The 144,179-nt window shown below is 41.0% G+C and overlaps 3 protein-coding genes and 1 long non-coding RNA gene across 10 annotated transcripts in view; 2 read left to right on the top strand and 2 right to left on the bottom strand.

The window, feature by feature from the left end:
• cdk19 (cyclin dependent kinase 19) overlaps positions 1-58,680 on the top strand; it is an 83,752-nt gene extending 25,072 nt beyond the window's left edge. The window contains exons 3-13 of the mRNA XM_085381516.1: positions 31,106-31,216; positions 31,535-31,675; positions 40,814-40,871; positions 43,181-43,312; positions 44,678-44,821; positions 44,908-44,977; positions 45,068-45,140; positions 45,555-45,652; positions 45,737-45,815; positions 48,931-49,173; positions 51,206-58,680. Of these exons, the coding sequence (XP_085237642.1) occupies positions 31,106-31,216; positions 31,535-31,675; positions 40,814-40,871; positions 43,181-43,312; positions 44,678-44,821; positions 44,908-44,977; positions 45,068-45,140; positions 45,555-45,652; positions 45,737-45,815; positions 48,931-49,173; positions 51,206-51,331 (1,275 nt within the window). The 3' untranslated portion in view covers positions 51,332-58,680. The remainder of the gene's footprint in view (positions 1-31,105; positions 31,217-31,534; positions 31,676-40,813; positions 40,872-43,180; positions 43,313-44,677; positions 44,822-44,907; positions 44,978-45,067; positions 45,141-45,554; positions 45,653-45,736; positions 45,816-48,930; positions 49,174-51,205) is intronic.
• On the bottom strand, positions 1,206-5,652 carry LOC146652955 (uncharacterized). Of its 2 annotated transcripts, none has more exons than XR_014907647.1 (5): positions 5,331-5,652; positions 4,567-4,632; positions 4,061-4,216; positions 3,521-3,613; positions 1,206-3,223 (listed from the first exon to the last, which is right to left on the bottom strand). It is a non-coding gene; the product is annotated as an uncharacterized LOC146652955 (long non-coding RNA). The 2 variants fall into 2 exon arrangements; XR_014907648.1 differs by lacking the exon at positions 5,331-5,652 and adding an exon at positions 5,175-5,317.
• Positions 58,681-74,144: 15,464 nt separating the features above from the next.
• tab2 (TGF-beta activated kinase 1 (MAP3K7) binding protein 2) lies at positions 74,145-118,348 on the top strand. 5 transcript variants are annotated; one of them, XM_085381271.1, is made up of 8 exons: positions 74,146-74,639; positions 103,040-103,120; positions 105,301-105,486; positions 107,147-108,773; positions 112,064-112,224; positions 113,319-113,412; positions 115,070-115,165; positions 116,240-118,348. In XM_085381271.1, the coding sequence occupies exons 3-8, from the start codon at positions 105,385-105,387 to the stop codon at positions 116,374-116,376; spliced, it is 2,217 nt and encodes a 738-aa protein (XP_085237397.1). In that variant the 5' UTR covers positions 74,146-74,639; positions 103,040-103,120; positions 105,301-105,384; the 3' UTR covers positions 116,377-118,348. The 5 variants fall into 5 exon arrangements, with proteins under 5 accessions (XP_085237399.1, XP_085237397.1, XP_085237396.1 ...); XM_085381273.1 differs by lacking the exon at positions 103,040-103,120 and having other exon boundaries at positions 74,145-74,639; positions 115,070-115,150; XM_085381270.1 differs by lacking the exon at positions 103,040-103,120 and having other exon boundaries at positions 105,304-105,486.
• A 970-nt stretch (positions 118,349-119,318) lies between these two features.
• LOC146652952 (putative ribonuclease ZC3H12D) lies at positions 119,319-129,886 on the bottom strand. 2 transcript variants are annotated; one of them, XM_085382756.1, is made up of 6 exons: positions 129,767-129,886; positions 128,214-128,617; positions 124,943-125,082; positions 122,765-122,999; positions 122,535-122,641; positions 119,319-120,718 (listed from the first exon to the last, which is right to left on the bottom strand). In XM_085382756.1, the coding sequence occupies exons 2-6, from the start codon at positions 128,594-128,596 to the stop codon at positions 119,781-119,783; spliced, it is 1,803 nt and encodes a 600-aa protein (XP_085238882.1). In that variant the 5' UTR covers positions 128,597-128,617; positions 129,767-129,886; the 3' UTR covers positions 119,319-119,780. The 2 variants fall into 2 exon arrangements, with proteins under 2 accessions (XP_085238882.1, XP_085238883.1); XM_085382757.1 differs by lacking the exon at positions 129,767-129,886 and adding an exon at positions 128,985-129,117.
• Positions 129,887-144,179: the final 14,293 nt, after the last annotated feature.

The following is a 144,179-nucleotide window of genomic DNA, read 5'->3' as shown; positions in this document are numbered from 1 at the left end:
TGAGCGCTCAACACAGACAGCATCGTCAGAAGGAAAGTTGATAAAATAAATTACAAATTTTGTATTGTTCGATACATATGCGTACCGAACCGAAAGCACTGTATCGAACGGTTCAATATCGATACGAATATCGTTGCATATATATATAGTTAATTAGTTAGTTATGGCTATGGATTGAAAACACCCCCCACACCCTACCCCACCCCTAACGGCTGCACCTCCCGAAGAATTTTGTCTGGGCTCTTATCTCCCTTTTTTATTTCAAACAATCAACAGAAAATTTCACAGACATAGTTTTATGTAAGGTTTTTAAGGCTGTGGTGTTAATTTTTAAGTAACATGAGCCCAGCCGCAGCAGCAATGCTAGGCTAACACTAACTAGCTAGCAAGATTATAAACCTGATGCTAAACTAAGAGAAGCCACAAAATCAGTTTGAATAAGAGTAAACATTTACTCACCAAGTCAGTGTATCAGCTAAAGATCCACAGCAATGACAACAATAATATCCTGAGCTGAGCTTTTCCAGGTTTGCTCAACATGTTCCATAACAAACGCTGGCACCATGAACATGCGGACTGATCCGCGAGGGAGGAGGACGGTAGTGACGTGGCATTTTCAAAACACATCTTTCATCCTTCCGCACTGAGAAGCAAAACTTCCATCATACTTAGTTTTTCTAAGTTAAGACAACTCAAATAAATTGAGTTTATCACCGTTTTTTGCATCAAAAGTACTGGTAACTTATTTAAATCGAGTTCTAATAACAAATTGATAAAAACTGAGTTCAGCCTATTTAATATTTTTAATTAAACACAATATTACATTTTACAGTGTACACTCAAAAAAATGAAACGTTGACTTTAATTAAAATTATTTTGTCAACAGGTTCCACGAAATTGAATTATGTTAGTTTAAAGCAAAAATCTTTAGTTCATCTAATTTAAAAAAACTACTTAAGATTAACAAGACATATTTAAGACTAACTAAATCAAGTTATGTTGTATGAACATAGATGATATATTTTCAGGTTAGATAGTTTAGATTAGTTACTTCAACACATTTCTTATTTGTGGCAGTAAAATGTTAAATTTAAGTTAGATTAATTCAAATATTATATTTTCAGCCACCTTGTGCTTTATTAATTAGTTTTACATAAATCTATTTTGTCAACAGGTTCCACACAAATGAATTAAGTACATCCAACTTATTTTTTTAAATTTATTTTATTGCCAACACATTCAGTGAGCATTTGTGTAAACCCAGTCCAAAATAAAACACAACAGCTCATTAGGGTTAGTAATTAACAGTATGTAGACAGATGCAACATCAAGACTTTAAATTAAATGTCTGTATCTACCAGAAATAGAAGAAAAAAAAACGCATTGAAGATCACATAACACATTGATAAGATGACACTTGAGTTATGCACATGTGATGCTAGTAAGGTCTGTGAGTGTTTTTTTCTTTTAGTGTCTAAAATGGATAGCAAAGTTGCTATTTGCAATGATTGCTTAGGGTCAGTCCAGTAACACAATGCCAATGAAGTGCTTTCCTTTAACAATGCAAAGTGAAGTGTCCACCTCAACAGCCACAATTTAAAAAAAAAAAAATGTAACAACAATAATAATAATAATAATAATAATAATAATAATAATAATAAATAGTCCACTGATATTAGCAATCAAAGAAAATTACGTCACCATCCCAAATAAAACTTTAACAAAACATGCCAACATTATGGTCTAACAATAAAACAGCTTGTCAGCGTTCAGTTTTTTTGCAACAGCACAGCAGTAACCATTTAACACTTGCCACTGTCAACATTTATTTTACCAGTGTTTGGGCAAAAAACTTCAGATGGAAACATTTTAACATGGAAACAATTGTTCGTCTTTAAAAGTCCACAAAATATACATTCATCCTGCATTCCCAACTTGGATGATCTGATATCCTCGTGTTGGTGTTGTTCCCAGACCATCATGAAAATGTTGTTCCAGGTTCAACATTGCAAGTGACCAATCACATTGTTGTGACGTTATTCTATTCCAAGCCATTCGTGCATTTATGAAATTCCAATGTTGCAAGGACAATATCAATTCTGCTTACTGTTTATTAAAGGGTTACGGTTAGGGTTAGGGTCAGTTGATCGGCGGACAGAGGCGGTTTCACGCAGCTTAAGTACAGTTTTTTGTTTTACGCCGGTTTTTCCCGAAGTCGCAAAAGTATGACGTCACAACATTCTGATTGGTCACTTGCAATGTTGATCCTGGAACAACATTTAGTATGATGATCTGGGAACAACACCAACACGAGGATATCAGATCAACCTCCTAACTTACCCTTAATTTTAGTATGTATTGCAATTACCTTTACAATGCACACAATGTAACACAAACTGAATATGAACATATTTCCACCTCATAACAATATGCCTTGAACGCTAATATACACACCACCCTTCAACATTTCTGGTGCAGTATCATCTCTCAATTAAATCCTTTAAATCTCAATACTTTTGATTGTCTCTTAGCTTTCAGTCTTGAGGTTAACTGAGATTCAGTGCATATATCCCACCCATTAAGAGTGCACATGCAGAGGCCAGGTCTTCCAGGTCATGCAGGACACACTAGATGGTTATACCCACTGTAGGGTAATTTCCAATAAACCAAGTTCAAAAAAGAAGAGTCTATGGCTGACGCGTGTTCCTGGTTTCCAAAAGAAATGCTTCCAGTTGCATTATGATTTGAAGACTGTTTATTTATTACAAACGGAAGATGTAACAATGAACTCCTTCCTAAAAAGCATGAAAGTTCCAAAAAATAGCAGTTATCCAGAACTAGCTGTGCACACGGTCAGAAAACCGTGAGACTCCTAACCTCTCTGTCCATGCTCCTCCCCTTCCCTCTCACACAGGGTTTCATGCTACTATTGCACTTACATAATTAAAGTGAGAGGTACCCCCTTTTAGGTTCCAATCCCAAAACAGTGACTTAAAATTACTTTATGTAAACACATATATTTTCACATTTATTAATCCTGAAAAGATGACTTATGTAATGAATCTATGAATTATAAAACAAACATGAACTCAATCGTAAATAAAAATATAAAGCAGACGTCTGGCGCTTACACCCACATCGGCTGGAGGAGTGCTGGCATCAGCTCTTTCGATGGTAAAGATAGCAAGGGTAATTTGTTCCAGCTCCCTCTGAACAGCTGTAGCTTAGACACAAAAACATAGAAAAATGGCATCCAGTTTTAAAAAAAGAAAGAAAAAGGGCCAAAGCTACCCTTTAATGACGTAAACACAATATTAGGAACATGCACCCCAGTGCGCCACTATTTTAGACTACAGATTCAACGATAAATATAAATAGTTTGGGTATACAAGAAGATTTCCCAAAACATTTAAACAGGTTCCATGCAAATTACAACAACAACAACATTACAACATGCAACAACATTAGTTATTCAAAATTTGGTTTAATACAGATAAAAAACTAAACTAAAATTACCAACCAATTATTCTTTGAAGAGGATGCTTGGGTCTTCATTCAGGTAAAAAGGTAGTGCCCTGAGGACACACTCCCTCCCCTTTTCAATGGTTTCCTTCTGTAGAGAGTGGCAGAGATACAGGAAAACAGATATACTTTAGGATGACAGAAACTCACGTTATACGCAAAATGAATGACATATCCACTGCACAGATAGACATGTACACAAGACCAACTAATCATCACATGGACATGAATAGTTAACCTGTTGGGCAGGGTTTCCACCACATTATATATGTCCATAATGGAGGTAAAGACAAACTAATACATCATCTTTTTTGCATTCAAAACATAACATAAAAACATTCACTTCTGGTTTAACCTAAATCAAGGGATCAGATTTTACATATGTTTAGGTAATTTAAATTTTCCAACGTTTTGAGTACCAAACTTTGTCTTGCTTAATATAAATGTAAGTGCACTGTGCAGCTACCATACACTAGCTGTTTAAATTTGAAAATGATCTTATTAGCCATAATATTTTGCTACCAACAGAATAACGCACCTGTGTGGCTGGGGCCAAAGTTTGTCTAATTTTCTTCCCTGCAACGCCTCCTTTTTTCTTGAAGACTTTTATGAGCTGGTCAGTGTATTGGTCAAGTTGTGTAAAAAGCCTTGGAACATGTGCAGCAGTAGTAATCCTCACATATTCTGCTTCCACCTGAAAATATGTCAACAAACACAACATACTGTACTGTAAATATACATACTATATGTACACATATACAAACTAAAACTAATGTAGTAAGACCTCATTAAAGCTATAATTTTAACACAAACATTTACACAAAATGCTAATGGAGCCATTACAGCTTTTATTGTTATTTATCAAGTTCCAAAAAATATTGATCACAGCTGATCTGAAAAGAATTTCATGCCTCAGGCCCTTGAACTGCAACCTTTACCATGGTTCAGATGTGGAGAAGAAATAACAGGGGCATGGGATGGGTCACAAAAGAAAACTTAACTTATAAAACAGTTTTGTTTTTAAAAGTATAACAGTTCACATACCACATACAAGCTCAGCAATACCACATACACCACATCAGTATAGGAGGGAGCAGGTAAAGGCAGGATCTGAGATTTATAAAGAAAAAAAAAAATTAATTCCTTAATTTCAAGAAGCAAATTATTGTTTGAATTACAACTAAATAAAATACTACTCAGAAGAAAAGCAAGAGATTGACACTGCCGTGTGCTAACTTTCTATAGAAGCAATTATCACCAGGTCTGTCGACCTCCATTGTCTGTCCACTCATATGTCTTGAATAATTTTATTAAAAAAATTAAGTGTGTACTTTCACAAACTGTAATTTATAACTACATTGATATGTATAACTCCGCTAGGAAACATGCTGTATTTACAGAACATTTTTACATAATACAGATTACTGATAGAGCAGAACAATGGTGTCACAGTGGCTTTCGCCCTTGACTTTTTGGATTTTAAATGTCACTTTATGCTATCCTTGCTATCCTATTCGATATTTCCGACTCTCGGATTACAGAAAAGGAATCCCAAGAAAGCAAATGGAAAAATAACCCCTTGAAAGAATAACCCCATGAACCCCTGTAGCTAATCCCTTAATAAAACAAAAAACAATAAAAATGTTTCTTACACAGTCCACAAAATAAGCATGTCCAGGACCCAGTAAAACTAATGTAAAACAAGCACACGCAAACGATATAACATGTCTTGTAAGACAAACGCAAAATATAACCATGCTGGACATATAGATACTACACAACATAGTCAAAGAAAAAAGTGGTCTTACCTCTCAAAGAAACAGCAGCTTGGCGCCAAAACAGCCTTTTTCAGTTAAATTTGAAGTCTTGCGCATGAGCAGGCACAAGCCGTGAAACCTTCTTGTTCTGCGCGGTTTCATTACAACTGTTTTTGCATTACTGCCACCTTGTGGATATACAAGGTATATCGATCCTAATTGACTTAACTTAAATGTTATGCGATCAAGTAACACATTAGTATTATGTACGTTGAATAATAGACACAATTACGTAGACTTGATTAGAAAAACATATGTTAACTTAACAAAAACATATATTTTAAGTAAAATGAAAATAAATAATTAATATACACTGAACAATCCACCTCATTCATTTTTTTGAGTGTAGGTACTCAAGTTTTTCACCTTAAAGGATCACATGTGAAGGCTATAGAATCATTAGCTCACGCTGGGCGCCGAACTAGCCTATTCTATTAACAATGGGTATTACAGGGCACTGGTTTAGCTCAGTGGGATGACCAGGTGACCATATGCCGCATTGGTTTATGGTCGGCTGGCCTGGGTTTGAATCGACTCGCGGCCTTTTGCTGCATGTCTTCCCCCTGGTTTCCTGTCAGTCTCTACTGTCCCTATCAAATAAAGCTGAAAAGGCCAAGTTAAAAAAACAAAAACAAAGGGTGTTAAATCTACTGGGTAAATGAAGTTCTGATTATGGTATGGTATGTCACCTCTCTGTGACATTACTAAGGGCTCTCTGTGGAAAGCCTTCTTGTCACAGGTGACAAAGAAAGCCAAAAACATGATAGATCTGGGCAGTGTGGTACAGCATCATTGGTTGGCCGAGTCTGTTGGCACTTTAAGTATGGTCAGGAAGCTGAGCGTAAACTTTAGGAACCCCCAAATGAATCCAGCACAGGATACACTTCTGATATTAAATTTTATTTGTTGAGTCAAATGTGTTATGTTTTCTCTTGTTGACAGATAATAGCATCTCAGCAAATAAGATGATTTGTGTTCACTTAGCCAGATTGTCTTTTAATTATAATCTGTTCTCATAGTCATTATCTTAGGAACTGGAGAAATGGGGAGGTGTAAACAGCTCTGACAGTCTTTTTATATTATGATGTTATGACTGAGTTTCTTTGTAGTCTATTACCAAATACTTACAAAGTAAGTAGCCAGTGAACAGTTGTTGGTGGATGAGCAAAACATAGCAAAAACTGAATAAGTAACGGCCAAGTATGGTTCTGTTAAAATATGAAATAATTTCTTTTTTTTGTTCCAATTTTTATCAAAGTGCGCCAAAATCTGTCATGGCTTATTTATTTTCACCCACCTGCTGTTTCACATCTGTTCCCTTCATTATGTTTGACCTTCATGAATTGAAACATTGTTCCTGGATTTTATTATTTCCATAAAACGAGCTGTTTCCCCTGTTGGGTCACAATGGCTTTTGTTTAGCTAAATGTCCTGCCCTCATAAACGTTCCCTTCTGGCATAGCAGCACTTGTGGGCACACAGACGCCAGATAATATAACTGAAGGATGTTATTTTGTTTTCGTTAGCCTTCCTTCATGTTTAGATAAGTGTGCAATCGTTCACGCAGTAATAATGATCTACTCCAAGAACATTCCACAGTAATAAAGTGGCTGAAGGGTAGAAATATAATATTATGGGCTTTTATAATCTCTGACTGCCTTATTGATGAGACGGGCTTGTGTGTTTTCTGGCCCACGTCGGCCAGTCCTGGCAATCGCTGTGCAAACAGGAACATACTTTAGTTGTATTTGTACAGGGTGTTGGTAGCTGATGGTTGCTAGGGGCAAAATGAGTGCTGGTGTCCTGCTGTCCTCGAAAGGGGTGGCTTTTCTTTCATGATTAAGATTCATCTAAAGAAATAAAACCTGGTAAAGCACAGAGCATACATGCACAGGGACAGCTGTTGTTGTGGTAAGGAAATATTCTTCTGATGTGATGCATCATTAGTTATAGGTGCAGCTGCATCCTACTCTCTAGTCAGTAGTATTTATACTGTAAGAACACCAAATGGCTGCTGCTCTGCTGCCGTCTGGCTCAGCCTGTAGCCGCCACTTTTGTTCTTTGTGGAGGGAGAAGGCCCGGCCCATCACCCCCCGTAGACAGAGTTGCAGTGTTTGTCTCTAACCAGTGGCAGGCACGAAGCAGCCTGAAGTGGATCTATTGCCTGCCAGCCACACAAGAAAAGTGGTTATTCAGTCCTCACAAGCAGCAAGATCCAGGGCACAACTGCTTTTCTTGTGGCCTTTTGTTGCTCGCCAAACCTTCTGTCAGTGTTATGCACTTTGAGACGCTAATGTGAAGTCTGAGATGTAGCCAAAACAGACCATCGAGGTCAGGTGAAATCTATCAGATTAATTCTAGTTTAGTCTTTCGAAAGAATGTGTCAGTCAGTATTAGTCATAATAATGTTTAGCAGTAGGAATTCAAACATTCCAGCTCCCTACCAAGTACAAATACCAGTCACCAGTCACCCGTAACAAGCACTTCTTGGTGCTGTGTAGCTGCACAGTACCAGTTCCACATTCAAACCAGAAACCTTCTTACTGTGAGGCAGCAGTACCACTCATGCCACCATCATGCAACCACATTTTTAGGTAAAATGTGAAACTAAAAGTTGATTTCTTGGAACAGAGCTATGAGTGGTTTACAGAAATGTGATCCCAGATACTGAATAACAGCTGCACTAGAAACAAAGCAATGGTTTCATTCTAACCCACTGCTGACAATGGTAGATGTCCTGTCTTAGACGTCAGATGCAGAATAGATGGAAATTCAAAATGTCATGTGATGCTCAATGACGTGCACCCAGTTGGTTCTCGGGTGAGCTTGTTCGAAGTGGACTAAATCTGGTTTAGCTTCACATATTTAGAAACCACTGAGTGGGTTTTGCTTTTTTTTCTTTGACCTATTTCACTTTGAAGGCCAAACAGTCAGATCTTTGGTTCTGTGTATTCTGTGTGGATAACACTGTACCTACCAGGACTGTACGGTGTTTCTCCAACAACAAACCTTGGATTACCCCAGAAATTAAAACCGTCCTCAAGCAGAAGAGGAGGGCCTTCAAATCCAGAGACAAAGAGGAGTTGAAAAGGGTGCAGAGAGAGCTGAGGGGACTGATAAGGAATGGGAAGGAGAGCTACAGGCAGAAGATGGAGAACCAGCTTCAACAAAACAACGTTGGTGAAGTCTGGAGAGGCCTCAGAACCATCTCGGGCCACAAACAGCAGAACTCTCTGCCTGGGAGGGATGTGAGATGGGCAAATGAACTGAATCATTTCTTCAACAGATTTGACTCAGCCATGAGGCAGTCTGCAACATCGGCTGCAGACTCACCCACCCCCACTGCTGCTGTTCCACCTCAGACACTTCACACCTCCTCTATTCACCCTGCTCACTCCCCCCCACCCCCAACAACAGCATCCAATACACACTCAACACAAGGCTCCAGCCTGTCTCTCTCAACCACCCAGGTTAGGAGGGAACTGAGGAGGATTAATGGCAAGAAGGCAGCGGGTCCAGATGGCATCAGCTCGAGGGTCGTCAGGTCCTGCGCGGACCAACTGTGTGGGGTGATGGAGCACCTCTTCAACCTGAGCCTGAGGTTGGGAAGAGTCCCACAGCTCTGGAAAACCTCCTGTGTTGTACCAGTGCCAAAGACTTCACGCTCCAAGGACCTCAACAGCTACAGGCCGGTGGCTCTGACATCCCACCTGATGAAGACCCTGGAGCGGTTGGTCCTGGCTCAGCTTCGGCGCCTAATAAGCTCATCACTGGACCCACTTCAGTTTGCCTACCAGCCTGGCATTGGAGCGGATGATGCCGTCATTCACCTCCTACATCGTTCCCTCGCTCACCTGGAGACCGCTGGAAGCACTGTGAGAATCATGTTCTTTGATTTCTCCAGTGCCTTCAACACCATTCTTCCCTCGGTTCTAAAGGACAAGCTGGTGAACTCTGGAGTGGACCATCACCTCACTACCTGGATCCTGGACTACCTCACCGACCGACCACAGTATGTGAGGACTCAGGGCTGTGTGTCGGACAGGGTCGTCTGCAGTACGGGGGCCCCACAGGGAACGGTTCTGGCTCCGTTCCTCTTCACCATCTACACTGCAGACTTCTCCCACAATTCCACCCAGTGCTTCCTGCAGAAGTTCTCTGATGACTCTGCAATAGTCGGCCTCATCACTGATGGGGACGACAAGGAGTACAGAGGTCTGACCCAAGACTTTGTGGACTGGTGCCAGCTGAACTACCTCCAGATCAACGCCAGTAAAACCAAGGAACTGGTGGTAGACTTCCGCAGGCACAAGCATTCTCCACTGCAACCACTGAACATCCAAGGTATGGACATTGAGGCTGTGGACAGCTACAGGTACCTTGGTGTTCATCTGAACAATAGACTGGACTGGACTCATAACTCAGACGCCCTCTACAGGAAAGGGCAGAGCAGGCTGTACCTGCTGCGGAGACTCAGGTCGTTTGGAGTGGAGGGCCCACTCCTGAAGAAATTCTATGACTCTGTTGTGGCTTCTGCTATCTTTTATGGCGTGGTCTGCTGGGGCGGCAGCATCTCTGCTGGGGACAGGAAGAGACTGAACAGGGTGATCCGAAGGGCCAGCTCTGTTCTAGGATGCCCTCTGGACCCAGTGGAGGTGGTGAGTGACAGGAGAACGGCGGCTAAGCTGTCATCCCTGATGGACAACATCTCCCACCCCATGCAGCAGACTGTGACAGCACTGAGCAGCTCCTTCAGTGGGAGACTGCGGCACCCACGGTGTGGGACGGAGAGATTTCGCAGGTCTTTCCTCCCCACTGCTGTCAGACTCCATAATAAAGACTTTAACTGATCAAGCACACACATCCATACATATGCAATAATACTAAGTGCAATAATCCTTTCTGTCATCGTTGTATTTTTACTCAGTTGTATATAGTATTTGTATTTGTATTCTATTTTTATCTTATTGTATATTTATTTTATTTTATTCTACTGTATATAGTATTTTATTTTATTCTATTCTGTACAGTTGTGTACTGTATTTATTCTTATTGTATTCTAATTTTTGCCTCATAACTTTTGCACTGTCCACTTCCTGCTGTGACAAAACAAATTTCCCACGTGTGGGACTAATAAAGGTTATCTTATCTTATCTTATCTTATCCCTCTTTTTCCCATTTACTTTACACATAATGATCAATTTATGTAGTGAAATGTGGGCAAAAGTTTGTAGTTCAGCTTTTATTCAGATACTCAGTGAGTTTAAAATCAGCAGGTTTTTGCAGCAGAAAGCTGTTCAATGTGGTGACGATTTAGGGCGAGCCCACCATCCCAGCACGTGTGGCCTAAATGGCCTGGTCACAAGATTTTCTGCAATTTAAAGTTTTTTTCCCAGAGGACCTCTGGATTTCTCCCAGGATTATAGACGTGCGTGATTGTGACCTGTGTTAGTGTTTTCCCAGGACTCTGTGTTATTTTGTCAGCAGGTTGCAAAGTGAAGCTCCCTGTGAAAAACTTTATTTACACGAGAGATAACCATATTTTGTACATACACCAGTGCATCTCGTGCTGTTTTGTTCCTGTCATGTGAAGCCAAGTAGAGAAATGGTTGTTACTTCATGTTGCCTTTGATAGTGGGTCAATGAAGGGTGGCCATGGTGTTTGGACTGGTAAATTTTACACCGTCAACCACTTCCTTTACTCAGATATTGGCAGTATATTCTTACCTACAGCAGATGAGCAGAACAATGTTTTGTGACCTGTGACACTCAAGAACCAGTTTCCCTTTGTGAATTGTGAAGTTAGACTACCAGGAGATTCAAACCAGGAACCTTCTTGAGGTGACAGTGTCAATCAACATGAATCCATAAATCTTCTTTTACCAACCAGGTTTATTGTGGGGCAAACATGTGACAAATTTTTTGTGTGTACATCCCTGGTTACTCACGAGAACATGTTTGTATCCCTGGGGCTTTACAAACACACTGGGGACATTTTCTTCCTTGCCAAACATTTATAAAAGTATAGCTTGTGCTGTTTGCTAATCTGCATTGTTTACATGTATGTTTACTTGCTAGCGGTGTTTTTCTGGTTCTTTGAGCACTCAAAACGCTTTAAATAACAAGTCTTATTCATACACACATTCACACAGACTTACACGATGAATGAATTGGGAGCAATCAGAGTTTAGCATCTTGGCCAAGGATGCATGGCCTGCAGATTTTAGCAGCCAGGGATTAATACAGCACACGTCCATTTGATGCTGTGTTTGTTTACAATGTGTCTAAAGTGTAAGCTAAGCCTGAACCTCACTTAAGTGCTGATATGTTGAATGTAAATAGGATAATGTGTATTTTGTGACTTATTTTAGCAAATGTGGCTTCTGTCATGTTTTTTTTTTTTCCTTTGTGGAGGAAACTTTTGGGGGGTATTTTTTGTGTTTGTACAACTTTTGCTAAATAATTGTTTAAATTAACTAGTTAACAAGTTACCATGAAGCCATTGCTTCATGCTCCAACCTCTCCACGTCTGGGCTGGAGTCTGTCCCAGCTGTCAGTTAACATATCAAAATCATCAGGAGTTAACCTATGGGAGTGGGTTATTAAATAATACAGGGGTTAGCCCATAGTCTCTAATCTGTGTCAGCTATGGACTTTGTGTTTAACCGTGGTCTCGCATAGAGTCAGTGATCACAAAGTCGTACTGGGTCTGCCTCGTTCAGCACGCGGCCTAAGTGGTGGTTTAAAGTGGTGCTGTAGTGCATGGGGGGATTCAAGCCCTAAGCCCAAGCTTACTATCACAATGCCCCATTATAGCATGTGGATTAAGGCTGTTATTAAACACAAACCTCATTTCCCCATATGAGGCAAAACCAAATAGCCTGGATACAATTCCAGTATTGTACCCCTCTCTGCCGTTTTCTGAGATAGAGCTATTCTTGCCTACCTTGAGGGTATAGTGAGAAATATTCTAATTGATCTGATGTGTATTTACTGGGTAGAATCTTATTATCCATTTTCGATCATGTGAATACTTCTGTGGTTGATTTAGGTAGTTAGCTGTGTGTGCTGTAATCCATGATTTGCTTCATGGCATACATAAATCGAAACCTTACTTATTTCAGTTTGTTGAGTTAAAGAAGACACTTGAAGCCGTCAATTTGGATAAAATAATTTTTTTTTTAGCTTATATAGACCAGAAAATAAATTCATTAACAAAAAGGAACCCCCCAAAAATCCGTTGGGCTCTATATGACTTCTCTCACTTTGTGTGTGTGTATTAATATCTTTGTGGGTACCAGAAATTGGAAGTTTACTATACTAGACCAACAGCCCTTATGGGGACCAAAATCCCAGTTCCCAGTTTGAAGGCATTTTTGATACTCAAAATGCGGTTTTAGTTACAGTTAGGGTTATAATTAGGTTAGGGATAGGCAGTGTTGGGACTAACGCGTTATTAAGTAACGCGTTACAGTAACTACGTTATTATTGTGGTAACGAGCACGGTAACTAGTTATTATGCCAAAATCAGGAACGCGTTAGTCGTTACTGGGATTTAGATAGGGTCGTTACTCGTTACTTCGTGTGGTGGCTATCGCGGAGCTTCCACAGATTCAGTAACATTAGCAAGTGGTGGAGGCCAGCAGGTGGATGAAGGAAAAGGGACGCAGAAGGAAAAGAGACCCGAGGCGGCCACCGGTCCAAGTGTGAACTGAACTTCAGGTAAGAAGTTATGACCTGCAGTCTCTCTGGGTCAGATATGAACCAGGTTTAGGTGCAGTTTATTTTCGTTATTCTGACTTTTTCCGTACTGCGTGCTAGCTAGCATGACGGAGTTTCTATACAGCTGGGTGGGTGCTATGAAGTTAATGATGTTGCACTTTATTTTGTTCATAAGTTATTAGAGTTGCCAACCGTCCCGTCTGGTATTCAGAGAAAATATTACGCGTTTCGTATTGAGGTGAAAAGGAACAGTTTGTCCCGTAATTCAGCTACAATGAAAAAGGCACAAAGCTGGAGTTATTCTGTGTCTTTGCTGCACAGCTGCCTCTTCTTCTTTCATTCTCCCACCTCCCTCTCCCGTTTCTACTTCAATCATGAAAACTGATCAATGATCAGCTGATCGGCTCTCTTGTTTGTTTATCGCCCACTTTGCGCCAGAAAGAGGAAACCAGCGGATGTCGCGCTAAACAACAGCAGCACGTTTAAGCTTGATCAGCTATTGTTAGAATTTATTTAATATTAAATTCTAGTATCAGCTGATGTTTGCTGGAGCCACAGCTGTAAAAAAGCTGCTGGTCAGGATGTCGGTTTGGATATGTGGTGAGAGGGAAACATGAAGATGAAACCAGGAGATGTCCTTACTGGATCATCAGAGCTGAACAGGTGATGGAGAAACAGGTTTACCTTTTAGGTGACATGAATGAGTTGAAGGGAAGTTATGAACTGTTTCTGAGAGACAAATAACCCCAGGATCCTTTTTTAGGTAGCTGACAGCTGGTAACTGTGCAGGGGCGGATCTAGCAAAGTGTTGCCAGGGGGGCATGTAGGGCATTAACAGGGAAAAGGGGGCACAAAGAAATATTTTTCTTTCTTATTCTCATTTAAAATGTCTAGCTTTTAAAAAATAATTATCTGAATCTTACAACAAACGATTGATAGATTGATGCATATATACCATCAAGACAGTGAACATCACTGTCACAACAGTGTTTATTTTCATTCAAAGGCTTTATGATTTTTCCTATGATGGTGGGCCAGTCTCTAGTCAAAATGTCCGGGCCAATTTTCTGTCCCAGTCCAGCTCTGTATGCAGCTCATCTGCAGTCTGGTGTTACCTACATCTTCCTATTCAGAAGGCAGAATTTCCAAGTTCTGAGTACAATCGAAAGCACCACGACTGCAGTTTTTGTGTTGGATGTAAAAGGCGCACATGACTCTGTGACGTAGGCTAGAATCATGGCAGCAGTCAATGACGGTCCAGGCGTGGGATTTCTCTCGTGGAAATATGCACATTATCTTTTCCTTTCTATTGGTAGGTGGCACAGTGCACTTGTGGCAAGTAAGCAAGCTAGAAGACTGGCAAAGTTATGGAAGAAACACATTAACAAGAGAATTCTGAGTAAAACCAAAGTTACTTTCCCTAGTAACTAGTTACTTTGAAAGTAACGAGTAACTTGAAGTAACTGAGTTACTTTTGAGAGAAGTAACTAGTAATGTAACTAAGTTACTATTTTAAAGTAACTTACCCAACACTGGGGATAGGTTTAGGCAAGGCAAGGAAAGTTTATTTATATAGCACAATTCAACAACAAGGTGATTCAAAGTGCTTCACAGAGACATTAAAAACAAAAACAAATAAAAAGCATGATTTAAAATTGAATAAAAAAAACAGTAGATAAAATCAGAACAGTAGATAAAATCAGTAGTTAAAATGTAAGTTTTGAAATTTAAGCTTAAAAGTGTGGATTTGGTGTTTTATTCAAATGCAGCTGAGAACAGGTGAGTCTTTAACCTGGATTTAAATAAACTGAGTGTTTCAGGTGATCTGAGGCTTTCTGGGAGTTTGTTCCAGATATATGGAGCATAAAAGCTGAATGCAGCTTCTCCGTGTCTGGTTCTGACTCAGGGAACTGATAAAAGACCGGATCCAGATGACCTGAGGGATCTGGAAGGTTCATACTGGGTCAGGAGGTCACTGATGTATTTTGGTCCTAAACCATTCAGAGCTTTATGGACCAGCATCAGAACTTTAAAGTCTATCCTCTGACGGACAGGCAGCCAGTGTAAAGCCCTCAGAGCTGGACTGATGTGGTCCACTTTTTTGGTCTTAGTGAGGACTCGAGCAGCAGAGTTCTGAATGAGCTGCAGCTGTCTGACTGATTTTTTTAGGTAGACCTGTAAAGATGCTGTTACAGTAGTCAAGCCTGCTAAAGATGAATTCATAGACTAGTTTTTCCAGGTCCTGTTGAGACATCAGATCTTTTATCCGTGATATATTCTTGAGGTGATAGTAAGCCGATTTTGTTATTGTCTTAATGTGTTTTTCTACGTTTAGGTCTGCATCCATCACTACACCCAAATTTCTCGCCTGGTTTGTGGTTTTTAGGTGTATAGATTGAAGTGCTCTGGTGACCTGTAATTGTTTTTCTTTGGCACCAAAGACTATTACTTCAGTTTTGTTTTTGTTTAGCTGGAGAAAACTGTGGCACAACCAGTCATTAATTTCCTCAATGCATTTATCAAGAGCCTGTACAGGGCCTCGGTCTCCTGGTGACATTGTGATATATATTTGTGTGTCATCTGCATAGTTATGCTATGATAGTTTGTTTTGTTGTTCTTTATAATCTGTGCCAGTGGGAGCATGTAAATGTTAAACAGAAGGGGTCCCAAGATGGAACCTTGGGGAACTCCTCATGCGATACTTGTCTGCTCAGATGTGAAGTTACCTATTGATACAAAGTATTTCCTGTTTTCTAAGTATGTTTTGAACCAGTTTAGTACAGTTCCTGAAAGACCTGCCCAGTTCTCCAGTCGAGTAATATGTTGTGGTCAACTGTATCAAATTCTGCACTGAGATCCAGTAAAACTAAGACTTGCAAAGAAAAGCGTCTGGACTTCTTTAAGTTACTTGAAGACGTTTCACCTCTCATCTGAGAAGCTTCTTCAGTTCTAAGGTCAAATGGTGGAGAGTCCCAGATATAAACCTAGTGGGAGTTTCCCCCCACAGAGGGTCAAAAGGACCCCCTGATGATCCTCTAATCGCCTGAGCCAAGGTGTGAAACTGGGTGTGGGTCCTAATCAGACAGAGTTTCAGGTGAGTTCATTGTGAAACCTGGCCCCACCTTATCATGCGAATTCCTGAGATCAGATGGCCCAGGATGTGAGTGGGCTTTAAGGCGTCTGGGAAGGGATCTCAAAACTGGATTATAGATGGCAGAGAGTTGGTGTCGTAAACCACCGCCTTGTTCAAAGATGGTCGCTCACAGTGGACATAGATGGCTTCTTTCACTCCTCTTTCAAACCATCTGTCCTCTCTGTCCAAAATGTGAACATTGGCATCCTCGAAAGAGTGTCCTTTATCCTTAAGATGCAGATGAACTGCTGAGTCTTGTCCTGTGGAGGTGGCTCTTCTGTGTTGTGCACGTTTTGATAGCCGCACTTAAAACATGCGGCTATCCTAAATGGGCGTTCTTAAAGTCTGCATCTTAAGGATAAAGGACACTCTTTCGAGGATGCCAATGTTCACATTTTGGACAGAGAGGACAGATGGTTTGAAAGAGGAGTGAAAGAAGCCATCTATGTCCACTGTGAGCGACCATCTTTGAACAGAGGCGGTGGTTTACGACACCAACTCTCTGCCATCTATAATCCAGTTTTGAGATCCCTCCCCAGACGCCTTAACGTCCACTCACATCCTGGGCCATCTGATCTCAGGAATTCGCATGATAAGGTGGGACCAGATTTCACAATGAACTCACCCGAAACTCTGGCTGATTGGGACCCACACCCAGTTTCACACCTTGGCTCAGGCGATTGGAGGATCATCAGGGGGTCCTTTTGTCCCTCTGTGGGGGGATACTCCCACTAGGTTTATATCTGGGACTCTCCACCATTTGACCTTAGAACTGAAGAAGCTTCTCGGATGAGAGGTGAAACGTCTTCAAGTAACTTAAAGAAGTCCAGACGCTTTTCTTTGCAAGCTCCTTTGACTACGATGACCTGGATGACTGAGAACCTTCACAGACATAAAACTAAGACTGTCATTTTTCCACTGTCTGTATTCAGACATATCTCATTAAACACTTTGGTCAGAGCGGTTTCAGTGCTGTGGTTCTGTCTAAAACCTGCAGTTATTCTGTTTTAAGAAGTAATTGAGCTGTTGAGAAACTGCTTTTTCAATGATCTTACTTAAAAATGGGAGATTTGAGATCGGCCTGTAGTTGTTCATTTGCGTCTTGTCAAGATTGTCCTTTTTCAGTATAGGTTTAATTACAGCAGTTTTTAGTGGTTCTGGAAACACACCTGACATTAAAGAAAGGTTGACGATCAGTAACAGGTCTGACTCCAAAGTCTTTGAGACCTTTTTGAAAAAACTTGTTGGCAGGACATCTAAACAGCAAGAGGAGGAGTTCAGTTGACCTAAGATGTCCTCCAGGGCCCTGTGCTTCGTATGTCGCTTACTACATCCAAGATCAAATGAAACATCCAAGACCAAACCATCGCGCTAACCGTGAGCGCGCTAATCCGGTTCCCCGAACACACCTGCTGTTGACGATTAGTACAGCTGGACGCAGTAATGTGACATCACTGGGTGTCGTAAAAGGGGCTACGCATCGATAGTAGAAACATTGATCGGCAACCCTCTGATTGGTCGGCGAAAATGTCGACGGAGCGCGCTCGGCTCGGTATTTTTCGGCAGCAGAGCAAGAACTCTTGAGTGAGGGATTTCAGGAGTTTCAGAGTTTAATCAGAACGCAAGGGAACACTGCAAAGGCTGCAAAAGCAAGGAGCGAGGGCTGGCAGGAAGTTGCTGACAAATTAAACTCATAAGTAATTTAATAATAACAATAATAATGGAGTGGATTGATATAGCGCTTTTCAAGGCACCCAAAGCGCTTTACAATGCCACTATTCAGTCACTCTCACATTCACACACTGGCGGAGGCAGCTACAGTTGTAGCCACAGCTGCCCTGGGGCAGACTGACAGAAGCCAGGCTGCCATATCGCGCCATCGGCCCCTCTGGCCAACACCAGTAGGCGGTAGGGTAGATTTATTATATTACACTATATTATCCAATATTATATTACATTATATTATAATATGTTATATTTTATCCTCTTTCACATTAGAGCCACGACAGGACCCACTAGAACATGGGAACAGGTAAAAGTGAAATATAAGAATATTCTACAGAATGGTAATATTTATCACTTATATTGCTTTTAGTCTCTTGGAAAGAGACCCTGGAATAATCTGTTTGTTTATAACAGCAACCAAGAAAAGGGCAGAGCAACAAAAGACAGGTGGTGGTCCTGCACCCCCTCGTCAACAAGTTGGTTAAGTAAATAATACCCTCACGGGAAAATCGATATCTCTCTATGAGCACACTGTCGCGCTGAGCTAAAGGATCCTGTCTGTCCCGCAATATACGCTGAATTCTGAGGACTCTCCTTATCAATCTTGCACCTTCCGCAATGGGTGGCTCGCGTATACGGACAGGACATGGCTGCGACAGACTTCCCAAATCCACCTTCGCTTTTATAGCCGTGGTCTCTCATCTTGATTACACGAAGTAATTTACAATTGCTACTCTGAAATATGAATTAAATCTGTAATAATCACATACATGTAATAGAATGTTAATAGTACATTTCCCTTTTTTAGGAAATGACCTGTGTGAAATCAATAAATGGATCAGGTGCTGCATTGTCTTTAGTTACATTGATGTTATTTATTTATGGTGAAACAGTGGTGGAATATCGCTGTTGCTTTCGTATGAATGACGCGGGCATACCTGCGTGGCCGCGATCTAATCCTGTTTACATAAAGTAAACCTGCTCCCCAGCAGGTTTACGCTTACGGCTCTGTTGCTATGACAGCAAGTCCCGGATGGGCTTCGGGGAACCGAACGATCCAGGATCACGCGAAATCGTCAACAATCTCATCCAGCTAACTCACTTAGCGCGGTACGAAGAACAGGCCCCTGGTCTTTGCTGTTAATAGGGTGAAACTGTTTGATGGTGTTTAAACAGTTTTTCGGTGTCAACTGTAGAAAATAAGACCTGAGCATTATGACTGTTTTTGGTGATGATGTCAGAGAAATAGGACCTCCTTGCACTCCTCAGTTGTAAATTATAGTTGTGAAGTTTCTCTTTATAGATGTCATAATGAACCTGGAGATTTGTTTTTCTCCATCTGCGCTCGGCTTTCCTACACACTCCTTTTTCATTTTTCACCAGTGTGGAGTTTCTCCATGGAGACTTTTTCCTTCCAGAGATAACCTTCACTTTAATGGGAGCAATTGTGTCCATAACATTTAACATTTTAGCATTGAAGCTATTGACGAGCTCATTGACTGAACCTCTGGACAGGTTAGGTGTTAATGGGTTTAGGTATGGAATGATGTGGAAATGTTTAAGGTTAGGCATTCATTTTTGATGGTTAGGGTAATCAGCTAGGGAAAGCATGATGTAAATGAGATGTCCCCACAAGGATATAAATACATGTGAAGTGATGTGAAGACGTCCAGTACAAACTAGAGACGAATGAAAGATTAGTTTTGTATCTTTTTACATTCGAGAAATCTGTATCAAGTGTGTCTGTGTGTGTGTGTGTGTGAGTGAGTGGAACTTGTTAAAATGTTTGTAATTCTCTGAAACAGAAAATGGGACAAACTGTGACTGCAAGTGTCAAAACAAACATTTTTGAAATTCTACAAGCTGTAGGTGCAGATATGTGAAAAGGACTTGTTAAACACCACCGTGCAGTCTGCAGTGAACTAAAGGAATGTTTTAAAGAAGAGTGGGGTTAAATTCGTCCATGTTGTAAAGGATGGTTCTGCTGTTCAATCATGTGCAAGAAGTCCTGTGACAACATTCTTTTTCACATAACCATATAAATATTAATATATATATTTATTAGGGGTGCAACGATACACAAAATTCACGGTTCGGTTCGGTTCGATACTTTGGTGTCACGGTTCGATATTTTTTCGATACAAAAAAATGTTCATGCATTTTTAATTTGTCATTTATTAAAATTATAAATATATATTTTAACTCAAAAGTACAGTTTTTAAATTTAACCCTCACCCTTGTGCGTGTTTTTTATTTTGACAGCGAATGCGCACCTGCGGACCACTTATGTGCAGCCCTGGTTATTTAGCTCATCATATTGCAGCCACAGAAATTCTTTTGTCCATGAAACCATAAAGCTGCACTTTCTTTTTGCCTTATAGTCTGATTTGTCATAACTTCTCCGTTTTGTGGTAAGCTTTTCTTTGGCTGTCACTTCTTCACCCTGACCTGTCTTATTTGGCTCAGCAGAACTGAAATGCTTTTACACACGCACTCACATAAGCTCAGCGATTCTCTGCGCGATCAACCTCTCACATGTTTAAGCTGCGGGAGATTTCACTTGTCATGTTTGCATAGTAAGCTAACAATTAATAAGACGATGTCAGAGGAATTGGTGCACAAATTATCATCACTCACAGATCAGTGCTGTCGCTCTCTATACACAGTTCGCACGATTGCAAAGTGAAAGCAAAAAAACTAGCGCAAATTCAAACGCGATTTCAATATGTCACATATCGACAGTGGCTCACCGATGCCAATGACATAATTACCCAGCTACATTTCCGAAAGAATGCAAAAGCATTGACATATATTTTTCCTACAATAGCCCGACGGGCAGGGAAGAGATAGATTTTGGTAGCCCGACTGAAAAAATCGCTAGCTCCGGGACGTCGGGCTAGCGATATTGCAAGCCCTGTATCTGATTGAGGAATCACTCATCTTTGGAAAAGAGAGTTTATTACAGAGAAATGGCTCTTTCCAAAATAAAAGCTATACTATCCGCTTCTTCTGGGCTATATTCTCAGCAGCATAAGGAGAATCATGTGCTAACAGCTGTCTAAATGACTCGGCTAAAGTTAGTAGCATGCTTGCTTTTTTTTTCTGCTTCCACTTGTCTTTGCACTAGGATGATGTCGGCGTAAATGTGCAGTCATATTCGTTGTGTTCCCACTAGTGCTTTCAGGTTAATCTCGTTGAAATGACCTTAACGCCACAACACGGCAAATCTCCGTTAACGAGCTACCGCCGATCGCTCCGTGCATGGGGCTAGACGGCCAACACGTTAACGAGCTAACTGCGCTAACACACTAGTTCACACCAATGTAATTGAGCATTGCATGGCACATCCAACATACTGTTTTACTTTAGTCCATGACTCGCTTACCTTCAGGGTCATACGTCACATGAAAACCAAAATAATTCCAAACGCCAGATCTGAATGAGGGTGGGGGAGGTCCATCTTGCAAGGAGAGCTTAACTTCTGTCTCGCTAGCTTGCCCTGCGCTCTTCCTCCTGACTATGCTGTCTGTGTTGAGCGCTCAGTGGATCTGCGCTCGACAGTGCAGCCTAGGCGGAGTAGTCGAACACAGATTCACTGAGCGCTCAACACAGACAGCATCGTCAGAAGGAAAATTGATAAAATAAATTACAAATGTTGTATTGTTCGATACATATGCGTACCGAACCGAAAGCACTGTATCGAACGGTTCAATATTGATACGAATATCGTTGCACCCCTAATATTTATATAGCAATTTTTTAAATGAAGATGCTTTATATGATGACTTAAGAAGGTAATAGTAGTACAGTCCTATTCAGAAAGCAGTGTAACTGTGGATTTGTGTTAGTGGTTTCTCTGTGAAATTAGAGCTTTTCCCTGTGAGTGTATGACCCAGTTTGAAAGCCGTGAGGTATTTTAGCCTCAGCCTTAGTTACTCTTGGAGTGTGAATTAGAGGGCTGAAGCTGTACCTCCTTTTAGGTGTTTGATTTAAAAAACAAAAAACAAAAAACTACTTATGGCGGAAATGTGTTCTCATAGTGTTTAGTCTTACTCCCCAGTACATTTCCTTGATATTTACCTTTTGGTTTCAGGTCAGCCACTGTGTGCATCTGAATACTTTATTCTCTGTTTGTGATGGAGGTGAATGACAAAAACAGTTATGTTAGCATGCACTAATGAGTAATTCACCCTGTAGGTGAGAGTCATGTTTGAATTCAGTCTATTCGCTGACTGAAACACCCCGTGGGCCTGTCTAAAGGGCACGATTGATTAGGGCTGCTCGATTATGGCAAAAATGATAATCACGATTATTTTCACTGAAATTGAGATCTCGATTATTTGACGATATTTATTTAACCCTAACGACCTACTATAGAACCAAGTCCGCCAGAGCTTTTTTTTTTTTTTTTACATGTTGTAAGATAAGATAAGATAGAACTTTATTAATCCCTCGGGTGGGTTCCTCTGGGAAATTCGACTTCCAAAAAAAGCACAGCAACGACCGAAGTTACAGTTACAGAATTGTTATATTTTATTTATATATATATATATATATATATATATATATATATATATATATATATATATATATATATATATATATATATATATATATATATATATATATATATATATATATATATATACACACACACACACACACACACATATAAATACAGAGACAAATATAAATAAAATATACAAAGGGGATAAATAGAATAAATAGGAATAAAAAATAAAAATACAAGTGAATTGCACATTTCAAGTATTGAGTCTATTGCACTGTTGACTATTTACAAAAAGTATTGCACAAGGTATTGTACAGTGAGGTGAAGAGGCACTACAGCTTAGTTGTTCCCCCCTCCTTTGTCCTCCTGTTTCCCCTCCCTCTCCCCTCCAGAGAGGAGTTAAACAGTCTGATGGCGTGTGGGACAAAGGAGTTTTTAAGTCTGTTAGTTCTTGTCTTGGGGAGAAGCAACCTGTCACTGAACAGACTCTTCTGATTGTTTATGGCCGTGTGTAGAGGATGCCCAGCATTGTTCATAATGTCCAGCAGTTTCTTTAATGTCCTTTTCTCTGCCACTGTCACCAGAGTGTCCAGCTTCATGCCGACCACAGAGCTAGCCTTCCTGATCAGTTTCTCCAGCCTGGATGAGTCCCTCTTTGCTGTGCTGCTCCCCCAGCACACCACAGCATAGAAAAGTACTCCAGCAACCACTGACTGGTAAAACATCCTCAGGAGCTTCCTGCAGATGTTAAAAGACCTCAGCCTCCTGAGGAAGTACAGTCGGCTTTGGGCTTTTTTATACAGGTGCTCTGTGTTGCATGACCAGTCCAGTTTATTGTCCACCCACAGCCCGAGGTACTTGTACTTGTTGACCACCTCCTCCCCCTCTATCTGAACCAGCAGTGGACCTGCTCTAGACCTCCCGAAGTCCACAACCAGTTCCTTAGTCTTTGAGGTGTTGAGTTGCAGGTGGTTTGTGTGACTCCATGCGACAAAGTTCCTCACCAGACTTCTGTACTTCTCTTCCTGATACACCCCATGATGGCTGTGTCGTCTGCAAACTTCTGAATATGGCATAATTCAGAGTTGTAGCAGAAGTCAGAGGTGTACAGGGTGAAGAGAAGAGGGGACAGCACAGTTCCCTGTGGTGCTCCTGTGCTGCTGACCACTGTGTCAGACGTGATGTCCTTCAGCCTGACGTACTGTGGTCTGTCGGTGAGGTAGTCGGAGATCCAAGCCACCAGGCAGGGGTCCACCTCCATCCTGTTCAGTTTTTCCTGAAGCATACAGGGCCGGATGGTATTAAAGGCACTGGAAAAGTCAAGAAACAGGATACTGACCGTGCCTTTTCCCCCATCCAGGTGTGAGTGGGCTCTGTGTAGGAGGTACAGGATGGCATCCTCCACTCCGACACCCGCCTTGTATGCAAACTGTAGTGGGTCCTGGGCATGTTGTACCTGTGGTCGGAGGAGGTTGAGGAAGAGCCGCTCTAGAGTCTTCATAAGATGTGACGTCAGTGCCACCGGTCGGAAGTCATTCAGCTCATTGGGCCGGTTCTTTTTGGGGACCGGGACGATGCAGGATGTCTTCCATAGGGCGGGCACTCTCCCCAGTCGCAGACTGAGGTTGAAGACTCGTTGTAGCGGCTCCCCAAGTTCAGCAGCACACGCCTTAAGCATCCTAGGACACACCTTGTCTGGGCCTGCTGCCTTTCTGGGGCGAAGCTTCCTCAGTTGCCTCCTGACCTGATCCACTGTGACACTGGGAGATGTTTGGGAGGAGGGGAGGGGGGGAGATGTCTTGCTGCTGAGAGAGGGATTGGAGGAGGGGGGTGTCATGGTGTCAGGAAGGGGGGGAAGCGAGGGAGGCAGGAGAGTGGGGAGAGGACTCTGTAGTGAAGGTGAGGGTGAGGGTGGGGGGGTTGTGGGCTGGTCAAACCTGTTGAAGAAGTTGTTGAGTTCGTTTGCCTTCTCCACAGTCCCCCCCACTGTGCTTTTCTTGGTGTTGTGGCCTGTGATGGTTTTCACACCATTCCAGACCTCCCTCATATTGTTCCTCTCCAACTTCTGCTCCACCTTCCTCCTGTAGGTGTCCTTTGCTTCCCTCAGGCAGCGTTTCACCTCCCGCTGTGCTGCTTTCATCTCCTCCTTCACTTTGCTCCTGAAAGCCTTCTTCTTCATGTTGAGGACAGCTTTGACTTCCTGTGTTACCCATGGTTTGTTATTAGGATAACACCTAATAGTGTAGTGCCATTTGTGGGAGCATTTCAAGTTGCTATACAACTGTTATAGCCCATATTTTAATAATATATATGCATTAAGTCCATAGTAACTACATTAATTGCAAAAAAGTGCAATAAACTACAAAACAATTAAAAATCGTTTTTGTTTTTGTTTTTTTACATATACTTCTACTTGGAGAAATTTAAGAGATTTATCCCTCAAAACTTTAAATACAAAAAAGTTGCAAAAAATAGTTTACAACAACAGGAAATTTATTTTGAGTGTCTTCATAGTTTTATTTTGGAGATACACCAATTTTTATATACTGCAGGAAAAACAAAAAAACAATCCTATGATGCAAATTTGCAAAGAAAACAGCATGTGCATCAAAATAAACCATTTCCAGCAGTGCAATTCGAGTTCTAAGCATCACAGAAACTATTCAGAAAAGTCAAACATGACTTATAAAAACACCAGTATAGGCTTTTAAGGCCTACAAGTAAAAAACTACATTTTCTGGGAAAATGACGTCACTTCCGGTTTCGGGCAGGAAATGGCAGACATGCCATAGTTCGCGCTGATGCCTGTTTCACTGTGTTAGGAACAGCTGATCAGATCGGCAAAGCGTGTTTCTGGAATATTATGTTTTTGTTCCTGCAAGCGCTTTTTATGCAATTTTTGCAAAGCTATATGTGGAAGGAAACCGTGACCGAGGACAAGCTGATGGCATAAGATGTAAGTACAACTCCTCCGGTTTAATATGCAAAAAATATTATTGCGCTAGCTTACACGGTTCAGGTTCTACAGGGATTTAAAAATAGTTACACAAAACGGAGCGTGCAGCTCTGACCGGCTTTAAAGGGTTAACAATAACAATGTATTGAATAATGACTTTAAAAAAATAATATAAAATAGTGTGCAACACCACTGAAGGTTTTTTTTTACCCCTCTTTTCAACCAAGGCAGTCACTCTCCTCTCCAAATAACTTCTGCTTAGCTTTCCGAGTTTCCCTCGGGTCCTCTTAATCAGCGGTCTCCACCCTTTTTTGCGCCACGGAACGGTTTATGCCCGACAATATTTTCACAGACCGGCCTTTAAGGTGTCGCGGATAAATGAGGGAGGGGCTAATAATCAGCTCAGTCATTTTTAATGATCGTTGAAAGCCCAGATCGTAATTGTGATTAAAATTCGATTAATTGAGCAGCCCTACGATTGATTATGGATTGTCCATGATGGGTCAGCAAATAGGATAGTCCAAATGGGAGTTAGTGAAATCAATGAGCTGCTTAAAGTAGCAGCGCTTGAATGATGTGGAAATGTGCACTGCGTTAGCCAGCCGTTCACACTAATCACACTTTTGTCCCTGAAACTTCTAGCCAATGCAAATATCACTAAATATAATTTTATTTGTATATATCAGGTCAAGCGAATGTGATTTGAGTTAATATGATGAGTTAATATGTAAATTGATCCATCATTTTTCCTAACCACTTACCCAACTAAAGTGGGACCACAAAGAGAGGGTTCCAATACTGATCCGACATCTTTGAGCAAGAGACTGATAATCAGTCCTTTATATTTAAGTCAACATCAAGCTTAAACCGTGTTTTGCTGATTTGTCATCTGTATTATACTGGAACTAAAAAAGTGGGATTGATGCTTCCCTAGACCTAATTTTGGTTTTTAAGTCTGAAGCCTCAGATGGATTTTGAAGAGCGGTGAAAAAAAGAAAAAATTTCAAAAACCTTTCAACACTTTAATGGTCTAAACACAAACTGTCACAAAGAGAGCTGGAGGTGTATTTATTTCTTTTTTCTTATCTTTGGTGTCCTGTAAATTTTGGTTACTCGTTCATGTAGTTTGAATGAGTTGTTTTTGAAAACACTCCAACCCACAACACAAGCACTGTCACATTCAGTGCTTAGAGTTGTCCTCTTTGCCTCTTTGCTCATGAGCTGTATTTGAGACATTTAAGGAATATCTATAAATTGTATCTATAGACTAAGCTATAATCTCTAGAGCATTGTGTGTGTGTATTAATATCTTTGTGGGTACCAGAAATTAGAAGTTTACTATACTAGACAAACAGCCCTTATGGGGACCAAAATCCCAGTTCCCAGTTTGAAGGCATTTTTGATACTCAAAATGCGGTTTTAGTTACAGTTACAGTTAGGGTTACAATTAGGTTAGGGATAGGTTTAGGCAAGGCAAGGAAAGTTTATTTATATAGCACAATTCAACAACAAGGTGATTCAAAGTGCTTCACAGAGACATTAAAAACAAAAACAAATAAAAAGCATGATTTAAAATTGATTAAAAAAACAGATAAAATCAGAACAGTAGATAAAATCAGTAGTTAAAATGTAAGTTTTGAAATTTAAGCTTAAAAGTGTGGATTTGGTGTTTTATTCAAATGCAGCTGAGAACAGGTGAGTCTTCAACCTGGATTTAAATAAACTGAGTGTTTCAGGTGATCTGAGGCTTTCTGGGAGTTTGTTCCAGATATATGGAGCATAAAAGCTGAATGCAGCTTCTCCGTGTCTGGTTCTGACTCAGGGAACTGATAAAAGACCGGATCCAGATGACCTGAGGGATCTGGGAGGTTCATACTGGGTCAGGAGGTCACTGATGTATTTTGGTCCTAAACCATTCAGAGCTTTATGGACCAGCATCAGAACTTTAAAGTCTATCCTCTGACGGACAGGCAGCCAGTGTAAAGCCCTCAGAGCTGGACTGATGTGGTCCACTTTTTTGGTCTTAGTGAGGACTCGAGCAGCAGAGTTCTGAATGAGCTGCAGCTGTCTGACTGATTTTTTTAGGTAGACCTGTAAAGATGCTGTTACAGTAGTCAAGCCTGCTAAAGATGAATTCATAGACTAGTTTTTCCAGGTCCTGTTGAGACATCAGATCTTTTATCCGTGATATATTCTTGAGGTGATAGTAAGCCGATTTTGTTATTGTCTTAATGTGTTTTTCTACGTTTAGGTCTGCATCCATCACTACACCCAAATTTCTCGCCTGGTTTGTGGTTTTTAGGTGTATAGATTGAAGTTCTCTGGTGACCTGTAATTGTTTTTCTTTGGCACCAAAGACTATTACTTCAGTTTTGTTTTTGTTTAGCTGGAGAAAACTGTGGCACAACCAGTCATTAATTTCCTCAATGCATTTATCAAGAGCCTGTACAGGGCCTCGGTCTCCTGGTGACATTGTGATATATATTTGTGTGTCATCTGCATAGTTATGCTATGATAGTTTGTTTTGTTGTTCTTTATAATCTGTGCCAGTGGGAGCATGTAAATGTTAAACAGAAGGGGTCCCAAGATGGAACCTTGGGGAACTCCTCATGCGATACTTGTCTGCTCAGATGTGAAGTTACCTATTGATACAAAGTATTTCCTGTTTTCTAAGTATGTTTTGAACCAGTTTAGTACAGTTCCTGAAAGACCTGCCCAGTTCTCCAGTCGAGTAATATGTTGTGGTCAACTGTATCAAATTCTGCACTGAGATCCAGTAAAACTAAGATTTGCAAAGAAAAGCATCTGGACTTCTTTAAATTACTTGAAGACGTTTCACCTCTCATCCGAGAAGCTTCTTCAGTTCTAAGGTCAAATGGTGGAGAGTCCCAGATATAAACCTAGTGGGAGTATTAAGATGCAGATGGACTGCTGAGTCTTGTCCTGTGGAGGTGGCTCTTCTGTGTTGTGCACGTTTTGATAGCCGCACTCAAAACGTGCGGCTATCCTAAATGGGCGTTCTTAAAGTCTGCATCTTAAGGATAAAGGACACTCTTTCGAGGATGCCAATGTTCACATTTTGGACAGAGAGGACAGATGGTTTGAAAGAGGAGTGAAAGAAGCCATCTATGTCCACTGTGAGCGACCATCTTTGAACAGAGGCGGTGGTTTACGACACCAACTCTCTTCCATCTATAATCCAGTTTTGAATTCCCTTCCCAGACGCCTTAACGCCCACTCACATCCTGGGCCATCTGATCTCAGGAATTCGCATGATAAGGTGGGGCCAGATTTCACAATGAACTCACCCGAAACTCTGGCTGATTGGGACCCACACCCAGTTTCACACCTTGGCTCAGGCGATTGGAGGATCATCAGGGGGTCCTTTTGTCCCTCTGTGGGGGGTTACTCCCACTAGGTTTATATCTGGGACTCTCCACCATTTGACCTTAGAACTGAAGAAGCTTCTCGGATGAGAGGTGAAACGTCTTCAAGCAACTTAAAGAAGTCCAGACGCTTTTCTTTGCAAGCTCCTTTGACTACAATGACCTGGATGACTGAGAACCTTCACAGACATAAAACTAAGACTGTCATTTTTCCACTGTCTGTATTCAGACATATGTCATTAAACACTTTGGTCAGAGCGGTTTCAGTGCTGTGGTTCTGTCTAAAACCTGCAGTTATTCTGTTTTAAGAAGTAATTGAGCTGTTGAGAAACTGCTTTTTCAATGATCTTACTTAAAAATGGGAGATTTGAGATCGGCCTGTAGTTGTTCATTTGCGTCTTGTCAAGATTGTCCTTTTTCAGTATAGGTTTAATTACAGCAGTTTTTAGTGGTTCTGGAAACACACCTGACATTAAAGAAAGGTTGACGATCAGTAACAGGTCTGACTCCAAAGTCTTTGAGACCTTTTTGAAAAAACTTGTTGGCAGGACATCTAAACAGCAAGAGGAGGAGTTCAGTTGACCTAAGATGTCCTCCAGGTCTTTGCTGTTAATAGGGTGAAACTGTTTGATGGTGTTTAAACAGTTTTTCGGTGTCAACTGTAGAAAATAAGACCTGAGCATTATGACTGTTTTTAGTGATGATGTCAGAGAAATAGGACCTCCTTGCACTCCTCAGTTGTAAATTATAGTTGTGAAGTTTCTCTTTATAGATGTCATAATGAACCTGGAGATTTGTTTTTCTCCATCTGCGCTCGGCTTTCCTACAGTCTCCTTTTTTATTTTTCACCAGTGTGGAGTTTCTCCATGGAGATTTTTTCCTTCCAGAGATAACCTTCACTTTAATGGGAGCTATTGTGTCCATAACATTTAACATTTTAGCATTGAAGCTATTGACGAGCTCATTGACTGAACCTCTGGACAGGTCAGGTGTTAATGGGTTTAGGTATGGAATGATGTGGAAATGTTTAAGGTTAGGCATTCATTTTTGATGGTTAGGGTAATCAGCTAGGGAAAGCATGATGTAAATGAGATGTCCCCACAAGGATATAAATACATGTGAAGTGATGTGAAGACGTCCAGTACAAACTAGAGACGAATGAAAGATTAGTTTTGTATCTTTTTACATTCGAGAAATCTGTATCAAGTGTGTCTGTGTGTGTGTGTGTGAGTGGAACTTGTTAAAATGTTTGTAATTCTCTGAAACAGAAAATGGGACAAACTGTGACTGCAAGTGTCAAAACAAACATTTTTGAAATTCTACAAGCTGTAGGTGCAGATATGTGAAAAGGACTTGTTAAACACCACCGTGCAGTCTGCAGTGAACTAAAGGAATGTTTTAAAGGAGAGTGGGGTTAAATTCGTCCATGTTGTAAAGGATGGTTCTGCTGTTCAATCATGTGCAAGAAGTCCTGTGACAACATTCTTTTTCACATGACCATATAAATATTAATATATATATTTATATAGCAATTTTTTAAATGAAGATGCTTTATATGATGACTTAAGAAGGTAATAGTAGTACAGTCCTATTCAGAAAGCAGTGTAACTGTGGATTTGTGTTAGTGGTTTCTCTGTGAAATTAGAGCTTTTCCCTGTGAGTGTATGACCCAGTTTGAAAGCCGTGAAGTATTTTAGCCTCAGCCTTAGTTACTCTTGGAGTGTGAATTAGAGGGCTGAAGCTGTACCTCCTTTTAGGTGTTTGATTTAAAAAACAAAAAACAAAAAACTACTTATGGCGGAAATGTGTTCTCATAGTGTTTAGTCTTACTCCCCAGTACATTTCCTTGATATTTACCTTTTGGTTTCAGGTCAGCCACTGTGTGCATCTGAATACTTTATTCTCTGTTTGTGATGGAGGTGAATGACAAAAACAGTTATGTTAGCATGCACTAATGAGTAATTCACCCTGTAGGTGAGAGTCATGTTTGAATTCAGTCTATTCGCTGACTGAAACACCCCCGTGGGCCTGTCTAAAGGGCACGATAATGTAATTACCCATCATCCCTTGTCTTTTTTGGGGGCAATTCAAGATTATTTAAGGTGTGTGAGGACAGGCGACACTTTGTTCTTGTCTACCATTTTACTTTTATTCCTCCGGCTCCTTTTTGCTGTTTTCTTGAAGATGCAAAAGTTAACATTTTTTTCTGTCACGACAGCTCTTATTTCTTGATTTTGTGCTTTTCGCCACTTGTTACATCGTTATCAGATGAGCATATGTGATGCACAAACCTGACATCAAACATTAATCAGACCTTTCCACTGTGTGTTCCAGCTGTTACGAGAACTGAAACACCCAAATGTGATCGCCCTCCAGAAAGTGTTCCTGTCCCACAGTGACAGAAAGGTCTGGCTCCTCTTTGACTACGCCGAACACGACTTGTGGGTGAGTCTCTGCGCCATTACTTCTAGCAAGAACTGTTCATATGATTAATGAATGACAGAAAACCTCGTGCTACAGAAACGGTTACCTAATGATGTTTACATTAAGATTCAGCACTGTGCCCTAAACCGTTAATATTGTGTATAAACAGCAGCCGCAGTGTCTCTGGATTGTTACAAATGTTTTATTTGTTCACTCATATTTTTGGTGCTCTGGGGAAAGTATGAAAAGGAGACAACTGGAGGTGGTTTTGTAGATATTGTGTTTATTCCATCTGATGAGGCATGCATAAGTGAGGCAAACCCTTTCTTTGCTTCACAGCACATCATCAAGTTCCACCGCGCCTCCAAGGCCAATAAGAAGCCTATGCAGCTGCCCCGAGGGATGGTGAAGTCTCTCTTGTATCAGATCCTGGATGGGATCCATTACCTCCATGCCAACTGGGTGCTCCACAGGGATCTGGTGAGTGGCTATATTAGCTTCAGTGCTCTCATTTCCCTTTACAGACACTTACCCACTCCATACATATGTTTCCAAAGGCATTGTGATTAACCAAGGTTATTAAAATTGAGAAACTGAAAGGAAACGCTAGGTATGAAGTTAAATATAATAACATACTTCCTTCTTTTATCTGAAACAACAAAGAACCCCACCACCACCACGTATTTTTATAAATAAAAAAACAAACTCAAACTGCTCAAACTACTAAAGCTAAGCAGTTTGAAAAGCTAAAAATCCACTGATACTGGAAGTAAAACCTTCCTGCAACAGGTGTTAGATAACAATTAGGAAATGAAAATAAAATAGTGTGACTATCTTACTGTTAGGAATGAAAATTTAGGGAGAAAATATCTGAACCTCTTATCTGAAGGCTGTCCACTCTACTATATCTACTGCTCACAGAACTCGTTCCCACGGAACGATTCCACCGAGCAGAGCTGTGTTATTTCACTGCCTTTCGTTGTTATGTCTTCGTGTGATGTGTTATGATGATTTTATTTGTTGGAAGAAGCACAATGACCTGAACTCTGAGTGCTTTCTGACTCCCGTCTACCCTTTAACCTGGTTCCAACACACACGTGGTTCCTGTGAGACTCTGTTCTCCTCGCTTTTCCCACAGGGCTTTGGTTGAAGGGAGGTCGCTGTGTATATTACCTGATTTCTGACAGTCTGTTTGGAGATACAATTTTGTTATGCTAGTACCACCGAAAAGAACCAGTCAACGTGGCTCCAGGCACCTTCTGAGAAAACAGATCTGTCACATGTTAAAGAAAGAAAAAGCAGAACTGGAACAATTTCCAACATATGACTCAGCACTGCAAACTCCCACAGCCCATCTGTAAGTGCATCTCCCCTGCCTCTCTCTGCCTCCCTGCATCTGTCACTCACCACTGAGGACCATGTGCACTTTTGCTTGTGGATGAAAAAGTATAATTAACCAAACAGCAGATTATGTGGTGAAACTTTGATTTGATTACTGCCATTGCTGCTTTGACGTCAGATGGGCTGCACTGAGTCCTTTTTCCAGATAATGCTCTGGTAAGACTGGCTCACTGAGATTACACTGTTTAAGCGAAAGTTAGCTAAGCTTTTGGCTTTAGATAAATCAGGTTCAGAAGTCAAAGGGCAGAGCTCCCAAACAGTTCAAGCATCTGTCTATGGGTTCCGTTTTCTTTATGTCCGGTTGTCAACTCTTACGTAATCCCAAACGATCCTTTGTAGTCATGTGGTGTCTTGACAGCACATTATGCAAACCTGAACGGATCAAGTAGGTATTTCAGTCTGTTGGTGATCCACAAGGTATCTATAAAAGTTTCTACAGTTTGGATGCTGTAAATGCGTCAGTGACGAGACCATAAATGTTTGTGTTCTCAGCCAGTCATGTTATGGCTCCTCACATGTGTTTGTACTGTGGACAGGCCACTGACGTACTCATGTGCACCTATGATGAGAAGGTCCCAGCATGTAAGCTGTAAACTGTCCACTGCAGCAGCTGTTTGTTGTCCTCATTCATGCTTTTTTCTCCTTTGATGTTTCTTTTTGTTCGGGCCAACCTTTTTACCAGTCAGGATTAAATCTATGAATAGTGTCTTTGCTGAGGGTTATAGCTATCCATAGCCTCTGTCACGGAGGAGCAGGGAGGACTCGGCGCAGACTGAAGTCTCAGAAAAACAGGTTTATTTACACACTCCAGGTGCACTATATACAGGTGAGGGAGAAGGGGGCCAGGGTTCCCAGGGGTGCAGAGCGGGGTCGGGAAAAGCGTCCAGAGTCTCCAAACCAAAACACGAGAAATCTGCATACAGAGAACAAGGGTTAGCACGGAACTTTTACGGACAGAGCTCAAAACTGGCTGAGGCTAAAGTAGCACTGACGAGCGTTATTCAATAGTCCAGCGGCGAGGTGCTCTCAGTCACTGCCTTAAGTAGCGGGAGCAAACAGGGTGAGGAGCCACAGGTGATTGCCTACAGGTGGTGGAGGCCGGGAGCTCACAATGAGCTCCGCCCAGGCAGCGAGCAGAGAGAGAGGAGAGAGAGAAAAGACAAAACATAACATGTAGCCACACAGGGCCAGCCGAGCAGGCACGGGGACCGTGACAGCCTCTGCTCTAGTTGACTTCATCATCTGTTTGCTTAGTCCGGCATTAATCCTGCACACCCTCACTTCACTCAACAGAAACATGCCATATTTGCTGTTATGTTGTATACAGTGGCCTTTGCCTCAGTTGTCAGATAAATCACACCTTAAAAACAAGACCCTGGGGTAAAAAAAAAAGAAAGAAAAGAAAACAACAACAAACAACTCCAACAAAATTCAGGATTCTTTGTGTGAATCCTATGAAACAGACCATTTAGATAAAATACAAAACACGGTAGTATTAAATTCCTCCTTACAAGGAGGGATGGGAATTGATAGGAATTTAGCAATTCCGATTCCATTGTCAATATCACTTATCAATCCTCATTGGCTCCACTTTGCGAGTTGCCCCCATCTCTAAGCAGCATATCAGTGACGTTACACTCATGCAAATCATTACATGCTTCGTGGATGTTGGAGGTATTTCTCTTCCCTCTCTTTAACAATATAAACCTACAGGCTACAGCCCCACACACCAACACCTCATCTACCTATATAAGTAGACTCATGATCTTTTTTCTTAGAATTTAGGTATGAAAACAAAGCCGACAGCACAGAGCAAAGATGAAAACCAGCACTTTAAAGCGATCACCAGAGTGATTCTATTTTAGAAACATGAACAGGTAGAAATGGAGGCTACAGGCTTCAGTTTATTACCCTTTGAAGTTCAGCAGTGGCTGATTTCGCCACAAATGACGGCTCACTTTATCGCAGTGCTGGGCTGGGGTCAGCATTTACTCAGCTTTAACACCACTCTGGGCTCTTGGCTAACTTAGTGTTAGCATGCTGTCTGTGCAGGTGTAAGGTGTTAGCAGTTGTTTCTGTCCTGGAGCAGTCTCCACTTTGCCATCGCGCTCTCATTCTATAGTGTAATAAAAATAAAAGTAATGTAAACTGTGCCACTTTTTCCCTGCTGGAGACACAGCTGATTGTAGTGACAGTCTAAGAACCGATAACCTTATAATTCCTTTTACTGAGATGATAATTATTATTCTGTTACTGATAAATTAAAACACTGCAGTGAAAAAGTAGCTGGAAGTGCACAGGAAGAATCGACACTGCTGAACAGGACAATCACAATAGCTGCGGGCTGCGTCGACCTAATGTTGTGCTACAACCTGATGAGGGTGCACATCAGCTTACGTTGTAGATTATGGCGTAGACTTACTGCTGAAGCATAAATCAGGTGTTAGAACAGCAAACTACAATTGTTTTCGTTATTTGTTCCCTTGATTAGGCCTGCAGCAAGAAATAAAACAAGGTGAAACAACCAGTTAGAGCTGCCGAGTATACGCTGTGCTGTAGTGTGTTTGAACTAGCAACCCTCCATCAAATCATGCACTCACAGTGTGCCAGCATGGCTTTAGTAGTCTCTGTTGCTCACAGCAGTTGCCATAGTAGGAAAAACACAAGTGTTAGTAGTAACATTAATGTTGACTCTGTGAGCCTGAAACATGTCTTCAGTAAAAGACAGGCTCTTAAAATAACGTGTCAGGATGTTTCGTACAGACTTTTATTTTGTAGCACTTTGTAAATTTGTGGAAACCTTAAGCACCAAAGTTCATAATATACACAATATGAATTCTCTTACAGTAGCTGTGTGGATGTTTTGGCTCTCTTAAGGTCACACCAGTCTTATCTACACACCAACATTTCCGGCCCCTCGATTATTTTCGCTGCAGCCGTTATTTTGCTGTCTCTCTGCCAGGGCTTCCTGCCATTGTTGCCACATAACCTCACTCGTAAATTTCATTCTTGTCTCTTGTCATCGGTGAGATTAGCGTCTTTTGTGCAGGTGCCTGGCTCTGTGTCGGGTCTCTGCGCGGGCATGAGAAATAACAACTGAAATTAGAGAGACTGCTCGTAGCAAACATGATGCTACGTTATGGAAAAATCTACCCAAGGCCTCTTACTGCTGTCTAAGTAGATGTGAAAGTCTTCCCATGAGCTGTATTGTGAATACATGCGAGGGGAGGAGCAGACATGTATTGTGCCACACAGGGAACGGTTTTCCTGCCCACTGTATCTTTAACAGCTGCAATAGTTCTGCTGTTGCATAAGCATGTCTTTGTGCTTGAGTGTAGCATGCTCTGACTCTCTGGAAAGCATCCATGTACTGTGCATTGCACTGTCACAAAGCCCATCCCCCATTTACTCTTGCAGTTACTCCTCTGTCGTCGTCCACCCCCACCCCCCACCCCCCAATCAGAGGTGCTTGCCGTCTTATGTAAGATGATGTCAAGCCCACCGCTCTGCACAGATAGCTGATTCAAGAACCTGACTCTGCAAGCCAAAGCAAAAGGCATGCATTTCCATGGACTGTACCAATAATCACTTAAGAGAGGGGTGGTGTGTGTTAGGGTATTACTGAAGGTCATCTGTTATAGTAACCAGCAGTGCTATACTACATGCATATTACTGGGTGGGTGGCTGTAAGAAACTCATCATGCAAGGCGTGGAATTCTACACAACCACATTTTTTTTTTCAGTGTCTAAAGTGGGAAAGTGAACCGTGTGTGCTTGCACTGAGAAGTTTGCTTTAGTTTTCATTCAGTTTTGCATAGATGAGTTGAATTCTAATCTGGTGTCTCATTCAGATTATAATTGTTAATATTAACCTATTTACTTCTATTATTACCAAGAGGTATTTAATCCAGTGACACGAGTAAAACAATGTAATCTGTACTCAGCATCTGTGTTTTGCACTAAAACTAACTTATTTCTGCAGTTTATGTGTCATATATAAACTCTTTAATAATGGAAAGATATTGTTGTTTTACCTTTTTAAGATTTTAAGAAGTGTCCAAAAGCAAGAGAGTTTGACTAGAGCCAGATCTGAATTTTCAAAATATCTGGGCTGCTAGTAGCATGCAATTAGCTCTGCTGTATTGAAATATGATGGAAATGATCCAAACATAAGATAATTTCTGATCATATTTCTTTAAAACAGGAGCTTCATGACTGTCTGATTGGTGATTCCTATTGGTAGGATTTATTCGTTGAATGCACACTGATTAAACAAATGTCTGCTGTAGGTCAGATGCACTTTCAGCTTAAGAACTCTACACCAATTATTTCCTTTTCTGTGTTCTGGTCTCTGTGGTTTCCAGTAGTTCTTAGTTGTTTTTACCCCCTTTTTCTAATCTTGTACATCCTCAACTCCTGTCCTCACATCTTAGTCCCAATCTCAGTGGAGGAGGAAAGGATAAGACATAAGGGGAAAGGAATTGTGGCAACAGGGATTTAACAAAAACTTAAAGCAATGTTGGTTAAATATGACATTTGGTACAGCCGGACCATGAAGTGTTCTGTTCGTAGCCCAGTTTCAGCTGTGTTTTCTTATTTCAGTTTTAACATTACTCCTGGAATTTTTTTTATACTGAAGGCCTCTTTTAATCAAAATCCCAGAAACATCCTCGTCAGATCATCTGGTTTCCCTTCACGTTGCGTTGTTACTGGACTGGGGTTAATAAAGCTCACTTTCAAGGGTCAAGTTCTTTTTTTAAAATTAGATGACCTGAATGTTTTCCTGGACAGGCGTGCATTTCCTCTTATCTCAGTGGTCTAGATGTAAATGATAACATGAGTCAGGCTTGAATTCTCCAAGTTCAGCCTTAATGCCTTATCACCAAACAAATTTCCTCATATTTTCATGACAGATTTAATCGCTGCCTTGCTTCAGCAGTCTGCGTGTTATTAATTCACTCTGTTTACAGGTGATTTGTCAGCTTGAGTAATATCTCATTGTAGCAGCATTGGTATTAATACAGTGCTTTTTTCCCTCCCCCTTGTATTTTGCGTCACCCTACAACTATTCGAAACGGTTGCCTGGTGCTCCCTAACCCTGGTTGTGACAGAGGTCCCTTCTGGCTAAATGAGACTTCTTCCTCCCCGCTGTTGCCAAGCACTGCTCCTAGGGGTTGAGTACTCTCACTCCACACACTGTAAACAAACAGCAGCTACTTGAGGAAAAGCAGAACGAGAGTTGAACCAACCAACTGGCTGCGTGAAAGGATGAAGCATGCTTTAATACTACTGCATACTGCACTAATAGCTCAAAGGGGCTTCATTATCTGGACAGTTGGTCGTTGATGAGTCCTGTAGGCTGTCACCTTTCGCTTCAGCTTGTTTATCAGCTTGCCCACTCTGTTACGTAAGTGTGTAAGTTTGGCTCCTGAAGTGGCCTACTTTTTGATACAAAGATGTAAATGATTTTGTAAAAGAGGGCCACGTCCCTAAGGACTGGGTTTACAGATCCTCTGTGGGGCGGAGAGTGTTTATTTTCCCCTGGCTCCCGATCCATTTATGAAACTGTCCAAATGGAACTGATTAATTTCACTGGCTGCATTTGAAGGGAAATCTTAATATGGGGGGTGTGAAAAGGAATTTGGTGCATGCTTCACTAACTTTGGTGCATATTTCAATCAATTTATTACATCTCCTTATATCACTGTGGTCTGCTGCTCTTTGAAACAGTCCCTCTTGCACTCATGTTTCTACTTTTCAGCTTTTCCTTCCATTAGACACGTGAACTTATTTACATCAAACTTCATTTTTGCATGCTCATTTTGCATTTTGAAGGCACTGGCACTCACTCAGGTCTTTTACAGAACATTCAAGAGGTAAAAAAAAGAAAAAAGAGTACGTTCAGGCTAGGCATATTAATTCACTTAGGTCTGTTTAGAATTTGAAAGAGGGGCTGAACTCCTCGGGCCTTTGAAGAGACGCTTGTCTTTGTGTTTGCCGATCGTGGGGGTGTCATGTTGTGGGCATGAATAGCAGATCTCATTATTTGTGCTGTTTCTATGGCAACAAAATACGTTTGCCAGTCAGATCTGAGTCTGCCAAGCCAGAGGGTTCACATTCACTCAAACACCCAGGGAGACAGTTTGACAACAAGCATTACTGCATCCTACTGCACGACAAGGTAAACTTCAAAAACAGGGGCCCACTGATGTTATTTGCCCTCTGAGAAAACGTACAGAGGTTTTCCGATGAATTTTATATCCTCTGGTAATTCAGAGACTTAAAACCACTGTGCTTACAACTGCAAATTATATGCAAGAAGTTGAGTTAGCGAATGGTCTGAAGAGCAGTGAGAAAAATACATCGGCCTTCATGTGTTGCGTCCTAGATGCTGTGCCGCGAGCCCTGTGGCAAAAGCCTGAACCACACTTCTTCATGCTCCACATTCCTTTCTGAAGAGGAAAACACAGATAACAGCATTCAAAGCTGTTTTAATTACTCATTTTAGCAATGCATCCTGTGACTCTGAAGGGTGTTGTATGCATTGGTGGCCATTCAGCTTTAGGGGCCTCCTAATTTCACTCTGATCCATCTAATTTTCAGCTGGGGGAGTAAGCAACCGCCGTCAGCCAACAGGCTCAGAAAAATCCAGTGAACACTATAAAATTAACAATTTGTTAATTAAATGTCAACGTTGAGCGTCTAGTTTGCTGTGCTGCAGTAACTACTGTTATATTTACTAAGTGAAAATGTAATAGGTTAATATTTCCCTATTTCCCATCCCAGCTATATACTGTTTACACAGTGGACCAGTTTCACATGTTGACGTCTGAATGTGTGTGAGCCAACAGCCTCCTAATTTTCTGTTTGGGAGATGCTTGGCACTGTGTGACATCATAGAGGGGATATCCCTAATATGATCAACAGTGGCACATGGCACTTGTTGCCTCCCACAGAAGGCCCACTTGCCAACAAGTGAGTAAGTTGCTTAAAGTGAGTGTAGCCTTAAAGAAAGTTAGGCTAGATCAGCTTATTTCAAGCAGAGAATGAACTGAAGGACTGCACCAAGGCCCAGTATAAGATAACTAGGGATTATTCCGAGAAGTGAATCATGCAAAGCTACTCTAGTAGCCTTTAGTAATAACATCTTTACAAAAATACTTTTTTCCCACTTTTGCCCAAGTGCTTTCTCTGGGCTCTCTCTGTATCATTGTAGGGTCTTTACCTTACAATATAAGGTGCCTTGTGGTGACTGTTGTTGGGATTTGGTGCCAGATATATATATAAAACTGAATGGAATACTCTCTGTGCTGCCCTATCAACAAAGGCAAAAATAAATCTAAAAAAGGAAGTCAGTGTTCTTGTTCAGTTCGCACTATTTCATCACTTGAAAGTGGTCAGGAGAAGGACTAATCAGTTTTGGATCAAACGACTATATCTGTGAAAAACTTCACGTCACGTGTTTTAGTTCTCCTCACCTGTTCATTGTATTTTAATTTAATTTGTTTATGATTTGTTCTTTGCCAAAGTGAACCTTGCAGCACTTTTGTGAGTGACTCACAGTTCTAAAATTTAACATTTGTGGTTAAACGGTGGTTAAACATCATCTAAATGAATGCTTCTGAACTACCTAACATCGTTGGTCTAGGATGTTTTTTAAGGCTTGGACCTAAAAACAAAAAAGAACTCAACCTGTTCTCCTGTTATTGTGAAATGTACTCAGCCTAACAACTAATATAGGATTTTAAATACCAATATCAATTGGGTGATTTGAAAAGCCACAGCATGTGCTGGGCTATGGCTTGTGTCCACATAAGTGGCGGCAGTCAGCTTGGTTGGCTAACAAAGCTTTTACTTCTTGGAACTTGTGTGGTTCCAGTTTCTCTCTGGAAACCAGATGAACACACCCAGCTGCTTGAGCGTGTTTGACTCCATTCCTGGGTGTATGATCACTTGGCTTAAGTGCACTCCCGGAAAATGGCTCACTGACATAGTCATGTGGTTGTGTGCTTCATTACAAAAACAGGACAGTCAATAACCACTCAACATGTTTCTGCAAAGGGAACCACTGATACTGTAATACCACGGGTATTCTGAACGTATTATCAGTCCAACTGTGTGTTAGAACCATTTACATTTATTGTACTTCCAAGTTAAAAACAGAGTGATTTTTAGTATACGCAACAGCTCGTAATGTTCTGTCTCTTTCTCCCACAGAAACCAGCTAACATCCTGGTGATGGGGGAAGGCCCCGAACGAGGAAGAGTTAAAATTGGTAAAGTAGATTTAAAAAAACATCATTTAAACTGCTTGACTGATTTGAAACTTACACAACCTTTAGGTACTTGTGTCAGCACGAAAGTGGATCAATTAGGTTGTTGACGTGTTTGATTGTCTGATAGCTACAACGTTTAACCTTGTCCAGAGAGGCTGACAGGAAGCTCAGATCAGTCCTGTTGCATAAGCCAGCTGGCCAGGGGAGTGTTGAAGGGTAATGCTGCATTGCTGGCATCTATTTTTAAACCCCGTACTCCCAGTAATAGCATAGAGTGTTGTTCCAGTGCAGCCAGAGTCTTTGCAACTGGTGCTGGTAAAAGTTTTACTTGAATGAACGCCACAAGGCTGCTGTGGTTTAATAAATATGTTTAATATCTTAATAGTTACATGGAGCAGGATGTTCATTTTATTCATTTCCAACTTTCATTCATTCATTTTTTAGGAGAATGTGAACTAAGTATCAGAAATCACATTCATTATAATTGTATTTGAATGCACGTTGGTTAAGCGAACAACTTTTTCAGCCTTACTTGTTCCTGTAGATATTGCTTTACAGTCAGTGTTGTATTTTCTGTGAACGTTTCATTATGAATCATCATCATCATTAGTATCATTAGTAGGCAAATGCAAAACTCTGTACAAGGCTCATCCAAGAACAGTGTCAGTGACAAGTTTTACTTTTAATTCTAATTAACATTTTAATTATATTCAGTAAGACCTGAATCTGGCAACTGAGCACATTATTCATCATGATCTCATCTCACTCATTCTATGACCTCAGAGTTTACTGAGGTCAGCCGAGAAGTGTTTTCCCATCAACTTCTTTGTACAACCAACCAGTTGCCCCCTACTGGCCATTACAAAGAATGCAGATTTAAAGGATTTCTGTATAGGCTTTCCATTTTCAGACTCAGATGCTACCTCCATCTTATACATACAGTCTGTGATCAGTTCTATGATCAGTATAATGCATCTTTAAAGTCATTAAAAAAACAGTGAAATGTCCAATTAGCATTGTCCAATATTAGCATATTTATTTACTGCGCATATAGAAGTTGGCACAATAAGACTACCCATCTGTGGTATCCATATAAGACTATAATCCCACTTCTGTAGATCCCAGAAATGTGACTTGAAAAAAACCCCAGAACTCTTGCTCTTGGTGATTGCTCAGGTTTAGTGGCAGCTACAGAGGTGAATGTAAAATGTGGAGGGGTCATGTCCCCCACTTCACCAGTGGAAATAAAGCTGATTCAGAATAGGCTGACTTTAGTCTGTCATTTGTATTTGAGCTACACAGTGTCACATTTTCTTCTTCTCATGCTGTTGCCATCTAAACATGACTAATTTGATAAGGATGGATTTACGTTCCATATTATGGCCTGTATTTGTATAGCGCTTTTCTAGTCCCTGAGGACCCCAAAGCGCTTTACACAACCTGTCATCCACCCATTCACACACACATTCACACACTGGTGATGGCAAGCTACAATGTAGCCACAGCCACCCTGGGGCGCACTGACAGAGTGCACTCATTATTGTGGTGCTTGATTATCCTTACTGTAAGTTTTCTCTGATGTAACTCAAACCAACAGAATGCTGGTGTTTTGAAACTAACCACATTTGATTGATAAGCCAAGGACACTGCTCACTCATGGTGGTAGTGAAGCATATCTTGCTTAATGGTGTGCTCCATTCGAAGTGGGAAGTCGGAATTCCAATTTGCAATAGCAGTCCTTCCAATCCCAACTCCACAATCCAAGATGACAGCAGCAACAGCAGGAAAACTTGTAATCTCTGCAGCCACTGGTGTGTGTTTGTGACTGGCTATTTAAAAGCCATACACAGACCACTGACCAGGTTCTAGGGGAGCTGTACCTTATTCTGCTGTCTGTTAGAAAGACACAGGAAGAGAATCTGTTTGTGCCAGTTTCCTGTTAATCTTTACTAGAATGAGGCAGAGTTAAATATTTATGTGTAACTTTTATGTTTTCTGTTAAGGTACTTTTTTAACAGTGGGAAATTGCTCTATTTCTCACATTACCGTTTTAGCAAGGGATTTTTTTGCTAAAAGGAAAGAATACTGTCTTTTCATGCTAAGTAGAACAGATGTGGTTTGACATTAAAAGCCTGCCTTGTTCAGCTTTACAGTTGTGGATGTTTCATATTTAGTTGCGGTGTGAGAGACGCCCGAGGTTCTGTCTAGAACCCGTGGCTCTGACAGCAGCCTTGAACATGCATTCGTATCTCTATCTGATAATGCCTTTGTTTGCTAACTGCGTCTATCTTCTTTCGCACCTTCTGTAGCTGACATGGGTTTCGCCAGACTCTTCAACTCTCCGCTGAAGCCGCTGGCGGACCTTGACCCCGTGGTAGTGACGTTCTGGTACAGGGCCCCGGAGCTGCTGCTGGGGGCCCGGCACTACACCAAAGCTATTGGTGAGTCACACAGATGAAAAAAACGTAATGCTCTGCACCAAGGCAGGACTTTGATCCCTGGCTGTTTGCTTAACTGCATCAGGTTTGTGTTAGTTGACAGAATTAGCTGTGATTTTAGAAGCAGGGTCTCTTGGTTTACATGCACAGCTGATAAGTTCAAAGTACTCATGTAATCCATGGACATCATCAGAATAAATCAATCGTGGAGCACATGTTCCATTATAATCTCAGTATCTTACATCTTCCCACGTCAGTCCATTGAATGGAAGTCGACTTAGGCTGTTAGCAATGACTCACCATTGCATTGTATTCACATCACGTAACATGTAAGAGTCTTGACATACAAAAACAGAACATTTAATTCAAACAAGTTTAAAAGAGGAGCCAACAACTCTTCCTAGTCGGGCTTTGAAAATACATAATAAATAATGCAGTACAACAAGGAAATGGAAAAAAACCAAAAAAAAAACCCAGACATGCACCAATCAGCTGGCCAGAGTATAGAATCAGCTGATTTTCCAGCTTTCTCCGCCCTGTGTGGTGACCGGCCGGTCAGCCTCACGTGTGTCCGATTATGAGGCGGCCCATTTCACGCATGCACAAAACGTGCAGGGCAGCGCAAGCAAATAGATGCACTCCACTGTGTCACAACCACTGTGGAGGATCCTCACCGTGAGTGTAAAAGTTCTCCAAAATAGCGACCACCATGAAAATGTTTGCAACGAAAAGACAGATGCTTAAATCATCCAGCTGACATTTTCTAATTTCAGGCAACGTGGCTAAAATTATGACGATGAGTGAAAAAGAGAAAACTGTCGATATTTGGTTATCTGGTGAAGTTATAAACATACTGGAAAAATGATGCGTGTAACTGACATTTCTTTTTCTTTTGTTTGGAAAGGTAACATGCCAGGTAGAGCTGAGCATACAGCAGCCTGTGTTCATTACATTTTTGCACCTCTTTCCAGTAGCAGGACACTTCATTTTCAGTTGTTTCAGTGAGAGAAAATTGTGCAACATACAGTTGTTTAGTTTCAGTTGTGTATGCTGTCAGTTCTAATAATGAGGAAAAAAACAGAATTGGTAAGAAATTTTGTTTAGGTAGGTCACGCTTACAGAGAAATGCAGAATCTACATTATAAACATTATACAGAAAAATAAATACGTCACATCATCCCAAAAGGTTGATTCTGTTCATCTGGACGTAGCATTTTCAATGCAGGTAGTTAAGCAGTAACACTAACATCAATATTCCAGCAGAAAAAAATGACTTCCTGTAATCCAGGAAGATTTAGCCATTGTAGCTAATGTATCTCCACAATACTGAGACTAAGTGTTGTCTGTTTACATGTGTGCGTGCCTCAGACATCTGGGCGATTGGCTGCATCTTTGCGGAGCTGCTAACATCGGAGCCCATCTTTCACTGTCGCCAGGAAGACATCAAGACCAGTAACCCATTCCATCACGACCAGCTGGACAGGATATTTAGTGTCATGGGTTTCCCTGCAGGTCTGCACACACACACACATATACAAGAGATTGTTTAGTGTATCGATAAAAGTGTTAACTTAGTCACGTGCTTGTGTCTTTCGCAGATAAAGACTGGGAAGACATCAGGAAGATGCCAGAGTACCCCACACTGCAAAAAGACTTCAGGAGGACGACGTGGGTGGCCGCTCTAATGACCTCTATAATCGGGGAGCTTGTAGACTTGTAAATGAAATATCACATATGCTGTCATTTGTCATCCAACAGGTATGCAAACAGCAGCTTAATCAAATACATGGAGAAGCATAAAGTGAAACCAGACAGCAAGGTGTTCTTGTTGGTAAGTGCACACACACACACACACACACACACACATATATCTTAGTTCAGTTACTTTAGAGGCATTATGTCCATTTCCTGGTGACCAAACCTAACTGTAACTGCTAACTAATTAACCATTAAACTCACCTTAAAAGTAATAAACTTTAAAGGGTCATGGACTGGGCTGTTATTCCCCAAATGAGGTGCAGGTGCACACAGTATAACTATGTAAACACGTATACTAATACTATTACTACTTAATAAAATCGTCTTATTTTGAAAGGCCACTAATCAGGAAGCCCCCACCTTTTTGTATTTTCCTATCGTACACTGATCAGGTGTGTGTGTGTGTGTGTGTGTGTGTGTGTGTGTGTGTGTGTGTGTGTGTGTGTGTGTGTAGATCTTGTAACCATGTGTATTTTTCTGCCTTCAGCTCCAAAAGCTCCTCACAATGGACCCGACTAAAAGAATCACATCAGAGCAGGCGCTGCAGGACCCGTACTTCCTAGAGGACCCATTACCAACCACTGAGTGAGCCTTAGTAAACTTTTGCAAACTTTAATCAACACAATCGTGTTGGTGCTTCAATCACTAATTTCATCTGTTTTCTTCTAGTGTGTTTGCTGGCTGTCAGATCCCCTACCCCAAACGAGAATTTCTTAATGAAGACGAGCCAGAGGAGAAAACAGAAAAGGTAAGTGTTATCCAGTTATCCTGTGCCTTAGACTGTAAGGCAGTCTAGCCGCTGCCTTACAGATAACTTCACTGGCGGCGAATGCAGCTTTTAGGTTATTGCTAATAGTTACATGGCTACATTAACACCTCAGAAACATCCTCATAAAGATTGGGATGTCAGTCTTTGAGATGCTTTGTTGTGCTACTGTTCATGTGCTAAGCTGTTAGTGAGAGAAAGGGCTGTGTCCCCGCCTGTCTGCAGCAGTGCTGTGCGAAGCTGCGTGTGAAGACGGCACAGTTTGTGGCACTGCTAATGTGCGAATACCTAAGCTGATATTAATGTTCAGCACTAGAGTATAGATATTTGGACAACCCTTCTTGGTATATATACTGCCTGCAGTATCTGCATGGTTAAAAAAGTACCGTCACATTTTCAGAAACTAAAACATCGATCGGTATTGTGTCAGTTCACTTAACGTCCCATCTTAAGTTAGTTGTCAATGGGGTCTAATGTGGCAGTTTTTGGTGTATTTTATGGGTTAATGCGCGGCTGTCCCACCTCACAAAGTCTTGCATTTATTTTTCAGGCTTTTTCTGTAGAAATTTTGGGGACTGTTAAATTGATAAAGTCTTAATGTACAGCTTTTCACTAGTGGATTGTACTATTGCTATTCCAAGTGGTAGCGCCAAATGTGTCCAGGCACTTTCCCTTTCAGCCATAAAGAACAGATATTGTTATCTACTGGAGTGATATGAGGTTATAGTACTACTGGTTCTTAGAAAGCAGTATCTTAGTTGAGTCAACAGTGTCCCTTGAGTTATTTTTACAGTGTAATAACTCAGCGCAGGCATTTAGCGGCGACTTTGCCAGAGGCAGGGACACACTGTACACGGTGTACAGAAGTGCATGAGGAGGCTGACCGTCCTTGTGCTCTGTGTTTCATTGTTGCTTTGCATGTAGCTTAAAAAGCGCAGCCTTTTTTCAAAGGCGCTAAGATTAAGATAAGATTTTTGTTGTGAAATCTAATGAGAGAGTGAGCACTGAGGCAGAGGCCGATGGCTCCATGTGACCGCTGTTCCTACATCATATTGGTAGCTGCTGGCAGGAAAAGATCTGAGCTTTACACCAGAGAACAGAGTGTTTGAGGAGCTCGGCTTGCACTGCTTTGGTTGGACTTCCTGTCAGCATAAAGTGTGGACATGCACAATCAATAATAGACAACATAAACAAAATAATTTGGCTGCTCCAAATCAGTACAACACCAAAACTGCTGATTGCAGACTGAAGTGAAAGCTGCTGATTTTATGAAATTACATGCAGGATTACGCATCATGCTGTACATTCATACTAAAATACACTAGCCACTATATCTGCCATTATATTGACTAAATGCAGTTTTTCAGATATTTTTGATCCACCATCTTTCATCCTCACCTGATGAGGCGTGATCTTGCACGGCGCTCCAGATCGAGGACGACTGAAAATTATTTTATATTTCTTCCATTTAAAGAAATCGCACCAACAGTTATCATTGTCTCACCAAGCTTCTTGGTGACAGCCTTGTGCAAGTCTGATATCTTTGCTTTGCTCTTGTTCATGGTGGCAGAGAAGCTGGAATGGAAGACATTGATTCTGTGGACACACGGGGACATGTGCAATGTATGGGAAATCCTGCTGGGTTCTAGGTGATCAAATACTTATTTCACTCAGGGAAATGTAAATGTAATCAGCTTCTAGCTTTTCTGGATTTTTGGTTGATATTCTGTCTCTGTTAAAATGAAATAACCATAAAAATTAGAGACTGTTTGTTTGTTTGTAAGTAAGCAAACTGACAAATTCAACCCACTGTAAGCCGATCATGGGATGTTTTTCTTTTCTTTTTTCAAAGAAAAGTACTTGTTACTTGATTTACCAAGGTTTGTGGCACAGAATTTTCTGCTTGTCTTAATTGTGCTTGATGGTGTTTTAGGGGGTGTCATTTATTTGGATTGAAAGGAGGAAAGATAATTGTGCCGCTGGAGGGGTCACAGCTGTGAGTGCAGTGCCAAACTTTGGCTGTGTCCTACAACTCTTCACTGGGTCCCTACTGACTGATTTCATGGTGTTATGCTGTCTCTGGAAAGAAACCTGTGCCTATGCTCATTATTCACTTTCTCACGGTAGCTCATATGCTTGTAATCTGCCGTGTTCTTTGTAGAATGCTGGTCATTGTTGATGTGACCGCCTTCATTTTTGTATACAAACAAGCGGATTGTTAGGGGATCGCCTCAGAACTTTCCACTCCCATCAGCGCATTTTTGCGACCCTAAAAGCCCCGTGGTGGCTTGAAGGTCAACATTCTGCACACTGAATTCCTGAATTGTAGCCATAAACTGATAAATTCACAACTGTGTCAAATTTTTACACCAAATTTCAAATTTTGACTAAATTTTAAACCACATAATTGCCACATAATGAGCCAGAACGTAATGAATGTTTGCACCAGAAACTGGCTGCAGATTTCTGTGAACCATATTTAATAATCACCTGAGGAAGGACTGAACTGTTCACACAGGGTGTCTCATTCCCTCAACTCAGCCACGCATCCACATCCAAGGGCCATTTGGGGCATCTCTGGGGTATGGCTGCTGGCAGAAACCATAACAATGATTTTGGTCCGTCATTGCGGTCTCGATTTTTGAACTTGAAACCAGACTTAGGGCTTTAGGGCCTGAGCCAGCAGCATAAATGGGCAACAGATTCTCAAAACATGGAAATAGATATGTAATAGCTGCTTTATTAACAATATAGACAGACAGAGAATATGAGCTATCCTTACTGTCTCATCCTCAGATGAGTTAGTATATGTTTCCTTCCTTCCTTTGGCTCATTAGGTTAACATTTCTTGTGGTCTACTTAAGTTTTTTTTAATGCGTCCTTAAAACTCTAAACTCATGTTGTTGAGCTGCATTTCAATCCAGTCATCTGAGTGGGAAAGTGGGTCACAGATGCAGAAAAGAACAACCTACAGCTAAAAATAGAGCAAAATCTTGGTTTCTTGTTTTCAGCAAGAACCCGAGATCATTCCACACACTCGCTTTTAGTCCACTCCATAAATCCCGACCCACTTTCAGCTTTGTGTGTCTTTGTGCAGAACCAGACCCAGCAGCACCAGCAGACAACTGGCCAGGCTCAGGCCCAGAACCAGCAGCAGACAGCAGCCCAGCAGGCCCCCTCCCAGCAGAGCTCTGCTCAAACCAACGGCACCGCCGGAGCCACGGGGGCCACCACTGCAGCGCTACAGCACGGTCAGGACCAGGGGCCACCCAACAAGAAACCTCGGATCGGACCCTCTGGGGCCTCCTCAGGCACTGGGGTGCTACAGTCAGATTACCAGGTCAGTACAATATTATAGAACAAACACCAACACCAACATTTTCTGGTGAAACTGTTCATTTGTCTGTACTTTAAAACTCTATTAAATGAATGGTAAATGGCCTGTATTTGTCCCTAAGGACCCCAAAGCGCTTTACACATCCAGTCACACACACATTCACACACTGGTGATGGCAAGGTACATTGTAGCCACAGCCACCCTGGTGTGCACTGACAGAGGCGAGGCTGCCGAACACTGGCGCCACCGGGCCCTCTGACCACCACCAGTAGGCAATAGGTGAAGTGTCTTGCCCAAGGACACAATGACCGAGACTGTCCGAGCCAGGGCTCGAACCGGCAACCTTCCGATTACAAGGCGAACTCCCAACTCTTGAGCCACGATTGCCCGATAAATGAGTCCATTATAATCATCTCCTGCTCCAGACTTTCATTCTTGGACTCTATTAGTTGCATGAGTAGCTGTGCATGAGTTCCAAGTTCTCCTTTGTAGTGTTATTCTGGCACAAACGTGAGTTTATCATCTGACTGAAACAAGCTGTTTTAGCTGTCTTCCTCGTCCCTTCAAACTAACTGTGTCCTGATTGGAAGGTGAGTGCAGCTTCTGTGCTCATAGTACCTGAACCCTGAAACGATCATAAAAAACTGTCTTAAACCTAGTGTTTAGAGCAGGTTGAAGGCTTGTTTAATATGAACATCCCACAGTGTAACAGTATATGTGAAGAAAAATATATATATAAAAGCATAAAAGGTCGACCACAGCAGGATGTACCATTCCAGCACTGAAAATGAGACACTCCAAACTCCTGTTTGAGTTCAGTTTGATTGCAAGTACGTGCTTTAAGAAACTGACATGATCTTCAGAAGGAAAAAAACCTGCGTTAGGCAGTTAGGATAGGGAAATCTAAACGTATTAAGACATGAACCAACATGTTGTTGGGCTGAGAATGCTTACAGGGGGCTGCAGGCTAAAAAATGTATACTCAAACACTCAGATACCAGACAACAACAAGATGTTGTTTAAATGATAAGGACTGTACAGAGCTGATATCAAATCACAATGGAGCCTGTGAGCTTTTGTTTTCTGCTCAGGCGCCTCCTGTATCGCCGGCTCAGCTCTTATCACGAGGCCAAAGAGACAACAGCTCTCGGCCTGTGATGAAGTAAAGCTGGATGCCAAAGTTTGGCATATGACATATTTTGACTTTCAAGGAGAACCCGACTGCTGCAGAAAATAAATGTGATCAGCGACTAATCAGCAACGTATGGGGTTAGCTCAGGTTTGAGCGTTACATGACCGCAGGAGCAGGGAGATCATGTGTCAGTACTTAACAGAGCACGGTGTGATCTAAGTGACCACTTTGACCTCTCCCGCTTCTGTATCAGCGAGGCACACAAGTATATTGCATACAGAGATATGCCTAGTTGCAAGTGACACAGCTGGTGGCTGTCAGGCCTCAGTTGATGTATAAATAAACTGTCGCAGTGGTCAGACACATCACGAGTGTGGCTATAGCTGCTACTGTCAGTGTCCTACTTTTTCCCTTTATTGATCTCTATCCACATATATTCCATCATGCACCACCCACCGATCATTTCCCTAATCTAGAACAGTGTAGCCAAGAACCCACAACTGTGGTATGGAGGCATGCAAACAGTTGAGGTCTCAGATTCTCAAAGCAATATCCAGATCGTTGAAATTTCAGCACCAGTACTTTTTACAGTCCATGTCTCCAAGCATGTAAATGAGACTTTTTTTTTTTCATTACTAGTGAAATAATCCCAGAGCCACTGAACACACAGGGAAATATCATAATCCCAATTTTTTGAAATCCATGTGGAAAACAGCTTATGAGGAAAGGTTAATTAGCTGCAGACAACTGAATCTGGAAGGAAGTCGCGCTCATTAGCGCAATGTCTGGATGTAGCCTTAAAAACACAATATTTTGCACACCTCCAGAGTCACCGTTTGAATGTTTGCTAATAAGAAGTCTGGTGATTTAGCGACTGCGTCTCCACTTCTCTCTCTCTTTCAGCACTCTGGCTCCCGCCTTGGTTACCAAAGCAATGTCCAAGGTTCCACTCAACCCCAGAGCACCATGGGATACTCATCATCAACCCAGCAGAGCTCCCAGTACTCCCACCAGACCCACCGTTACTGAGGATCCTTGTCACTCCCTAACCAGCAGAGGAGTCAAGCTCCTCCTTGTCTTCAGCCAACCCTCAACAACCTCAGCTCCACGGCTCCCGTGTCCCGGTTGGACCCTTGTCCCTTCATTACATCATTCCAACTCCAGTCATCCTTCTTTTCAAACTGCCCTCACCTTTGACCTTTCGCCCGACAGCCTTCAGCGGCACTGTAACACGAAGGCTGATGAACATAGGAACCAAACGAAATCCAATGAGAAAACAAATTCTGCCTCATCGGCGCGTTGAAACACTTTTAAATCGACTGGGGAAAAAAAAGGTGTAAGATAGATGTCAAGGCGTCTCACACACAGACTCAGAACCGTGGCACTTACAAACACAACGTTCCTCACCAGGAAGAATCGCAGCTGTGTTCAAGTATATTATATAGCACCTTTTTCTATTTGAGTTTTTTTTCTCCTGCTCGTTTGCTAGACTTTTCAAGTTTAACTTGTCATTATAAATATTGTTACATACAGAAGCGATCAGATGTGAGGCAACTTTACTGTCATCTCTAGTGTATAATTATCACGGATAATCAAATGACGATAAGCTAAAGTTTGAGCTAAACCCAACCTTTTAAGAAAAAAGTTTCTACAAAGAAAAAAAACCTCAGCTTTTAAGCTGATGTCATTGCAGGGAAATATAAAAACAATTAACTTAAATCTTGATATTATAGGGTTTCTATATTTAGAAGTGTTTATCTAGATTTGGATTTGGAATGTAAGAAAAGCAGTTGTCTTTTTACAGCTTCTGTATAATGTGATCACGCCATCACTTTTAGAAGTAAGAACCATTTAACAGCTGAGCTTTGCTTTCTGTGATGGCAGCGTCTTCGGGAGGTTTTGACACCTCTTGTTGGTGGCCGGCAGCTCCGGAGTGCGTTCTTGTTCGCTGGTTTTCACTTTGCTGTGACACCTGTGTTATTTTGGACCCTTGAAACATTTAAGGTTTCTGAAGATGCGCATAATCGTACAGGGCAGCTAAACAGTACGCTTCCCCCCCTCCGACATATGCTTCTTGAGACTGTTACTGCCTGATGTCAGATTGTTTTTTTTTAAGATTTTATTGTTATCTCTGTTGTCCCGTGGGCGTGTATGAGCGTGTGCACGTGTGTGTGTGTACAGTATGTTTTTTATGCATGTTGTTTATCCTTTTACTTACTAGAACTGCACTGACCACTGAACCGATCTGCAAAGAGCTGGAACAAATGTGAGGCTCGCCCTCTTCCATATCACCCTTGCGGTGCCACACTGAGTATGCAGGTAGAGACTGGGGTACATTCAAAGACAATGGGTGCTTTCTTTAGTACATGCATGGAGGTATGAGCAACTTATTTACATTTTTATATCCAGTGTATACAACCCGTTGTATGTCTGAGTTCATTTTGAATTAATGAATCAACTTGTGAGAAAAGTGAAATGAAGGACATTTAATAAGTGCTACAATTGAAGAAGCTGTGAGGGAAACACTCTAGTTTCTCGCTGAGACTTAAATGACCAGGTTGATATGCTCACTCCCACCTTCTGTGTTCTGACTAGTAGTTCTCTAGTCAGAGCACAGTGTTGAATATAGTATATATGTCAATTAAATAAGTTTTGTAGTGTATAACACTCCCAGGGTTGCCGTACTCCTGTTCCCTGTGCAGGAATTGCCTTTTTTTTAATATCGTTATGAACAAGGGACAGCAAAACTGTTGGGTCAAATATGAATGTCAATCTCAATGGAGCCTGTGTCTGTACTGAGACACCCTCCAGTCATTTGGGACCCCTTCACCCAAGTTCTGACTGGTGTTTTTGACAACGCTTTTCATCCTAGTCAAATCAATGTATGTTGCTCTGTGCAACCTGAGTCTATCATGTGGGTGGTACCAAGCCAAGTTGTGAGACATGAATGCCTTTCAGTGCTAGAAATTCAGCAAAATTGTTCTTCCGAAATGTAGAAAGTGAAAAAGTCACAATAAATGTCACAATATATGTATTACATTGTTAGTAGCGCAACCTGCCAACTACTATTATTACCACTATATTACTATTATAATCAATATAATTCTCAACATTGCCTGTATCTTTAGTGTAGAGCCATTCCTGGTAGCTAATTAGCTTAGCCTAGCATAAATCCTGGAAACACTAAAGGAGAGCTAGCATGGGGCTATTAGAGGATAACAGCTTTTCTTAAGCTCATGGGTTTTGTTTTTTTTAAAGCTAATGATGTTATATGTGGACATTTTAATACGTTTACTATTTATTTTTTTTAAACTACTTCTTAGAACAACTTATCTGTATGACACTTTAAACTTCAGTGTTTTGTGTAGGTCAAACTAGTGATGTATAACATGCTAACTTATGAGCTAAAATGTGCTTGTAGCCTGTAATAAATAAATACAATAATACTAATAACAAAAATAAAATAAAAAAAGATCCAGGCTAGTTGTTTCCCCCTATTTCCAGTTTTTATGCTAAGCTAAACTGATGGGCTGGTAGTAACATTTTTAAATTTTGCTGCAGACATGAGTGTGATATCAGTGTTTTTATCTAACTCTTGGTAATGAGCAAAACATAATGGCTGCATTACCACAAATCTGTTTTTCTTCCTTAAGCACAAAGTCTTCTTTTTCAAGTAATACTTCATTACATTTCAGAAGATCATATTGATCATATCTTATTTTTTTAAACACAAACCAATTTGTCTTCAGTATTTTTGAAAATCAGATTTTTTTTTATATGGGGATTTTCCTTTTCAGAATTTCTTTCAGGCGTTTACAGAAAAGTTATTAGGGATCTGTTCACATACAAAATTGTCTTTGAGGCTGTTTTTCACTGTTAGAAGTGGCAATGCGCAGCATGGACTAGTTAAAATTATTATGCAGATTATTATCTGCACCACAATATATTGTTAAAAAAAAATGCTACCTACACAGTATGTAACACTATGAACTAGTTCATACGGTATGTTTACCTTTGATACTTACAGTAAACTTTGCTAAAAGCATTTCTAGTATTAATTTTACGGGTTATAATACTAACAATACAACAGTAAGAGCAAGTCTTCTCTTTTCATATCCTCCTGACAACTTGCTCCATCATGAATGACCACCCTGCATGCTGTGTTAAAGAATGCACCCAGTTATTTGACTAACTGCATTTGCCCCCATACAGAGGAAAAGAGACATTGTGTTTATTGCACGTGTGACCTGCAGTTTAATTAGGAAACACTGACACCTTGTGGCTGGAAAGAGAACTGGACCTCTGTCCTTATCAAAGCTGTAATAGTACAAATAGATAATGGTGTTAGGGATTTTTTTTATTAATCAGAACATGCAAGATATGTGTGTATAATGAAAATAATTGTATTTCTGTGTCCAGTTATGGTTCACTGATGCTTAAAAGTACCCACCCGCGTTACATTAGCAACATCATTAGAATTTTACCACTGAATAGAACTTTTTTAAGGCTTTATGTTTCATGCATTGATACTAACTGCAGATAGGTGGGTAGTCTCAGTTCTGCTTATTTTGTTCTGCTAAATTATGCTTATTTAAAGCAAAGTGCATCTGGATGGATCTTGTAACAGGATTCATGTCAAATTTTGACCTAAAATATGTTTGAAATCATGTTTTAAAAAAATATTGTTGATTCTTAAACAAGAGAAAGTCCTTTCTAGTGTTGTAGGTTTGTCACAGTTTTAGTCAAAATTGTCCACAATGTGAAAAAAGTGTGAAAATTTACATACTGCTGGGTTTTTCATTTAAAACAGGACATGCATAATCTGAGTGTGTGGTTGTTTCTGTAAATGGCCACTATCTACATTTTTAGTGCATACATTGTCTGATGAGATGAGATATGGATACTGTTTAAAATCAAACCTTTTTCAAAATTCAAAGATATAATGTCAGTTAATGTCCCACAGGTCTTTGATAACCCGTATAGAGTTACAGAGCTTAGAGTTTTAGAGGTTTTATGGACTGTTGCCCGTTTGGCACAATATCTTTGGTTTCTGAAGAATGTGAGCATGCTAAATAGACCAAAATCCATAAAACAGCTGGATTAACCTAAACCTACCCCTAACCAGAAAGACCCAGGTTAATTTTTTCAATTAAAAAATATAGTAATTAGATTCAGATAACTTTGTTTATTATAGTATTTAGTTTTATTTTATTTATTTAGTTTATTCTAAACTGCATTTATTAAAATTATGTAAATGTGGAAAAACTGCAAATTTAGTTTGTGGGTTTTTTCCCCACAGCCATTTTTAAAAACAAGCCGCTCAGAGCATGTGTGTCCTGTTTCTAAAGCCCATAGAAAAATCTCCCAGTTATGCCTTTTTTTTTTCTTCATGCTAAGCGATTCTGAACTGTTCAGTGTTTACATGACACAAAGGCAGGGTCCTTTATGTTTTAAACTCATTTAAAGCTGCAGTAATTGATATTTTTGGTCTCTTGGGGCAGGAGGACATAAAGCAACATGTAACACCTCCCTATGAATCTTTCAAGAAATTTGGAAGGTGATTAGATGAGCAAAATGTCTTTCACCTTCCAAACCATGTCTGCGGAGAGTGTCTTAGCTGAAAAACCATAACAAGCAGCAGTCTGAGGAGCTTGGAAAGCTAGCAGTCAGTCAGCATGTCAATGGTTACACCTTCCTGTTGCCAGGCTAGTATGAAAAATGTGCACATAAAAGGCACACTGGCATTAGTGTTGCTGAGTTGCTTTTGCTGCATGTTAAAAAAATGGACATGTTGCCATTCCTTGGTAACGAACATGGAGAAAAACATGCAAACAGCCTTTTTTTTTTTTTTTAAATGAAAATAAACCAAAACAGTTCAAAGGTCTTTGAGTATTCCATAAAACTGTTTATAATTCTTTCTGGATCCATCACTTTGTGGCCCCTTTAATGGGAAGCATGGTCATTGAAGCTTTTGCTTATCTAAAAATCTTGATTATAGCAGCTTTAAAGAGAAACTTAAAGGAATGCACCTGTACCTGAAATGTCCAGATGAAGTAGCTTTTTGCACTCCGTGTCTTTAGTTCATCTTTACTTCTACTGTTTTCTGACAGACTGGCAGACAGATCCACTGGTTGGGGGGGAGGTCAGTGGCACACAGTAGGGATCTAAACCAGCAGTTATTCAAAGGTTTTGGCCTCCCGTTACTGTGTGTATTTGAAGTTGAAGTGAGTAGCAGTGAGGATATGTTGAGACTCTTTGTTGTACATTTCTCTCTCCACACAAACGAGGTGTCACAAGTATTACTAATGAGCACGAGGCTCCAGCAAAAGACAAACTCCTATGCAAAGAAATCCCAGACTAAAGCTTTTACCTGTTTCTAGGTTTTGCAGTTGACAGGTTTTATTATATTTTATTGGGTGATGTGTATTCCTTTCTTGTGAAATACTGAGTACAGTAGACCAAGACAGCTCTCATTTATGTCCTTTTCCCCCCACAGCATTTTAAAATGTACTCTAAAAGAATTATTGTAAAGAAATGCATATATATATGAATAGTATACAATCATATTTATTTTTTCCATACATGTATTAATAATACCCATGTTTGAATTTCCTCTGCCTTAACTATAGTAGCTATAGAAAGGGACCTCTGTCAGACAGACCCGCCTTCGCTAGACCATAGTTCTCCTGCTCCTGGTTGTTTCCTCTTCATAAATAAGCTCACGTGGAATGAACGTCTAGTTACTGAATGTGTTCACACCACCTCACTGTACAGTAGAATGAAGGTGACGCCGACGCCTGTGATCGCTCACTGGCTTTGGTTCCACAGTGTTGCTGTCCTTACTTACAGGAATGATAACTAACGGTCCACGTTTTAGTTTGAGTGGATGGTGCCTTTTTTTTCTTTTTTAAATTTCATCAGCTAAACTTGTCATGGGGTTTTAATTTTGTATTTTCACACTTCCTCTGTCAGTCTTTATTTTTCTTGTTACTATGTAGCATATTGTTAGCAGCTAAGTATCTATTTGATTTGACTGCAAAGAATCCTGATGCAGGATTGGCTGTTGTTTTCTCTGCTCATAGATATCGTCCTCACACATTACTGAAGCGCAGTTATGTTTTGAAATGCTGTACATAAAAAACATTTTAAGGACTTCTCATTGAGATATAGTAATTGTCTTCTAATGCACTGTCGTTGCTAAAATATCTAGTGGTAAATAAAAAATATGGTATTTAATGTTTTTTAATGTCTCGCTTTAGACACTAAACTTCTGGCAGTGCTATGAAAGTTAGAAGGTAGGTGTGTGTGTGTGTGTGTGTGTGTGTGTGTGTGTGTGTGTGTGTGTGTGTGTGTGTGTGTGTGTGGAAGGACACTTACTTGTACAACGCTTTTATAAAATCTAGTGCACCTCTAGGCTGCCCGTCCTCTCACATCGCCTCTTTTTTGATAGTATTGCATGTGCCTGTCTTTTTCCAATGGAGAACATAAGCACTTACTGTCGCTCTCGCAACACTTTGTACAGGCGGACAGACGCTCCATCTGCAGAGTTGAAAGAAGTGATGCCATTTGCCTTTTTTTTTTTTTAAAAAGAAAAGAAATTGGCATAAAAATCACAAAATGTTTCCACTGACACTCTGTCCCATTGTGGGGGGGGGGGGGGGGGGATTAGAGAGGAAGCAGAAAAGTAACTGTTATTTAAAAACCTTTTTTGTAATTACCATCTGCAAATTTTGACTAAAGCTTTCAATAAAAATCACCTTTTTTTTTCAAGAGGCTTTTCTTTGCCCAGGTCGCCATTGTAAATAAGAATGTGCTTATAATTACTTGCCTGGTGGTTAAGTTAAGGTGACACTGACTTGCTGCGCCACCTTGTGGTACAAATTGGTATTGCAAGGAAGTACGGCACGGTCCTAGTTGAACTTCATTTGTTATCTCTTTAACACCTTGCATAGATGTTTTCATGGCAGCTGTTTCTTCACATCCTGTTGAAAGCTTTAGCTCATTTTTGAAGGTTTATAATGTTTTTGAAAATGGGTATTTACAAAAAGTACCTCCCCCCACCCCCCCCACCCGAGCCACATCAGAGTAATGCTTTGCAGATTGGGGTGTCTGTCCATTTTTGACATTCTATCTGTATTACGTGAGTGCGTGTGAGCGTGAGTTTGAAATATACATATGGCCTAAATGGTATTGTCTTTTCATAGTGTTTATAGATAAAGCAGCAATAGGTCGGCGAAAAAGCGAAAATCCGAAAAAGTAAAAATTTATTTAGCTGCTTTTAGCAAACTTGTCCAAATTTCACTGTACAAATGACTGTTAAATGAGAAGAAGTCATGTATATTTATTTTATATCCTCTATTATAATAAAAGCCTCTTTTGTCTGAATCTGTTTCGTTGTGCAGTTGTTGGGAGAGTTGCTGCTTGACAGGGCAGCAACGTTGCAGCTGTTAGTATTCACCACTTGGCGGCACCCGAGGGTGTCTGTTTAATGTGCTGCTGAATCATTTTCAGACTATTCCTAATGTCAGTACTCAATATTCATAAACCTAAGTGACTTAGTCATTACAAGACCTAGAGTTTTTCCAGTTCACAAAGTTGTGCATCCATCAAGGATTTGATTATTTAATCATTTTTTTTATTCCAACATCCCATATATTGAATAACAGCATGAGTCAATGGTTTGGACGTTGTTCTCATTAAAGGGAAATGATAAGAGATAGGACCATAACGGTCTTATTTTATGCTATAATCTGCTTATTTTATGCTATAATCTGTTTAGGATGTTGATTCTTTGAATGTGTGCCTGTCCCAGCTGACCATCATCACTTCAGGACACAAATAGGCATGGTTATTTCAAACTCCCTTTTTTGGTTCTTGGACTCTACTAGACTCGCTTTGCATCATTCAAAGTTCATAATAATCCACCTCTGTCTGGTTGGTCTTGGTTTGTGAAGCGACAGGTGGATCTGTGAAACCACGTGCCTGTTGGCTTGTAATTGACATGTTGTGAGCCAGGGAGTGTATAAAGAATGATCCTCATTCTTGAGTTGTAGAATAACCAAAACTGACAAAAGACTACAGTGGTGTGAAAAGCTTTTGCCCTCTTCCTAATTTCTCTTTTTTCATATTTGTTGCACATTTCAGATGATCAAATAAATTATAATATTATGTAAAGATAACTCAAGTAAAGACAAAATGCTGTTTTAATGATGATTATTGATTTACTACCTGGCTGGGTGTGAAAAAGTAATTAATTACTCCCTAAACCTAAAAACTGGTTGCGCCAGCTTTGGCAGCAAAAACTGCTATCGAGTGTTTGTGATAACTGGCAATGAGTCTTTCGCATCACTGTGGAGGAATTATGGCCCACTCTTCTTTGCAGAACTGCTCGAGAGTTATTGAGCATGAGTGGATTGTTTAAAGTCATGCTAAAGCATCTCAGTCAGATTTAAATCTGGACTTTGACTAGGCCACTCCAACACCTTTCTTTCAGGATTTTCTGGTAGAGAGCAGGAAATCCTGGGATGAATCAGTGTTGTACCTACACTTAACAGACAACTGAGCAAAGATTTTAAATCTCAGCCTGCCACAAAAACACACAAGTTTGTTCCTATTTCTTCAGTTGAAACTATAAAAATGCCAACGATAACAAGTATAAAACTGTATTTTTCCACCAACAAGGTGATTCCCAGAGATATTAGCGTTAAACTTGGCATATCTTGGTATTGATCCTAAACTTACTGCCAATGCAGTAAAAGCATACCTGGATAGAAAAACACATACAACAGCCCTTTGTCAGTCCTGGGTTGGGTTCCCCAAAATCTGGACCTCAACAACATTGAAGCAGTGGGTTGACTGCGGATCAGGAGGCAGGGAAGGTCATCTACTAACTTGAAGGTTGGTGCAGTTGGTGGTTGATTTCATCCCTGGCTTTTCCAGTCTGCTGAACCCTAAGTTGCTCCTATATAAGGACCTTACATTTACCAGTGTGGTAAATGGAAATTAAAGAATAGCCTGCCTAAGAGTTGGAGCTGTGTTGAAGAATAAAGATGGTTGCATCGAATATTGACTTCTATGCGTATTAGAACTGTACAAACTCTGTTTTTGGCTTCTGTATTTCCATGTATGTTTGCACATGTTGCTCAAGACTTTTGGACAATACCGTACCTGCAAAGCATCCTGCCAAAGAGCCAATAGTGTGCAAATGTCAGCGGTGATGGGTGCTAGCATAAAGTGATAAAGTATATTTTAGTCTGATTTATGGAGAAGTAAAGACTGGATGGACTGCAGAAAGTCAGCCTGTCCTAATTACTATCCCTGCTGGTGTTATAGGGTTACACACACTGGAGCGAATGTCTTTGGCTGATCTAAACACTTGTACCAACCAACAAGACATTCCAAAGGATGCGTCAAGTAAGCACTACATTCAGTTCTCCTTACAGGCTGCTGGTGTAAAACCACTGCAGACAAGCTGAGACTTGGCATCAGCTGCACGAGTTCTGGCAGAGGCGCTGGATTGACAGATCAGCCTGCGGTGTTACTGCTACCACTTGAGGGAAATTTATGACTTGGCTCAGAGAGAACTCAGCAGAACGTGTTAACACAGATGGCCCCATTTCCTACTTCAGGTGCTGCAATAGCAACTAAAGAGCAAACTCATCCCACACGTGTAGCTTCCAGTTTAAACCCTACCACGGGCAGGGTTCAAACTGACCCTGGACCTCAGCATAAATTCTCAGAATTTGCAACTGCTATCTAAGGGATTGTACTCAGTTTAGGAAGAAATGCTTTGGTCTAATTAAAACTATCAGGAGCTTTGGTTTGGTAGTGATTCTGTTCAATAGCACCGACAACGACTTGTATGTACATGCAACTGACAGAGTATGACAAAACTTGCTGTGACAGACATTGCGTGCTGTAAATATAACTGATGTACAGCGTGGCCTGGCATCAAATAAGCGTTTAACAGAACACGCCTAAGCCAAAAGGAAAGTCCGGTGAGATGGTGAAACCTGGCCAATAAACCATGTGTGCTAGAAGAGGTTCTTCAATGTTCTTCTAATTTCTGGCATGTTTTTAGACAGGTGATCGCTTATATAAATAGATGTACCCAGTTTGTAATAATGAAAGTATATCTATAAGTAATCTCCTCTGTCACACCAACCCTCTGCATGTCCTCCTTCACATCCTTTGTCCAATATATTCAGCATCTCTCCTGTGCACATGTACAAACCATCTCATCCTGCCTCTCTAACGTCGTCTCTAAACCACTCAGTCTGAGCTGTCTGCTGATGTACTCATTTCTAGTCCTGTCCATCCTACTTACTTCCGATGAAAATCTTCAACTCTACCACCCCTTTGTTAGCGCTGTTGTTTCCAAGTTATACATCATGCCAGGTCTCAGTACTATCTCGTAAACCTTCCTAGCTACATTCTCCCAACAAAAGCTTTGAGTCTTATCACTTTCACACTGCATCTTTTTCGTGAAGTATGTATTCACCACAGCCATTTCCATTCTTCTTTCCACATCTCCTTAACACCATACCTACCCAACCCCTCCTCATCACCCCTTTGATTTCAAACTCATGTTCTAAAACTCTCTTTGTCAGCCCATTTATCCTGTCTTCGGAGTGGTACTAGAAGTGCACTGGCCTCCCTGTGGCTAAGTTTAGACCAGTGTTTTAACTGATAATATATAACATTTAGATCAGCTTTTACATTTTCAGTTGGTTATATATATTATATTACCCACAAGTTTGCAGAGCCACTTTTTTATTTTAGATTTGTCTTTTTATTACTATTTTTTGTTTTTGACCCAACATTGTAATGGAGTTTTGTGTTTTTGCTCTTTCACAGAACCACATATTCTGTTTACTAATAAATATTTTATACTTTTATACTCATAATTTGCCTGTTGTTTACATTCTCATCTTTTTTTTTTTTTTTTACTATTTTTAGTCTTTAGTTGTAGTTACAGTTACTGCTTATATTTGATTTGACTACTTTCCACTCTTGTCTTTTCCCCATGTGACCCCTTATTTACTTGTTATTGTTATTTAATAATAATAATAATAATAATGTATACTTTATTCCTGTGTTACTTTGCTAGTTAGTTGTCTTCTGTGTCTTGCAAGCTGTTTTCCAGGTTGATAGTGCGTACTGTGTCTAATCCTCATTAGTGGGAGGGTGGGAGAGAGTTCCTTTAATTGCGGAGTGCCACAGTGTCTTTTAACCTCACGCCAATGCTTCTAGACTAGGGGTGTTAAACACAAGGCCCCGGGCTCAGAGGTATCGATGTACCTCTGAATGTGGCAGTATGTAACAGCTGTCGCTTGTTAGTGAAAGCCACATTGCCACCTTTAAGTATTAATAAAGGTTAAACAGGTGAGTTTGCCATGTACGATTGTAATAAAGGGGCACGCTATCCTTAGAGGCCAAAACCTGTAAAGTTGGGCGTTTTAACATGGGAATCTACTTGAGAGCAAGCCATTCGTAACAGCATTTCGAGGAACTGCAGTCACTTTGTCACTACCATGGTGACTTCATTTTTGACCTCTAGAGCAGGGGTGGGAAAACTATGACCCGCGGGCCACCTCCGGCCTTTTGATCTTTTTATTCCGGCCCGCTGAAGTTTGGTGTGTCTCATCCATGTCTCAAGCCATGAAGTTGCGGGGCGGGGCATGGAGTATGAAGTTACTGTAATTAAGTACTCATTTGCGCTGTCAAAATTGAAAACTGTACCACCAATAGCCCGGGCTACTCTCTGTTGTTACTCTGCTACTACTCTGAACCTATCTGCAACAATAAGTGGGCGAAAGAAAAGAAAAGTCGACAGTGAGTGCAGAGTGTTTAACAAGGAATGGACAACTAATTACCTTTTCACAGAAGTTTGGTTAAAGGCCGTATGTCTGTATTTGCCAAGAAACCATTGCGGTCTTAAAGGAATACAACATGAGCCGTCACTTTTCCACCAAGCATGCTAATTATGCTAACAACCAGTTGACACAAGAACACACGACTACCGCTCAGAGATTAGCAGCTAGTTTGCAGGTTCAGCAAAACACCTTTATCCAACAAACTACCATCCAGGAATCAAGCACGAAGGCAAGTTATATACTGAGCCAAAAAGTTTGCCCACACCTGCTCTAGAGGCTGGTCAAATTCTGTGTTTAAAGTAGGAGGTTGGAAATCAAGAGTTCCAAGCTGAAATTTTCAACTGGAATGCCAATCAATCCAGGTTTCTTACATTTACTTAGAAAAAGTCAAAAATCCAAGACGGCACCAGTGCACATAAACACTAATGAAACTGCAAAACTTATACTGTACCAGAGTACTGTATTTGTGACTCCCTAAAAAAGCCACACACAGACCATGCTCTGTGAACAAGCATTCCTTTGTATCACTACTGATGGTTGAATGCCTCTGCCTTGCTAAGGCAGAAAACAAAGCCTGTTTAACTTGCTTTCCAACTACTACTACTGAACAAGGTGAACTCGGGAGGGATATTGTTTCCAGCTCTGATGTCCGACGTTTGAGGTAAAAGGGATACAGCATAAAACAAGCAAATTTAACTCCTATTTCTCTAAGCCCACCTCTCTAAATGCCCAATTCTAAATGGCTTCCCTTTGCTTGGCTTCCACATACAAAGAAATCCCCAGAATTTCCCATTCTCTTTGGGGGGATGACAACTTCTCAAATTTACACATTGATTTTATCAATTAATTGGCAGGTTTTCATTCAGACTGGTGGCAATTTTTCACTGAAAATATGACAATTTTACAATATTTCTATGCAGCCCTAGTTTCTGCTGAACAAGACACTTTTAACGCACGGGTCCCTTTAGTACGAATTCCAGTGAACAGGATGAACCTGTTGTCTAAGTATGCTGGCGATATCAGACAGGCACCACCATGAAAACAAAATGTTTTACATATCATACAGCAAAACACAACTTCAAATATGAGTAGCTGTTTTCGTTTCATTTCAAATTTGTTGGTTGGTTTTAGTCAACCCGGGATTATAACATGCATAAATTTAAATATAGCACTGAACTGGATTCACACCTGATTTGTTTGTATTTTTAAGGCAACAGAGCTTACTTTGGGTTAGAAGTGAGCATTGGCAATTCTGACTTTATGCTGACTGGCTCACTGCCTGGCATGGGATGTTAGACTGCTGTCTTGGTGTACTCCTCCTTCTCCTCTCCTTAGTGGACACAGTGTTTGCACTTTCACCAGCCGACTGAGGGTGGGGAGCCACAGAGAGAGAATGGATAGAGTGAACCTTGTATCCAAAGCAGCAAAATCCCTCAAAATCAAAACGTTCCCTTACTGCCATGTCACACAGCTTTATATTCTCATGAAGTCACCAAGTTATTCTTACCTTCTCCTAAATTATTACAATTTGTTTGTCCTTCCTTCTTTTTTGGTCTTTTAGTGACAAAAAGTGCAGTTCCTCTAGTGCCCCACATGAGGCTGGCTTTAAAAGCAAGTCAACTACCATAGATTCCCATGCTAAAATACCCTACTTTACAGCATGACAACTGATGGTAGGCTGATATAGCACTTGGGTATAAGGTCTAGGATGCATGTAGAGAAAGTCCCCTGTGGAAAACGTGACTTGAAACCAAAATCAGGGAAGCCCACAATGATGTGTCAGTTAATTGAGGAGTAGAAGAGTCATGAGAGACGGGTCCCGGATGAATAAGAGGTACAGCAAGGTGTTCATAACTGAAGCTCTGGAAACTGCAAAACAAAGGCTCACACCTTTGGCCACTAGGCTGAAGAGGTATGAGAAAGAAGCAGAGGTCGAAGGAATGAATGGCCTGTTCTCCACTCAAGATCCCAGAAACTAGCAAGATCCATTCAGGTTGTACTCTCAACTACAAAGGAACAACAGCACATCTGGGAAGAACAGGTATCACAAGTGCCAAGTGGCTGGAGAGAGAGAAAGGCAGACAACCAACAATGAAGAGTTGGACAGCACCAGCCACGCCCACTTGCTGAAGATTCCTCTGTCATCATATTCTTGTCTGGTGATTATTCCTACAGGCTCTGGACTGTCTCAGTGTCTGATAATTTTCCTTCTGCCTCTTCAGCATAAGCAACGTTTCGTCACTCATCCAAGTGACTTCTTCAGTCTCAGCTGGCTGCAGGTTTCCCCAACCTTATAAACAGCACATTTGCACAATGACTGAAACTAGCCCAATGAACAACACAGAGCGAACATCATCCCCCAGACAGAGCAGCCAGGGAAGCAGAAGAACATCCATTGACGATTAATCAATGGTCTTTGATCATTTGCTGTTGATCAATGGTCAAGACAATTTACATATTAATGATCAAGAAACTGACCTCACAGCCCATTGTTCATTCAGTGGTGCTAGTTTCAGTCATTGTGCAAATGTGCTGTTTATAAGGTTGGGGAAACCAAGTTACTTGGATGAGTGACAAAACATTTTCCCACTGAAAATGCTACGTCCAGATGAACAGAATCAACTTTTTGGGATTTACTTACCTGGATGATTGAGCATGCATCAAGACACTTCGCTTGTAATATTTGCCAAGATGTGATAATGAAAGTGCACAACAGGACTTTACTAACAAATGGCTGATGTTGTGCTGGCTATGACCATCTTTTATATACAGTCAGTGGATAAAACTTGGCACTGATAATCATGAGGTTTTGGGTATGATCTAGGATTTGGGAGTGCAGGATTGAAAACTACACGCGTGTTAGCCTCATGCTGGTAATCTAAGGAGCTTGGAAAGAAAAGTGTCTGGACTTGAAGTTTTGTGAAGACATTTCACCTCTCATCCGAGAAGCTTCTTTAGTTCTAAAAGCAATTGGTGGAGAGTCTCAGATTTTAAGCCCTATTGGGAGTGTCCCTAAGAGGGTCATGGGCCTCAGTTATCTGGACCATAGTGGTGCAGCGAACATAGGCTCTATTGAGCCACACTGCTAGCACGTTTGCTATATACAGGTGAGAAAGCTTCCATAATGAAGATTTCTCGGGTGGATTGAAAATCTTCCATCCATCCATTCTCTTGTGCTTATCTTTGTCACGGTCGCAAGGGGGGCTGGAGCCTATCCCATATGGCGAGAGGCAGGATACACCCTGGAAAGGTCGCCAGTCTGTCACAGGGCTAACACATAGAAAGAGATAATGATTCACACTCACATTCACACCTATGGGCAATTTAGAGTTACCAGTTAATCTAACCCCACTAACTGCATGTCTTTGGACTGTGGGAGGAAGCTGGAGTACCCGGAGAGAACCCACGCAAACATGGGGAGAACATGCAAACTCCACACAGAAAAGGCAGGTCAGGTGGTGGAATCACATTGGTGTAGGCAACAGTGCTAATCACCGTGCCACTGTGCTTTTTCTAGTCTAATCTTTTTCTAATATAATCAGCCTAATAGCGATCATTTAGCCCTGCCTCAACAAAAGTGTGAGCTGCATGTCCTTTCTATCCACTTCAATTCTGGCTGGAGAGTACTGCACTCATCCACATAGTGTCAGTTTGACCTTATGGGTAGGAGATCGGTGCCTGGACCTCTGCCATCAGACTACTCACTCCCAGTCTGCTTTCAGGGCAGCCCCCAACCACAACTTGATGCTTACACTCCACAGACCTTGACATTTCAATTGCCTCTCAGAAATAAATTGTCCATTCTGCTCAAAACAGGCCCACACTGTGTTTGTGTTGTTATCACTCAGTTCCTTTATTCTTATTAAGCTTCTTTTACAGATTTTCATGCATATAATAGCACACACAGTGTTACAAGCGTAATAGTAGCTCCCTTGTTTTGTCAGATTCAGAAGTTTACTTCTAGCAAGAGCCGATAGATTCAAGGAGTGTGTGGGGCATTCTGGCTCAAGACTTGTCTGGTTTGCATCTCGGCTAAAGAGACTTTTTAATATTTCTTGTATTCCTTGCTACAAGTAGGCTAATACTTCCATTTATCTCTTTCCAGCTTGAAACCACTGACTGCATTATTCATCCAGTTTGAAAACACTTGAACATGATTAATAGGGTTGATCAAAGGGTACTTGGGCTTATCTGGTAGTGCCCCCCTAAAAACGAGTCTATTCAGATTCACATCAGATTTAGATATTACATAAAAGTACAAAATCTCCAGCTTGTCAGGATCCTGGATCTCATGGCCCAGTGTTTTGAGTTTCTTGTGTCTCAGGGTTTTTGTATTATGACCAGAGATGGGCAGTAACGCGTTATTGTAATGCGTTACAGTAGCGTGTTTGGGTCTCTTGTATTCTGTTTAGTTTTCTGAGTGTTTAGTAGCTGCCCTCTGTGCCTCCTTTATGTTGGTGTCTGTGTTTCTTTGTTGCTCTGTCTCCCCTAGTCAGTCCGCATCTGTGTTACATTTCCTGTTTTACTTTGAAGGTCTGTGTCCTACGCGAATGTATTGAGTTTCGCTTCCCTTTGGGCTCATTATGTCTGATTTCTCCCAGCTGTGCTCCCCTCCTGTGTCTCATTCCCCTTGTTATTTCCCAGTGTATTTAAGCCCTGTGTTTCTCTGAGTGAGTGAGTGTTGTGTTGTCCCTCATGCTGTGTGTCTCCCAGTACACTTAGAATTCTCCCAGTTTAGGTTTGACATGGTTTTGTATTATTTCTGAGCCTGCAATAACGCAGTGTTTTTGAGTTCCCATTTTTGCCTTTGTAAAGTCTGCGTTTGAGTCCTCATCCCCTGCCTGCACACAACGCTTCTTGACACAGCTGTAATTTCAGTAAATGTACCTCAAGATACTGAAAGAGTACTGTGAGAGGCATTTAAACTGTCAGGCCCAGGCTAAAAGGCCTATGCACACATTCTAACCTTGAGATTTATTACAACTGAAAGTTTCTTGAAGGTAAGTGTCACAAAATGTTAAAAAGGACCTATTCTATTTATATATTTTTCTCTGTGATTGCCCAGACTGTAAATAGGTTCACTGTGTCTTAGTCTGTGTTCTATTAGAGAAATTGAAAAAATTAATAAAAAAAAATCAGAGGTACAAAAAAAGGGATAGATTCTGCTTTTCCTCATTTTTGGTCATATCTTTGTACAGTTTCAAATAATGAGCTCAGCATATGTTGACATTTTTTTTCTATTCTTGGCTCTCTATGATGTCACTGAGTTTGGTTTTCCCTAAAATTGTCATCTCAGATAAGCAACCACCTGCTGTTTAAATGTTCTGTTAATAAAGGGCCACAAATACAGAGAAAGTTGGCATAAAGGTATTGGAAAGGGAGCTAAAACAACCCAGCTGTCACTATGTGGACAGTGAGGAATGAGGGGCTAGAATGCATAACGCAATGACGGTGTTGAAAAACAAAAGTGAGATTTTTTTTTCCCCTTTGGCTAATAACCCCCCCCCCCCCCCCCCCCCCCCCCAAAATAAAAAAATAAAAAAAATAAATCCTAACATAAATCCAAGTCACAGTCCAAGAATTAAAACTACAAAATCCAAGGGACCACAAAGAGACTGCTGGGGAAACTTGTGGTGTGGATGATCGACAGAGTGGACCAGGGGGGGAAGTAAAGCTAAACATAATACACAAGAGACAAATGGCAGCAGAATAAAGCAGGAAGTGGGAAGCAGGCACAGAACTAAACTAAACATGGGGGAACTGAGACTGAGAGGAAAGGCAGGAAACACTGAGGACATACACAGAGGGAATACAATAAACACAACAGTAACTGGAAGTAAACCCTCAAGATTGAAAACACAGAAGGTGAAAACCTAAACAATAAGCAAACTAAGAATCAAACAGAAGATATTTAACAGTAAACTGAACTTGAAAGTCCAAAAACATAAAACAGTGGGTCAAAGAAGCAGAACCATGACGTTGTTACAGACAGATGATAAACTGAGGGGCTGCACTGAGACCAGAGTAAGATAAATAAGGATTATTTGAAACTATGTAATATGCAAAGCTACTTGCAGAGCTACCAGCAGAATCAAAGACAGAAAATATGTATTTGATAAAATGAACATAATAGGTACTCTTTATGATCATGTAAGAAGTAGATATAATATACGTTTCTACCAGCGTGGATTGAAGGTATAGACTCATGTATTTAACATATAATTGCATCTGTGCTGATTTTAACCTCAGTGTGATCCAAGCGTGATGCTCAGACTTGCAATTTCATAAGTCACATTTGTACATCTGAGAATGGGACGGCTTCCCGCTCTCTCAGTTCCCCCTGTCCCTAATGACACTGTGTCGAACTGGTCGGTGCTGGAGCTGCTGCATAGCCCTCCCTGTATGTCCGGTGGACAAGCACAGACGTTTGCTTAAGAGGGGAATAATTGCTGGAGACCTACTGCGCGGCTAAATCTAAACCACTGACCCATGACAAGCTGTCCTCAGACCGTGACAAACGGTCCATGTTCCATGCCAAGATTGTGGGTGGCCGGCTTTCTTGCTCCAAAAAGCCTATCTGAGGAGTGAGACCGGCTGCTATAGTGGATTTCTCTCAGCTGGGTGCCCGTTAGGTGCAAAGCTTGCCTTACTTAAAAAAAAATAAAAGACTAAAAAAATGCATTGTCATTCTTGTAATATGTGTCAGCATATACACATGTAGGGAAATGGAACTGGTGTAGTGTGTGTATGTAGAGGGAAGTGTGTGCAGGAGAGTTTATAAGTTCCTTCGACTTCTTAGGCAGCTTGGAGAACTGGAGAAGGAATAAACTGAAGCCACATTCACCACATGAATTCACTGGGACTTCTCAAGAATTTCGATTCTCCTCCTTTTATTTTTCTTGCTGATTCACTTGCCTGACACAAAGCCCCCCGTTTACCACCAGCTTATCTCAAAGTGTAGAAGGCATTGTGTAAAGCTACGAGAGCAGTGGACAGAGAGGATAAGAGGCTGCACTGTGCTGTCAGTTTGCTTCTCCCACTGGAGGGGATTTCTTCTCTCCGGGCTTCAGACCCAGAGTCAAGGGGTCACAGTGTGTGTGAGATAGCTGGGGCTACAATTTGTGTGTGTGTGTGTGTGTGTGTGTGTGTGTGTGTGAGTGAGTGAGTGAGTGAGTCATTGTGCTACGCCGACACACGAGACGCCATATGTTTCCGCCCAGTTCGCTGAGGAACAAATACACAGTGCTTTTTCACACGAGTTCCCACAAGCGTCTGTTTTCTCGCTCACACTGTGTGAGATGTGGTCCACGTTAATTATGTTCTAAAAGAAGGATTACAAGGGACACCTGCTTATGGTTTTCAGGCACGGTGAAAAACATCATGACTAACTAAATAGAAGTGGGTGCAAACTTTTAAATTAGAAAAAAGGTCAAACTGACTGGTTCTTATTATAGTGCTTTTCTACCCAAGCACTCAATACATGGCTCACAAGTTCTTTCTATCCAACATACATAGACTAAAAACTGAAACCTTTTTTATACCCTCTATATTATAATGTTAAAAGACTCAAATTACTGAAGCTAATGAAAACTTAACTACATTTTTACATTCTAAACAACAATTACTAAACTAAAATGAAAAACCAGTTCTGGAAACCATATGAAACAGAATTAACTTTAAAAAATTAAGGAGTTGTACCATGGTGGGAATTTGAAAATCTTAGGCAAACTTTCTTCTCGAGTTATCTCATTCAGATGATTTTCTGAAATTTGACCTCTGACCTTGACCTTGAGGTCAAGGTCACTGAAATTCAAACTCGTCCGACAGTTTTTAGAAGATGCACTGTTGGTTTGGTAAAGCCATCTGTAGATGAGACCCCCAGACCTCCTCACTCAGAAGCCTGTCTAAAATGAAATAACTTAAATGACAACTATTCGCAGGAACCATGTTTATACATAAAAACAGCTTAAAAATAAACAGAGTCAGGTGATTGTTGCGATTTTGAAATGCTTTACCTGATCATTTGTTATCCATCCACTTGAGTCCAGTTGTTGAGGTGGGTATTACTGTTGTATATAAATGAAGTCAACTGTGATTTGGTGCTTTTAACATGCAGCTATAAACACCTACCAGTGTTGTAGACATTAAGAAGGTTATCACCATGCAAAACAAGGAGGCTCTGTAGTCCAAGGGTGCACATTCCTGTCACATCTGGTTTGTAGAACTGAACTATGAACAAACAGAGTACAATATTATGAAACATTCAAAAACCATGCCACAATCAAACTTGCAAAGACAATAAAAACACCACCAGTGTTTGACAGTACAGATAACAGTTACTGACTGAAGAAGGGAAAATCCACAAGTTTAATGTCATCAACAGAAATGAACCACACCACGTCACCTGATAAAATAAAGTTCATTTCCAACACCTTAAAAAATAACAATTTCAGTTTTTCAAGAGTTACAGTTTGTATTCATACTGTAAAGCATATAAGTATTTAACATTCTTAGAACTCAGATATGGTTGTTGGCCTGCTTCTTTGGGAGCTGTGGTCTGGCGTTTAAGGGGTGTCTTTAACAGGTGCTGGGTAATTCTCGAGTGCCTGGGGCCCTGGGGTCCTGTCCTCAGCTTGTACTAGGATGGCCGGGGGTTGGCTACCCGTTGCCTCTTGTCCTTTGGGCCTCTTGCCCTTTGGCCGTGGGGCCTGTCTGGAGCCTCCCTCTTCCTTCTGTTGAGGCAGACACGTGGTTATCATTGGGAAATGTGGTTTCGGATCCTCACTACACTTAATGAGCTGTGGCCAGCCTGGGTCTCCTGGGCCTTTCTCTGTCTCTGGTGTTTGTTTCAGCTTTTCACACACATTATCAAGTTTTTTTTCTTTGACTGTGTTTTGTTATAGATGGAGCAGTTTCAAATGGATCCTAGACCCTTTTTTTGCTCTCTTTTTCTTGCCTGTCAGCTCTGACATTGTTAGGCAATGCTTATTAAATAAATAAAATAAAATAAAAATCCATCCATCCGGTCTCTTCAGCTTATCCTTACCAGGGTTGTGGGGTGGGATGGAGCCTACCCCAGCTGCCATAGGATGAGAGGCAGGGTATTGCCTCTCTGTCACAGGGTTGACACATAATATTATGTGATGCCCTGAATACATTACACAGAATCACCAGTTAAGCCTCTGTCTTTGGACTTTGGGAGGAAGCTGGAGTACCTGGAGAGAACCCACACAGACAAGGGGAGTACATGCAAACTCCAAAACAGAAAGGTCCCAGCCAGATGGTGATATGAACCCATAACCCATAATAATAATAATAATAATAATAATAATAATAATAATAATAATAATAATAATAAATCTTCTTAATAAAGAAAATAAATAAAAAGAAGCTGACTAGCCTCCTGGTGTGGTTTGCACAACAGATCATTCAGATCATATTTCTTTTTGCTAAAGCTGCCTGGTGGGACACCTTAAAAGTGAAAAAAAAAACAACAACAACAAAATATTCAGACCTGGCACAGTTACCGCTTCATCCAAATGGTGAAATAATGACATTGTTTGACTTGTTATTCCTTGATTGCTTATATTCTTCATATAATAAACAGTTACAATAAAACACAATAAAAACAAAAAAAACAAAAACATGCATTCTTCATTTCCAAGTAACATTAACTCATTTATGTCAGCAAGGAAAGATAATAGAATTTACATAGTAGCTCTGCTATTGCGTACTGGACAGACCTTTTGAAAAACAAACTTCTGCAGCCATCTTTGTGAATAATGTTTGCTATCATTTTATCATCCTATCTGGGCTATTGCTTGGGAAATACAGGCATTTATTAATAAAATGCATTAATGAACCACCACAAATGTTTTAACACTGTTTTAACAGTGGGTGCTCGCTGGATCTGTTGCTGTTTATAGTCCAAATTGGGATGTTCCGGATCTTTAATTCCAGCTGTGGATGAGTGTTAAAAAGCAGCAGAAGTGTTCATTTCTGGCACCAGTACTTTTTTTTGTTTTGCTAAATCGAGTGAGGTGTCACTGAGCGATAAGGGGAAGATGTTCTCACCCTGCCCTACTTTGTGGTTTTTCTTGTTAAACTCAGGCTGGTCTGTGATCCTGTAAACCAAACAAACAAATGGAATACATCTATGAAACTTGATGTTGGGCTTGTAATGACCTAGTTTAGTTTTAACTCTTTTCCCCATAAAGATAATATAATAAATGATGACTTTCGACATCTCAGGATCTGTCATTAAAGACGTGGTTTGACGACCATTAGGATAGTTTCTAGGTTTTTCAAGGGTAGCTGTAGCAGAGACCACCTCACTAACTTCTGATCTTATTTTGTTGTATTAGCAGGCTGAAATATGACAGCAACTGCTCAGTTCAGACAAAAATGCTAATGATTCCAAGCAGTAAAGAATTTAAAACATATCGATATTTTGAAGCCTACTTATTTTTATTGATTTAATCGAAAAAGTGAGAAGTATAGTTGTATGCATACTTTTTTAAGTAATAATTTGTGCTCGATGTTTCTAAACACAGAACACTTGTGCAGTGTTATTTCTGTAACTGCTCGATGTAGAGGCCGTAGTGCAAACAAACAAAAAGTCAGAACATAATGTAAATATTGTGTACAAGTACTCTTACATTTCAGAAAAGAATCTCGCTTAGTCATAGTTATTAATGTATTTATAAAATTAGCTTAACTCGGGTACTACAAAGTGCAGCTCATTGATTACAATTAGTTTAAAAACTCAAAAATAATCTATTATAACTTGATTTTATTTTTTCTGTATTGTTTTTAGTAAAGCCATCTTATCACATTTATTTATTCATCTCATCTGTGCTTTCTCTGTGAACTGAGAGGAGATCAGCGTCAATCAGAATGCCGCTGTCTCACTTCATATGGGTTGGACCAAAATGCAATTTATTCCCGTAATTTTAAAGGGAATTGGAGCAACACATCCTTCTCCCGCCGCTTGCACCTTCTTCTGCTCAGCCTATTTTGCAATCACTACTTTCTCTTCCCTCGGCACAACTTGGGAAACTGGGGGAAAAAAAGAAAAACAACTTTTCTTCTCGCGATAGTAACTAGTTTAAGCAGCCGCCATATTCTTTGACAGTATTTTGATTCGTATCTGCTGGAAGTGAGGAAAAAGAGAAAAGTGAAGGGCTGTCGAGGGGAGGGGGGGGCACAAGAAGAGGAGCTGTCAAAAAGGTATTCCCGAGTCTCTGTCAAACGGCGGAGGACTAAGGCTCGGTATCCCTCCCCCTAACGCTATTTCGAGGACACAGAAGGCCCGGGGCCTCGGTGCAAGTTGGCTCTTCGTCTCCCTGGCAGTAGCTGGATCCTTCTTAGCTTCTCTTCTCCCAGCTCCGCGGCCCTCCGGAGGTCCAGCGGCGGTCTTGGGTGTTGAAGGCGGCCCGGGGAGCGGCGGCGGAGACTGGAGGGTAAGTTACATTTAATTAACACGGCTTTCGCCATTTAGCAACAGCCGGAACAACACAGTTTTAATAGCGTTACAGTGAAAAGGAAAAGGCATTTCGGCTTATTATGCCGCAAGTGCTTCTATATACGGCCCATTGTATTTGAAAGAAAATGGAGAGGAAAAAAAAGCTTTTCAGATGTGGAAAAAGTTTTTGTCTACAGTAAGCAGCTAACTTAGTTAGCTAACTTGAAGTGTTTAGAGCCTGTTCAAATCTCTGAGTTGGGTAACTACTACTTTACTTTTTGAAACCAACTCGTTAGCTTAACCGCTAAGTCCTGTTTAATATTCATAGCTCCGTGTAGATACTAAGGGTCTCTTTATTTTAGAGTTACACTGCCTGGCGCTACATGTTTTATAGTGTGTGTTAGCTCATGCTATTTTTTCCATTGAGCTCTCCGATGAAACGTCGCACGATTAGTCGTGGATGGAAACGTTAAATCATAAAATTGAAGCTTCTCTTCTTCTCCTCCCCAGAATATTTGATCCCTTACGAGCTTAAAAATGAAGCTCGTACACCTCAATTAACTGTTTATACCGTCGCTACCACAATGGAAGCACGAAAACTTTCTTACTGACTAACTTTCACACAAGTTGAAGTTGTGATACATACACGCGTGGAAGCCCTACTGTATGTATCATGAACAAGTAGAGCCTCCGAGGTTCAAATAGTGTGGTCTTTGGTTGTTTGATAACTAAGGCAATAAGACAGTGACTTCGCCTATTTGATTGCTTGTTTCTCGCCTTTTAACCGTATGGGTCCGACAGATTTGTGGCACTTGTGATAGGGAGTGGGTCCTAACCTTTACCAGCGAGAATGACAGCTCTGGGTATAGTTGGGATGAGAAGTGTTTGTCCTGAGATCATTTAAACTGTCGGGATGTTGACTTTTCTGGCTTGTGTTGTATTATTTATACTCGTGAAAACACTAAAGGTGCCAGCATGGACTGGGAGATACATTTGACTTATTGTGAAAGTTTCATGTGAGAATAAAATCTGTGGCAGCAACTGCTCCTTTTCTTTGTCAGCTTTTAATCTTAGGAAAAGTATTCCGAATAGAAGTATTCCGTGACAGGTATTAGATTAAAGATGCTGGATAAGTTTGCTACCTTGTACAAAAAGAGGTGTAACAATCAGTTTGTCGTAGCCCAGCGAAAACCCCTTGGGTGTGTTCAGGCAGGCTGTGTTTCTCCATGTAGCCTCACTCAGCCTGGTGTTCCTATTAAGACAAGACACCAGTTGATGCACAATGTTGGTTGTGGCTGGAAAGTCTGCTGGCTCCAGCAGCCACTTTGGAAGGTGATCAATCTGTGTCCAATTAGTCGTTTTTGTCCTAAAATTGGCAGCTTTAAAATCCTGAATTGACTTGTGACTTGACTTCTGATTTTTTTTCTCTTCTCCCTCTCCTTTTTGCTTCTGTTCTTAAAGAAACAGCCCAGTCACAGCGCAGCCTACCTGACTGTGGCTTTTTATGTGATTCCCACTATACTACTCATTTACTGCTTTCAAACTGCAGAACTCAGAATCCCTTCGTTTTTGGCATGCAATCAAAACCTTGCTATTGTCGCTAACCTGTAAGACTGTGTATTATTCACTATCAGCTTTTGCCTGTCTTGACTTGCAGTCAGCATTGCACTTCCTGACCAATAAGCTGCCACGGCCAACTGTTTATAGGTGCAGACCCCTAACTGAAACCATGTGTGCCTTTAGCTAGGCAAATATGTTGCTAGGAGACTTTGCTGATTTGCCACTCTTTGGAGACTCGGCAATGAATGCACGAGCCTGAGCGATAAGTGCTAAATGAGGATTTGGGGGAGGATTATGGAATTGTATAGAACGGCATGCTGCTGATCGCTTTATTTGGTTAGCATTAAGGCAAATGTTAACAGGTAGTTGGAGTGCTTTATCCTTATGCTAGTTGAGAGAAGTGAAAAGAAACAGGCTCCCTTGTTCTAATTGCTTCTGTACATAATAAACAAGCAAGAACTAACACTTGAGAGCTTCTACAACCAGCCTGAGAGTTTGTGGTATGTTGTCGCGAGGCCTGTGCCAATGCTAAAATCTTTGTTCCTGGAAAAACCTGTTTGCTGATTTATCATTTGCAGTTTGTACAACAAGTTATCACTGCAGAGCAAACCAAAGGGTGGGGGTGGTATAGTTGTGTAGCTTGTGCCCCTGCCCCCCCACCCTACAACTGGCTTCACAAGGGGAAGGATAATTGCTGCATATTAGTGTTCTTGGACTGCGTACAACTTGCTTGTTGTTCAGATGAAGAGTGCAGAGTCAGTTTAACCCAGGAAATGATATTGGTTTACCTTTCTGAGTGTCAGGGGCGATTATATCTAAGACGCTACAAATGCTTGAGCACCCTGCTCAGTGACTTGTCCACGTAGGTTATTTTGGAGGGTGTGCTTTCTTCAGAGGTGTTGGTGAAAAAAAACAAACAAACTGTAAGCCCAAATGGGAGTTAGGTGAAAAGGAAGGACCCATCACATTATGCCCAAATGCTGCAGACTCAGGAAGAGGGCTCAATGTTTTTTAACCCTCCCCCTCTCCAGTGTGTGGTTGTCAGGAAGAACCCCCTCCCCCTGTCCAGTTCTCCTGACTTCTCTGCTTTATAATGTGAGGCCTCCATTACACATGCTGCTCATGGTTGTCTCCAGTTCAAGGGTTAAATTGCACACATTGAGGCTGACACTGCACACTCCTCTATACGTCTAACTGCCAAAGGCTACGAGCTTCTTCATTTTGCAGTGTGAATTTTGCAGCAGCTTTACAAATGGTCCGTGGAGACGCGGAGCTGTGTATGATTAAGCTTTATTGGCACTGTCATTTCATTCAGGCAAAAAGAACTCCTCACTGACCTAACAAATACAGAACTACAATAAATGTATACATATCAGAGCTTAGATTGTTTCTATCCACTAAATATATTTTAATGCCAGATACTGTGTCCCATAATCTCCGGAGTTGTTTCCATTAATGTGTATGAATGACATTTGGTTTAGTTTCTACCTGTTTGACTTGCTTATGTTGATGCTGCACAAGTACATTAGATGTAGCTGTAAACCTAAAATATTAGCCGAAAACAAGGCCGATAGTGCCATAAAACTGTAGAATTCAGTGGAAATTTGCCAATTTTCTGCTGCAAGCATCCTTTCTGATCATCAGACACTTAATTATGCATTTGTAGACCTAAATGCTCAAAGTAATTAAAGCGATTAGGTTAGGTTAAAGCTCTTACTGCATTTTCTTTTAAAGCGTTTCTGTCGCATTTCTCACTATGTGATTGGAGAAAAGTAATTTTATTTGCTGAACCTGAGCAATTTTGTAGATTAAGTTAGCCTTACTTCTAAGTCTAAATTAAAAGTAGTTCTTTTGTGTAAGCGTACTCTACACTTGGGTAATAATATTTTAAAATCTGTATTCGGCGTGATGGAGGTTTCAGGTCTGAATGGCACTGAATTGTTATTAGTTACATTATGTTTATGGTAGAGATGCACAGATATATTGGCTGAATATCTGTATGTTCTGAAAGTCAAAACCAACAAAATAGAATAGAATATCAGCATTGTAATTGGCTATCTAAACGAAAACAATTAATAAAAGATAATCTAGTAGAGAAGAGAACTGATGAAAAACAAGGGCGTGTTAAATGTATTCCTTACCCGCAAGGACTCTGGTGAACCCTTCACTTATCTTTAAGCCAGATACTTGTTTTGCAGTTGGGACAATGGGTCAACATGATTGACAAACTGCATAGATGTTGCAGCACTAATGCCAATAAGGAACTGAAGATGCATAGCGATTAGGCAGTGGCATGCTGTGACTTACAGAAAGGCAGACAAAGATCAAAACATCTTTGCCACTGACTAACAAGACATATCTCATCATTGTCATATAGATTACTACTGTAATGCAGAAAATCATATGTTTGTGGTGGCTTTCCCGTGTGGACTTAACATATCTGAAAAATTAATACGCTCAGAAACACAAATATAAATATGTTAAAATAATAACAAAACTCACAGCTGAACTGAAAGGCTTGTGAATTGTGTCACAGGGTTAACTGTCAATATCTACAGGGATTAAATTATTAGAGAAACATGAAAGTGGTTTGTTGGCAAACAGCTGGTTAAAATTAGTAATGATTTCTCAGAGATGCTAATCTCTGATGGCTGAGCCTGCACCTGTTCAACTGGCCTGTTTTATTAAACTGGATTTGAAACCCCTTCTTCATCATCAAAGCTTTCCTTGCTTATATACTAAAAGAGATAATAATAACCTCTTCATGCTGCACTCGATCTACATCACACATGTTGGCACACATGAGAAAACTTACCTGTCAGTAATCTGTGTGTGTCTATTTGCTAATAGTAGCCGTGTTTTCACACAAAACACGGCTTTTAACTGATCTCTGAGCAGTGAAAGCAGTGACAATGGCAGCGTGTCTAGCATGCAAATCTCCCATCAGTCTCCCACCAAAAATGTTTTTGCATTTGATTAGACAAGCACTGCTTGCCTTGCTTGTCCTAATGGAATGCCACTGAGATCAGGTATTGTCTGATATGTAAAAGAGATGTCGTTTATAAATCTGCATCCACAACTGTGATGTTGCTGTTGTGCTGGAACTGAAACTGGATTATCACTGAAGAAGTCTTTGAGTCTTGCAGTGTACATTTCCGTTTGATCTGAGAAGTTTCCATTTTAGTTGCTGGGTACATTTTTGTTTCTCCCATATTGTTAGTGCTAATGTTTGTTGTAATTTATTTCCATCTGTTAGTTGTCTGGAAACAGTGAAATTATGGCCTGTCTTAATGATGCATTCAGTGACTAAGTGTTGTTGACTTAAATTAATAGGATGGGAATTTCAGGTGAAAGTAATCTTTATTGGTGGTGGTATGTCTGGGCCTTTGTCACCTGTAATGTGTGTATCTGTACTTCTAAGTTCAGGTGAAAGTTACATGAGGCAGCTTTACCCAGTGCTGCTGTGGTCTGTTGGTTTTTGCATTTCTGGGCTCTTGACTTTCAGTTCCACTTTGTTGGCCCACTTTTCAAATGCTCTGCTGTTAAAGGTGTTGTCGTAGCTTGCCTCTTCAGTGGCATTGGTCGTTGTGCACATCAGACAACATAAGAAGAGTGAACTGCAACTTGGACACTCTATGTACGCTACCCCTCCCCCATCGTGTTACCTCTGACTTGGGTTCCTGGGTTTCATCTCTTATTGCTTTCTACTTCTCTAAGATCTCTGCCTTAACTTCCCTTAACTGACACAGACCTAGAACTACTTGGGTAACTCTGATGCTGCAAAACTATCTAGAAATAAATAAACAAACCCAGGCCTGATCATCCTGGTCAGTACTCTATCAGTTCTGTCTAAATTCACATTTTAATAGGCTCATACATGGTTACAGTTAATTGTGAACGTATGCAAGAATTATATATTTTTAGACTAAGCCAATTTCTGTTATTTAAAAAAAAAAAAAGGAAAAAAAGTATAACTGATTACCTTTTAAGCTTAAGACTTGGAGTCATTCTTTATCGTAAGACAATATTAGGATTGACTTAAATTGTATTTTACAAATGTTACATACTATTTGCACTAGTCAACTGAGTTGAGTTCACTGAGTTTTTGCTGCATACTTTAATTTACATTTTCACTACTTCCCTTCTCCCACCCTCAAACGCGTATGTAGAGCAGTGCTGGCAAAAGACAGGTGAAGTCAGCTTGGCTCGCCCTGACTCAAGGGTTCTTTTGGTTTTTCATTGGGTAGTAGTGTCTGGTAGCATGTACTTGTTTAATACTTACTGGGCCGCGGTTCCAAGCAATTTAAGGCAAGTTGGACACGTGACACCACCAACCAGCGATGCCAACGATTGGCCAGTCATTGGCATCACTCGATGAGTCATTAGAGTGACTCATTCACGAAAATCAAAAGCGCAATTTTTGAAACCCCGACAATGAGGGAAATGGCTGCACAAAAACAACACTGTGGTCACAGAGTTTTGACAAAAAGAAATGCACTAAGCAGCAGGTGTACCATCGCCTCGACGTCCTCCATTGTTGTTGTATTTGTGTCATACAAAAATGATGTCTATGGACTTTTGGCTAAGTTGCTATAATGACCCCACGCACATCAGGTAGTACTCAGTTCAGTTGAGTAGGTACTACTGGATGAGGGCTACAAGTTATATTAGTGTAAGTGGAATAAAAGCTTCTTAGTAAGTATTTCAGTGAAAGGGCGAAGTCAACAGGAAAAGTATGTGTGAGGTTGTTTTTTTTTTTTTTAATTGTATCAACTTGCGGTTAAGTTTAAAACTCTTGCAAACATACAAAAACAAGTGTTTAGCTCCACATTTAGTGGGGTACCTAAAGTAGGTGAGAGCAAGCATACCCCCAAACAGAAAGCAACACCCCCTGGGACAGAAACTAAAGCTGTATACTGGTGTGTGCACACCTTGCAAAACATGAAAGTTGTTTGTTTATAACAGCCTTGATTAGATGATCTGTGTTGTTGTGTGACCTTGGTATTGGCTAGTTCAGATCCAAAATAAAATGTCCAGAAAAAGTGAAGTCACACAAAGTAGAACAGGAGTTTCTGCCTTCATCAGGGCACGCCTAGCTTACACATTAAGCCTTCAAACTTTAAATTATTTATTGTTTGACTGGTGTCGAAGGATTTGTCCCTTTATTGCAGAAATTTGCAATTCATTTGCTTCATTATGTGGCTCATGAATTCCAAAGTGTGCATTGAAAAAAGAAGAATATAGTGTTGATTTACATATTATGTGTAAGATGGATAGATGTTTTGATCTCCAGCCAACCAATAACATACTTTGTTAATTACATTTGGATGGTTGTGAAGTTACTGCTGTTCATTTTGTTAGTAATAACTCCCCAATGATGAAAGAAATAAAAACAAGTCAACAAATGCAGAAACTTTCCCATGTCAATGGTGTGAAGAATTATTGACTAAAATTGCTATTGTCTGCATTCATTAGCTCTTCGAGACATGAGCACATCAACTCCAGTATTAGCAGAGTTTACAGGCCAGGGAATTGTTCAGCTAAATAAATTAACTCAAAATAGACATCCCGTGTAATAGCACTTGTAAATCAGAGTTGAGTACGATGGAATAATTAAAGAGGAGCTTTCATGCTAATGAAGTGCTTTTCAAGTCTCCTCTGCAGAAAGTCTGCTATGAAATAGGATAGTAGCACAACCATCAATTAAAGGAATATTGTGGAGCTCCCTGGCCGGCTCCCTTTGGATGCAGCATTTAAACTAATTGGAACCAGAGCTGCTGGTGTGTTAAACAGCCATGTTTGGAAAGACAGCAGTGCAGCTCTTGAGACACTTTTGCATTGTTAGTGGGATCAGTGTTGTGCTTGAAGCGTTAATTTCCAGCTTCGCTTCTCTTTTGTGATTTATTGGTCAATAGAAGCAGCAGACCAGTAAGGATTAGGTCTGTCTTTCTTCTGAATGACGACAAAATGCCTTGTTACAACAGCATGACAATAGAATGCACTCACTTGAGCATACAGAAAACTTGTTTACTTCCTGTTGTTGGAGTTGTGCTTTTGGTTGTTTTACTTTCACATAGAACCAGATGCAAGAACCAACAAATTCTAGGATTCAGTTTGACAATATTTACTCATTATTCAGTTTTTGATGTCCTTTTGGTCTATAAAAGTTGTGTTTGGTCCTTCTGCTTTCTTTTCATGTATATTCTTTACAAAGTTAGTGTTAATTCCTTCATAGTTTATAACTAGAGGCTTATACTGCTAGCAGTATCACATTCTTCCACATCAGCTAATGGCTGTTTTGAATTTTCAACCACAGACATCTCTCAGATTTCAAATTGGCCGCCTGTGCCTTTTCTTAGACCCCCTTTTCAGTGCAATCTGGTGCTGTTCAACTTTCACAAACAAGCTAAATATTAAGTATGAATTACAGATATCCTTGTCATTTTGTTTTTCTGCAGTCACTTTCATCACAAATCTCAGGTGTTATATGTTACTGTACTTTCACAGGACTGCTGCATGTGCTGCTCTTTTTTTACGTAACCTCTGTGTGACAACATACAGGAAGATGGTTCAGTGGTTATCTTTGGCCTCTGTGCTCCTCACAGTCATGCAGACTGTAGCCTCCGCTGCAGGATATGTGTGCTTGACACAAACACTTCCTCTCCCTTTTACATTTCTTTCTGAAACTCCTCGCTTTGCATTTTCACATACATTCAGGTTTTGTCAGAGGAGCATAGGATTCAGTTTTAGTTAAATGTAATTTTATTTATATAAATCACAAGCACAGTCGCCTCGAGGTGGTTTGTAAGCTATAGACCGTTAACTAATAGTGAGAAAACCCCAACAATCAGACCACTGCCTATTAGCAAGCATTTCAAGGAATGCATTAAAACTGTGCATTGATGTAGATGCAATTATCAGTTTTGTGAATGGCCCAGGACTCAAATGTGGGACTCTGCAGTAACCTTTTGGCATATGGGTCATCTGCTCAACCAATGGACTATATTAGTGCCCTTGTTTTTTTATTTTTTATTTTATTTATTAGACAGTAGTAAATAACTAAATACTACACGCATGTCCTGACCTTACCTGACATCCTGAAGCGAAATGTTTTCTTTTTTTCCTTCTTCCTTTCTTTGGTGGCTGGCTACAATATATGAAGGGCTTTTGGCTATTGAGCTAGTGGAACAAATTCAGTTTCTTTGGGAAAAGTCTGACTCTGTGATTCTAAAATTTGCTGACAGTATTTTGCTGCTAATTGTTCTTTTCTTCAAATAACATTCCTATTATTTTATATAACAGAAAGAAATTTATAATGAAACCAGAATTTAAAAAATTGCACAAATTTTGAGCAAAGTTCAAATGTTTCTTTGAACATGGTCATAGATGATTGCTTAAGTTTTGTGTTCATTTTAGAATAAGCTGTCAAATTTCCAGTGATGACCTTCACAAGTCAAGAAACACTGAATATTGTAAACTCCCTTTTTAAAGCTGTATTCAAGTCAAGCATTACATTTCCTGAGGTTGCTTCAGTTTCCACAGATGAGCAGTTTCTGCACACGTAAGTAAAATTAGCAATGGCGGAAAAATAGGTTTACATACATTCACTATAAAGGGAATGGCACTGATTTGATTTAGAGGTGCAACTTTTACTAGACTTTCATGTTTCTTTCAATCTATTTTAATTCTGTCTCCACTGAATTGGTGTACTCTGAATAAGAAGATTGTAAACGGACCTCCCAGCTTGTATTCTGCATGGATGATATTGGAGGTTGGGACTGTCATATCACTATGCTTATCCTGTGGACAGGATCTGGCCCTGCGTTCCCTCTTACTCCCGCCAACTTTGACTTGCAGAGGCAATGCAGAAAGCTGTTTGGAAGTGCCATGCAGGGATTGCCCTGTCCTTCATCATTTCTCCCACAATCTGCTGATGGTCTTTCATCTCTCTGTTTTTTTGTGCTCACTAACTATGGGAAAGGGCTTTGATCTGGTTGTCCTATCAGTAATAGCAGGGGCCCCGGGCTCTTATACTCCCCCACTGTCTCACTCTGAAAACATATTGTCAGGGCGTGGTGGACAACCGAGTCCACCCAGCTGAAAGTCTTTGTTTGTTGTGGTTCAGTGTAGCTTTGCCAAGGGCAAATGCTTGTGTGGGTCTCTCTGAAATTCTTCAGCTAGTAGTGGTCTATTAAATTAGACTCTGGCTTTGCATCTTTCTGAACTTAAGATAGAGCTACCTGAGATGGTTGGGGGTAGAAAGTCTTAGTTCCCATAACACGTACAGAACCCATCCCCCGGTGATTACACAACACCACTGCAAACAGATAAGATTGTTCCCTGGGACCTTTGCTCTTTCTCCTAGTGGCACAGGGTCTTCCTTTGTTTGAAATTTTTTCCTGTGCTTGCTTACTGATCACAGGAAATTTCCTTTCAATGTATAGCACACAAGTAGAGACTGTGTTGGGATATCTCTAGATCATGGAGTCCAGCCACCTCATCATTCTCATACCTACCCCCATAACCTTTTCTTCTCTCTCTCATCTCTTGCCCTTTTGTCTCCCAAACCTCTACTGGCCTGCCTCAGCGCCTGGTTAGAGATGTCACAACAAAGCCGCTGTGCTGTGGTATTCCTTAGAGGAATGCACTGCCTTGGGTTCTGGTGTGCGTATGTGTGTGGTTTGGCTGATGTCCGTGCAGTGGACCAGGCCAGGCTGATGCTGGCACCCCCCTAGGCACACCTGTTGGTGCCAGTCTTTGCAGAACCGATGCTGTGTTGTCCCTCCTGTCCTCTGCAGGCCAGGAAAACTGGATGTGTGTGAAAAGAGAGGCATGTATCCAGGAAACCATGAAGTACTGCACACTGATGATTGCATTTCACAGTATCCTTAAGTTGGTGGTAGATATAACTCTTATCACAATTTGTGCACATTTACTGCAGTAAACAATATATCTGGAGAATTTATAGGCTTATTGATTATAAGAGATATCTGGCTTCAAGATCTCACTTTTCACGCCATATACCTTGTTAATTTTTTTTGTTCCAAATCAATCTTGTTATTTGCATTTTCTGCTCAACAGAGGAAAATGCAAAGCATGTTTAAAAAAAAAAAAAAAAACCCTCACAGATGATGAGCTTAAGGGATACCTTTTCAATAAGCCTTCAGTGTTGATCAAATTGCTTCTATCTTAAGAGCCTTTTGCTGTTTTTAAAAACATACTTTTATGGTGAAGGGGCTGTTGAGAAATTCTGAGCTTTCAGCCTTGAGTTCTTTAAAGCAAAAGTTCAATACTTCAGCTAATACTCTACTTCTTCAAATAGCTAACAGGGTGTTTACCTTTACATTGTTATGATGATAGGCAGCTTTGTTATGATCTGCTCCCAGTAGTGTTCTTGGAGTCTAACATTACTCTGGGAATAATTTTTATAAGGAATGACTTTCTCACAAAGATTAAGAGAAATGGCTCAACAAAACAAAACACACTTATCTGTGCTAACACAATGATTGTCCTCACCCCAGCTACCCATTTGTGAAGCCGTGACATGGTGTCACGGCTTCACAAATGAACTTTGGCTGCATTTTATTTACATTAAGCTGAAAACCTAAATGAAGGGATATAAAACAGGTTTACCCATCCTCTATTTTTTTTTCTGATCTGCCATTATGAGGACCTAGCTTTTAAACACAGGATGAGTGTTTGCCCTCTTTCCAGGAGTCCTCTGGCTGTGTTCAGTGCAGAGACAGGTCTGGGCCATGTTTAACCTAGCTTCAATTAGGAGGTTAAAAAAAGCACTTTAGACTTTCCAAATATTCCAAATTGCATGTTATATCTTGTTAGATAGCAAGCTGCCAGGGATGCAACCTAGAGGCACCTGTGTGTTTTACTTACTAGTGTTTATCATATAACATGAGAAGCACTTATGAAATACTGTCATAACTCCACCCACCAGGTATCAGTTAAGAAAGTGCGTGACCAATGTCAGCTGCTTCTCAGACCACAGTGTCTCGTGTATTAGTTAGGTGATGGAGGCCTGTGAGCAGTTTCCTCTCAGTTCTAGTTACTGGTGCAGTGGTTGGGGCTAGTTTAAGCTATATTAAACTTGCAGATGGTCTATTCAAGAATTGTAGAAATACAAAACATTACAACTGCCCAAAGAGAATGGCGGCTGGGACCTACCATGTTTTAAAAAAAATAATACTATACTTCAGCAATGTTGCACTGGTGCGATCCCTCGTATGTAGCAACATTGAAGGAAATTGAATGCAAAACAAAAACCAATATGCATATACAGGCAGTTCTAAACATCTACAGGACTAAATTTCCAAATAAGAAATCCTTGGGTAAAGACCACACTAGGGGTTTGGAAAATGGTGGTAAAAGAAAATAAGCTGGAGAAGGATATAAAAATATTAAAATGGTGTGCATATGATTCGGAATTTACATCAAATCAAATAGACCCTAGTTTTAAAAACTGGATAGATAAAGGAATTACATTGATATGTAGTATTGTAAAGGAAGATGAAATTATGAGTTTCCACACTTTAAAGCAAACGTTTATTTTAGAAAACCAAGACCACTATAGATACTTACAGTTAAGAAACTTCTATACTCGAAACATTAAAAACCAAATACCCACTACAGCAAGGCCATTTATTCAACTCTTTGTAAATGCTTATAAGTCAGAAATTAAGAAAGGTGTAATCTCACAAATATACAAAAGTCTTCCTGATCTCAGCAATTATTCAACAAAGTATATAAAAGAAAGATGGGAGAAAGAGACAAGGAGACAAGTATGACTTGAATTTTCTGGCAATTACAGAAGAGGAATGTGCATAATAATTTATTTTAAGGTGCAATTATGAGGGTCTATCTAATAGTTCCTTAGCAACATCATCCATTTTGGGTTTTTTTTTTGTTGTTTTTTTTTTTAACACATGTGTAGCTGTTATCCATGGATGTATTCCACCCCTACCTCTTACCCTTACATTAATAGTATGTGTAGAACAAATTTGGATTTCTACAACAGATTGGCCAGCTGCAAAGTACAAGATATTATTAGTTGTTTAAGGTTTGAGCTAAAAGAATTTTTTTTTTAAATCCCTTAAAAATATAAAGTTAAAAAGTTAAACTAGTGATTTTATATTAATAATAATGGCTTAGAATACTTAGACACAAGTAGTGAGAAATCTTTAATGTGGACCAGATAAACTGACCAGTTATGGCTGAAAGCTTAGTTTGTGGTTATAGTGATTTGTAGGGTTATAATGACAACTAATGGCTTGTATTGCAAGTGCATTACAATGATGTGGGTGAAAAGGGCTCGCTCTCTGTAGGAGACAAGTATGACTTGAATTTTTTTTAGAAGGGTAGAATAAAACTCAATGGCATCTCAGCAGCAGAGGAGTCACATGACTTGGCTGCTATTTGTCTTTTGGTTGGCCTCAAGGTGGGGGAATGATACTCCTAACAGCTGCAGGAAGTATTTCCGGTGGAGGGTTTTTTCCTTAGCCAAGCAGACAGAGCTCTAGCAATACAGTCATGCAGGGATGCATTGATGTCTACTTCTTTTTGAACCAAATTTTAAAAGCTTGGATTTGTTCAACAAATCACAAAAATAACTGTTTGATTTGTGATTCCACTTTCTTCAAAGGAAATCTGAGAGGCACCTATTCTGGAAAGAGCCTAAATTTGTTGCTTTAGCCTCACAACCTAAATCTACACTTAAACCCTGTTAAAAGTGTGGTTAAAAGGCTTCACAATGTTTTTCCCACCTGGTAACACCCTCAGAGGTGGGTTGAAACGATAGATTGAGCTGACCAAAGACAGAAGTACTGCTAATATCCCTCTGTCTGTGTACTTCAGAGAGCATGATGACATACAGTAAGTGCATTTCGTAAGGTGATAAAGGGTGAAGATTTGGCTGCTGCATACTTGCCATGTCATCACCAAACGTCTGAGTGCTAGGAGTCTCGTAGAAGTCTTATTGTGTACACTTGCCTTGCAGCGAGTGGTGAGAGATGCCACTGCCACCCAAGCTCTGACTGCAGTGAGCCAGAAGGTCAAAGATTTGAATCCCAGAGATGGATAGGAAATGCTTCCTCCTCCTCAGTGGATGTGCCTTTAAGCAGGGCACTCAGTTTCTTGAACAGTGAAGAGTAGATAGCTGTAAATGTACTTGGATAAGTAAGATTACAATTGCACATTCAGAGCATACACACACACACACACACACACACACACACACACACACAGATCACTTGTTACAGATTCCTCAATAATGTAAATAGATACAAAACTTCATCTCTCATTCGTCTCTAGTTTGTACTGGATGTCTTCACATCAAAAAGGTCAAAAAGTGATCAGAAGTAACTTTAAAGATAAGTAGCATAAATAACCTGGACCATTTCTGCACCTAAAGATTTTTGTTTTGCAGGAAATATTGGGTGGGATCTCGGCAGGAGATGGCTTGCTCTGTTAGCGTGTCTGTATTGTTGCACTACTGAGGAAAAAGGCGTGTGTGTCGGGGGGGGCTGTTGAAGGAGGGGCTCTGGAATGAGATTGACATAGAAGTTATGTCTGGTATTTATGTCTTTTATTGTGTGTGTTACTTTGTTATCTCAAGGAATGGTTAAGATACCACTCTATATACCAGGTATTAGTCAGAGTCAGACTGTTCAGTCCAGACTGACGATCTTACTCATGATTGTCAAATGTCGTCTGTTGAAAATGTCTCACCAATCAAGACATTACACCTTTCTACTCTCAATCTGAAAAACCTTTGCTATCGGCTTTTGTCACACCCTGATTTGATTTGTAGGATGCAAAGGTAAGCACGGTCCAATAAATTCCCAAGTCTAAGCAGCCACTAATGAGGCTGAAGTTGCTGCCTTGGCCCTCAAGCTGCCAAATAATCAATCATTGAGAAACATGTAGTGGAGGAATCTGCTGCCATGCAGCTGGACAGTAAAACCAAGTGGTCTTTGAAACTTCTGGCAGAAAATTTATCAGAACCAACTGTTTCTGAACCTTTTTCTTTTTTTGGTCCACCCCCCCAACAGAGTTCATCTACTTCCAACCTCTCATCAGATTGGTTTTCACATCACTTGGATTTTCCTTAGTTTTTTACTGTCTTTCTGCAAGAGGACAGAAACCGTCAGTTGTGAAAGGAAGAAAGGTGCACATCTTAGTAAATGTAAACTAGCTTTAAATTTCTTGTAGCTGATGAATGTAATTCATAGTCTGCTTGTGCAATGTTCTCTTCCACTTAACAACTAAGCTGGTGTTCAGTTGTTTTTAGAGCAGCCAGCAGGTTACTTCTGCCACATGTCCATGAGTCACCGTATGACTTGTTGTTGTGGACAGGCTCCATTCAGCACACCAAGTTCCTTTGTTTATCTGCTGTTTTTTCTGTCTTGTATATTTTGTTATCCAGGAACAACTTTTTTTTTTTTTCCACCAAAAAGAAAATCTTACCTTCAAGTGTATTGACATACCGTATTTTTCGGACTATAAGGCTTGCAAAAATCTGTCAAAAAATGTTTTAATGCAACTTTGGTAAGCCGCACCACTTGATGGATTGTCGGAGCATTACAGCTACCGTAGTCAGAAGCCTCACGGAGTAATCCGGGTCCAAACTCCACTAGTCCTCCCCACTGTGTGCTGAATCTTGTGCCATGTTCTGACTGAGAGATTTCTGAAAAAATTAAAGCTCTGCTATCACTTCCAACATAAATGAAGACAGAAAATGAAACGACAGTGACTTTTGAAGGGTTACTGAAATTAGACTAGCTGGTATATAATGAATGTTCTAAGTGATCGCTAGCGACACAGCTATGTTAGCATAACATAAACACAGTGAAGCTGGAGGATGAACGCTAACTTTTTTCCACTCGATAAAGAGAGAATTCAACATTAATGAATCAATGGTACGGAAGTGGAGGAAGCAAGAAGAATGAGTTGAGTAAAGTTTGACTTATCAGACTGTTTTGTTTTGCCTAACGCGCCTTATGGTACAAAAAATACGGTACTAGAAAAGCAACATATGCAGTTTAATTGTCCACAAGTCTGCAGGGGACTGTCAGGGGCATTACAAAACCTTCAGCTGCTCCTTAATATATGGAGCCAAGTCAGGGTCAAAAGTTTTATCAATTTGAAAAAGTGATTAGAAACTGAAATTCTGAATTTTTATGTTTAAAAAAACCAATTGAACATTTTTTTTTTTTTTCAAATTTAATTTCAGTATAATATTCAGAAATGAATGGGTGATTCTAGCTGGTGCATTTTGTCGGTGATGCAAGAGAGCACGAATAATTTCTAAAGCTTTGAAATTTTCTCCAGCTGTTATTTTTTTTTACCTTTTGAGAATCATTTCACTCATTTAAGTCTTTTGTACCTAACCATTTGCATGCAACTGTACAAGTAAACAACTAAAATAAACTTGATAAATATTTTGATTTGTAACTCTTCACTGCCCATGCACATGCAGATGTATTATTTTTTTACTTGACCAGTAGATTTGGAGTTGTTGAACCTCTGTTTTCTTTGAAACGTTCTTCATTCTGGCCTCAGCTGCATTTGGGAGGCAGAACACAGTGACCACTTGACAGCTGTAAATGAACAAATGCATGGAAGCAGGGTTAGTCCTCCTAGTGATTGACAACTACCTGCCAAAACTTCCTGCAGAGTTAACCTAAGGTACCAACAGTCAAGCAGTACATGCTTAGTTTCCCTCACGTTCATGTTTGCGTCACTCCTGTGATTAAAAACATTAATTTTAAAACTTATAAAAACCATTTTGGGGGGAAAAATCTTAATTTGAAATGTTGATGATTGCAAAATGTCTTCTTTCAAACTGAAAATTTACTTCTTAACACTTTAAGTGTTGAAGTTTTGTTGATGGTAGTTTCTGTTCTGTTCTGTGGGTGTAGTAAAATGAAGAATAGTGGCACTAATTTTCCACCTCCTGCGTGTGTCAAAGTGGTCATCTTAACCACAGCACATGTTAGGGCTGGGCGATATATCGAGTTTTTTTTTTTTTTTTTTTTTTTTTTTTTTTTTTAAATATCGATATATTTTTATAAGAGATATAAGATGTGACAATATCCTTTATATCGATATAGTCTATGTTACGTTATAATTATAGTTGTAGAGACACAAGTCTGCCTCTCTTTCGTCCACTTTTGTCTTTACTCAACGTTACTCGGCCTTGCCTCTCTCCTTCACTGAACACAACTCCCCCTTCTCCCCCATCGCTTCACCTGCAGGCAGCGACAAGATGCACACGGCAAATCTCCGTTAATGATTTACAGCGCATCGCCCCGTGTGTGGGGCTGGACGGCGTCAACGTGTTATCGAGCTAACCACGCTAACGCCATGCAGCCCAGAGGGGCTGCACAGCCTAAGATCCTTTAATTCTCTCAAAAGTTGACAGCACGCCTTTTGTATGAATTCTGGTTGTGCTTGATGACAGCGAACCGATTTTATGTGGTACACAGCACTCAGCAATCTGTCAAATTTTTTAGTATGACTTTGGTAAGCTACGGAGCTGCACCGCTTGATGGATTGTCGGAGCATTACGGGTACCAAGAAGCCTCGCGTAGTAATACGTACTGTGCTTCAACGTAATATATTCAACGTTTTCTCCGTAATAAATGCTCATAATTTATTTTTGAGTAGTTTTTTTCATGTACATCTATGCTGTATGTTCATAAAAGTGCCTGTGTGACATCTGGGACACAGCTTTGACTAAGAACTCTCTTTTTGTTCTTACTTAAAGGCTTTAAAAAAATATCGAGAGATATATCTTATATCGCCATCCAGCTAAAAAATATCGAGATATGAATTTTGGGTCATATCGCTCAGCTCTAGCACATGTCCAGAGCGAAATGGTTCAAGAGACTCAAGACAGCAGACTGGCATAGGCATCAACCTGACCAGCCTGCCTGTAGGTCATTGGCTCTGAAATTGTGTGGTGTCAGCCCTTTACAGCTGGGACGTAGCCAGCTAGGTGAGAAAGAGGAGCTATTGCAATGACCTTTAGCTTTTAGCAGTTTGGTAAAAGTTTAGTAGCATCTGAACTTTTAATATGACAATGTGGCCAATGTCCAACAGCAAACTGATGGGTCGAGGGATGAAAAACAAAAATAAACAAAGGTCCTTCAAAATATGTTTGGGCTGCCATAAAAGTGTGTGTGGGGAAACCCTGGATATCCACCAGTAGGGATGAAATAATTAGTTGACAGACAGTAAATAAACTCAAAGCTGTTTTGAAGGTTTATGTACATTGTGGTTGTCTGTAATGGAGACCAGGGGTTCCATTACCTGGTTGGTATTGTTAATAATAAATTGTTGGATTGGGAATTTAAAATAGGGTAATAAAGAAAACACATTAGATCTTTTGGAGTCTTTTATTAGGTTATTTGATATACAATTAAATTGACAGCTTGTAACAGAAAAGAGACAGTGGGACTGGCCATCCTACCTGTGTCAGAGAAGAGCCAAAGTTAGAGCTGTTTGCAGTTAATCATTTATCAATAACCTAAACATATGTGAAATGAGAACTTGTAAAGGTACTCACCTGTCCTAGTTGCTTCTTGCAGGATGTGGAGCAAAAGAGTGAAAGCGGCTCAATCACCTGTTTAAGAGCTCTTGGAGCAGACCAGTGTGCCAGGTTAGGGAGTATGGATAAAGAGGGTTTTAATTTAGATAGAAATGGGTGAAGCTTATGTTATTGGGTTGTTTATAGTATGTGTTGGAAATATGTATATGTTTGTGATGTGCTTTAATGTTATTGTATGTTTGTTTGTGTGGAGGGTTATGTGTTCATTTTGATTAGTTAACCCCCATACTTGGGCTATTCCAGATGCTCACCTGAAAAGGTAGAGTATAAAAGGAAGCCATTTTGTTTAGTTGTAGTTAGTGTTTGTGCTGTTATCATGCTCCTTCTTTAATAAAGTGCCAATCCATGGATGTCTTTTACTCCAGTCTCGCGTCATATTATTGGACAGAACCTATGACCGCCGGCCAAAACTGACATTGTCAAAGATATACAGTGTGTGCAGTGTACAGTGTCAATCTGTGAAAAAGTGCAGTGAGGTTTTCGATTAAAGGAACAGGAAGAGCAGGGGGCACTTGGTGATTCGGAGCTGAGTCACTGAACCTGTCGGCCATCGCGTGGGACACAGGAACATGTCTTTATCTATCTTCTCTTGTCGTCCTTCCTCATGCTTACACACCAAATGCAGATCTGTTGCATCCTTGTGCTCGTCGGTTTCCAGAGTTTGCCATTTGCCATCCCACATGTAGTTGTTGCAGCTTGTAGTTTTGGGAATAGATCTGAAAATTTTTCTTTTTCTTTTCTTTTTTTTCTAGGACAAAACTAACTTGGTGCATCCTGTTGTATTTGGACAGCCGCTTAGACGTGCAGTGATGGGAATAATAAATAATATATGGAGCAGAAAATGAATAGCTGTTTGGTCACACCAGAGTCAGACTGTGTGCACTCCTGTGGTATAAAGTGTTCAAATATTCATCCAACAGCTTCATATACCCATTTTAAATGTTTGAATTGCTATTTTATTTATTTCTTTTTTACTAGCAGTCTCAGCTTGGATTGGTTGGTTTAAGTCTCCACCCTCCTCTTGGCCTCTGGCTGTATTTGAGTGAAAACTGCACAGTTTGCAGTGAGTGCCAACGGTCTGTACAGCATTTTCCTCCTCCTAAGCATGCTGGCCCTGTAAAGTGTGAAAGCAATGTACACAGTCACATGGTTTGGACACTGCTGCTTTGCTGATTGGTTTAAAGATGGAAAACTAATCTCTATCTCTCTTTCCTGAGACTAGGCTTGGAAAGTTTAGCTTATAGTTTCTAACGTACCTGCTCAATGAGAGTGTGTGTTGGGGCTTGTCAGCTGACAATTAATGTTTCCACAATGTAAGGAAAAACACAGTGCCCTGCTGAGGCCCTCGTTGCTTTACACTTTATTTTCACTTATTAATTTGCTTTGTAGATTGCTCGCGCCCTCTCTTTTAATTCAGATTTCCCTGGAGGAAGGCAGACAAAAAGATTAATGGTTCAGGATAAGGCTTTTCATGTTGTTGAGGGTTCTATTTTAAGCCTGGGCTGTGGTCCTGACATATAATGCCTAAGGAAAGTTAAAGCGGGGAGTAGGGTCTGCAAAAACAACTGCTGTCAGTGGTGGAGGATTGTTGCACAGCCTCAATAAAGAGGTGTTTCTTTGACTGATTCATCACTGTAAATGACAATGTAAATGTAAGTTCTGAGATATATCTTTTCATCATGTTTTGAAATTCAGTGAAATTTGAAACAAATGTAAATAAGAAACATTTATGATTTAAAAACCTAACTGGGGAAGGAAAATCAATCATGCACATTTGGCCTGGCATGAAGACCCCTTTGCTGCTATTCACTTCATGATTTTTCTTAAGCCAAATGAACATGCAAACTCACTTCAATTTGGGGAATAAGAAATGAATGTTTTCCACAGTTTCTCATATTTTGCACACAGAAGGAAATGTTTCACTTCAGGTGTGTTCATACCACTCTAGTGGAAATTCTCCTTGTAGTTTAGGCAAGTAGGTGCCTGGATAGAGCGAGTCATTCTACAGGCTTTCAGTGTTTCATACACGGGACTGTCAGGGACACAGCAAAGCTTTCAGCTGGCCCATGACATAGCATATTATGGATTTTGAAACATTTAGATGATTATCATCCTGATGTGAAAATGTATCCTCTTTCATCCTCTTTTCATATACATTATTCCCTCAAACGGTGAAAAAAAGCATGATCGTTTCAAACCTTTTTCTGTGTTGGCCTTGTGATGGATTGGCGACCTATCCAGGTTGTACCTAATTCTTGTTTTGTGAACTGAAAGAGCCAGCGGCACACATGAAGCTGACTCATTAGTGGTAAATGCAGCAAATGCAAGCAACTCTTGCAATGAACTATATTAGGAAACTGGCAGGTTAAATTTCAATATGACTGCACTGCAAAGAAAAGTCCTAGAAGAATTCAGGCCTGCAGTATACGTCTGAAAATGACTCAACAATCTGTGAGTAAATGAACATCCTGTGATCAGCTATGGAGCAGTCCTCGGGATGTCATTCTTGCATGTCAATGTGGTTCACACTGTGACCCTAACCTTTCCTATTCAGAAGGAATGCAGAATACTCTGCTAAACAAATAATGCTGTCAGTGTCTGACAGCATTTTTTCTCTTGTTGAAGTCAGCCATGTAAAAAGAATGTAATTTGATAAGAAATGAAGATGCCAGTTGCTGGAAAAGGAAAAGATGGATGAACGCCATCCAAAAATGGAAAAGAAGTATACGGCAGGATTTAAAACCTTGATGGTGTTTCACACACAGCGTGTTTTAGTTTTAATGTTGGGATGAATTATAATTGGGGTGAAAAAGTTAATTAGTGTTACATACAATTTTTTTCTTTCATTTCAATAATGCACAGTGACTCTTTAAAGGTTGCTTTGTGGTATAATATTGAGCAAAGTATTCAAGTTTGTCATATATATATCCATGGGCCAGTAGCCCAGTGTCCATGCCACCAAAACCATTCACTGACCACTCACAAACTAGTGTATTCCTAGTGCCAGTGCCAAGAACAGATAAATGGGAAACTGTGTCAGGAAGCACATCGATCATAAAATCTTTTCAAAACCAAATGATGCATCTGTTCACTATGACAACCCCACTGAGCAGCTGAGGGCACCCTTATCAGATAGCCACATTAGGTGTCTTTATGGTCTCATTACTTCATTTGCTCTTCCTAATGGCTACCTGGTATGGCTAATAATAAAACAATAATGCTAATGTTGGAGTTCGGCAGCTACCATTATCCTATGCACCACACAGTTAAAAGAATAAACTGGATTTCTGAATTAAATACTGATCTGATCTTAATCAGAATATCTCTTATTGAAAAACATAATTTAATAACACCACCTTATCTTTCATGTCTTTTTTGAATCACTCAGTCATTGTTGTCCTGGTACTAGGGCTGCACGATTTTGCATAAAATGAGAATCACGATTTTTTTTTTTTGCTTAGAATTGAGATCACGATTTTCTTTTCCAATATAAATATTTATTGCACTTATTAACTGCACATCAACTTTGTAACAGTTGAGACTGAACATAAAAACAACAAATGTCTCACATTTCGTCATTGCCGCAAAATGTTGTACTGCTTGAAATTCCGTCTCCACCGTTGCTCGACACTGCGTGTATAGAGCAGGTAGTGCAACAATAGAAAAATAGTTGCGGGACGGCACTGTGTAGCGTTTGTCTAGGGTGTTGATCATTTTCCTAAATCCCTCGTTTTGCACAGTGTTGATGGGAGCCATATCTTTGGTCAGGTGATAAGTAATAGCCTCCGTAATTTCTTTGTGCCTGCGGGAGTTCGACGTGTATAGGGAAGCGCTGTATAAGGTTCTGATATTTGGGTATTTGGGTACTTTCTTGTCATCCCTGACGTGCTCTCCGTTGTTTTTTCCGTGCCAATTTTAGCAACCAGCTTCTGTATCACGTGGCATGAGGCTCCGCCCTTGTCATTTGTTGAGCAGGAAGAGTGAGCGCTTGTTTTCATGCAGATTACGTCCCGGATCAAAATGCGGTACAATTGTCATCTTTTTTTTTTTTTTTTTTTAAATTTATTTATTTTTTTTTAATCGTTGTCATTTGGAAATGAGATCGCACACAAGTATGAATTGAGATCGCGATTTTCTTGCCCTCCTGGGTTTTAATTGCACCTTAGAACACACATGCATCAACACTACAATGAGCGGGTGGAGGGAGGTTTGGAGTCTTCTCCCACCCCTATTCTCTGCGGCCTGCTGGAGCGGGAGGGCTAGGTGGAGTTGGCCGTCCGACTGCGGTCTGGAGTGTGGGGCCTCCCTGCTGCTACGGAGTCGGGGTGGTCTGCCTCTCCCCACCGCAGGGAAAAGGGTAACACCACCTGGGTCTGGGTGCAGTTCCCCCCTCCAGGAGCAAGGGTACCTAGACCCGGTTTGTAGAGTACGCTTGGGGAGTGTGATCGTGTGTACAGCGTCTCTTTATGTCTGTCTCCACGTTGGTTGAGTGTGGAGTGAGTGCATATGAGAGCATGAGGGGGGGAATGGATGTTTGTGTCTGTGTGTGCCTGTATGTCTGTGTCTATATGTCAGGTTGGGTGTCAGGCGCCACCTCTCTGGGGACACCTCAGGCCCTCCAAGGTTTGGAGGCCTATCTCCACCTACCACCACTTCCCCTGCCGGTGGCGGACTCCCTCAGGTGTCGGTGCGTTGGTGGTTCTTTGTGTCTGGGGGTGGGCGTCCAGGTACACACCGGCTCACTCCTTGGCGGCCGCTTATCGGGGCCTGGAGCCTGGGGCTCGCTCGGGCCCCTTCGGGGGTGGGGTGCCCCCGGCCTCTCGGCCTGGGGCTCGGTCACTCAGGCACAGCTGGCGGCCGGCGGAGCTCACGGGCGCGTCACTGCAACTCCCCCTGGCTTCTGCTCCGCGGCTGCTGAGTGAACCCTCATCTGGGACTCTCCTCAGCTCTTACTGGAACAGTGGCGCAGCTGCCCCTCTGTTGGTCTTCCATGGTTTCTTGTGTTCTGGGGGCCTCTGGATGTCTGGAGTTTTGATCTCCTCCATACCTGCTTCACACCCTGGAGGACGGGGCTGTGGCCCCCCCACACTCCCTAGCAGATCGTTACATGGAGAAACCTTTGGAATACAAGCGCGCTGATCCACACAGGTATGCACACAGGTGTACACACGGGTGTTCACTGCTCGTAGACCCAAATTACACCTTTCTTGGCTGCTACTTCGAAGCACATCTGTCCTGCGTGCTGCACAACAACATTGAATATTTAGTATTTACTGCTGTTTACACTTAGCTAGATTAATGCGATGGTGTTGTGTTTAGTATGTTGCTTTGTTTTTTGGTTTTTTTTGTCTTTTTTTTGCTTGTTTTCTATTCTTCTCTCAACAGGTGATCCAGGAGATTTTAATTTTTTTTCTCCCCCCCTTTCTCACTGTCCCTCTCCCCTTCTGTTTTTCCTTTCCTTCCTCTTTCTTTCTCCCTTTCCTATCTCTCACTCATGTCTGTCCCGTCTGTAACATCTGAAAATAAAATATAATAAATAATAAAAACAAAGATCGACCAAATGGACCAATACGGCAATGCCACGATGATCCATTTGGCAAAGTAAATCCATTGGGTATCCTTGTTGGTCTTCAGACAACAATTCTGATGGCTAAAGAACCAAATGGGACAGGCGAAAAAAAAAAAAAAAAAAAAGATCGCGATTTTCTAACGATTAATCGTGCAGCCCTACCCTGGTACTGTTAATAATCTCATGCAACTTTATAGCAAGGTCAAGGCCACCGATTCTCCCATGAACAGCACACAGTGAGGAGGACAAACTTCCGCTGAAAGGAAAAAAATTGCTACTGCACCAGATTTAGGGTAGGCAACGGTCTACCCTGACCAGTCGGGGTTAGAGAGGAAATGCAACAGCTATGTGACGCTAAGCCTGTTTACGTAGTTGTGGATAGTTGACGTCCTCATAATTTGTTTTCACATATGGATATACAGTTGGAAGACAGGTTAGTTTATAGTAACTAGCTTCTCATTTTTCAATAAGTTGTCTGTAAGCAGTTTTTATTTTCTCCCCATTGTTGGCAAGTAAGCGTCTTCAAAGTCTAAGATTTTCAAACTTTTTTGCAAGAGAAGTAAACATAGAAATTCTTTTGTCTTGTCGGAGGAGTTTGCACTACGAAAGGAATTGAAGAAGTCAACTCAGTAGCTTTGTAATGCTTAATACAGGTTATGTTTTAGCCACAGACTGTAGATAAAAGATGAAAATAGCTTCCAGCTTTGAAAAGTAAGCCAGTGTGGAAATGGCATAAACCTGCTTAGGAAAGGTAACAGAGAGCACCTCAACTAAATCAGTCTGTCATTTTTAATGTGTTCTTAATGACTTGCCAGTTTTACTACAAATAAACAGTTTATTGTCTTACTTTTTTATTATTATTTTTTTTCCTTTTCATGCCTTTAAAAGCTACAGGTTGGAAATAACTGTTGTCAGCTAGCAGCATAGCTACAGTTGTATTTTTAATTAGATTTGTTAATGGATTAGCATCCCGCCACCTTCCTGCTCGTGGTCGAGGTGGTTGCAGGTGAAAACAGCTGTAGGCCGGCTGCGTGATGGAACACACACATTTGTACTCTAAAAACCTGGCTAATGAGCTCAGCAATGTGCTGCCCACAGACATTTTGTACTGAAGAGGTAGGTGGAGGAGGATTTTTTTATTTTTTTTATTTTAAAGGAGGTGAGTTCATTTCCTTTCCTTCCCTTATTAGGCAAAGATGGACACAACGGGCCAGCTGTTTTACCTGTATGGTGTTTACAGAAGAAAACAAAGTTGGAAAAAGCTGTCAGTCCATGGTTGCACAGAGAGGCCTCTCGAGAAAGGCATGTCTTCGCACTTCTAAGACCTCCCAGTTTCCCACAGTGCCTTGGGAGGGGTTGGTTAACCTGGGGAGCTGGTGCTCTTGCCTGCTTCCAATCAACTACCATCTGCAGGCTGCGGTCTTGAAGAATTTTTGATTTCCTGCACACGCACGCATGCACATGAACAGTTTCATGTCCCTATTTTCAAAAGCGAGCAACTAAAAGCTGAGCAGAGTTGATCCCAGCTCTGCATGGCCTTTGAGGCCCAGGCTTCAATGGACAGTGGATGGCAGTTTGGATTCTGCACTTAATGTGTGTGGTTTGTTTCTGTTCAGGAGGCATTGTCTGGTGCATGTGTGTGTGTGTGTGTGTGTGTGTGTGTGTGTGCGTGTGTGCGTGTGTGTGTGTGCGTGTGTGTGTGTGCGTGTGTGTGTGTGTGTGTGTGTGTGCGTGCGTGTGTCTTCTTGAACAGTTGTCTCAAGATTCCTTACACAATTGCAGTGTATCTTAAAGTTTATTTTACTCTGACTTGTGACATTAATATGGTGAGAAATCACTTTGATTCAGGTGGTCGCAGCTTATTTGATGACTTGAGAGCTCTTTTGTTAAGACTAGACTCCTCAGTAAAATTTCCATGCATTTCTATGGTTTGTGGGAGGCAAGGTAAGGCCTGTGATTGGTCAAAGTCATTGCATCGAAATGAAATGAAACGGAGCAAAAAGTATGAGTCAGGTTGCGTTCTTTAAGAACACGTATATGTGAGTAATACACAATAATGTGAATAAATGGAAGCAGACAGCTGCAAGTTGCAATATAGCTCAGCATAATCATAAATCTTACACTGTGTAGTACAGCACATTTGATCTACAGCTTTGCGTTATCTTTAGTGCATTCCTTGCTATCTGAAGTGTAATTAAACTGATTTGATTGGCCTTATTGAAAGCTCTGTGTTGTAAATATGTTGCTTATGTGCAACATTATTCTAAGTTGGTAAGTAAGCAGCTTGCTTTGCTATTCTGAGAATAATTTGCCACAGTCATGACTCACAGGAGTGGATACTGGTCCTGTGAGTGCGTTTAGCAGTAGCTGACTGTGCATGATGTTTTCAAGTACGACATGTCCATGCCTGTGTTAGTGTGTTTGCTTAATGCACACACAAACTTACACATACATGTGAGTTTTGGGTTAGGGAGGGACAGGCTACCAATTAGCGTCTTTATTTGTTTAGGTTTTGCTGGACCAAGACACAGCAGAAATATTTCATGCAGTGCTGCTGTGCTGCTCCTTAAAGCTGCAGGGGACGTTTTGGATTCAACCTGTATGTTTTTAATGTTTGAGCTACCATTTCTGCAGAAGATCAGTCATTTGAAGACTTGACATGACGAGCTCAGCGCTGTCCTAAACAATTACCATCATGCATTCCACTATCTGCAATCAGTAGATAGTACGACATGACATTTTATTGTTCACAGTAGAGCAGGGCTATCTGACCAAAAATATTTATCACGATAACACATTTTAAAATTTGCGATAACAATATAACTGACACTAGACAAATTACTTTACAACTTCACAACTTTTTTGCACTAATAATGTATTTTCACTTGAACAAGCAGCTGTTTTTTATGTGCATTAAAGCTATATAAAAATTTAACCGTGCAAATGCAAAACCTTGCTGACAGTTTAACCAAAAGGTATTTCCAGTGGGAATTGGCCAACATATCCTCAGCATAACCATGTATAATATCCACAAAACTTCAAAAGAGGTAATATTATGTTGAAGCACAGTACGTATCACTCCGCGAGGCTCCTGCTTACGATAGCTGTAATGCTCCAAGAATCCATCAAGCGGTGCAGGTACAAAGGCACTGCACATGTGCGTTTTACCCATATTCTATCGCGATATTTCATTTTCTTATCGTTGCCCAACATTATACCGGTATTACCGTGAGCGGTATGATATGGCCCAGCTGTAATTCAGTGTGTTTTTGTGTTTTTGTTTTTTTTTTGTTTTTGTTTTTGTTTTTTTGTCAGCTAACTTTTTTTGGGAGGGGGGGATTGCACAAGCATCAGGTGCTGGACTGATATTGCTGCCAAGAGCTCCTGTTGATGATTTATTCCCCTTTTATTTAAACTTTAATTGATTTGGACGTTTTTAGGAGCATTCAGTCTTGCGTAGTGAATGACTCCATTGATGTAGCATGGCAAGGCCTGCTACTGCCAGAAATGAATGTGGGGCTGTGGGTCAATGCTTTGGCACAGTGAATAACACCCTGAGCAATGGGAGCTTTGTCTCTATCTGTGCTGCCTCAGGCATCGTTCCACTGCTGCCTTCAGGGACAGCAAGCACTGATCTGCTCCTGTCAGAGCAACCCCTAATACACGGGCCGCTCACAGACCTATAATTACCTAGAGTGAAGAGGTGTGGACCTTTTTTTCCTTCTTTCTTTTCTTTTCTGTTTTTTTTTTTTTTTTTTTTTTTTTTGAAGTCGGGAAACAATCTAACCATGCTGTTGACCTGTAACTGGGTCAGCCGCCAAACAGCGAATTTCCTTTCCCATTGTCCCACAACGGCTGTGCTGCAGCTCTCTAAGTGGAGTTTAAATTGTGGACTGTTGCCCTCTGGCTCCCTGCACTCATGCATCCTCTTAGCCTGTAAGTCAAACAGGTAAATATACACTGATAATATATTAGTTTCCCTAAGTTGACTACTTAAAAAGATTCATTTTCTTGTGGGTTTATTAGCTTCGTGTGCTGGTGGAGACGGAGCATGCTTTACTGGACTAGTAGGCTTTACTCTAAACATGTAATCTGAGATGCGGCACACTGTTTTCCTCTGGTTTGCAGTTAGTTGCTCATCAAGCTGCACTTTGTGCTTCTTTTCGACACCCTCTAAATGAATTCCACAGTCTGGTGGCATACTTGCAAAGCTTTCCATTTGCTTGTATTTCAGAAGACAAAAGAAAGCACTGACAGTTATTTTAGATTCTTATGTAATGGACAAGTTTTATCAAGACTTTAATGGTTCTTCTCTTTCAAGAGGACCTGGAAAGAAAAGTCTTTCATAAGTGGAGAATATCCTAAGTTGTATCTCTGTGAAAGAAAATATATTTTCTTTTTTAGATGAAAACATGACTGTCTATGCTGGTAGTGCTCTTCTAAGGAGATCTTCAGCTTTGACTTCATGTTGCCTGCTATGGATTTTTAGTCTCTCACACGAAAAGGAGCTTCAGCACTTCTTTGCAGTTGCCACCCTACGATTGACAGTAGCAAATAGGTCCTCCTACTGCTTTCAGCTATAGACGGATGTTTTGCAGAACTGATTTACAACTTTGAAGTTATGACATTACACATCCTCATTTCACAGATAAGGCAAAAACAGCTGCTTCTTGGCTGAAATAAGATCCCAGTGAGGTTGAAGTACACTCATGATTTCTCTCATCATTAAGTAAGTGTATTTAAGTCTCTGTAAATGATTTCACTTTTAAATCTCATGTTAGGATTGCTGTTGAGATGTATCACTAATTCCTTTTTAGCATTGACTGGCGTCGAACACAACAGGGTGTGCTTCATGTGTCACAATGTTGTGATTGGCATATTTGAACCTCCCACTGAAAGCTGTTTCGAAAGAGTGTGGTTAGAAGAAAAGTGTGGGAGAAGACTAAACATGGCTGTCATGAACTAACGCTTTGAAGTTCTCATGGCTGCTGCATTCACTTTTGTCTGCTTGTGCTTCCTTCACACAGCAGGATAATGGTGGAGAAGCGGGATTATAGAAAAGGTTTTTTGCAGGAAAGATGACTGCAGTGCGTTGACTGCTCGAGAAATTGCACAGTGGCTAGTAGTAAAGTGTGGTTGCTTTGGCAAGTTCCCAGGTATGAGTAAAGCTTATACGTTGAATGAAGTACAACCTACCAGCCAACTTGGTCTTTTAAAACATACTCCGCTTCTGTTCTTTTTCTTTCTTTTTTTTTCTTTAGTCCTGGTTTGGAGCCCGTGGTGTTTATTATATTTTGAACTATACAGAAAAGTGTTTACTAATACAAGCTGACTTACTGATGGTACACTAAATATAAGAAGTGTGTGCCAAAAGTAGAATTTAACTTCTTGCAGCAGAATCCTTTTCAAGTAGGCAAACATGGTTGTGAAATTCAGGGCCGATGCAACAGTTTGAAAGATAGATGATACCAGTATTGCTTTCTCGTTTGTTTGGTTTCTGTAGGTGCTTCACCTTTTGAGTTTTGTGTTTTAGCTCTTCATCTCACTGCCTATGAAAATGTATAGCCAAAGCAAAATTGGTGGTAGACAGCAAATACGTCAGCCCCTGATATCAGTATTTTATTTACTGTATATCAGCTAGTGTCAGCAGGGGTGATAATGGCTGATACCAATATAGAAGTGCTTCTGATATCGAGATGCATCAGTAAATTTTAATCAAACCATAAATATCACATGTAATCTTAATTAAATGTGTTTAATTTGCTCAAGTCTCCACTAGACTAACTTTGCACTTTACAAACTAACATGCTGGCTTAGCTGTTCCCTCTGTAAGGCTTTATTCTCTTTAACCCACTGTTGTGATTGGCTGCCTCTCACATACAGGTTTGAAGACCAGGTTGGTGGGGCTTCTGTGCTTACAGAACAGAGCATTTATGGCATTCGAAATGGTTACGAATCCTGACGTCAAAATGCTTTGGCATTGTTTAATTTTTGCATTCACTGTTGTTGCAAGTATGTAGTGAATTTCAAATTATGAGAGGAAATAAGTAAAAACCTCAAAGATTCCCTTTAGACCAAATTTGAAGAGCTGGAAGGAGAAATGTTTAGTTTGCACTAAAGGGGCAAAAAATTAAGTCCATTGTTATTCTGTAGCAGTTTAGCTTGGAGATATAAATGTGCAGTTTCATACTCTTCATGTTTGTTTAGTCATTTTCCAACAGCGCTTTGTTCAAAAGCTGTAAAACATAACAAAGCAGCAGCATTATTACTGTGGCTCACAAATGTTTCTCTCAGTGGTTCACATTTATGTGTGCAGGAAGGGAAACTAACAAATGGCATGCAGCCCTTTAGCTCGGTCTTTATCATACAGTGGGATTCTGAGGAATCAACTGTTCTGCACAGCTGCCTGTCTATATGAAGATCTGCATCCACACTACGCTGGTTTTCAGGCCCTTTTCTTTTCTGTAATAAGTGAATGTTGATGTTGAGATGAGTTGGAAAGGTTTTTTCTCAGTAGTCAGTTGGAGGTGGTTTCCTCCCTTTGCTACTCTTTTATTAAGGAGCTTTGTGGGGAGAAGGGCTTTTGAAATGAATGCTGTCTGTTCTCATTGAACATCTCTGAAATTTTGTTTTGAAAGCTCCCAGGCAATAATGAAAAAGTCGACCTCAAACGGCTGACGGATGTCTTTTAGAGAAAATTTGCAATAGACCACATTTGCTCCTTTTCTGCCTCTTGGACAGATTCCTTACTGAATATTAACAAAACACCGTTATACAACTCATAATGGTGAAATGGTGGTCAGAGTATTGTCTGTACAGAGAAAGAGATGTTTCTATTTGACAGAAGCACCATGAGAGAGTGTTGTTTCCTTATCAGGTTCTCTCCTTCCTTTCTTTGTTTCAATTTAGAAGATGTTCAAAATGAAGGCAGTTTGCTGCTGAGACTGACTTCCCCGTGTGCTGAACAGAACAAACAGACCTGGCATCATACGAATGGCCCAGGGAAGCCACCAGATTGATATTCAGGTTTTGCATGACCTGCGCCAAAAGTTCCCTGAAGTCCCAGAAGGTGTTGTCTCCCAGTGTGTTCTGCAGGTAAGGGCGTTATAAACACCTCTGCTCGCAATTATGTGAAAGAAAATAAAGTCTGCATAATTTATGGTGTTTTTGCTTCATGTCTGTGTGTTTTGTATTAACTGTCAGTGGCTCAGTGTTGGTATCTTAGAAGTGAATGCAACAAAGAAAACAGCATAAATTGAGATAGCTGTTGAATAAGACAAAGCAGTTTTCATGCCTGGGAACAGGATAGTAGTGTATACTAACAATGAATTCAGCTAAGAATGTTATGGCATAAAGGAGAGTGGGCCAAAATAATGCAGTGTGTAAGCTTACCTCCTGATTGTGCTTGGGCAACCAAGGTTACGTTTTTTTTCACATTACTCTAAAGAAATTAGTATCTTTAGTCCAGCCTTGATAAAACATGTCTAGTATTTTGTATACTCTGGATGATCATGCTCAGGATGAAATGAGTTGAGTCGATTATCAGGTTGTTGGGGCGGGGGGGTTTGTTTAGTTTTTATTTTATTTTATTTATTTATTTATTTTTAAACAAGGTTTTTGATTGGTGAAAATCAGTTGTCGCAGTTTAGAAAGATGTCAAGTGTGATATGATCTGGTAGTGCATTTAAGAACAAAAACAAAAAGAAACCCCAAAACTCACTGAGTGAATTGACTAAAGTGTAGTTCAAGTTTGTAGAGTTGGGAGTAACAGCTGGTGGTTCATCTTAAACCAAAATCAATTTAGAGGGCCCGGTGGCACCTGTGTCCGGCAGCCTCGCCTCTGTCAGTGCGCCCCAGGGCAGCTGTGGCTACAATGTAGCTTGCCAGTGTGTGAATGGGTGAATGACTGAATGTAGTGTGAAGCGCTTTGGGGTCCTTAGGGACTAGAAAAACCGCTATACAAATGCAGGCCATTTACCATTTTAGCTCCTTTTCCATTAGTACCTACTCGAATCACCTGGTACCAGGTACTAATGAAAAGCCCTGAACCGTGGCGAGTCGATCCAAGTAGGTACTACTGGAAAAGGGACTTTTGTGTCTTAACAATGAATAACGGACTAATTTTAACTCCCGTGCCTGAAAGACCAAAGAGATTATGCCATGGAGAGGCATCCATGTTCTGTTAGTCCCCTATAGAATTACTACACCATCTACAGTATTAATCAGAATTAAACTTGCCAAAAAAAAAAAAAGAGAGAGAAAGAAAAAGAATTAAACTTGCACACAATGATCAATTCAAAAGGCTTCATCATAATTGATGCCAAGGTCTCTTTTATCATTTTAAGATAAGATAAGATAACCTTTATTAGTCCCACACGTGGGAAATTTGTTATTGGCAGTAACTTGTGAATTATGTTGACTCATGAGTTGGATGAGCTACTGAAGTTGTGGTTCGTATGTTAGTTGTTGCATGACAGCGGTGCTGCCAAGAAAACAAGCTCCACACCCCTTGTTACAGCATTGATCCCTGCATACAATTTTTCAGTAGTTGTGTTGTTGTAGGTCTGCGTATTGTGTTGTATTTTCAGTACCTGTGTATTATTATTTCTTTCAACCTGGCCATAAAATGCTATTCTCAAAAATGGAAATGTGGAAATGGTGTAAGCATCTTAGTTTTTTCATCTTCCTGTAAGGAAGTAAACATGAAACAAACACACATGTTGCCTAACAAGTCTGTCTCTTCTCTCTCCTGCAGAATAACAACAATTTAGACGCCTGCTGTGAATACTTGTCCCAAGTCAGTCCGGGCTACCTGTACAGCGAAGAAGGGAACCTGAGCTTTTCAGACGACCCCAGCTTCAGCAGGCTCCATAATCACATGACCCAACTGAACCTGGACTTGCAGCCTCAGAATGTGCATGTGGGCCCGGTTCGGGACAGCCTGAGAATGAACGGCAGCCGGACTCTGGCCCACAGCCTGAGCGAAGGGCCCCTCTCTACAGGCCAGGCCACTAACAGTGACTTCTTTCAGCAGGAGCCCCAGTCAGCCCCAGTGCAGGTGCCCTCCAATTTCAATGTATTTGGCGTGATGGAGCCCCCGCGTAAACCGCAGCCTCCACAGCACCTTGGACTCTACCCTCTGGGTGGCAAAGCACCAGCTATGGGTTCCCAGCAGACACCACGCTTCAACCCAATCACCGTGACGTTAGCCCCTAACATTCAGACAGGACGCAACACCCCTACTTCTTTGCACATACATGGTGGGCCACAGTCGGGCCTAAGCAGTCCACAGGGCAACTCTATTTACATTCGGCCTTATGTTAGCCAGTCCGGTACGACACGGCAAAACCAGCAGCAGGGAGGCAGGGCCCAGTACAGCCCCACTTCCCAGCCTCAGCAGCAGATCTACCAGATCTCACATCCTTCCTCCCTGTCTGGCTCCTGGTCCGGCACTCAGCACTCTTCCTCCTCCTCTCATACCTCACAGCCCCAGACCCAGGGCCATCAAACTTCTCACGTCTACATGCCCATCAGCTCACCTACAAATCCCCAGGCGCCTTCCTTTCTTCCTACTGGAAGTCAGGCCTCTTCCTCTGGTGTCTCATCATGCTCCTCTTCCTCTTCCTCCTCTTCGGTCATGCCCAGCTCCCTGTCTGCGATCAGCCAGTACAATATCCAGAACATCTCCACCGGCCCACGGAAGAATCAGATAGAGATCAAACTTGAATCTCCCCAAAGGAGCAATTCTACAACAGCTGTGCTGCGGACGAGCAGCGGGCCCCGCTCATCCTCCACGTCCTCCTGCCCTTCCTCTTCCTCTTCATCTGCTGGGGCAGCTTCTGTCCCTGCCACCCCTCTGTCAATCGGAGGCTCGGGTCCCACTGTTTACATCTCTACTGCTGCTACCACTCCCTCCGAGGAAGTCATTGTTGCCTCAGCCGGCTCCCGCCCACAGCCCAAGTTGGGTAGGAATCCTCACACACTCTTCATCTCAACAAACCCTTCCTTACAGGGGCCCTCAGGTGCCAGGAACATAGGGGGTCAAGTGAGCATGGGCCCTGCCTACATCCACCATCATCCACCTAAATCTCGCCCCTCTGTGGGAGGAGGGGGTACAGCTTCTTCCCCACGCGTGGTGGTCACTCAGCCCAACACCAAATACACTTTTAAAATCACAGTGTCTCCTAACAAACCCCCAGCTGTGTCCCCTGGAGTCGTGTCCCCGACTTTTGACGTCAACAATCTCCTCGGCCTACCCCAAGACCACCACTTCGTGGAGACAGACCCCCAGCATCTCTCAGACCCACTTTCGCCACACCGGGAGAGACAGAGTGAACCTCGCAGACTCAGCATGGGCTCTGATGATGCAGCATACACACAAGGTAAGAAATACACAGTAGCATCGATAATAAAGGTCATTCCCATTTTAAAATTACTCCTGTACTATTTTTACAATGCTGACATTGTAGCATTTCTTAGTTGTTTGCATAGAAAGCATCTTCTGTTTTATAATGCTTGATATATAGACTTATTCTGTTCTCTGTTCAGCTTTTTACTGAACAGACACAAAGCTCCAGAAATTGTTTACACTGTGAATCGTATTTCATATAGACCTCTGAAATCTGGTTAGAAATGTTTGGTTTACAGTTTATTGACTATGTAGCCAAGGTACAGCGGGTTAATATCTTCAACAGTCCTCCTGTGTATGTTGATCTCATTTGAGTTTTGTTTTTATTAACAAATATTATTCAGGTTTCTGCTATTCTCAGTAGGCCAAAATACCTTTTCCACAGACTTCTGCCAAGAAAGTCATTTAACTATCAAGTATACTGCTTTTTTTCCCATAAGACCCTCTGCAGTGCATTTCCTGAGCCAAACTGTCTATGCTTGCTGTCAGTATTGTTCAGCCATAGTGGAAACATGTTGTGTTCATCTCCACAAAGTTGAAAAGCAAAGGTGACTCGCTGAGTGGGGGCCGGTGTGATCATGACTCTAGTGTGAGTCCTCCACAATAAATGCTGCATTTGCTCCACCAGCGCCTGAGACTTGCAGATTCTGTTGTGTGAGTCAAACATGTCAGAGCACACTGCTGTTTCCTTTTTTGGGCTTTTCACTGTATTGTGAGTGAGTCAGCAGCTATGGCTCCTGCACTGTGGTGACTATCACCAAGAGGGGCTTCACACCAGGCATGCTGCCTCTACCATTGACCCTCATCAGTGCAGTTTTCCATCAGTTTATCCTCACTGGTTTGGGAAAATGTTATCCCCTACTGTTTTGATTGGCAAGGTCACTTTGGAAGTTGGTGCTATGCAGACACACCTGTCACCACATAACTGTTAGTTGAACATAACTGTGTTAACTACCATCAGTCACCAAGAATGTGTGTTATTGTCTGGCAGTGGAATAACATTAGTGGTATTGCATAACTGTTAAACAGTTGGTTCTGCCCTCTGGGGCAACAGCCACTTTTTTTTTTCCTTTTTTTTTTTGTACCGGTAAATCATCCATCTGAATTCTGGAGTTGTGGGTGTGATCACCTTGATTGACAGGTGTGCTGACACAGGGCTGGGCCATAGTTTCGTTTGTCACTGAACTGAACTGCTCTGCAGTATTTGTACCTTACTGGAGGATTACTGAAGTTTGTGCTTCAGTCCCAGTACAGTGTACGGCTGCAGCTGGTTATTCAGCATTGTTAATTTTAGCCAGTAACTTGGCACTTTACCTCTTTTGGACAAAAAAGTGACAATGGCACTTCTAAATGCAAAGTCCAAAAGCAGTGAGTGATGTCTATGGTACATGCTGCACACCTTTACGACAGTGACTTGTCAATTATAACATTGGCCCAACATGAAGCGTTGTCCTTCTTAACTCTAATAAGGACCATAATTTACTAAATACGTCCATCCATCCATCCATCCATCCATCCATTCGCTACCGCTTATCCTTTTCAGGGTCGCGGGGGGCGCTGGAGCCTATCCCAGCTGTCATAGGGCGAGAGGCGGGGTACACCCTGGACAGGTCGCCAGTCTGTCGCAGGGCTAACACATAGGGACAGACAACCATTCACACTCAGATTCACTCGCACATTCACACCTAGTGGCAATTTGAATTATCCAATTAACCTATCCCCACAAGCTCATGTCTTTGGACGGTGGGAGGAAGCCGGAGTACCCGGAGAGAACCCACGCAAACACGGGGAGAACATGCAAACTCCACACAGAAAGACCCCGGCCTGATGGTGGAATTGAACTCAGGACCTTCTTGCTGTGCGGCAACAGTGCTAACCACCGTGCCACCGTGCCACCATAAAATGTTTACAGGGGGTTATTCCGACTTCTTTTGCACCCAAAAAGGTCACCTGTCGCTGACAAATAGAACACATATTTAAGGCACTTCTGCACTGAGCAGGAGGAGAGGGAACACAGGAGGAGATGGATGGCGAGAGACACCTCAGTTTATCACTTCCAGTAGTCAGTAAAGTAACGTGTGTGTGTGTGTGTGTGTGTGTGTGTGTGAGAGAGAGTAAATATTTATCGCAGTTTGCCTCTCCAGTGTATGCTGGATGTCATCTATTATGTCACAACAGCCTCGAATCAAATTGATTTTGATCTTCAGGAAGTGGATGAAGTTGGAGGGAACCTTACAAGTGGAGTTGGTAAACAAACCTGGCGTTGATTGTTGAACTCCTGCCAATCGTAATGTCTACTGGTCCTGTTAATTCTTTTTATCCTTTTGAAAACAAAGAAAAAGAAAAAAATCGACTGAATACAAGTCTACTGATTCACCTGATAACCTTTCACTCACATCCATGAATCAGGTACATTAATTAAATACTGGAGGACTCTGTGGGCCATCATGTTATAACTCCTCAGTGTGTAGTGGCGTGTGTTTGTGTATTGCAGGAGAGAATTGTTTATCGTAGAATGCCTGTGAAGGAGGTGTTGCCACCTGTCAGAAAGTGCAAGAACTTTAATGAATTATGGGAAATGTACTATAGAGACTTGAGTACATTATGTGCATGGTTAAGGCAGAATTTGCCTGCAGCAGTTTGCTAATCAGAATAAGTCTCATCTCCTTGTGTTACCACAATAGGTGATGAAAGGCAGCAGTGAGGATTCTAATGTTGCTTCGCCGTCTCTCCTTACACAAGGCTGTCTTTATGGGAAGAGAATTATCTAAACTGGTTTGACTGTTGTGTGCAGTCTGTGGTGCATTTGAAAATGTGTTGTTACTTTATACCCACGAGCACAGTGCTGCTTGAATGGCTTGTTGTCAGCATTTTTTTGTTCTTTACTTAGTCTCGGTCGTTGTGTCCTTGGCCAAGACACTTCACCCACCGCCTACTGGTGATGGCCAGGGGGGCCGATGGCGCGATATGGCAGCCTCGCTTCTGTCAGTCTGCCCCAGGGCAGCTGCTGCTACAACTGTAGCTTGCCTTCACCAGTGTGTGAATGTTAGAGTGAATGAGTAATGGAATTGTACAGCGCTTTGAGGTTCTTGAAAAGCGCTATATAAATGCAATCCATTATTATAATTTTTATAAATGAGTTTTTCTTGAACTTTTCATGGATTTCACCCTCCGTCCTGTACAAATCAGGTTAAATTATGTTGTCATTTCTCATTGATAATAATTGTTACTGAGACTTCTTTGTGTTTGTCTCTTTTCTTTTAGCATTGTTGGTGCATCAGAAGGCACGAATGGAGAGGCTGTGGCATGAGTTGGAGATGAAGAAGAAGAAGCTGGAGAAACTAAAAGAAGAGGTCAATGAAATGGAGAATGACCTGACCAGGAGACGTCTGGAGAGATCGAACTCGGCTTCCCAAATTCCTTCTGTAAGGAGAATTTGTTAGTTACCAGAAAAAAAAAAAGTCTATGGTGTGTGTGTTTTTGTGGGAGTGTCTTTTTTAAAACATTTGTAGTTGAATCTGGTGCATGAAGTTGGTGATATTTCTAATTAGATGGAGCTGCTGTTAGCTAGCTAACTGTGAGCTAGTGTTGCTTGGTATTGAGGCTTAAGATTACTTACACAGGTTCTAAATAGCATTTAACATGTGCATAAATGCTACCTAACAGACTGCCATAAGAGCTTCACTGCTCATTGCAACATTTTCGTCACTTGTTGTTTTGATCTTTGGGGTGGAGAGCAGTTTTTAACACATCTGTCCAAAATATCTCGTAGGTATTCAACTGGGTAGAAATCTGGTAATGATCTCTTCGCTGAACCAGTCAGATTGTTCTAATCTTTGAAAAGGAGAATTGTCAAAAGTCTCCTAAACCACATCTTTTACTGGCAGATCAACAGATTATAAACAAAAACAGTTTATTATGATTGTATCAGCAGCTGATTTAGAAATAAAAATGCTAAAGAATCAGCATAACTGAAACCAAATGTACTTCTGGTTATTATTGATAGATAAAAGGCTGAATAGACAAAACCACATTATCTGGGTCATATTGCCATTCACATCAGTTCTCCTACACCCTGAAAATATGTTGATTACAGGGTCCATTTATGATTTGGCTGATAGCGCACACACTTTGTCTGATTCACTTTGCAGTTCATTTTAGAGCTGTGCAGCTACTTTCAGAAAAAAGAAAACACCCCTTCTTATTTTCTGCACATCCACCATCGCTGTTGCATTTACGTCTATGATTTTTGTTGTAATATTGCGGGTTTAGAAAGAGCAGTGCTTTCTGCTTTATGTCGAGTCAGCTGTTTTCATCGGGTTGAGTCAACAGAGTGGGGGAGAAAGTAGCTGAAGAAGGTTAATTGGATGGTGGTCTGAGCTCAGGAACTCTTTGGTTCAGTGTTGTTTACTGAGGAGAGTGGAACAGCTCTCCTCGTGACACGGTCACAGGTCACTGACTCCAAGCTACCTACATTTGAAGCTACGTGTCTGAACCCTTTCTTTTTTTTCCCTTTCAGATTGATGAAATGAAGCAGTTGCGATCCCAAAACAGGTCATTGCAGATTGATATAGACTGCCTCAGCAAAGAAATTGATCTTCTTCAAACAAAAGGTACGAGCCTGACTCACCATCTCTGATTTATTTGTATCTGCGTGTATTTTCAGATTATAAAGCCAACAGTAAGTCATTAAATGAAGCAGGCCAGATCAGATTGAGGCCTGGCAGCAATAGCACATCACTCTGGCCTCCTCACATCCTCTTGACACATGCAGCCAAAGTGCTACCATTGTGCTGCTAACTACCAGTTCTTCCTGAATTGCATCCTGTAGCTGGTGGGTAACAAGGGATTTATTGGTCCCCTGGCAGCACTCCACTACCGACAGATCACTGCCGCTGCCTAACAGGTCTGCACAGGTGAAAAGGAAGGCATAAATAATCCTTGGGGATTTTTTTTTTTTTTTTTTTTTTTTAAATCACAACACAGAATCATTTTTGTTAAGGTATTACCGACTGTTAAAAAACAGTGAAATTTTGATGTATTTATTAATTTCAGTGAATTAGGCCTTTGTTGCAAATCATACATGGCACTTCCATAGATATCCTTATTATTTTAGCTGCTATTCAGAGACGGATTCATCTTGATGGAAAAGCTCCATCAAGATGAATGGATCCAAATGGTTTTTAAATGTAGGGGTGCACTGATCGCACTGAATGCAGTTTGGATACAATACTGATACCTTTGCTTTAGGTATCTGCTGACAGCGATTGCCTGTCCTATACTCACTTGACCACAGTTTGCAGTAAGGGGGAAAAAACATAGAAACAAAGATACAAATAAAAGTTTTTGGTGTTGCAAGACTGTAAAACTGACTTGCTGTTAGTGTCCTCCATGCTATGTATTGTTTGCAACCTTTGTTCATGTGTGATGTAAAAAAGAAGATTACCTATAACTCCTGGAAGAAATTATATTTTGCGTTTTCGAACCAAGGCAGGCTAATTATTTGAATTTGAACTTTAGCTACATTTTTGGCATTCAATAATTACACACACAACTTGATATAATAGCAGTGAGATTTTTGCCCCTCCCTAAATTTTTAAACTGACTCAGTTAACAAGATCTATCTAGAGGAAGTAAGACTCAGTTTCCATAGGGGAACCTGTTGAGCTTGTGGAGTCAGCTTCAACCCCTTGTTACTCATCCAGTGGCTGCCATGCAAGTCTAGATATGAATTAGATATCTTAAACATTCAAACTCCCATTCTCTGGACTCCTTGTTTCAGCTTTTGCTGCTCATCAGATAACCCAGAATGAATGGAGCCCTGATGAGTGTATCTCAAATGTGTAGGTTTCTGTTGATTTAACTCATAGTGTGTGTGTGCTCTCTAAATGTAAATTCTTCCCAAACAGCACGCATTAGCAGAATTCTAGCATTTTATGGGTGAAATGGGAAATGTTGTAGCCATTCCTGCAAGAGCTGGCTGTTAGTTAGCTGTTTTTATAGTTTATAATGGTTTGCTGTTTTTACCTTGTAGCTTTCTTATTGGTGGTGCAGAAAAGATGCTTTGAAGGTCGTTGTCAGGGGATCTCCCTGCTAGGAAGTACCTCAGGACCTCTCTAGTGCCTAATGCTAATAGTACATCATACCTTTGCAATACTGTCCCTTAAGATTCAAGATTCTTTATTTGTCACGTGCATAGTTATACAAATACAACAGGCGGTGAAATGTGTGGGAAAGGCTTGGTTCCATTCTCCTTCTTTTTGTGTACAGGACCACACTTTAATCCCGGTGCAATCCATAACTTTTACGACAACATTGGATTCCTCGGTCCTGTCCCACCCAAACCCAAAGGTACTTTATCTATTGGTAAGTTTAAAAAAGGTTGCATGTCTGACGTTTCTCATTGCACTGGCCACCGCCCCTGATATCATAAGGCACATGTGTCGAACTCCAGGCCTGGAGGGCGGCTGTCCTGCTTATTTTCCACCTAATCTGCCCTTGTAGCTTCTTATTGGGAAATCACACCTGATCCAGCTAATCAGCAGCAGGTAGTGCAGGGATATCTCAAAAATAAGCAGGATACTGGCCCTCGAGGACTGGAGTTTGACACCCTTGTCCTAAGGTTAAAGCCGGCATGTGGTCAGGAGTCAGTGCACTACACTTCTCCTCGTGTTGATGTGCATGTCTGTATTGTAGCTGGACCACACAGCAGAGGGTGTGTAAATACTGAGACCTCATAGTGGAATGGTTGTGTGGTTCTTCTCAGTCCTGTTTCTATCGAGTATGCACTTCTTTTGCATGCTTAACAGATTTCTAAGCCCCTGTGATGCATGTTCAAATAGCATACCCTCATTTATGGTATTTGCAAAACTTTCGAAACTCCAGATAGGTGTTGTTTGGAATAAGTGTTTGAGAAAATATTGGAATCAGCCTGTCTTTCAGTCTTCCTTGGGGGGGGGGGGTTTCTTACAGAGTAAAAAATGTCTTCTATAAATAAGTTTTAAAGTATTTTAGCTCTTTTTCACACAGTCTCTGAACATTTAGCTTACACATAGTTGATGTGTCACAAGAGATACATATTGGCCTCATATTTGCCATTAGACCGGTGGTGATATTTGGCTCATCAGTCAAATCAAAGCTATGGAAACCGAATCCCATGAAGTATCGGTTCTTTGATAAACTGGCTGTCTTTTAAACTGGTGAGCTTACAAAACTTTGAAAAATGAAAAAGGAGGGTTTCCAAATATGAAACGGACACAGTGGACGCTGTTGTTATTTCATCATCTGATCTGCTTGTTGAAGTGGCAGCCTTTTAGAGACTCTTCTCCTTGACACCAAGGCACTATCAGAATATTACATTTAAGTGCTGATAAATGCATTCTTATGCTTGTGATGTTACATCTGTCCCATCCCTCACTCGACTCCTCTTCTCCTTCTCAGACACGGGCAGTAAGAGTGTGAAGCCCATCACAGACCAGGAGGACGAGGGGACGCAGTGGAGCTGCACAGCCTGCACCTTCCTCAATCACCCTGCCCTGATCCGCTGTGAACAGTGCGATTTCCCGCGGAACTTCTGAGCCAACAAGGCTGCGACGCGCTGCCCCTTCCTCTGCCCGCCTGTCTTCTAGCAGATTAGAACAGACCGGGGCTCTGTCTGTTACTTCCTAGATGTATGAAAACCGGGACAGGGCATAGTCCTCGTACACCGTGCAGCCCGTTTGTTTTTGTTTTTTTGTTTTGTTTTGTTATTTTCTTCTCCTCTCTATAGGCTTGTAGAACACTGTCCATTGAAGGCTTGACTGGATGGTGTTTACAGCTTGCGTTTCTTAATATAGGCTGGCAGAGTCGGATGATACCTCACCTTAGAGACTGGCATAGTGTGGGGTCCCGTTCTCCACACATCCCTTGCTCGACAGGTGACACTTTACACCCTGGGGATACCTCGCTGCTCCCACTTCACAGTATTACAAGCGTGGCCCTGCAGCGTGATTGCACACATGCACACTCAACACAGATGTGCCTTTTGCTGATTTTTCTTTTTTTTTTTGTCCCTTTTCTTCTTCTTCTGTGGTGGTGGCATGACTGGGGAAGGGGGGGTGGGAACTATGTTGAGCCACCGTTCTCCACTTGAAGGGAACTCGTGGACTTTAAAGTTTGTTTGCTGTTTGTAGTGGATGCCAAAGGAGGAACCGCCAGTGTTGCTGTCACTCAAACGTGCCTACTTTCCTCAGCGCCATTCTCTGTGTCTCTGATCGTGAGTTACCAAAACGCGAAACAAAAAACGGTTGCATGGTTTGTGTACAGAACACGGAGGCAGAAACTCCCCTCAAGCTTTTTACTGTACATAATTTTAGAATGTGCCTTTTTAAAACCGTTCTTCCTCACACTATGAATCACTTGTATTTCCTGTAAGTATAGCTTTATAGACTTTTATTAACTTGTTTTGATTCCCTTCTTTCAACCAAATAAGCACCGTGCCCCCTTTTTAAGCTTTGATTTCTGTGAGAGTTGAAGCCTTGCAGAAGGAGAGGAGTGGAGCTGTTCAAACCCCTCGCAGTCATCATGAAGCTACGTCTGCCCGGCCCGTTCATCGCCCGCGTCATTGCTGAGGTTCCTGTGTATGATCTGCAGATGCAGCAAAAGTGGAAGGCGATGGAGGCGTCTTGTTTTTGTTTTTGTTTTTTTCCTGTTTTGTGAGTGTATGTGTGTGCGTGCGAGTGTAAGCGTGAGTGTGTGTTTTTGTTTTCCAGGACACCAATTACGTTCGGGACTGTTGGGGGTGGGTTTGGAGAGGGGAGGGAAGGGGTAAATAACAAACTGCCATCTTATCTGACAACTGGAATGTAGTTTTGATGTTTGGAGGACAACGACACCTCAGTGCAAAGAGACACTCACTCTCCAGTGCAATCAAGAACCATGTCAAAGTGCTCCTGGAACAGTTTCCATGTTGCTGTGTGCCTGAATTGGCTTTTTGTTAGGTACCAAAGGTCAAAGTGAATATATTTCTGTTAAAGGTGTTCCTGTGCCTTACAGTCAGGATTGTTGCGTGTTGGGAGCAGTTGAGGCAAAACAAACTGTCTATTCTGCACACTTTGCTTTGGAGCAGTTCATCCTCCTAAGCTTTTATTGCAGAGGGTTTTTCTAAAATGTACTTCCTGTCATGTTTCACTGTGGAACTGTGGATTATGTGAAACAATGGCTTGCATTAGTGCCTTTGTATTAATAACCTGCCCTGTCACATCCAAGTTTGTTTTTTTGTTTTTTTTAAACCCCTAAAATTTCCTATGACTTTAACTCACTGATTTATGAATTTATAAATGAATTCTTGTCTCTTAAGCACTTAATGTCATACTTTTTTCTTTTTCCAACCCCCAAAAACCAGTTTTCAGCTTTATCTGCACCTTGGTGTGAAGAGGCAGTTTATTCATGTTTTAATACATGAAAAAAAAATAATTTGGACATCTAAAGTGTTTTTTGATTTTAGCTGGGAAAACTGTCTTTGTAACAGATAAGTTATTTGTAAAAATTAAAAAAAAAATCTATTCAGAATGTTTGTGCTGCTTCTGTCATGTTCTGAATGTTCTGTCCACTAGATGGCAGTATAGCTCAGTGTACAGGTTGGCTGGGAGATTGTTTCCCTGCAGATGGTTAGATAAAAAGAAATTTATGATGCAGTCTTTTTCAAAATTGCCTAATATAGCAAAATGAAGCAATAATTTCCAGCTTTATCTTTATTATCACATTTCAGCGTTTCATCGTGTTATCTACTACCTGCATTTTTATGGCCATGGCCTATGGACCTTTTATGTCAGCCCTTAAAAAACAAGGAAGAAAGATATTGCAAAAGTGCTCACATGTCAGAGAGCACTCTGGCCTCCTCTTGGTTTATTTCCTGCTTCCTTGTATTTCGTCCAGTCTTTTGTAAGTCAACAGCTTTCTGGGAAATGCAACGGTACATTAAACACAAAACAAAATGTCACACAGGTTTAAAAAGAGGCTCAGAAGCCCGTGTCTCGGGAGGAACATGCATGTGCTTGACGTGTGAAGGAAAACGTCTGCAGCGTCATTACTGGTTGAACAGCGGGCTCACTTTAAAGTAGACGTACTCTGCTGTTCCTTATTTGCTGTTCTGTACTGTTCCAGTATGGCCAGAGTTTAAAATCGTGAAATCGGTGTATGTACACAAATCACTGAGCAAAAAGCTCAGCTGGAGGAGATGTACGCAGGGTGGTGGCACTTCTGTACAGACTTTACTTTTCAGATCCAGAAGCTATGTTTGTTTCTCTGATGCAGCCCTAGGTGTAAACAGCTTGTTTCAGATTGATGGCATGCACCAAAATAAGGATCATTTTGAACTGTAAATCATGCAAAGCTGCTCTACTAAAGCTACCATCAGAGAGCAATGGCTGTCTTTTTTTTCTTTTCTTTTTTTAATGACATTAATGGCATTGAAATTTCACCTTAGCTTCACATCTATAAGCACAGTTTCAAATAGAAAATTACCCAGTGGTAATGTGGTTTGAGCGCTTTTATTTCTCAGCAAAAACAAGGCATTCGAATTCATATTAAAAATAGATCAATGACATTCTTTACAGAAATATAGAATATAGCGTTCCTCACTTTGAGGCAACATGGGAAAACAACACATGCTGCTTTTATTTAAAACAAAAAATTTTCAGGCTACAATAAGTAGCTTGTATGGAGCTTAGTGCATTGCACTTTTACACTAGGATAAAGAGAGAGCACTCAATCTGCTACATTTTCTGCAGATCGTGTCACTTTGTAATGCTTCAAATGAAGGGTACGTTTGCATCATGTTCAAGCAAGACAAATCATTTTGCACAGTACAAACTGTCATAATGAATTCACAGTAATTTCGAGAAGTGCTCTCGTTCTTCAGTTTTCACTTTTCTTTTGAATTGAGAACTCCAACATTGGCTCGGTTTGAAGAAATGTAAAAAAAAAAAAAAATCCTTGGGATCTAGAAACTGAAGTGGCTCGCTCTGTAGTTCTGGATGAGAGAAATCAGTTCAGACATGTCAGACACGTGCGGGTAAGCATTCATGACTTGCTCTACCATGTTCTGGGGGAATAGGGTGCTAAGCTGGATCCTCAGAGCCTTCCTCCGCTCGCTCAATGGGCTCTTAGCCCCACTGCTCAGCCTAGGGTCAGACAGGCTGCCCTGCACCCATGGGTCCCTGGGCAAGCTGTGGGTCTGTCTGTGGGAGGGCTGTCTGTAGTACTGCTTCTCTGCAAATTGAGAGGGAAGCTCCCCATTATGTGGTGGTAGAGCTGGACATGAGCTCCATCCATGCTGCTGGAGGTGGTGGTGGTGCTGCTGCTGGTGGCTGTTTGGGGATAGTCTGGTCTGCTGGTGACAGCACCTGCATTGACTGCACGTGGGGGGCTCACGCGATGCCAGTCCATTTGGCTGAGCGTAGTAACCCCCGTTCAGGCAGATCCTCGGGGCGTTGCCACCATAAGACCCAGAGTACTCATCTTGACTCAGGCTGTAGCTGGCCACCCCGCTGCTGCAGCTGTGCACAGGTTGCTCCCTGCTGTAGGCCATGTCATGGATATAGAGCCTGGACAGAGAGCTGTCCATGGAGCTGAAGGCTTCATCTATATCTGGGCTCGGGCAGTGTTGGAGACTTGAGTTCATTTGGTTTCTCGGGCTGCTGGTGTCCCTCTGACAGATGGACTGCTCCCCTGGCGAAGCCCTGTGTGACAGCTCATCTATGCCCAGAGGTGGAGGGGTGGAGATGTACCTGTGCTCCTGCTGATATGCAGCAGGGGAGATGTTCTTGGCTCTGTCTCTGTCTCTTAGGGCCCTCAGCTCATCAGCCACTGACAACTGGGACTGGTTGGCCCTCTCTGGATGGTAGAACTTACACTTTACTCCATAAGTGCATTTCTTTCCTAAAAGACAAAAATACAAATTCCCAAAATTAGAAATTGTGTCTGGGCCACTACAAGCTAAACTTTAGCTCAGGATGTGTGTAAAAGCCACTAGAATTACAAACAAATCATCTGCTCTCTTTGTTTCTTTGGCACTCACAGTGTAGGGCACTTTGTAGCTGTCTTATAAATGGATGTCTTTAAGTCCAGTCACTGACTGACTCCTCAGCTAAGCTCTTCCTGAGAGATCAGGGCCTTCCACAAATTTCAAATTCTCCAGTTGAAAAGTCACTGCTGAATGAGCGCAGACAAGTGAAGCCAGAGCCCCCTACTGGCTCAGTTTCTCCTCATTTGTTGGCCATAAAGCACATGATTTCAACATTTAACAACCTTACTTTTTCTTTTTTTTTTTAAACAAAAAACTGTACCAGTCATTAAAAAAAGGTTGTGATGTGTTGAAATCTGAGTTTTGTAATGACATCTGGAGACTTTATACTTCCTCTGTGGGCTGAAAAATCATTCTATTCTTATGAAATATTGAGATAATGTCAGGAATACACTGTGGTCAGTCTGGGTTTATCTCCAGCATTTCCCACATTTACTACTTCGCAGTCAGAAAGTCTGGGCTTTACTGTTTTTTCTGGAGGGGGGAAGGTTTACTCAAGTTTCAAACTATTTTACATGCTGGTGATTACAGTTATTAAACTCCACACCAGATTTAAGGCTGTATTTTAGACACAGGCACATTCCCAGAAACCGGAGTATGTCATAAACTTTCCATTTGGTTGTGCCATATTGGAGAAAATTCCATATACAAAAGTAGACGTGAACTGAACCTGTGGCCCTCACTGAATTATATCAACTACCAAATGAATGAGCTGTTCACCTCAACAGTGGTGGATGACTTATTTGGATTTCAAGGTCATTTTTATCAATTATAGGGTGAATTACCACCGCTACCATTCTATATTTAATCATTAGTTATTATTAATTTCTAACTATTTCGTCCTGTTTCCCTCCCATCACCCCCAACTGGTCTTGGCAGATAGCCGCCTCTCACTGAGCCTGGTTTTGCTGGTTTTCTTCCTGTTAAAATTGAGTTTTTGAGCACTTTGGCAACAGTGGGAAGGAAAGAGGGTCATTTGATTGTTGGGGTTAATCGTCTTGTAGGGACTGAGAATTATTTTTGAACTTGGAATTATGCAAAGCTACTCACTGCTTAAAGCAGAATGTCTTCTTCAAAGTAAAATTAGCTTTATCAGTTACTATTGTCTGTAAAGGTTCTCAGTCATCCAGGTCATCATAGTCTAAGGAGCTTAGAAAGAAAAGCATCTGGACTTCTTTCAGTTGCTTGAAGATGTTTCACCTCTCATCCGAGAAGCTTCTTCAGTCCCTAGAACTGAAGAAGCTTCTTGGATGAGAGGTGAAACGGCTTCAAGCAACTTAAAGAAGTCCAGATGCTTTTTTTTTTTTTTTTCTTTCTAAGCTCCTTAGATCAGCTACTTTTAAACATAAATACTCATGATACTAGTGTAAAACGACCTGTTTGTATGCACTGGTCCTCTGCTGTGTGTGCTGAAGTTTGGACAGGAAATGCTGGTGGGAATCTTCTGATGCAAGAAATGCATCATATTTGCTTACTGTCATGTTTGCTTAACAGCAGTGTGTGTGTGGGTGTGTGGGTGTATCCCTGGTGACTGAACTTGAAATGGTATCTGCTCAGAAAACAAACCTCTATTTACACAGAAGTTCCATTGATTGTATATATTTTTTCTTATCTTTAGAGGAGCACAAGGAAGTGTAACATGAGCTGTCTGTTCAAATAGACCGTACTAACCATATGGACAATGCTGCAGCTTGTTTTCTGGGGTGCGTGGCTTCTTTCTCAGAAAATCATCAATAGTGGGACCATTCCTGCCCAGAGGATCATCTGGAGGCATGAACCTGCACCGGCACAGAGTTGCAGTTAGTCTAGCTGAACACATGGTCCAATAGTGGGGCAAATCACCCCCAATCAGCCATGCAAAACAAGTAACCCCCTTCAACCTGCCCCTTAAGAAGCCTTACTTGTCATTGGCGAATGTGTACATCAGCAGCCTCTCCTCTATGAATTTCTTCCACTGGAGGTTCTCTGTCTGCAGGTCGCGGTAGTTGTCATTGGACACGATGATGCCATCTGAGTCAAAGGCCAGCTTGACTATGTAGCGGTCATCATAGCACACCACCCTCTTCCCGTTTACGCAGCGGGATGGCGTGTACACCAGGATCTTCCTCCTCTCCAACTCGTGGAGAATATGTTGATCTATGGGACAAATATTATACAGGTTAGAGATTACTTTAAATGATGTGTGGTAACGTCCTTGACAGATACGAGACATTTATTCAGGCAGGTGACTGAGGCACCTTGTACTCCATGTGAGCTTTTAATCTTTTCTCAGTCTCTTTGTTTTTACAGTAAACATCACACCAGGAAGAAACAATTTGTGGATTTTTTTTACCTGACACTGATAATGGCAATAAAAGCTGACTGCAGCTTTCCGGAAAGCAGCTATTTTTAGCCGACATGATTGGACATGATTGGACATGAACGACGTGTAGGATTTCAGTTTTCATGCTTACACTTCCTCATTGTTTAAGGAGGCTCTATGGGTTCAATACCTGCTTTTCACAATGAAACGAGGTCATAACTATTGGATGGGCTCCATTGGAAGCCACCAGCTGCCAAACAAGATGACTCTAACAGCCAGGAAGAAGGGACAGGGATTTACCAGCAGCCATCTGTTATGTGCCCCACTGGCAAAGTACATGTTAAGAACACTTATAAAGATTTTATTTCCTTCAAATCCTCCGAGCTGTGGCTCAGGAGGGTGGTAATAGCAAAAGCACTAAGTACCAGTCCATTTACCATTTTTGTGATTGCTTTGCTAATAACCGATCAGACAGTGTGTGGCACACAGTGTAGTGACATGCACTGTTTTCTTCAGCTTATTTAAATGAACTGCTTCTCTAACAGAAAAATGCATCATTTCCTGTGAAGCACACTTTTTCTGCCTGGAAACTCTGACTGTTTACAAGTGCTTCAGACTACATTAAAGCTTTACACTGATGAACTACAAAAAACAACCTGCTTTGTCGACCAGCATAGTTTCAGGTTGGGTTTCTTTATAACACGTGCACACACACAGGCAGCAGGACGTTCAGGCAGCTTCTGTGTATTTGATTATATTTGAGTCAGGAGTACTGTTGGTAAGCCAAACTTACAATTACAAAAGTATATGAGCTGAGGATGTACTAGTATTCAAATGGCATGATTTAACTGTAACGTAAACACAGATTAAAGTTCCACTAATCAGTATACATTATATTGACAGTGTAATAAACCACTGAGTGTACTGTCACAGTGGCTGCTTGTCTCCATTTAAATGCTCTGCTAGTCTGTATCATCTGGATTTAGAAATATTAGACTGCATTTGGCACATTAAAGCAGATTCATTCTATGTACTGCATGCTGTATGCTGCAACTACCACTGCAAGCTCCTTTGGAACCCATGTCTGTTGACATAATCAGTCTTATATATGTTGTCACTGATGTGCTTTGCTCTGCAGTCTTCTGCTGTTTTTTTTGTGTTTTTTATGTTTGTGCACAGAAAGACCCACTGCAAAAGGAATAACATTCAGATTTTATCTAACCCTGAATTGAATAAGCTGAAGAAAATGGATGGACACATGGTCCTAACAGAAATAAAATGAATGACTGCAGCTTTATAATAGGCAGAATAACACACCCCACTGTGTGAAGCAGGAAAGGAGGAACTTCAATTCAGCTTTATTTATGTCAAATGCCAAATCGAACAACCATCACCTCAAGGCACTTTTATGTAGTAAGGTAAAGACCTTACAATGGAAAAGGGAAAACTGCAACAACCGGATAAACCAAGTAAGCACCTGGCAAAAGTGGGAAGGAAAACCCCTTTTAATAGAAAGACATTTCTTCCTGGTTACTGAGCCAAGAATCCCTGTAATCAAATTGAGGATCTTGAATGTAAATGCTGACAAACAAAACGCTGAAGTAATTATGGAATCATAACTGAAGCGTGAGTTAATCAGGCTTCACTTCTACTTCACCCTGACCAGGAGGATTCAATTATAAAGGCACTTTTTCATCAGTGAACAAGAATAATTAGTGGAGACTTGACAAACACAGCTGACCTGAGCTGAGTGCACAGCACTGTCAGGTGACCTTACCTGTGATGGGCGCCTCAGGCTTCGGCTGCTCCTTCCTCCACAGGGGGACGAACACAGTGATGTCGCGCATCCCTTTGTCCCAAAACCAGTTTACTGCCAGCTGGAGACCCTGGCACGAAAACACCTTCTTGTTGCCGTGGCTACAAAAAAAAAACAACGCATACAAAAACCAGAGTGAACAACAGAAGAAAAAACAAAACAGAGAGCTTCTTCTTTTGCGCTAACGTGCACATTTTGCCCACACATGCTTCTCCCTTTTTCAGGAAACTAATGATGTTGCAAGTGTTCACTAGTTCATGATTGCACAAGCACAGAGATAAGTCGTTTTCAACGTAAGAGAGACTCTTCACGTGGAATTTGTGAGATCATTTATTAATGTTTTAAAATTCACAAAGTGGAAGCTTAAAACAAACAGCCTTCTCCAGCAATGTATTAATCGTGAAATTTTGAGGAAAACAGAATAAGGTTACATTTCACTACACTGCTGAATTGTGGTCATTGTCACACCTAGCCAGGAGAGCCTGAGACAACACGACACTTGTGTTTGTTCTAGTTCAACATTCATTCTTTGGAACAGCTCAACATTTATTCTCTGAAATACAAACCTACTGTATGAAGTCAAAAGGCTTCAGAAGAAGTAAACTGGATTGTTTTGCCTGCAGGAAAAGAATAAGGCGTGTGCTTGTGGGTGTTCCCCTTCTTTTCATCATCAGGAAGTGGCAAGATACTTTGCATACAACAGGTAACAAAGATAAAGCTTTTGGCATGAGCTAGTTTATGGATCCCAGATAATCTAGCTAATCTACCTTGCATAACTTTACAGATGACTCACAGATGACACTTTAAAATGATATTTCCTGTCTTGTTTAAGCTCCTAGAGAAGTCGAATGAGACCAGAGGGCTGCACGTTCATTCGTGAGTTAAAGGGAACAAAATAAAAGCAACTAATTAACTTTAGAAATTTAAATGAAAAAAGTGGATTTTTAAGAATAAATGAACAAATGAATTTTTTTATTTGTGGCTACTATAACCAAAAACAGTGCAGGAATGTAAAAAATTAATGCTTTTTATTTATTATTGGTCTATTTTTCATGAATCAGTATTCTGATTCAACTCATTACCTACTTTATTACAGTTGTAAAGAGGTGTTGTTTAAGTTTTGATAAACTTGTGCATAGGAGTTACTGAATCTTTTAAACATCACATAAGAGGAAAAAGTAAAAAGCCACTTGAGCTACTTGATTCTGGCCTGTGTCAGACTGTGCTGGTGTTTGGCAGCAGTTTCCAGTGTAAAGTGCCATCTGCTGCTGTAAACATTAAAGCTGCAAGCTTAATAATTAGCTAAAACAGGTTAAAGTGTTCTGTAAAGCTGAGGGGAACTAGTGGGTGAAAAATGGTTTGTCTGTGGGTTTGTCACTGTGAGCGTCTTTCAGATTGGTGATATATAAATCCGTGCAGCTTTAAATCCTCATGTATTGCTGATAAAGTCTCAGTCTGCTGAGTAATGAGTTTACCCGAGCTGCCAGATCAGCAGTTCGTACCTCCAAAATGTTATAAACATGTCTTCTTTTTTTTTGTACATTTCTCATGTGTGAATCGTTCTCTTTTGATAAACGTGAAGAATTACTTGTCACATGTGCTGGAGCATAATGTTTTTTGTGTCAAGAGGGAATGAAGGGACGTGTCATGATTAATCTAGGTATGGGCTCAGAAATGACAGATTTATCAAACCAAGAATGTGGGGGTGTTTCAATCAAAAAACTAAAAAGATGTGGGTTTTTGCAAGAATCTTGCAAAAACACGGTGTGAACGGCAATGTGTAGGAGTAGTAGGTTTTTGTTTTTTTGTTGAGTTTTTTTTTACTTAGTGCTTTTTGTTTTGTTTTTTCTGCAGCTGTTGGGCCTAAAATGTAATTACAGGTAATCCAGTTTCAATAAAGTGCAGCAGTAAAATCCCTTTGACTGATTTCCTTTACATGGCCACAAAAAACTAATCAGGAAGAAAGAGCAGTGAGAGGCTCTGATGACTGAGGACAGGAACTGGGTCTGTTTTTCCCATGAGACACTCAAGTTCCACTTAAACATGATAAACTGTACGTCAGCTTCAGAGCTGAAGAAGGGAAACAAAACAGGGAGACCGATGAGAGCTACCCCCCACAGCCTCTGAGGTTTCACACCTGAGGCTGGACTACAGTTACACCATCTTACCTGGGAATAAAGCAGTGACAGTAAATATCTGAGCCCTCTTCCTCTTTCAGCTCACTTCATGTCCTTACAGGAATATGCGTTATGAAAACATTGCTCCTTTTCTTTTTGTTTTGAATTCATGCCATACCGTCTTTGATTCGAGCGAAAACATTTTTCACTCCAAACTTCCTTGTTATCTACTTTGGGTGGAGGTGCAGATGCCAACCGTGAGATCAAATGGCGTTAATGTACAGTGCTACACGTGTAACAAGTCACGCTCGATACAAACATCACTTAAAGAGCTCAAACCTGACAAGTAAAACGCACTGTGGAATGGTCACTGTGTCAAAGGCCCTTCAGGGCACGAACATAATCTGGAATTGAGTGAAAAAACAAAAGGGAGAAAAGTGTCGGCTCAGATCATGTTTTCACTTCCCACGTCTTTAAAGAGGAAGTGTTTTGCAATCACATTTGTGAACTGAAACAAGTTCTGACATAGACAGACAGACAGCCTCTGGTGAGAGATTGAAAAGTTAAACCAAAGTTATCCTCATTCAGCCTCACAGAGAGGAACGCGTCTCCGCTCTTTTTACTGCCTCAAACAAGTGTTTTTTGTTTTGTTTTTTCCAGGAAGTGACGAAGCGTGTTTTCTTTGCTGTGAAAAAACGGTTTGCTTCCTTGTGCCTTCGTGCCTGTCTGATGAATAAACTGAGCGAAGGGCTTCGGTACAGTTGTGAACAGCTGCCTAACACCCATCGGGTCTGTGGCACAAACTTGGGGTTAGAGTTAACTTCGCTCTCAGATGTTACCTTTCAAATCAACACTCTTACACACTTGTTCTGTAAGATCAGCTCCATTTCAGAGAGGCGAACATTCAATTAAAACTTTACGGGTGGATGTTGAGAAGCTCAGATAAGATGTATTCATTGCGTTTCACCCCCACCCACTCCGCCTAACACCTGACAGACACGGTTACTCTGATATGAAGAAGTATGAAGTTACTGTAGTGCACTGTAACTGGAGGACTCCTTCCACTGTACTTAATGCATAAGCATACATAAAGCGAATGTCATGTGCTGACTCACCTCATGGCCACGTTGCTGCCGTCTATAACCACCGGTCTGAATCCAGCTGCCGCTTCTCTGTCCGGTCCCGGTCTGGCTTGGCTGGGGCTGGGGCTGCAGCCTCTGGGCACCAGCTTGGGGCTGTTTGGCACGCTCCTGTTGTTGTGGGTGCGAGTGTGGCACGTCTTTATCAGCTCCTCCAAGATGTCATTGGTCTGGGCGTCGTGCCGGAGGCTCTCCAGTACCCTGAGGATGTCGCTGTAAGAGTATCCTAACTTGAGAAAGCGCTCCACTTTGGCGTCCATGGTTGCCAGCGAATCAGAGTGGCTCCTCTCCTCCTCCTTTGCGCGCTCGGGACCGTCTGGCTGGGGAATCCTACTCTTCGCCTCCTTATTGTGGCTCATCGGCGTTTCCACGGAGACAGCCTGTGTTTTGGAACAGTTGACAAGTGTCAAAAGAGGAGGAGGAGGAGAGGAGAAGGGCGAGGGGTGGAGACAGAGAGTGTCGGTATAAACACAGGAAGCGCAGCTGCGGTCTCACAGGGGTTTTCAGACAAATTGACTGTGGTTGATAGAATCTGCTCTGGTTACCACAACCTCATGACTGCGAACGCTTCACTGACGTCATGCTGGCTAAGAAAGCCCCTGTCTCTCCCTTTCTCTGTCTCTCCTCCTCACACACACACACACACACACACACACACACACACACACACACACACACACACACACACTAGGAGAGGAAGAGAGGAAGCAAAGGGTCTGCACTGATCACAGCTCTAATTTTACCTACAGTCACACCCTGCTCTGCCAAATCATGAATGAATGGAACTGATGTGAGCGGCCTCTCCCATTCCACCCGCGTGCTGTTGCGCTCTCTGGAAAACCCCCTCTTGCGCTTCAGGTCCAAACACAGATCACAGTGAGTGTAGAGGTGAAGAAAAAATACTGCTGAATGACTCAGCCCACTTCTTCTGTTTGTCCTCCCACAAAGACAGAGCTATTTCGAGTAGGAGACCTTCACAATGTTCTCACACACGAAACCGCTGTGAGGAAGTGTCACTGACCCTTCAGCCTATACGCCATCGCACTTTTGTGCAACGCAGGATGAGCTGATTACTGTACTGCCCTCCGTGTGTTAACGCAACATTTCAGGTATGAGGAAGAAAGAACAAAGCAAACAAAAAGCAAACAAAAAGCAATCTAACAATCGTTTCATCTCTAAGAAGATTGTTCGACCTATAAAAGCTATTATTATCTCACCAGAACCAACATTCCACAAATATCTGTAAAGGAGAAGCTGTTTTCATCTGACACCACCTACAGTACTGTCAGCAAGGGGCTGCAGTCTGCACAGGCCTGCTGCAGCCTGCAGCAGACCACATCCTCTGCTGATCACTTGGTAAACTGCAAGCTCCTAGCACTGTTTTCTGAAAAAGCCACACTATCTCCCACAACCTCTGTGCTCAGGGCAGACCGCACGGTCTGGACCTGACACAGAGCTACACATGACAAGACTGCACCCTCAGCTCACATTCAGCACAAACAGCAGTCAGACTTTGAGTTCACACTTACAGATTCAGCAGGTAGTGGCTCGCAGCATTAATCTCTTTCCCTCTGTGTGTGTGTGGGATCTGCTCTCAATGAGTGACTTACATAGACAAAACCACTGGTCTGTGTGAAGCTGCTCTTATTACTCACTGGAGGAAGTAAAGGCTGCTGAGAAAAAAAAGGGGGAGAGAAAAAAACCCTCTATGACCAGTAAGGAAGAGAACATGTAAATAAGCCATCTGAACTTCCTTATGTGCAGCAGCCAGGGCTGATCTGGGATCTGGGAGTCAAAGGGATATGTTTGACCTTTCTCCTCGCTTTTTTTTTTTTCAGCTCTTGTGATGTGGTGTAATAACTGAACTGGACAAGTTAGACCAAGGCTTTAGACTGTTTCCATGAGCTGTTTGACATTTTCTTTTCAATTCAAGTGTGTTTGAGTTGCCTTCAAACACACAATCTGTGCTGATTTCTGCTATTTGTTGTCTGTTATGGGATTATGAGGAAGTAAGTCTACTGTCTGGCCTGGAGTTCAGTTGCTTAACATGTTTGTCTGAAACTGCAGGATGGTCACTGAGTGTAGAGTCAAAATTTGCCTGCTATATTTTCCATGTTGTGGCAAAAACAATGGTAGTATGTGTTAATAGTTATGTTTGAAGTAACATGGCTGTCTGATGTGGGCAACGGCCTAAAAAGGAGAGAAAGAAAACTAATGTGGAGTTTCAAAGGTGAGTCAGTCTTGTGAAACAGCTGCTGGTGAAAAATGAAGCCAGTGTGGAAGAAACCTGCAGTTCTTCTAATGGCCACTTGAGGCTTACTCGGTGTAATTCAGGACTCAACTTTACTAAAAATCTTGAACATAATAACTCAAGAAGGATTTTCAAACTATTACCATATGTGCGAGGAGGCTGAGGGCTAGCACTGCTGGCCACCAGTATTTTTGCTGATCTTTTGGCCATGCTTGGTCTTCTGTAGGATGTAAGGATAGACTAGAACACCCACAGCCATATGTTGCATCTATCAGTCTTGGAAAACTTGTAACCTTGGTGCATATGTGCCTGTGTTTCCCATGATACTGAAAAAACCCAAATGAACCAAAACAAATATCATCATTTTTTTCAATATTATGAAATTTTAAAATCATTACCTTTCATACACGGCCAGTGAAAGTAAGCAGATACTCGCTGGCAATGTCACAATACCAGAAAAGTAGTATACTAATACTACTTTTCTGGTATCGCCAGCTACTGACTATAGTCAGTACCAACAGTATGATTCTCAGTGCTCAGTTTGATACCACGTGGGGTTATGTACTGTATGTACTTAAACAAAAACCATGAACTCCTTTCACATGATCTTTCACATGGTGGTGTCAGCGTGTATTTAAAATATTAAAATTATATTTTGATGACAGGACGGATTAAACTGGTTGCAGAGTAGTCTACTAACATTACTACATGCATAATATTATATAACATAAAAAAAATGTTAATTCACATGTTGAGTGATGCCAATACCCAGCATGTTCTTTTGTTGCTGAAGTTGGATGCCTAGTTGCTGGTTACAGACAAAAATGCAAAAAAAAAAAACCCCTTTCACTGATTTAGAAGCGTGTATGTCTGCTAACGTCTTTGTGGTGTAGTACTGAGCAGGCAAATCAAATATACACAAGCGACATTCCACTTTGTCAACATGAAACCCAAGGGGAGAAAATATCGCCCAAATATGATGCTGACAAAACCACAAGGTGACATCCAAGCTGACCTGAGTGACACACTTTAATCTTCACCGCATCAAAACAACAATGAGAGTGACATCTGATCCTTCCACAGAGAATCTGTGTGCGCCGCTGCCCGTCAAATAAACAAAAAGGACTTTTGTTCAGAGACTCTGCCGTCTTCAATCAGGCACATGAGTGATCAGAAAACTGGGTCTAAACACACAGATGAGATTTTATAAGCTGTACTATTTCCACAAATAGAAACTGAGTGTCATTCACGCATGCACTGATGAAACTGTGGCATGTTTATAATACAATTATTTCTTCATTCTTTCTTTCTGTTTTTTTAAGTAGGTAACCTGACACCACAGCTGACATGACAGTATATAGTTCATCTGAATTGCTTCTAGTTCTAAGACCTGCTCTGGTCAAAGTGCGCACACTGTGGCGTTGCTCTTTGTGCTCACACAAAGCCTACAGTCTGCTTTTCTAGCTTTACATAAAAACAGATATGTGTTCAAAGATAAGCAACAGAACGATGACTTCACAATGATGTGATGATGACAACATTAAAAGTAGGGCAGGGAAAATCGAGAACAATATAAATACAGAAGAATAATTCAGGCAATGAGGAACAGGAAAAGTCACAGTCACAATGAAACAGCATTAATGCCGCCCATGTTTTTTTTCGGTTTTGTTTTTTTGTGCGCATTATCTAACCAGGATGTTGGACATGAAAGAAAAAAAGAAAAGAAAAAAAAACACGAGGAAATAATAAATATTAATGGGGACTAATGTGTGTGTGTGGGAGTGAGTGAGAGATCAGAATGGAGGGGCAAGGCTACAACTACTGACTGGAATTTCTTACTCATACTTGAGTACATGTTGAAAATGAAAATTACAAGACAATCACAGTTTTAGGTCAGGAAAGTTCATGGAAAAGGTGACATGAAAGAAAAGTTGTAGTAATGGAAATGTAGCACGACACACCGCTGCCAGAAAATCTGCTTTAATGAGAATACGTTCATGCTTAGAGCTCATGATTTGGGCAAACACACAAATAAGAGTAAATAATCCATAACAATGGTGCTCATTAAACATGTTAGGAAAGTAAACAGTCATTTCTTGAAGATTATGTGTTAGAAAGAAAACAATATAATAAGGCTCTGACAGAGTCTGACCGGTTCTTTTGCTGTAAGGTGAGGATGGAGTTGACCAATACATTTTGTTTGTTTTCCTCAAAAGTTTAACTCTTATCAGTTTCTACTTTTCAGGTTAGATTTCAAACTTTCCTTTTTGACTGCTGATCCTGAAGTATTCCTTATACCGCAATACGTTCAGTCTGCTAGCAGGCTTCCCATGATACCCTGAGCACTTCTCTTCCATTCTTTTCTCTCTTCGTGTGTTTATACCTTTTGTTATCTTCTTCCTGCAATAGTTATAATATAAGTTATAATGCTGAGCTCTCACTGAGCCTGGTTCTGCCAGAGGGTGTTTTTCCCCTGTTAAAAGAGAGTTTTTCCTTCTCACGGTTACCAAGTGCTGCTCAAAGGGGTCGTCTGATTGTTGGGGATTCACTCTAGCATTGTAAGGTCTTTACCTTTCAATATTAAGCAATTTAAGGTGGTGTTGTGAATTTGTGTTATATAAAAACACAATTGAACTCAATTGAATTGATAGTGGGGATTTTTTTTAGACAGCCGGAATCTCCAGAAATGAACGAGAAGCAATGGGAAGAGACAATGATCATACTTTATTATAAGTTTGGTTACATGACCTGTGATGACCCTTAAACACAATGTGCTACACCTTACTTCAAACTCTGGCTTCATCTTGACTTGAGAATCAAACTTTATTTCATCATTTTATGACTGTATATTTCCTGTCACAGGTCTCCTTCCCACATAACATTAAATAATTAATGCATAATTAAGTACCTCAAAGATTTTTTTTGGCACAGCTAAAAAGTTTTTATGTGTCCTAATAGTCCAGTATGTTGCCACGGAGACACCCAGTGGTTACTGTTCTTTTCTGTCAAAGAAAACTCGGAAAAGGCAAAATCACAAACACAAGATGGAAAACAGAAAATAGTGTGCCAATGGGTGCGTTAAGCACATATGTGTTTTCTGTGAACAACTGAATAATGTTAAAGGTATGTTAGAACACTTTGCGTGCCTTTAGCATGTAAATCCTTTCCCAAAGAGTTAGCTGTTGCTCAACTTATACAGCTATTTTGTTTTTAAAATGTAAAGCCTGAAACATGCTTCATTTCTATTTTCAGCATATAGTGTCACACCCACACACTCCACTGCAAAAATCTTTACCAGCAGAACACCTGAGGCGCTGCTACATCAGCACTGACAGCAGGGCAAAGAAAATTCATTAGAGAAAGTGATTAAGTACTATATTTATGTATACATTTATATCTGAGGTCCATTATACTGTACTACACACACACAGATGAGATGAGGCAATTGAGGGGTCACTGATGTCACTGAAAACTCAATCCCACTTATCAATCACACAATAAAGCACACTTGTTTGGCTCAAATAGGTAATTTAATCAAATGGATGCAATGTTGTTTTTAATAAGCTTACAACCAGTAATTGAAATAATAGAGGGTTGAACCACTACTGCACTGCCTTCACGTGTCAGATCCTTAGGATATTTCAGTCTTTTATTTACAGTCTACAGGACTGTTAGAGGAAGCCAGAGCAGCTGGAGAGAACACGAGCAGGCACAGGAAGAACATGCCACCTCCACCAAGGCCTCAGCCAGTCAACACATGCTAACTACAGTGGCTTGCAAAAGTATTTCCACATTGTCACATTACAGCCACAAACATGAATCAATTTTATTGGAATTCCACGTGAAAGACCAACACAAAGTGGTGTACACGTGAGAAGTGGAACAAAAATCATACATGATTCCAAACATTTTTTACAAATAAATAACTGCAAAGTGGGGTGTGCATAATTATTCAGCCCCCTGAGTAAATACTTTGTAGAACCACCTTTTGCTGCAATTACAGCTGCCAGTCTTTTAGGTTTGTCTCTACCAGCTTTGCACATCTAGAGACTGAAATTGCCCATTCTTCTTTGCAAAACAGCTCCAGCTCAGTCAGATTAGATGGATAGCGTTTGTGAACAGCAGTTTTCAGATCTTGCCACAGATTCTCGATTGGATTTAGATCTGGACTTTGACTGGGCCACTCTAACACATGGATATGTTTTGTTTTAAACCATTCCATTGTTGCCCTGGCTTTAAGTTTAGGGTCATTGTCCTGCTGGGAGGTGTCCCTCTGCCCCAGTAGAGGAAGAACACACACACACACACACACACACACACACACACACACACACACACACACACACACACACACACACACACACATATATATATATATATATATATATATATATATATATATATATATATATATATATATATTATGGCTGCATAATGATCATTTAAACTTGACTTAATTAAGTTGCCTTTAGTCAGCATTATGAGTGCATTGACATGTAACACAGTTAATCTGAAGTGCAGAAAATTCTGACTTAAATGCAGCATTTGAACAGCATTTTTACTAAATACTGACCACTTCCCACAGTAGAGGTCAAAAGTCTATACGGCATTTTAAAAAAAGCAAGATATGCCAGAACACAAGTATGGAACAGGTTTTTTCCCCTATCACCACCACTCAATGAGCATGTGTATTTATTTCTGAAATAACATATGATGCTTTTGGTTCCCTAAAATGACATCTGAGTTTCCCCCTGTGTAGTCACACTGTGTAAAATGAGGAACAAATACAGGTAACAGTGATGGATGACTTCTTCTGTGAGCAAGACTTTCCTAAAAGGGCTTGTTCTGTTTTATAGCTGCCTTGTGATCACCTTTAGTTGGCTCTGTTTCCAAGAGACGCTTGATTAATTCCTTGAAAGGCACGTGGTTGAATGTGAATGAGGGTGGCAGTGCAAACAAGGACACAGGTTGGATTATTTATTACTGTTTCTAATTCTAATCTTAATGACTTCTTATGTGAATACAACTTATTATGATAGTAATTGTAGGTCTGTCATCCAGGGTTATTAATGTAAATGAAATAAGATATCAAAATATGCAGGGTTGAAAGGAAATTGCAGAAATATAAAAAGTGTGACATAAGAAGTTAATTAATTATAAGTGTAATTGTTTCATCAAGCAAAAAGGTTAATTCCATTAAATTATAGTATATATTATGAAACGCTCTGTGAATCACTACCTTATCATGGTGGAGGAGTTTGTGTGTCCCAGGGATCCCGGGGGCTATGTTGTCGGGGGCTTTTAGGGTCACCCATGGCAAACTGGTCCAGACAAAGAGCGATTTAAATGACCTCTATGAGTAGAACATCGAGGGAACAGTTCAGCCCGGGATAGGGTTACTGGGGCTCCTCCTGGAGTCTGGGGAGGGTGCCCGAGGGCAAGCGTCTCAGTCCATGGGGCCCATCCGGGCACAGCCTGAAAAAGGATCATAAGCCCAACTTCCTGTAGGCCCACTACCCACAATAGGCACTGTGCATTGTGTGTTGGGCAGTGGCCAGGAGCAGAGGCCCTGGTGAACTGATGCCATCAACAGGAGCCAGTTGAGGTGGTCCGGGCATCTGGAAGTATGCCTCCTGGCGGAGGGCATGTCCCACTGGGAGGAAGCCCCAGGGCAGACCCAGGACACGCTGGAGGGATTCTGTCTCTCGGCTGGCCTGGGAATGCCTTGGTGTTCTCCCAGACAAGATGGAGGTGGTGGCGGGGTAGAAGGAGATCAGGGCTTTTCTGCTTGGGCTGCTGCCCCTGTGACCCCGGATAAGCAGAGAAGATGGATGGATGGTTGCATATATATTATGTAATATTCACAGTACTATATTATAATTTCCCCTTTACATTAACAAGAGATGGTACATATAGGTATAGTACAAACACATTGCATGTCTCTGCTACACAGCAATATGTCAATTTCATCTTTATTGTTATTCCCTTCATCCCCTGGCTCTTTTTGGAGAATTTAATATCCACCGTCCTCTATGGGGTCTTATATGAAAAGGTGTGAGCCTTTCCACACACTGTCCAATCAGTTGGATTCACCACAGGTGCACACTAATCAAGTTATAGATTAGATTAGATTAGATAGAACTTTATTAATCCCTCGGGTGGGTTCCTCTGGGAAATTCGATTTCCCAAAAAAGCACAGCACCGACAGAAGTTACAGAGTTACAGAATATTATATATATATATATATATATATATATATATATATATATATATATATATATATATATATATATATATATATATATATATATATAATACACACACACACACACACACACACATATATATATATATAAATACAGAGACAATATAAATAAAATATACGAAGGGGATAAATAGAATAAATAGGAATAAAAAATAAAAATACAAGTGAATTGCACATTTCAAGTATTGAGTCTATTGCACCGTTGACTATTTACAAAAGTATTGCACAAAAGGTATTGCACAGTGAGGTGAAGAGGCACTATAGCTTAGTTGTTCCCCCCTCCTTTGTCCTCCTGTTTCCCCTCCCTCTCCCCTCCAGAGAGGAGTTAAACAGTTTGATGGCGTGTGGGACAAAGGAGTTTTTAAGTCTGTTAGTTCTTGTCTTTGGGAGAAGCAACCTGTCACTGAACAGACTCTTCTGGTTGTTAATGGCCGTGGGCAGAGGATGTCTGGCATTGTCCATAATGTCCATCAGTTTCTTTAATGTCCTTTTCTCTGCCACTGTCACCAGAGTGTCCAGCTTCATGCCGACCACAGAGCTAGCCCTCCTGATCAGTTTCTCCAGCCTGGATGAGTCCTTCTTTGCTGTGCTGCTCCCCCAGCACACCACAGCATAGAAAAGTACTCCAGCAACCACCGACTGGTAAAACATCCTCAGGAGCTTCCTGCAGATGTTAAAAGACCTCAGCCTCCTGAGGAAGTACAGTCGGCTTTGGGCTTTTTTATACAGGTGCTCTGTGTTGCATGACCAGTCCAGTTTATTGTCCACCCACAGCCCGAGGTACTTGTACTTGTTGACCACCTCCACCTCCTCCCCCTCTATCTGAACCGGCAGTGGACCTGCTCTAGACCTCCCGAAGTCCACAACCAGTTCCTTAGTCTTTGAGGTGTTGAGTTGCAGGTGGTTTGTGTGACTCCATGCGACAAAGTTCCTCACCAGACTTCTGTACTCCTCTTCCTGATCATCCCAGATACACCCCATGATGGCTGTGTCGTCTGCAAACTTCTGAATGTGGCATAATTCAGAGTTGTAGCAGAAGTCAGAGGTGTACAGGGTGAAGAGAAGAGGGGACAGCACAGTTCCCTGTGGTGCTCCTGTGCTGCTGACCACTGTGTCAGACGTGATGTCCTTCAGCCTGACGTACTGTGGTCTGTCGGTGAGGTAGTCGGAGATCCAAGCCACCAGGCAGGGGTCCACCTCCATCCTGTTCAGATGATCAGGGAAAACAGGATGCATACATTTTTATTTCAAGCAAACCTTTTATTCTAATTTTTCTCACCTGTTATGTCGATCTCCACCCCATCTTGGTCCTTCATTTTGGATACTTTCTCTCCTGTTTCACTACCTGAGCTGGTAAAACTAGTGAATTCAGTGAAAGCATCCTCTTGTTCTCTTGACATTGTACCTGCATCATTATTCAAAAATGTCTTCCAGGCAATTGGTCCATCTGTGCTCACTCTAATGAACTCTTCACTGTGTCTGGTATAGTTCCAGTTTACTTAAAAAATGCTTTTTATATTCTCCCACTTTTAAAAGAACCTCAGCTAGACGCCTCTCTTTGGAGCAGCTACAGACCAATCTCCAAATTACCATTAATTGTTAAACTGCTAGAAAAGGTTGTGGCTAAGCAACTTATAGCGGCTCTGGAAAAACATAGCATTTGTGATAAGTTTCAGTTTCGCTCACTCCACGGAGACAGCCCTTCTTAGGGTCTCAAATGACATTTTGATGAGTAATGATGCAGGAAAATGCTCTGTTCTACTTATGTTGGACCTCACATTGGCTTTTGACACTGTTGACCACCACATCCTCCTTGAAAGGTTTAATCATTGGGTTGGTGTATCTGGAACTGCCTTACAGTGGTTCTCCTCATATCTCCATCACCGATCCTTTTTTGTGGCAGTCTCCAATTTTAGGTCATCTTCTACCGCCCTTACTTGTGGTGTCCCTTAGGGTTCGTTTTGGGGCCTTTATTGTTTTTAATATATCTTCTCCCCCTCCAGCATATAATGTGCTCTTTTGAGGACATTTCTTATCACTGTTATGCTGATGATATTCAGTTGTACGTTTCTTTTAAGCCCCATGATTTATCTAAGCTTCAGCTTCTGAATGACTGCTTAGATTCAATCAAACATTGGATGGCTGCAAATTTCCTCCAACTCAGTGAGGGGAAAACGGAAGTCCTCATATGCGCTCTGGACAGATTTTTATCCCAGATAGTGAAAGCCCTTGGTCCTCTCTCAGTGTATGTTAAATCCTCTATCAGGAATTTAGGTGTCACTTTTGACTCGACTCTCACATTGGATGGGCATGTGAATTCTCTGGTTTGGTCTTGTTTTTATCATGTAAGAAATGTGGCTAAGCTAAGCCCTATTTTATCTCGCTCCTAACTGGAGATTGCTATACTTGCATTTATTTCGTCACGCTTGGACTATTGTAACTCACTGTTTATGTGTCTAAGCAAAGGTTCTCTGGATCGTCTGCAGGTTGTGCAAAACGCTGCAGCAAGGCTTTTGACAAAATCTTCTAAGTATTCACATGTGACACCATTGTTATCTCAGCTACACTGGCTTCCTGTGGAATTTAGAATCCATTTCAAGATCCTGGTCTTGACATTTAGTCTTGCATGAACTAGTACCAGTCTACATCTCTGAACTGCTACAGCCCTATGTCCCTAGCAGGTCCCTGAGGTCATCGGATCAAGGCTTACTTGCTATAAAAAAGACTAAGATGAGAACTGAGGATGATAGAGCTTTTGCCACTGTGGCCCCTAGGTTGTGGAACTCTCTCCCCCAAACCTTAAGAACTGTGGACTCAGCAGCTGTTTTTAAAAAAACAACTCAAAACTCACCTTTTTAAAACTGCTTTTGATTAATTTTTGCATGTTTTATATTGTCTGTTTTACCTTTTATTCTTTATTATCTTATGTGCAGCACTTCGTGACTCTGTCTAGAAAGGTGCTATATAAATAAAATTGTATTATTTTGGAAAAAAGCTGTAACATATGGAGCAAGTGCTGGGAATTCATTCTGGATGTATACATATTTTTAACTGGAATTTTTGTAGGCCAGGCTGAGGAGTAACCAAAAATAATGTAACAAAAAAAAAAAATGCCCCAAATAATTATTTTTTATGAGTAAGAACACCAGTACTGAAGACAAGAAAAACTGATATCTTCTAAAACCTTCTAAAAGAGGACAGGACCTCTCAGCAGTCTAATAGTCTTATCCGATCCATAATACATTTTCTTGAGGCGACATATGAAGCCACTGAGAATGTGTAGGAGGAGCAGCTTCCTTTCACTGTACTTGCATTGCCTTTTGCTGCATTTAGCTGTGCATCTGCAACCCCAAACAGAGCCTGAAATAGTTTCAAATACTAAAGCACCGTTCAGTTCCCATGCCTTCTATGTGAAATCAGAGCTGTACACAGTTAAAGTAAAACCCACAGTTTGACTTGTTTATTGCTGTAATGAGCAATTACAGCAATAAGCTGAAATAATCACCTTTTCAGTTTCATACTTTACTTGAGCTCAGTTTCTAAACTAATTTAAAATAAATGCCCACATACACATACGACAGTAAACCAAACAAATTTGGACTGGCAGGACTGAATGACAGCTTCTCATTCAGCAGTCACAACAGTTCATTTCTCACAGTTTTGTATCTTTTTTTTTTAACATGCTGCTAAAACGTGTAAGAGAGCTAAACATCAGGGAACAACGCTCAAGCCACAGGTGAAAATCTTGGGGTTGAACACCGTCATCGATCACTTCAGCGATATTTCTACAGTAACTGTGTTCAATTCAGTCGCAGCCCATCCCCGTCAGGGTGTGCAGCATTATTGCTGTGATGTTTACAGGATAAAGGTGATAAGGGGGTGAGTACACAGCGTAGGCAGCTGGGGAAGTCTACCAGTGGTTCCACTCGGGGGTGTGAAGTGGTGCAACCCTTTTTTTCCACTCTCTTCTTTCAGTTCCTACGGGTTCACCCTTTAGTTCCATTACTGCTCACCGCACATCTCCTCACCACCTACAAATCAACATGTGTATTCGGGGAATTCAAAACATTGTGTGGTAACTCTTTCTTAAGAGTTACATGTCTTGATCAAGAGATTACTAATGTTGTGTTTGTGGTTAGCTTTACTTAGAATAGTCATTTCTCAGTCATTCTAGAGAAGTATAAAACTGTGACATTTTAAGGATAATCCACGTCCCGCATAAGACTTTAAATACTTTTGTTGTCTAATGACTCATTTTATTTGATTATTACCTGTGGATCTGATGGTGATCTGATAAAAAAAAAGACCACTAAGAAACACAATTAATTTACCAACATTTTAAAAGGTTTACAGCTGCACTTTCATTTTGACATAAGACACATTCTTGGGTTATAATTGACACAAAATCTGTCCTTCAGATTTCTGTAACATTTCCCAAACACACAAGAGTTTACTTTGAGAACTGGTATTCTGGCATAGTTGAATCCTTTTTGTGTTCATCCTTTTCATGTCATACTTTAATTGCGCTCTGTAATTATCATTAATTATATTTATCACTTTTTCACAGGCGAATCCAAACTTTGCCTCAGCTGGATTCCTGTAATATTCTCACCATCAACTATGGCTTGCAGCTCCATCATAACAATTGGTTCAGTCATTGTCATTTGAGAAGCAACTTTTTACCTGTAATTTAATAAAACCTGAAACCTTATGGTTAGACCAGAGGACAAGAGGTTTAATTGCCTGCCTATCAACTTTGAATTACTGTCAGAGTTTGTTTTTTTAATTCTCAAGTGATACTTGCAAACATGACGCAAGAAGACAAGTCTAGCAGCAGAGATACTCAGAATACATTTATCTGACCAGGGTCTTAATCTCTTACTCATACATCCACACAAATACAAAACTGTACTAAGTGTGGTTCAGCCCACCCTCTGGATATTACAGCTTGCTTTCAGGCTGATTATGGTTAATCTGTCTAGCTGATGAAAGGTGGTTCTCCAACTGCCTCATATTGGCAACGGTTGCCTTTTTCTGTTTACGTAGTCTCCATCTCTAAGATAACCAAATCCCAGTTCTTTTGGATTTTGTGCAGCAGGGCCTGTATCCACATACCCACGTGACCAAATGTGGGTACCTCCTAACTTAGCCTAAAAAATTCCAGCATAGTTCTCTTGCACAAGTGAAAAGACTCTGAGCAGGGAAGGGGCTAAAACTCTAACCTCAGCGGCAAGGCCCAATAGCCCAATCGCATGCTAATAGTTATAGTCTGTTCTCTTTACTGACCTCGCCTGTACCTCACCTCTCGCACTGTTGTAGATGGGATAGGCTCCGGCGCACCCTCAACCCTGATAAGGATAAGCGGACCCAGATGGATGGATGGATGACTTACCATCTTATATTAACGGGGGAATGGTTTAGTTTTTATCGATATTGACAACACTAAGAAGATTATGTCTATACTTCACAAGGAGCAACTCGCTTTTTGGGGAAGCTTCAAGAATATAGGCCCAAATTTTTGAGCTTATTGGAATGATATAAATTTGAATGCTGTGAGAAAGGTAATCATTTTGAATTAAAAAAGGCAAACTTTCATATATTATATAAGAATTACATCAAAAGTTAAATATTTCAAACATTTTGTTTAAATTTTGCTTATAGTGGGTTCCAGGGCAACAAAATCTGAGATGTGACAGTTTTCCTGAAGACACGTGTGTAGTTACTCATGATGCACTGGCACCAGCAGTGGCGATCCTAGCCTGTTCGGTGCCCTGGGCGAACACCCCCTCTGCGCCCCCTTTTCTACTCTGGAATAATCTTGTCAATTTTCTTGATATTTATTTATAATCACCTCTGTTAATCCTTGATATTTAGAACTGATTATATATTAGTATAATATATACTATATACTACATATATATATATATATATATATATATATATATATATATATGTATGTTTCACGATACATGACCTGCCATGACATCTGCTTACCTGTATCTTTTGCTCTTTTCTCCTCCTCTTCTTTTCTCTTTTTTCTACACTGAGCACCTGATGGCTTTGAACTTTTCTTGTCCATCTTCCATTGGTTTTAATTTTGCACTCCAGTATGAACAATCACCCCCCAACCCGAGGATCACCACAACATAACCTAATAGACCTACACCTTAGTTCACAGAATCACTTTGTCTAGGGTTTATTTCTGAGATTTCGCACAACCCAGGATTCAAATCATGAATACATAATGGACTTGGATTTACAACATTATAAATGAAATGTGCTCTGTTTGGAAGCGGCAGGGCCCCCCTCCCCTTTCGACGGTTTGTGTGTGAGACTTTAAATAATCAAATATAAATTTTAAATTGTTATTGATCCCTTTACCAAAAGTCCTAAAGTGTATATTTATTTTCTTACTCTTCTTATATTTATTGTTTGTTTACTTGCACTGTTGTAACTGGAGCCTCGTCTCTCTATATCCTGGACTGTATGTAGTGGAGATGACAATAAAGTTTACTTTGACTTCAGCAGCGAGCAGGCGCACCGAGGGCTCTCGCGCTCACTTTTCGCGTATGGAATTTTGAAAAAACAGCGGTGCAAATTATAAGTCTGTATTAAAATGTCTGTTGTTTTCGTGTTTGGTTTGTTTTTATTTAGTTTTATTTTGCGGGTTGGTTATTAGATGCTGCTCCAGCCAGCCAGAGAATCCCCCGCCGCCCCGCCCTCTCCTCCCTGCGCCGCAAGCAGCAGGCGCACTACGCAAACGAGGGCGCCCTTACTCCCAGCAAATGGGCGATAGAAAACCGATCGGTGCCTATGACATTCCCTGCGCTGGCATGACGTGATGCCGCCCCCCACCACGATGCCGCCCCGGGCAACCGCCCGTATCAAAAACCGCTACTGGGCACCAGCCTCAGTCCACTCCTTGTAAAGTTCACCAAATTTCTTGAATCAACTTTTAACGATCTTTTCAAAGCTGCGGTCATCCGTGATGCTTGGGCAACTTTTCCTACCACATTGTTCCCTTTCAGTCAACTTTCCGTTAAAATCCTTTGACCTTCTGTGACTTAACCTTCTTATGGAGGGAGCCAGTGATCACCAGGTAGAAATATTCCCCATGACAGTTAACTAGACAGAGCACTCAGTACTCATCTCGTTGGAAGAATTTTTACTCAAACACCGTTAGCACTGTTGTCTCTGAGGTTTGAATCAACCGCCTGGCCGGGACCTTCCTGTGTGGAGCTTGCATGTTTTCCCTGTGTCTTCGTGGGTTCTCTCTGGGTTCCTCCCACAGACTTGCACTTGGATTAACTGGTGATCATCATCAAAGTAAAAACAAGAAAATATTTGAAAGATTTCATGTGTAATGAATGTAGAACATATGGATGTTTACCTTTTAAAAATTAAATTACAATAATAATTTTACTAT

The sequence above is a fragment of the Rhamphochromis longiceps genome, linkage group LG15, assembly GCF_057381845.1.
Source record: "Rhamphochromis longiceps isolate RC_006_pf linkage group LG15, R_longiceps_female_GT1.1, whole genome shotgun sequence".
Taxonomy (NCBI): domain Eukaryota; kingdom Metazoa; phylum Chordata; class Actinopteri; order Cichliformes; family Cichlidae; genus Rhamphochromis; species Rhamphochromis longiceps.
Note: the sequence above shows the minus strand (reverse complement) of the source record. Positions and strands in the feature narration are given on the sequence as shown.

Excerpts from the sequence above, each read along its gene's own strand:
- tab2 (XM_085381270.1), top strand. The coding sequence starts at position 105,385 with ATGGCCCAGGGAAGCCACCAGATTGATATTCAGGTTTTGCATGACCTG. Across the intron at positions 112,225-113,318 it reads CGGCTTCCCAAATTCCTTCT|ATTGATGAAATGAAGCAGTT; the intron begins GTAAGGAGAATT and ends TTTCCCTTTCAG. Across the intron at positions 113,413-115,069 it reads TGATCTTCTTCAAACAAAAG|GACCACACTTTAATCCCGGT; the intron begins GTACGAGCCTGA and ends TTTTGTGTACAG.
- LOC146652952 (XM_085382756.1), bottom strand. The coding sequence starts at position 128,596 with ATGAGCCACAATAAGGAGGCGAAGAGTAGGATTCCCCAGCCAGACGGT. Across the intron at positions 125,083-128,213 it reads GGCAGCAACGTGGCCATGAG|CCACGGCAACAAGAAGGTGT; the intron begins GTGAGTCAGCAC and ends TTTTTTTTGTAG. Across the intron at positions 120,719-122,534 it reads GCTGCAGCATTGTCCATATG|GAAAGAAATGCACTTATGGA; the intron begins GTTAGTACGGTC and ends TTTGTCTTTTAG.